General features: G+C 39.1%; 5 protein-coding genes and 2 long non-coding RNA genes across 23 annotated transcripts; 4 read left to right on the forward strand and 3 right to left on the reverse strand.

Annotated features, from left to right (window-relative positions):
* Positions 1 to 295: 295 nt before the first annotated feature.
* Positions 296 to 44,878, reverse strand: pdlim7 (PDZ and LIM domain 7). Of its 4 annotated transcripts, none has more exons than XM_023834617.2 (11): positions 44,728 to 44,878; positions 37,404 to 37,502; positions 23,499 to 23,650; positions 16,149 to 16,176; positions 14,695 to 14,888; positions 5,408 to 5,475; positions 4,691 to 4,934; positions 3,965 to 4,145; positions 3,384 to 3,504; positions 2,713 to 2,828; positions 296 to 2,447 (listed from the first exon to the last, which is right to left on the reverse strand). In XM_023834617.2, exons 2-11 carry the CDS (start codon positions 37,497 to 37,499, stop codon positions 2,361 to 2,363), a joined length of 1,287 nt encoding a protein of 428 aa, XP_023690385.1. In that variant the 5' UTR covers positions 37,500 to 37,502; positions 44,728 to 44,878; the 3' UTR covers positions 296 to 2,360. The 4 variants fall into 4 exon arrangements, with proteins under 4 accessions (XP_023690385.1, XP_023690386.1, XP_023690384.1 ...); XM_023834618.2 differs by lacking the exon at positions 44,728 to 44,878 and adding an exon at positions 38,452 to 38,603; XM_023834616.2 differs by lacking the exon at positions 44,728 to 44,878 and adding an exon at positions 38,423 to 38,603.
* LOC140593339 (uncharacterized) lies at positions 25,441 to 33,807 on the forward strand. The gene is made up of 3 exons (XR_011993644.1): positions 25,441 to 25,817; positions 29,468 to 29,555; positions 33,391 to 33,807. It is a non-coding gene; the product is annotated as an uncharacterized lncRNA (long non-coding RNA).
* A 129-nt stretch (positions 44,879 to 45,007) lies between the features above and the next one.
* LOC111855523 (uncharacterized) lies at positions 45,008 to 46,474 on the forward strand. The gene is made up of 4 exons (XR_002840912.2): positions 45,008 to 45,174; positions 45,660 to 45,701; positions 45,785 to 45,831; positions 46,109 to 46,474. It is a non-coding gene; the product is annotated as an uncharacterized lncRNA (long non-coding RNA).
* A 6,202-nt stretch (positions 46,475 to 52,676) lies between these two features.
* Positions 52,677 to 55,234, forward strand: higd2a (HIG1 hypoxia inducible domain family, member 2A). The gene is made up of 2 exons (XM_023834607.2): positions 52,677 to 52,899; positions 54,890 to 55,234. Exons 1-2 carry the CDS (start codon positions 52,716 to 52,718, stop codon positions 55,051 to 55,053), a joined length of 348 nt encoding a protein of 115 aa, XP_023690375.1. The 5' UTR covers positions 52,677 to 52,715; the 3' UTR covers positions 55,054 to 55,234.
* A 517-nt stretch (positions 55,235 to 55,751) lies between these two features.
* Positions 55,752 to 66,524, reverse strand: cltb (clathrin, light chain B). Of its 6 annotated transcripts, none has more exons than XM_023834602.2 (7): positions 65,965 to 66,524; positions 65,230 to 65,276; positions 64,460 to 64,577; positions 63,563 to 63,674; positions 61,883 to 61,903; positions 61,640 to 61,693; positions 55,752 to 57,845 (listed from the first exon to the last, which is right to left on the reverse strand). In XM_023834602.2, exons 1-7 carry the CDS (start codon positions 66,146 to 66,148, stop codon positions 57,674 to 57,676), a joined length of 708 nt encoding a protein of 235 aa, XP_023690370.1. In that variant the 5' UTR covers positions 66,149 to 66,524; the 3' UTR covers positions 55,752 to 57,673. The 6 variants fall into 6 exon arrangements, with proteins under 6 accessions (XP_023690370.1, XP_023690369.1, XP_023690371.1 ...); XM_023834601.2 differs by having other exon boundaries at positions 61,883 to 61,906; XM_023834603.2 differs by lacking the exon at positions 61,883 to 61,903 and having other exon boundaries at positions 65,965 to 66,523.
* An 871-nt stretch (positions 66,525 to 67,395) lies between these two features.
* Positions 67,396 to 78,291, forward strand: faf2 (Fas associated factor family member 2). The gene is made up of 11 exons (XM_023834588.2): positions 67,396 to 67,520; positions 70,220 to 70,288; positions 70,618 to 70,752; positions 73,240 to 73,316; positions 74,417 to 74,555; positions 74,972 to 75,057; positions 75,151 to 75,242; positions 75,394 to 75,571; positions 75,840 to 76,011; positions 76,653 to 76,796; positions 76,898 to 78,291. Exons 1-11 carry the CDS (start codon positions 67,458 to 67,460, stop codon positions 77,078 to 77,080), a joined length of 1,338 nt encoding a protein of 445 aa, XP_023690356.1. The 5' UTR covers positions 67,396 to 67,457; the 3' UTR covers positions 77,081 to 78,291.
* rnf44 (ring finger protein 44) lies at positions 77,954 to 110,285 on the reverse strand. 9 transcript variants are annotated; one of them, XM_023834595.2, is made up of 11 exons: positions 103,703 to 104,264; positions 100,577 to 100,774; positions 92,030 to 92,252; positions 90,067 to 90,234; positions 88,554 to 88,727; positions 86,669 to 86,830; positions 86,282 to 86,397; positions 84,727 to 84,814; positions 84,356 to 84,477; positions 84,155 to 84,254; positions 77,954 to 82,964 (listed from the first exon to the last, which is right to left on the reverse strand). In XM_023834595.2, exons 2-11 carry the CDS (start codon positions 100,681 to 100,683, stop codon positions 82,902 to 82,904), a joined length of 1,323 nt encoding a protein of 440 aa, XP_023690363.1. In that variant the 5' UTR covers positions 100,684 to 100,774; positions 103,703 to 104,264; the 3' UTR covers positions 77,954 to 82,901. The 9 variants fall into 9 exon arrangements, with proteins under 9 accessions (XP_023690363.1, XP_072573773.1, XP_023690360.1 ...); XM_072717672.1 differs by having other exon boundaries at positions 90,115 to 90,234; positions 103,703 to 104,263; XM_023834592.2 differs by lacking the exon at positions 103,703 to 104,264 and adding an exon at positions 109,950 to 110,285 and having other exon boundaries at positions 77,954 to 84,254.
* Between the last annotated feature and the right edge of the window lie 7,067 nt (positions 110,286 to 117,352).

Below are 117,352 nucleotides of genomic sequence, written 5' to 3' on the forward strand. Positions count from 1 at the left end.
TTGGACAGTGGAAGGAAACTTGAGGATCCGGGGAAATGCCACACACACACAGGGTGTACCTGCGAACGGCAACAGTGACACCCACCACGTCAGATTTGCGCGATGTATGACGTTAATACTGACATGGCATTTCATGCCCATGCAACGATCCGATCACAAGGACCGCGATAAGTTCAAACCATCAATAATTTGCGCTAAAACATTTTTTTGTAAATGCCTCGCATCTGAATTATGCCAAATAAACATACTCGCTTTGCTTTGCCTAAATGTGACAGCTCTAGAAAATACAAAACCATTGTTCAGAACTGCAAATTAGTTTATTTCCCAAATTATATGACAAATGATCTCCTCTATAACAGATGATTCCAATATTCCTTTGCTAAAACATTTTAAACCACTAACACATGAATACAGTAGTTCAGTATCTAGCTATATAATAGTAAAGCATACAAAAGGCACTTATTACTGGACAGATACATACATAAAGTAAACAAGACAAAGAATTTATAACATTATACGAGACGAGTCTGTGGTGGAAAAAAGGGACAAGAAGGAGCTTGAAGGCTATGAGAGACAATGGATGTGCATTTCAGGTAAAAACAAACAAAACATTTGGAGTGACATGAAACAAAGCATACAGCTACATGAATTACATCTCAGCAAATTCGTAGTGTCTGTAGATCCTGATTCTTATTTACTTGTTTTTAAATATTCTGGCTTTATGACACCAAAACAAAATCGTCCATCAAACTCTCTGAGCAAGACAATTGCCATTATTTCTTGGAAAAAGACACGGGAATTTGTCATTACATTTCAAAAAGCATGTATGGGGGGAAAAAAAATCCATCAGCAAAATGACTGTTAGATTTCTGCTCATTTGCATTTTTAGTCACTTAAAAGTACATTTAAAAATAATCCCAGATTAATTTGGCCACAGCAGACCTTTGCTCGAAACATTTTACTGCATTTGTACATCAGTTTCTCAAGACCGTCAGTAGAACATCAGCGGTGTGACGCTTATATAACTGAGGAGACATGCTGAACATTCAGAGTTATCTCCCCATTTTATGGCTCAATATGAAATCGCTCCCCTGCGTATGATGGTAGACCAGCACCCCGGGAAAGATGGAAGACGGCCGGGACAGATAGAGGCACGGCAGGTTCATAAGCAGAGCTGCATTTTTGCATCATGGGTGAGGAGCAACCACTGTACAGCAGCTACACCAAATTCAAGCCAAAATGTTTAATTTGTTACGCAAAAACAAATGTATTTAGCAGTGGCTATTACAAAATACATCTAAACGTTAAAACACAGAATCTGGGTGAGCTACAGATAACCGATCATGAACATTACAAATATGGTAGTGCTTTCTAGCAAATCTAATATGGAACAAACACAGCCATCATCTCAAGATATCAAGCTCTTCATTAACTTAAGGAATTAAGGAACCCTTGAAATCCATTTCACATACGCCAGTGCTACCTTACCCAATTTTCACTTGTCCCCCTGGTTAGCATGATACTTGTTAAATATTCTGCATCTAGGATGAGTTCACATCTGTGCATTGGTTCAATGTAAAATACAATGCTGATGCACTTGGTTTCCTAGTATCTTTGGATGATCTTTGGAATTACCAAAAGTACATTGGTAAAGGTGTTTGGCACACAAAAATAGTGTTAGGAATGCATAAAAACATGTGATAATGATATTAAAATACTTTCAGCGTCCAAAATGAGATTATATATACAGTGCAATGGTATTTCTGGAAAAGTGAAGAAAGTCTATTTTAGCTACACTAGAAAGCTCTAGAGAGAAAGGGTGACAGCTGTCATGCAAACATCCCTAAATGAAAACTCCACAACAAACTACTTTTGAAAACACACTTTGCAGGCACAGATGTCACACAGTAAAATAAAAAAAAACAGTAAGTATCAGTGTGAATTAGAATGAATGCTTTGCTCATTGCAGGAAATCATAGTGAGAATTTGACTAAATGCCTAACAAGTAATGGCAAGCACTGTGAATGCTTGTGAAGACTTCTCATACATTCCACATTGGGCATGTTGCCAAGTGGATGGAGTATCCATGCCAACAATTACTGCTGCACTCCTGATTGTCAAAGACTTAAGTTAGAAAGTGTAAGTGATTGCAACAATAACATTGGTCAGTAAAGGAAAACTGGCAGAAAGTGGTATATTTCCTGTCTTTGCTCCACAAATACTGGTGGCATGTGTCAAAAAACGGTGGGGATGAGGTGCTTAGAAGCAAGGAGATACTGGGTGGGTGAACAGGACGGCAAAAGATTCTGGCCAACCTGTTAATTCCTATTGTTCCCTATGACTACTAAGGATGCACAGTCTCACACGGGAGAGAATGCATGACCTTTACATAGGGGCTTGTCTTTCTTGGAATAAAACGTCTTTCCTTCCAAGTTCATCTGGCAAATCTGCAAAAAAAAAAATAAAAAAAAATAGATGGAAGGATGAGTTAGAAAAGTGAACAACTACACAATAAACGACAAAAGGCAAGCTGCAGAAAATGTTACTATTGCGGTCAGCTTGGGTCATTCAATTTCATTTCGTTTTCAGACATGCTTCTCAGAGCAGAGTATGTCCAAGGGCAAAAGTCAGTGGTGATATTTTTGACCGTTTGTATTGGCCAGGCAGCTCCAGACAGGGGTGACAGAGCTTCTATGAATCAAAATGACTTACAGCGCAGACAAAGCAAGTGTCATGCCAGCTGTAGCCAAGCGCTTCTAGGAACCGGTCACCAGTATCAATCTTGAAGTCACAGCCGTGGCACTTAGTACCAAACATCTTCTCGTAGTCTGCAGAGAGAAGAGCACACCCTCATTAAAATGGAAAGGAACGTCGAATGCGGGATCGGTTCTGAAAAGGACATAATGATTAATAGTGAAAAAACAAAAATAAAAAATGGAGGAACAACGTGGGCCAGACGGATGAGGTATGGGCCGCGGTAACAGAAATCACGCCTAATACAAACAGCAAAGATTAAATGGGTTGCACGGGCTTTCAGTATTGGAGCTTAGAAGTGACAGGTCTTCGCTGGTGCACTTAAGGCAAGTGATTTAGGGCGCAATCCTGAATAAAATGCCTTTTAAAGGTGCTGACGCTGCAGCATTTTCATCAAAATGGAATCATTACTTATAATAAAAATCAGTCAGACTCTGTGTGCTCTTGCTAAAAGGGCAACACATCCTGGGGAGAAGAAAAAAAATGTAAAACCCACTGACACAAAAATGTGGCATTCTGTTTATCTGGAGCAATTGAAAAAACATAAGTCAAAGTAAAACCTACAATGACATTATGAATTTTTTGGGGAGAAAAATTTGGAAGTGCATGATTTTTCGCGGATCTTTCACCTCTTTCACAGTAAGGCTCTCCCTCCTCCATGTAAAAGGCCTGGTTCCTAATGGGAGTTTTGCAGGCTGCACACATAAAACACTGAACATGGTAGGTCATCTTCAGGGCGTGCATGATCTCCTGCAGAGAACAGGAAACAATCTCAACTCAGCCGATTTTCAGGATTCAAATTGTTAGGTAAAATGGACGTATGAAAAGCCCGTGCAGTAACACTGAGCAGTAACACTGAGCAGTAACACTGAGGAGTAACACTGCCCTGTGTATCATCACCCTACTAGTAGGTCATACATGACAAGTTTGGGTTACAAAACTGAGCCTTTATTTGGCCAATGTATCATTCCCCATTTGTTTAGTAGAGTTCCTTGCCAAAACACTCAAAATGGCAGGTAGGCATTTCTGTTCTAACTATTTTCCAAGATTTCAAAGAGTTACCATCTTGGAGTACGTTTCAGAAAAGCATAGGTGCCAACTGAAGGGTTCCAACTATATAAGCTGCCAATCGAAACCTTGGAGAAACATACCCCTGCATGTGATTTTGAAACCCAGAGCAATGGAAATGAGTGGTTATAAAGCTTCTCACCCCAGTGATGATCTTCTTGCACTTGGCACAGTTAGGTGCATAGCGGTTGTCATAGCACTTGGTACAGAAGATGGAGCCCCTCTCCTCAAAGAAGCCTCCCTCCTCCAGAATCACCTTACACTGGGAGCAGGTGAACTCCTCCGGGTGCCAGGAGCGGCCCAGAGCGACGAGATAGCGCCCCCTGAGACCCCCCCCCCCCCCCACACACACACACACACACACACACACACACACACAATAAACAAAGATTAACACCAAGGTCAGTTGTTACCGAAGGATTAGCAAAGATGCGGAGAAGAAAAGGCTACATCAAACCAGCTAATCCATCACTAAAGCGTATTGGCAGGACTTCATGTTACAGCATCCGCCCAGCATACTGAAAGGCTGCCACGTCCTGCCAGGTGTTTTTCCCCTCGACAGAATGCCATACACGTCCCAGGGTGCCGGTAAACCCAATCACTCCCCTTTACTCATTTCCTATATATCAAGCAGATTCCCAAATGGAAATTACCTGAGGTTTTATTTGCCTTAGTCACCAAGGCCAAACCTTACATTACAGGATCTACTAATACCACCTAAATATCACTAGATAAATCATCTCAGGAGATTTGAAACCAGACTCTTGGTCTGCAGTACTCTGTGCAATAAGCTATAGTCACGTGTTGATTGTTGAAGGAAACACAGAGGTGAAGCCCCATAGCCCTTTGCTGGCTGGAGAAGACTCACCTGATGATCTTGTTGCAGGCGCCACACAGTGGGGTCTTGCCACTGTCAGACGGGGCCTGCTGGGCGGCCTGTAGGATGGAGCTGCGGTTCTGCATGGGCGTAGGCTGGGCCGGCTTGCTATGCTGGGTCAGCACCGTACTGGTCTTATCTGGGTGGTAACGGCTGGCGAAGCTGGGGTCTGTGACCCAGGGTGGACGGCAGGACGGGCCCGTAGAAGGGGCCGGTGCCTTAGGAGCTGATTTAGCTGAGGAAAGAGTTTACAGAGGCACCTGAGCATTCTGACCACTGATACATGCTAAGAAAATTTGTTTATGCTCGGTTTGAGTTTTCACTAAAAGCCACACTGGACACAATTTAAATTTTTTCAAGTGTGGGATTCAGATGAACAAGGTTTAGTATTACAAGGCCATGCCCAACCACTATGCCACCTGTGGCACCAGAGGTGGAAATTTTCAGGGCCCAGAAGTACAAATCCAGTTTAAGATTCTGTTTCAACCCACCAGTAGAGTACTCTGTGAATAGCACTACACTTGCCTCTCACAGAAGTACAGCGAGCACACTCATGAGTGTTAATGATTGGTTCAGAGAGATAACCAATCAGATTGCAGAGGTGGTGGGTCCAAGCAACTAACCAATCATTTTTCATTCTGCCCTCAGAACATTTTGTGTAAGTTAAACTCCCACAAGCCACCACAGTGCTACAGAGCAGCTTCTTACCCAGACTTTCATTTGGTTTGTCTGCTGAGGGTGCCACAGGTTTAGACTCTGGGGTTTCTGCTTCATGACTGTAGAAATAAAAATAATAATAAAAAACAGCTCCCATGAGGCCAAAAGACCCCATTAAAAGGAAATGAAATGGAATAGATATTTGAGCAAGACATCTACTTACAATATAATGTAGGTTTAATATCAGAATGACAGGATTGTGTGCAACTGAATTAGAAATATTACAGCAGAATATATAAATCAGACATACTGAATTCCCCAGAGATGTCTTCCAAGTGTGAAATCTTAATGTAGTTTTGACAATGCTGACAATCATGTTTCAGTTCATTACTCTTCCTCCAGAAAGCAGTTATAAAAGGACAAAGTGTCAGGCAAAGTACATATATCACTGGCTGTCACCTTGCATGCAACTGCAATGCTATTGAGGACAGAAGATCATCTTATTTTATAATTACCGGAATAAACTGAAACTTTTAAAGGACTTTGTTACTTTTGAATAATCATAGGTTGTGTTTTTCCACTTTAATGAATCATCTTAAAATACAGTATGACTTCTTCGAAACATGCTACAAATTCACTTGTCAACATAAAATCTCATACCATTACAATGCAGCCAACCTACATTTTTCACAGCAATTTCCAGCAGGAGGTGAAATTGTGAATGTTGCAAATGGATAGTAACTACTGGCAGAAATTGAATATACGGTAGTAAGTGATAATATACTTCATTTATGCATGGCTTTCAATCCAAGGAATTTCAACTCATTTCCATTACATTCTGTCATTGCTCTCTACCCCTTCACTACAAGCAGGCAAACAAAAATGGAAATTTTATGCAATCATTTCAGACTTACCTTACCTGCCACACCAAATAAATGACCAGTTTTAAAGTATCAGAACACCATAATATAACATTTAAATAACATCCATCATGGGATTCTCTGTACCTGCTTGTCCTATGCAGGGATATGCGGGTCCAAAGCCTATCCTGAAAGCTATGGGTGCGAATAAGGGAATAATTCAGGACGGGGCGCCAACCCATCGCAGGGCCATTTAAATAACAGTAAGAATAAATCTTGTTTTGGGTTCCCACCATATTACATAACTTGGCTAATCATCAAGTTAGGCGGGGCTTTATTGGCACACCAATCATATTCGGGGCACTTCATACTGAGAGATGATGCTTCACTGACCACAGGGATACATACAGCTCTATATATAAAGTGCAAGGATAGACAAGACAAGTGTGGGGTGGGCGGGACACTGACACACGATGTATAAATAAGCATGATGAGGCACACGGAATGCAATAATGGAGGCAGCAGAGTGGTTTATAGCAGGAATAAATAAATAGATACCAAAGATTAATAACAAGTACTTGTAATAGTGCAGTAACGCTGGTGGACAGGAGAGCTTGTGTAAAGTCCAGATCCGTGGGGGAGGGGGGCAGCAGAGAGGTGAGAGTGCGGGCAGCCGTGGGAAAGAGGGTGAAGGAGATTAAAGCGATGATGATAAAGATAGAGAGTTGTAAGTGGGTGAGACTTTACACCTGATAATAATTTAAACTCCATTATTTAATGTGGTTTTAGGTGGCACTGGCAAATGGAACAAAACTAGCAATAAATACCAGTATCCATCACACAAACTGAACCCAGGACGCTTATACAAAGACGCAATAAACACTAAACTGGAAAAACAGTGAATGCATAAATCCAGATACTTCCACTATCAATACTTACAAACAAAACCTGAAAATGTCACTTCAGAAAGAGTAATTATGTAAGTTATATGCCCCAATACCAAAGAATATTGGCACTAAAATTACAGTTCTCTAGAATACCTCTTACGTCCCTTTATACCTAGTCAGTCTATTGAGAAACATGTGATATTTCCCGTTACCCTTGACAGCATGTCGAACCGCAGTGGAGAAGCCCCTGACCATGGTCTGACGTGACTCAGTGGTGCTGACAGAGGAAAAGCTGAACTGATGAGCTATAGGCTAAAAGCTGTTTAATCCTCAGCAACATCAAGCTCCATCACCAGATAGTCACCATTAATGCCTCGGTGATGTGCATGGAGGCGACACTGAAAGAGCACTTAACATGCGGCATGACAAGGCGACCAGTGTCCACAGGCAGCTCATGTACTGGTAGGGGGATGAAAAGCATTATTTGCCCCCTGTAAGTCACTGCTAACCCATGATTGACATGTAAAGATGGAGCATGTGCTGCAAATAATGAGTAATGGATGAAGGAAGAGTTCTGCCTGTAAGAGGCTGTTCATGTGACCATTAGAAAGCACGCTGTGTATGTATGGCCACCCTCAGGGACGGCAGGTCAGGGATAGAGGTCAGAACTCAGGGCATGCATAAAAAACACTACTGTCTGGGCAGATATATGGTGTAGTGAGGAAACCCCAGGACAATGCTAGTTCATCACCACTTTGATTCCATTGCCAACACAATGTTTAGGAGAGTTTTTCAGTCGGGATTTTTGTTGAGAGTTGAAATCTTAAGCAGACCAAAAGCATCAACTTGCTAGGTATGGAAAGTCCATAAGTTTGCGGGTGGAACGCAGCCAGCACGGGTCAATTAGCAAACGAAAAGCACAACATCTCATTAATGGAAATCACATAGTATTTAAGCCATTCTCTAGACTATTTTTTGTTTTACTTAGGGGTACAATTTTGAGTAGAGTAATACTTTGCTGGCAGATTCCTGGCAAAATACTGATAAAACCAAAAAGCATAGCAAATATTAAAGGATCCACTTTCCCCAGATTAACAGTACAAAATCACTAGAGTTCTAGTTCAAATATTCAGCATCACCAGTTTGTGTAACTCCCTAAATATAATGCTTCAACCATTTATTCAATTAGAATTACTGTGGTATCGAGACTGACTGCATAGCATAAGTTTATTAAGCAGAATCTAAAAATGGAGTGAATTAGAAGAGAAGTGTAACCAAACTTTGAAAGCAGCCTTGAGGCACCATAATGTGTGGTGTAACCTGTCAGGCTGTGTGTGCCGTTGCCGCAGGGATGAACAACAAAATGTCAAATTGCATTAAAACAGAAGGCACTTCCGGGAATTGAACCGCATTAAAGTGACACCCGTTGAGAAACTGGCACAGCAGGATCATTGCACTAACTGCTCATTAATATTGACAATTTGTTACCAGTGTTTGTGATCACAAAGAAAGCATTAGTGGATACTTGTGTTGGTAGATTATGCACGAGCCCTCAAACTACAACAAAACATTTATCCATTTTGTTTTTAGTTAACAACAAATGAGACAGAACACCAAAAAAACAGTTTGTCTTGTTAAAATTTGATGGCCATTTTAGATCCTTTTATGCTTCTATTCATACCAATTCCAAGGGCTTCCAAATTCTATTCTCAGACAATGTTGAAAGAGGAAAAAACAAATCACCAAGAGACCACTTATGACCCATATTTCAGAGGTTAAAAATACTTCAATACCTTTGAGATAAGCCCTTGTCTTGGGTGAAATATGACAGTGTATATACAGAGAGAGGAGGAAACGAAACAGAGGGAGATACACAATCTTTTTCAAATGTTTTATGTATTGATGAAATCAAAAAACACAACCAATTTCTGCCCATTTTAACCCCGGTTTTTTTTCCCCTGAGGGAGAATCCAAAAGAAAATCCAAGGGATTACCAATACGATACATAGTTTCAGAAGACAGAGCAGAAAAGGGGAGTGGACCAATGTGTCGGCACAATAAAATCACAAAACGAAATCAGCAAAGGGGGTGAATTATTCCTATTGCTGAACACAAAGACATTTTGCAATAAGGAAAAGATCTATTACACAAGGTCACCAGCACTTTTAACACTCATGCATTCCTGTGTGGAGGGATATCTGTTGGTAGGCTCAGTATGCAAGTTTTGTGATCTACGCTTCCTGCAATTTTTCTATTTTGACTTATTTTTCTGCTTTCATATTCCTCATACTCCCTCCCGAAGTCACTCAAGTCAGTTGAATTGACGCGTTCAGAGCTTCTCATCGTATGGGTGGACAGACGGGTTCCGTCACGGACCCATCCTGCGGTGCCCCAGAGGGCACTCAGTTCTTGACATTGAGGGAGCGGGCAGACCTGTTGTGGTGCCAGTCCCGAAGCCTAGCGTAGCGGGGACTCTGAATTTCTGTGAGGAACTTTTCCCTAACCAAGGAAAAAAAAAAGAGAGAGAACACAGCAGACAAGAAAAAGGGGGGACAAGAAGAGAGGAGGAGTGTAATGAGAGAAAGAAAAGAGATGCAAAGTGACAGTCCTGCAGTAGGATGACAAAGTATGCATAAGACAAAGAAAGCCTTGGTTTAACATTTTTGGCAAGTCATGTCTGAAGAGCTCACACAATGCTGATCTGTATGAAAACAACAAGATCTGGAGGGGTTTCCCATAGAAGTAACTAAGCTTTTGCCGCCTTCCAGACCCAAGCTCAGCTTATACTCATGGATCACAGCCTACGCCAGAACACAATCATGCTTTACCTGGACTTCTTCAGGTTCTCATCATCTGGGTCCTGCACTGATGAGTCAGAATAAACAAACATCAGATCATTTCATGGGTGTTTGCAACTCTACTAACTAACAAGTACTAAAATACTGAAGTCCACATTTGCATGACAATTGTGGAACACGCGTTATCTTCGCTTATAGGATACAGTAGTGCCTTCAAAGCACTTGGACCTGCCATCCTCTCTTCACAAATCTAGTTAACCCATATAGCAGAACCCCATGCCAATTAACACTTAATCTAACCCTTCGGAGCTATGATTGTGCTATACTGCTTTGCCCTGGCCACCAGACACCCAACAGCAACGTGGGGGGGTCTGTCAGAGGCAGAAGGCCCCATCTCCCTGACTTACTGAAGTCCGTGCCTGTGAGCTGAGCCAGGATGCGGAAGGAGCGCGACTGGGTGGTGCCCGTGCGAGGCTGCCAGTCCTGCGTATCTTCAATCAGACGTTTCTTGCCACGGTCATTGGGGATGAAGCAAGGCGCTCCCTCTGCCCGGAGACCGTGACTGGAACTAGGTGCCAGCGAGGGCACGGCAAGGGGGGGGGGGGGGGGTTAGGGGGCTAGTGTTTCAGGCCCACAGACATTCCTCACGGAAACTGAAGTCACAGACATGAACGATTTTGGACGTGCCAAAGTAAATCACAGCATTCCATGCATTAATGGATGGCATCGCAACACCTTTATATAGTTATCATGTTAACCAAGTACTGAATGTTCTCCCTTAATTACTCCAAGATGCCCGATTTAAAAAAAAAAAGTACATTTATAGATTTAGTGTGCAGCAGGCAATGGATAATTTCGGGTATCCGTCAACTTCCTATCAAATAACGCCCAACCGCATTTATGTCGGAGGTCCATAATAAACAAACAGTGATGGAGGGAATCCTGAAAGCGGATACAGCAGGACGTTAGCGGGCATGTCGCTCAACGTAAGACGTGCAGGAGATGAGGAGAATGGATAGCTCTGCCACCCCCTGTCCATATCTAACCTGCAGTACAGTAAGCGTACAGCTACAAGCTCTTATTATATAGTGTTGTGTTTATATATTTACATTATTTGCTCTAGAGCACTGTCTGCATATTTCAGCACTGTACTTAATATGTTATTTTAAAGTTAAAGGTGCAATAAATTCTCCCTTATAAATGACAGTTGTTTCTTATACAAGCCCCGTCATAAGGGGTTTAGGCAAAATATTTTGTCATTTATGTATGTGGCTAATGCTCATTCCATTCTGTAGGCAGAATGATGAGGCAACAGTTTATTATACAGGCTGCCAAAAAGCTGAGGTGATAAACAGTAAATATTTTATGAAACTGATTTTCTGTAAAATGTTTTCATGTAAATTACTTCTAAAGAGTGAATACTGGACAGTATCTTATTTAATTTCCTCTCTTGGTGTGCAACAGTGAAACAGAAACCCGCACTTAATCTATACTGTACGAGGGCACTAAATGATAGGCTACACTATGTTTGCCTAAATTTTACACATTTGTTTAGCAGAATGAGTTATCTATGTAACTTTCTGATTCACGGTCAGATCAAGGTCTCATAACCATATAAAAGCAACATTGTGATTTTGTACCAGTCTGGAAACATGGCAGTGAAAGAAAGAAGAGGCTCTTCTGGAGGAATGACATTTTTGTCTTATGATGAAAGTGTGTCGATATATTAAAAAAAAAAAAAAAAAAACGATTATGCAACCATTACTCGCTTTATATGTCATAGTGTCAAGCCTGATACCTGATCATCACCAACAAACAGCAACATTACTTTCTATTAACACTGCGTGTGTACACATATCATATATATATATATATATACACATATATACACACACACACACACACACACACACACACACACACACACATATATACGTATATATATATACACACACACACACACACACACACACACACACACACACACACAGAAGTAATTGAGGGAGACAATGTGAAACACAACAATGACCAATATTATGCTACATGCAGGGATCAAAGTCACATACTGTGAGGCAACCCAATCCCTGACAACATGGGAGATCTCAGTGCCAACCACTCATGCTGATTAGGAGCTTGTGATGCCAGAGAACTGAAGCAGACCAAGCATGCAGCCAAAAACATGTCGGCAAAACCAAAGAAAAGTTCGACAATATATATGAGCCAGGGCAGAGGATAATAGGAATGGTTCAATTCTCAAGATTTAACGCGATGAAACGTTTTTAACCTGTCGTGGTGTACAAAGAAAAGCTGGAAGACGTTGACATATTTCACAACATCCAAAATTTGCCAACCTGTCACCGCCAATTCAGAATTTTAAGTCGGAACAAACGTCTTACTAAGTACGGTTTTGAAGTTTGATTTTGAGGCTGCGGAATTTGCAGCATACCAAGTTTGTGTCCCTGGTTTATACAACAGACGGCGACCCAAATGAGACTGACACAAAATTAAACAATGTTAGCAGGGCTCTCCAGCAAGAGCAAACGCGCGAATACAGAGCAGAGCAGAGTGCAGCGTGCCCCTACTTGGTATCGGGGAGCATGTCAATGTAAGCGTCCCCCCTGAGGAACAGGTACAGCATGAAATAAAGACACAGGACGACACAGCACAAGTAAAAACACAAGATTCCTGGGTGGACAACTGAGAATAATACGCATAATTATCTGATTAGATATTTCTCAACAACCAGTGGCAAGGAATATCATATCACAACATCTGTGCAGAATAATGTGAATAATGTGAATAATGATCCTTTCTAGAAAGCAAACTTTAAAGAACAGCAGGTTTTGGGCAAAAAAGAAAAACCTGAAGAACTAAATGCATTAATCTGATCACTAACTTGTTCCAAGCAGCAGCAACACTGCACAATCAAATTTAGATGATGGAGATAACAGCTCATTAAAGATTTAGCAAATTTATTAAAGAAAAGGTCACTGACTTGTCAAGGACATCCAGCTGCAGTATATAGGGATAGAGAGAGAGAGAGAGAAAGAAAGAGAGGGAGAGTGAGAGAGAGGGGAAAAAGGATGAAAAAATCAGTCTTGAGAAATAATGCATATAAAAAGAGTATATGAGGCAGGAATCAGATACAATGGGATGCAGAAAAAAGGCAGATTACGAGGAGCGCGTCTTGACAAAGGTGACAGGCTCCCCCACGTCATTCTCAATCACAAGCTACTGAAGTGCCCTAAACGAAACCCCCAGCCCCCCAGGAGTCACACATGCATTTCAGAAATGATCTGACTCCTCTGATTTAGAGTTTGCACAACCCAGTCCACAAAACTGCCGACATTATAGAAAATCTAGTTAAACTGGGTTTATTTCTGCCCCTTTCTTTTTAAACAAGTGTCTGGCCTGTTTTCTGCACAATACTTCAACCTGCATGCATTTCACATCAAAAGCAATATCATCTTAGTTTCCCCACACAAAGCTGATCCATAATATTTTGGGAATTCTATCGGCACGAGATGGGAACAGCGCATGCTGGCCAAGTCCTCGATGAAAAGCAGCACTGACACTGCAAGGCAGAGCACTGACCTTCTGGCTACCTGCAGCTTCTGAAGACATTCTCCTTTCCTGATTTTTTTCCCTCCTCCTGTTTTTGTTTGTTTGATTTGTTTTAATGTCCAAAAATATCCTTATGGTTCCCCTAACCTGGTACTTATCAATAGAGCAAATCTGGGTTCTCCTTTTCTGTCCTTAAATAAGAACAGAGCTCCTCTGTCATTAAAGTTGAATTAAAAATGTTTAAATGCAGTCCAAAAAAAAAAAAAAAAAAAAAACTTCTAAACTACATGTACAAAGACAAAAAAAGTATGATAACTGTTATGAAACAAACAGGTAGTTGGATTAAAACCTGGGCTAATACCCTGGGCTGCACAAACAGATTTAGCTACATACGAGATGCACTCTCCAAGTAAGGCTGTTATGTGATCAAGCGCGCCTCCAGTAAAAGCACATTCAGGGCTCAGCACATTTTCGGGGCGGGGAGCACAGTGCACTAAAAACAGAAATGAGAAAACTCTGCCAAACGCCAAGCCCACTTAACCCTTTCCAGGACATACGCCTGACCAGAAGCACAGGCCCTTGGTTACCATTCTCCCGTTTGGCTCCCTGTTCATTCACTTCACGACAGAAACAAGATACACGTGTTATACAAATGTTTCCAGCCCTGCATGAGAATAATAATAAAGGAAAGATATAAAAGAGGGGAAAAAGGAATCAAAGATGCTCACAGTTCATACAAAGTTCTTAAGACGGATATCCAAGAAGGATAACTGGTCAGACCTTTAGGTCATCAAATGTGAACGCATGTCGCACTGCTGACACTAAACACAAATCCACTAACTCTACAGCAACAGCGTGAAGAGAGAAAACCACACAATTTAAAAACATTCAGTGTTAATAAGCATTAAACAGCTCAAAAACACCACAGCTATGACCATTTGTTCTATTTAATTATCATTGGAAACCATAATCCAATCTTAACTGGTTCGTGTCAACACAAAGGGCTGTGGGGGAGGGGTACCAGCACATTCTGCAGGGCACCCAGACTCTGCTGAAAATTGGGCTTGTGGTGGCCCTTTACGGGTCCGAAACCTTTGCCGACATCATGAAATTTGACTTCCTCCAGGTGGAACAGTTTTCTCCTTCACCATTCCCACATATGCAATGGAACCAGCACATGGCCACACCTGCAAGCGTCCCCTGGTTTCAGTGAGGCTTGAGTTACCTACCCGTTATGTGGCTGAAGCACACTGACCAAGGCCCTGGAGCCCAGGTCGAACTTTGGAGCGCAAGCAATGGGTTTGACCACCGCTTGTGTGCTGGTGTTGCCGCCCCCAGCACCGAATGGCCGAGCCATCTTGTTTAGGGCTGTGCTGGGTGCAAAGGAATACTTTGGCTGATTGGTGGTGGATGGAGGTGCGGCCTGAGTAAGGGAGGGGGGCAACAAGGGGCACACGAGCAACACCATGCGGTTAGACATGGCACACAGACAAACCAAGGCTGAGCAGGCCAGCAAGAACATTTCAGTCACTTTATTCCTTTAACAAAGGTGAAGATGACATGTTGTGGGGTTCTGTTCTTCAAAAAAAAAAAAAATCAATAAAAAGTCAACTGTAAGGTCTGGTAAAGTAAGAAACCTAAAACCTGTCTCGTGATTAAATTTCACGATTTCTCACACTTGTCATCCTTCAAATTTGTTCACACTAAGGACACACAAAGGGTGCACGCTGGATGCCTGCCTGCCAGATGTTCAGGTTGGGGAGCTACCAAGTCAACTCGCTCCCCAAAACATCTGGTCCAGTTTAGGAGACCTGTGGCTGCCTGGGTATTCAAAACCTAACTGAGGAAATGGGGACTAAATTTGTCTTCTAAAAATAATTTTTAATATAGTGTTTGGAAAGAAGACGGATGTCAGAAGCTGGTGATTACGTCTTGAATGCTCCAGGTAGCTCCACGTCATAAATTAAAATGTCCTTCCATCATTTGTATTTCTGGCACTTCTATTAAGTTCTTGCAGCAAACAGGATGCACATTTCTCAGGCATATGATTTTCCCTCAATTTCTAAATTATTTGTGCAAAAAACCCCAGTTCTGATAATGTTAGACCATGTAGCTCTCCAGATCTTTTTTGTCAGGTACCAACTGGCCTTAATCAATGGGAACAGTCGACTCACAATAATGGACGAGTGCCCAATCAAGTTCAGTGGATTCTGAGAAATACGCAAAAGATTCCATTCAAAATATTCCATTGCAGCTGTTTGCAGAAGCATTCATTCCACAAATGGTACAGAAAATGGTGACTAATGCTTTGACAGTGATATTCAAGATGGATTTTTACATGCAGACAAAAATGGTTACATCATCTTCCTCATTTCATGGAAACAGTAACAAAAAAATACTATGAGTAGGTTTTCAGAGTATTGAGTATTCGGAATATGTAGTTATGGTTAAGGATGCTGTATTACTCAACTGAAAAAGACGACTGGTAAATAAAATGTGTTTTTTATTATTCAAATTTTCCAAAATTATATAAAGATCTGGAACTAATGTGAAGACGTTTGCATTCAGATGATGATGTGTAAAGAACCCATGTGTCTTAGCATGTACGTTTCCTGTTGCTTACTTTGTGAAAGCATTAATCGACCTTCCTCTTCACGAGGTGAGATTTAGTTAGCAGTCTTACCTTCTGTTCCGTTCCTGATCCGAAAGCTCTGCAAGAGAAAGTTGGGACTGAAATGAGAAAATGATCATACTCCCTTCCCCTAACATTAGCTTAACATTTCAGTCATAAGGATAGCGTACCACATTGTGAATGGAAAACGAGAAAATTCAGTTCTGACTGTACTTTTTATGTCACATTTTCATAGCAGTTCATATTAAAATATCAGTACAACACAAGAGAAAAGTGTTTGTCTATAATAGACATTTAACTAGGGAGATATATCAGGTATAATCTTCCATTTGAGAAAAAAAAGGCAGTAGGTTTTATGGACCAAATAAATAATCTGAAGAAAACAGACCCATTGTGGTGGATACAGTCATTAAAGTAAGGAACACATAGGGAGAAAAGGAAGGATTCAATGGCTGGGTGACTTTACATGATATTCTAGCCTTGTGTTATATTTAGCAGCTCTCACTGCCGTTGCATAAACAGCAGCATTTTGAAAGGCGACACCAGGCTGGTGAAGGTGTTCGTGGTCATTTTGCAAATTGCAGTTCAGGTGATAGAGCCGTTTAACCACCACTGCCAGTCCTTCAAGCCAGCGCTCAAAATGAGAATGGGCTCCAGCTTTCTGAATTATTCTGACAGATCTTTTAAAAAAAATCCCTCTTGCATGCACCAGTTCGCTCATGCATGGAGACAGGTGATTCCAGAGAGAATTAATATATGGGACGTGTGACATTAACTCATCTGAATCCAGATGAGGCAGAGAGTGATGGAACTGCCATAAAGGGAAATTCAGACAAAATGACTTGAGGAAGAACAGGAGCAGAATCACTACAGATATCTGACAGGATTAAACAGCAGCCCCTGAGTGCACAATATCCAGAATCTTCAAACACAAAAACAGCCCTTTTTTTTTTGGGACAATTTAAAAGCAAGGTGCAGGTATTTGAGAGTCACATCCATGCTTTCTGCTTCCTATTGGTCTATCAGTAAGATACATATTTATTTTTTAAACAAATGGGCAAGGAAGTTTTTGAGATGCACACAACGAAGTAATGCGCTCTCAACTGTAAGTGATCTGATTGTTGTAGAAAACCCACAGCTTTGTGTGCCAGAGAAGGAGCCGGAATGCTGAGCTCATTCCACCCCCCCTGACATACAGCACACTTATACTAACAGGTACGAAATGGCCGCCAGGATGTTATGGACTGCAAGCTCCACTGGCACCATAATTTTAAACGCTAGAACCTGAACCACAGTACATTTATTTCCCCTAACAGATACATCACTTTTCCAAACCAGTAGTGCAGGACATAGTCATGGTACATCATTTGGAAATGAAGTCAGCCAGCTCAGATTGATATATGCTGAAATTAACAAACAAGCCTAAAGAAAAACACAGTCCTATACTCTTGGGGGAAAAAGCAGAGTCACGTCTGTGTTCCTAAAGCCCTTAAAATGACTATTTAAAGCAAAGACATCTGCTTATCTCAGTTCTTTCCAAAAATGTTCTAAGCACCAAACAATATCCTTGCATCACACACAACCCCATTACATCACAGCGTAAGAATGTCGTTAATGGCTGCAGTGCTCATACCCACTGCTCAAATGCAGTGTCAGCCTACTGAGATCTGTTGACCAATAAACTGTTAAAATCGGTGTCTTTCTGCCATGGTTCTGAGGTTTTTTTCCCCATTGCCCCCATCTGAAAACAGCATTCTGTTTTCTGCACCTCATGTTATGTAGATGCATCGACAGCAGGTTTAACACCTTGGTGCTGTTTGTTTTGTGCATCAGCAGAAGAAACAAATTCAAATTCAGATAACGTCACTGTCACAAGGATGCATCTTGGTTCCTCCTCAAACACTAATCCTATTTTATAGCCGACCTCTTTGTTGTGTGCCACAGATCGTGTTGCCTGTCTGGAGAAGAGACAGGCCTGGATGATCAAGTGCGAGATCATAGGTTTGTGGTGACAGTCGGCATGCCGTAAACAGGATGCTGAACATGGCTTATTTCTCCTTGTGACAAGCTGGACGCGTCAGCCTTATCTCCCGCATCCCAGCAGAAAGTGAGTTCTTCATGCATGCCGCAGATGACGCACGAGAAGGCCCAGCTCGATAAAGGAGAGAAGGAACGAGGCGTATCTGTTTCCTGGGGGCTCTGGCTTGCTCAAACTGCTGAGCATAGTAAGCACAAGAAACGCCTGCAATATGTGCTGGTCCTCACACTGATACTCAGGTTAGAATATAAAAGCGCTGCTTTAAGAAGGCATTGTGAGCGCTGGAGTAACTTGAGGAAACGTATGAAGAATCCTGTTATAGCCAGTACAAGACCTGGGACATACTCTGTGCTTATGGTTAGTGTTACACATGCTGCGTTTATGTAGCTGATGTTCTCATAAAGACCCCCCCATCACCCATAAACTATAAACACGTCTGCGGAAATGTTCATTTTCCTGATTAACATTTCAAATGGAAGTACGGTTCTTCAGCCAATGAACACTACTGCGAACACCCAGAAAAGGGTCACGCATTTCCATAAAGAAATAGGAAATCTATCACTGATTCAAGGTCTCTCAAGTAGAAGTGGAAAAGGACCAAATTTTACTACACATTCAGAAGAATATATCACACCTTGCATGGCTTTCTCACACACCTTCAGTTTCAATGAGAATATTATGTTCTCATCCAGAGTTTACTTGTTGTACAAGTCAGTACAAGATTATACTTGTTTTTACTTAAATGTTGTATTATTTTTAAAGTTCAGCATTTTACGCACATATTAGAAGATGAATCCTTCAACCACCTGAAAGACATTTTTCCTAACTTTTCCTGTGGGTTTCAATTAAGTCACAGATTCAGTACTTCAAGTTAGGAATAACAACTTTTCTGGATATTGGAAGAATACAGTACAAAGAAAAGTACAGTGACTTGAATTACATTTGGCGTATGATATATGCGTTAATAATAAGCGTACACATTTAGCAATGGGATCAGTATAGGGTATTATGTTGGAGTTGCAACGGAAACAAAGAATTAATTCTGCTTGGAACAAACCCAGTTTTAAATTCAAATTTCTGCGCTGTTCCACTCAGTTTTTTATGAGTGGCTAAGTACATCTTCAAATTACTAGTGATGCTGCAAAGCACTGAACTTAACAGTTTAAACAACACAATATGTATGTTTACTAATAACAGAAGAAGCTTTTTGTACTTTGTGTCAACGTGAGATGATGGATTGACCCTCACACATGACTGCTCTCAGTTATACTATTCCTATAGCAGGTACCTTAAGTTACCACATGACTGTCAGTCTCACCAGACACACATCTCAGAACTCCGGCGCAAAATGACTTTACAATCTGTTTTCAGCTACAACTGACAACTTCTGCTGATCTGCCATTTTATTCAGCAAATATTTAACTAAAGTTAATGCCACATTCAGAAAAAAAAATTCCTAATCTTCCACTTTCAGGTGGAAGTTTTAAATTAACAAGTCAAACACAGGACCTTAAAATGCAATTTATAAACAGCAATTAGGCACCACAAATTGCACTGAACTTGGTATTGTATTGATTAGCGCGGGAAGCGTGCGATATCTAAAATGACCATTTTAATTAACCCATTCCCATTGCCAATAAATGAGGAAAGAAAAAAAATGAATGAAAAAGCAAAATATAAAATGGGCTAATTATCCTTTTTTCCACTTTATTGTAAGTTTTAAATACCTGCTAGTTAAAGGCACAAAAATCAACCAGATTACTGACAACAAACTGTTAAACTGGACTCTGATGAAGGAAAAATCAAGAAGTACTGCATATTTGTATTAGTCAGTGCATCACAGGGGTCGCATGAGATTTTCTTTTGTGATTTCATTACATTTAAGTCGCCATGGCAAAGGAGCGGGCCTTCACTGAATGTGCAAGCAGAGCCATGGATGACAACACTGGGCCTTTAGCTGCCATATTCATTAAAATAAAGAGGGCAGAGGCTTATTACCCACAGTTTTATCGTCATTATACTTCATGCGCTCTCCTGTCCAGAGAGACTGATAGACTGCAGAGATAAAGAATCCCACTAGTTTCAATCACCAAATGTAAGATTTCTCAGCAACTTATGACCTACACCTCAGTCCTTCCTATTATCATGCTGCTCATATTTGACTTCAATCTAGCAGCAGCTGAAGCACAAACACCAATATGCAACGACAATTTTTATTTCGTTACAGGAACATACACATTTCCTGTCATTTCCTTACATTGCTTTGCCGGAGGGTTGCGGTGAGTAAATCACCTTTGACGTGCAATAACCAAATTGAATTCTTGGCAGTCTGTATGTTGGCTCTCTTTAAGGAAAACTCAGCGGCCAAGGCAGAGTCTTATGAAAGGATGAATGTAAAACGGTCACATGAAAATTGGACAAATTAAAAACCATCCAAACATTCACTGAAACACTAATCTGATGTACTAATGGAAAAATTTTTGTTCATATGGATCTTGGGAATCTATCATCATTACTTTGTAATCCTTACTGCCAGAGGGAACCTTTAAGCCAAGAAATTTTAATAATGCTTTTGCCGTGAGTGAATAGTGGAGGGTGACAATACCACACTACCGGAAAAAGTACCAATTTATTTCTTTCAGGGTACACCTACTTGTCACTGGGGCTGTACCCTTAACAAATATTAAAAATTCATTAATATAAAATATATATTTTGTCAAGTTAAAATTATTTTTTAAATTTCTACCACAAGACCGAGGATAAGCCAGCAACAGTCAGCATCATTTCCTTATAGGGGATCTTGGGGTATGTTCTATAATGAGCTCCTTGCACCCAATGCTCTGCATTGCTTGTTTGTAGATGGAAACAAAACTGAAAAAAAACTATGTGTATTCTGTCACTACTGATTTTATAAGTTCAGCACAAATGGAGTTGTTTGTTTTTGTTCGTGATGAAATGACAAACTAAAACGAAACAGGCCCCCTGATCAGAAATTAAATAACATGCTCTGAATCTTCACCCCTGAAAACAAAATAATGACAGGGAAGAGGATACAACTGACACAACAGATACTCTCAGACCAGTATAAATCACTGGGCCTGCAGGTATGCAATACCTTGGTTAATCAGAGCATATTTACTGCATGAGTAAACAAAGACATCAGGTAATTGACCATATAAGATTATTCCTCCCCAAAAGGTAGAGTACTGTGCTGCTCATTTCCAATCCTGCCAAGTGTAGAAACGACTGTACAAAATCCTGACGACAAACTGCACACTACAGGTTCTTAGAGGTCTTCCAATCGTTAGAAAATAATGAGAAATATGTTGTTATCTGGGACTGGGGCCCTGTGTTTAGTCCTAACAAGGTAGCAACTATTAAGTCAAAAAGTGAAAAGATTTGTTGATTTATGCAAACAAGCAATTATTAAATATCCTGCGTAAAATGACCTTTGAATTAGTAATATAATTAATCCATATTTTAAGCTTCCCTACGTTGGTAGTTTAAGGTCGCATGACTGATGCTGTCACTGCTTACATTTCTCGATTTCACTCAACAGATCAACGATTTATGAAGTGCTGTTCATGCATCTTCGCAATGATCGCTACAGCTGTCCCTATCATGTGGCTTTTATTCATATAATTAGCTATGGTGAGCTAGCACCATAGCCTTTAAACAATGCCGCCTATGCCAATTACAATGCACTGACAGCTATGGAGCGTTGAGCTGTTAAGCAGCATAATGTCTACATGAACGGCATGCACCCCTGCAGAGAGGCAGGCAGTGCACTGCTGAAATAATTTTAGGTGGTCATCCAATGTTCAATCAACACCACAAACAGCAATACTGTTAAAAAAAAAATCGTTCATATTCAATATTACTTTGGACACTGAAATATCTCTATTTTTAAGAACAATGAAATATCCCCAAGGCCTAACAGTAAAGGTAAGAGTGACGTCGACAAGGCGGCTTATTTTATCATCATAGTTCCACACACTCATCCCTCCACTAATTCTCTGTAATGCTAACCAGATTGCATGGTGCTACAATGCATTTAGCTATAAACGCAAAACACACAGTTCCTCAGCCGTACAGGACAGAGCATGGAATCTGCATGACAAAATACTGCATAAAGAGGGAGATATTGTCTGAGTTTTGAATTTCAAAAGATATCCATTTTGTATCTCAGTTATGTTCCAGTTAATCTACTGGCCATTGCTCAATGGGTAGTTGCAAATTTCCCAAGAGACATTATCATGTTTTTTTTTCCTCCTTTTTTTTTCTTTCTTTATCCTTTCATATAGTACAAGGACAGGAGGGGGGTAACAAGCTTAGAATCTGCCTAAAGCACAGCTGAAAACACAGGAGCCCAGAAACAAGCAGACCATCCGCCCTAGCAGCAACGATTAGGCTGAGGTTCATGTACAAAGGAACAAGAAACAGGTAAATGAGAATCACAAAGAATCTCTCAATCATTTTGAATATCATGCTTTCAGAAGGGGGCTGGTCAAAATACTCAAAACAGTAACAATGTCTAATAGTGACAAGATAATCAATCAACAAGATTTTGTTAAGTTATTTTCTCTATCATCTTTCAAATCCAGATCAAGATCTCGTTTCTACCAACCAGTTGAGCATAAAGAGTCACAGGCAGAGGACTCACTTGGTTGGTAGAAACAAAATCTTGATCTGGATTTGTAGTTTCTGGACCTGAAATGCCCAACACTTGAAATTTTACAAGTTTAACATTATAAAATACTTCAGAATGCTAACCAGCGAGTTCTCTCACACGCACGTACACACAATAGACCGTAATTGCTCTGCACAGAGAAACACGAAAATATGCAGAGGAGCCACAACTAATCGCTTGCTATTGCTAATCACTGGAAGTGATTAGCAATACTAGCAATGTTGGAGACCAGTGGCCAGTACTACGAAGCGGGGTTACTGGCTTATCGGAGTAACTTGTCGGATTTAAGGCACCACAGTTTAAATGGACTTCATATTCATTCACTTACATTTTGCCCAGACTACCTTAAATCTGACAAGTTACCCAGATAAGCCAGTAACCTCCTTCGTAGTACTGGCCACAGGTGGCGTGGAAAAAGTCAGTCTGACTGAACAGTTCAATACGCTAGTTATTATTTATTTCCTTCTTGAAATAAATTTGTACTAAATTTACCTCTGGATAATAAGGCAAGAGCAGTGGCATCATTTATCAAAGTTTCCCCAGAATGAAGACAAAATGGGCTGGTCTTGGGCATAAAACCCTCGGGCTGAAAATGAGTCCCATTCTGTGCCTGCTCACCACCGTGATTTTCACAAGAGAAAACGTAGGTGCGATATGGCACAAGGTGTCTCACCTGCTGAGGGACAGAGTGAGGGCATCCGTCGCTGCTCTGATCTTGTTCTGTGCCTCCACATGAGTCATCTCCTCCGCTTTGGCGTCCCCGATAGACACCACGTAGTCCCCAACTCCCACACCCGCCTGGACTGCCTTCCCCCCCGGGGTGAGCTGTGGGTGAGATAAGAAAGGCAGTCGGCCTTTCCGTTACCCATATAAACTGAACCATCGCTATTCCCATTTCAACTTTAACACCAGGATAACGGAGTCCAATAGCAAAAGCCTGGATTTTATAATAGCACTTAACATTCACCACATCAATTTCAATACTGACCTATTCATCATCTGAACATCAAAATCATGTTACATTATTTAGTACATGTCAAGTTTAAATTTAAAAGTATTCCTCTGTATATTACTGAAATGAGTTTCGCCTTCTTAGCCTCACTAAGTCACCATGCTGTCAGTGGTGTAACAGACATATTGGACCTGGTCTTATCTTTGATTTATCCCACATGAACACAGACCTAGGCATGCGTTCTTTTGTGCTGAAGTCATCTTCTGCCATGGAACTTCCAGCTAACACCTTTACACATCAAATCAATACCAGGAGACCAAGTCCTAACTAATTTCCAGTCCTCATCTTTAAATCCAGCTGCCTCTATAGACTGCATAGCAATGTGAAATGACGATTACTCATGTTTACAGGAGTTACACATCACCTGGGACTTACTCTATTTCTTATTCAGGGAAAATTCACTTACTTCAGGTTTATCTGCTGTAGTTACTAGACTTCAGACCTATTACTGTTTAGCATCTTATCAGCTGAGAAAAGTGTTTTATAGTCTCAATGTGGCTTAATTGAGACAAATGGGGTCAGTGAATGGGTTCCAGTGCGACTCCAGTCTATCCAGTTCTATGCAGCCCAACTGTATAATATTTTGTGGCAAAAATGAACCCTGCTCCTCAAACTTCAGGAAGCCCCAGAGGACCCAGACCACACCAACAAGCATCAGCTGTGTTCTCCTTAATTAGTTGCTTCACTTTATTGATCCTCTTTGAATACCAACTCTGTCCACTTGCCTGATAATGATTTTCCAGATGGAAAAGATTATAGTTTGTAGACCCTGGTGTTTTGTAGGCTTCATACGTTTATATTATAAAAATCAGACCCCAGAATTTAGAATTCAGAAAAAAATGCCCTGGCATACTGGTTCTGACTTTGAATAAATAATTAAAAAGCTTCCAATATACTTTATAGACTTTAAGCAGCAGATTATTAATAACAGCAACACATATCATCACTTCACTTCAAAGTGTTCCATTTTCTTACTTGATTTATTTGATAACACAGATGGTGAAGTATCACCATTTTCCCCAGCAAGACCAAGAGAAATCGACCATCATTTTAGATCGCCTCACAGAACAAGGTCACTTGTACCTGTCAGGCTATACATGCACTGAAGATGGAAGCAAAGAATTAATGCACATTCATTAAAAGAAAGATAAGAACATGAACATATCAGAAAGATTAACACACAACATTTCATTCCCAGATTAGAATCCAACACCTCATGGGGGAAGACTCACATACAAAAGTTAAATTAACCTTTATTCTGCCTTCACCCACTTTAAATTAAATCCATTTAAAGCTGTACTACAATTACAGCAGCATCATGACCTCTTCCAGTATCCTGAGCAAAAATTTCTAACCTTGTCACCTTCTAACCTTCTAACAGTTTCGGTTAGACATTATTTAATTAAGTGCTGCAGCATAAACAGACAGACACAGGCTGGTAAATCCCAGGGTAACTAACCACTGCAGGTGAACAGTAAGAGATACTGAGTGAACAGTATAGCATTTTGGCATTGTGGGTAGGAGGGCAAAAGCCTTTGAGAAGCTGTGGGGTCTTGGAGGGGGGAAGCTCGGGTGCTGGAGGTATAGCATGGCAGGAAAGGTGACAGGCTGTTGAGGGACAGGAGCATCTGCAACCCTGGCTTGAGTTTTTAGCGCACAGCTGTTCCTCCATTTTGGTCGGAAGCACCAAAGTGCTGAGGTCAGGCCTTTTAAAGGGATAGAATTATCCTTCTGCAGGCAGTTTGACAATAAATAAGTTATAGTGGAAAACATTTTGGATTACAGAGAATACCAAGGGAAGGGGTCACCAGCAGCAATGAGCATTCGGATCCAAATCTAAATCTTTTTAAATAAATAAGCTACAGCACAGGCAGCTCTCAACTTGCGGAAAACCATCTTAAGTGAAAGCAGATAAAAGATATCGAAGATACGAGATATCCAAGTTACGGAACGCTAATGCAAAAAAGGCGACATATGCCTGTAAGTAAATTTACCCTTCATATTTTCATTTATTTCATTTGTGTACTAGTATATTTTTGGCTTGTGCATTTTTTTTAAGGTAGGATTCCTCAAATCCAGTCGTGGAGGGCCAGAATCCAACCCAGTTTGCAGATATCCCTGTTCAAACACACCTGTTAAACCTGGTAATTAGCTAATGTAAGATGCATTTAAGCAGGGAAATCTGCAGTCAGTGTTGGACTCTGGCCCTCCAAGACCGGATGTGGAGAATCCTGCTATTGGTCTTGAAAGGTATGGGAATGTAAATCTGATGATGTATATTTTGACTTACGAAAGGGTTTGTGGAACGGATTTTTACATCACTCGTGAACTGTGTGTACTTATGAAATTATACAAGAACAAAGCCACAACATGGGTTTAATTCTCAAATATACCAAATACATATTCATTTTAAGGATGAGCATTATGAAAATACCGGTAATAAACAATATCAGACAAGTAACCCAGTGTTGATATCTGACAGTGACTAAGTGATGATTATTGCTTTGTCAGGGAAGTAGGCTTAGAATACACCCAACGCAAGATAAAGATTTATGATTTGGCTTCCAGTTTAACCATCTGTGCAGTTTAAAAAACACTTTCAAATTCCAACTCCCATTAAAATGAATGAGAAAAATGTTTTGAATCTCACTAGCTAAAATAGATTTTCTGATATCACTGAATTCATGATATCAGGAATTTGCACTCCACCTACTTAGAGCTGAATTTGTGATATCCCTTGAAATGGATTTAAGTTAAAATGACTTGCCATACATCACCAATTTCTACCTTGCAGTCAGCAGCCAAAATGCCAGCCATTCAAATGCAACTTCCCAGCTGGAATTCTGAAGGCCCCAACTTGTATGGGTGGTCAAACCATACAAGAGCTGGCCAGTTAATTCCTTTTCAAGATAAGGAAACTGCAGACAACCTTGCTAGCCTAGTCATGAATTCCCTCTTTGAAATGATCTGCATATATGGGAGGGAATGATCTTCACACGATATAGCTAAAACTTGATTAGGGAAAAAAAAAATCCTTGTGGTGTGCAGACAGTAGCATGCTGGCAATTAAAATGCTGTGTCCTGTACAGACCTGCAAAAAAACGCGATGTCCCCAATTTTTTATATCCCACTGCATCCTACCTCCAAGATCGACAAATTTTATCTTGGGGTACTGATGTTACAACCCATCACCAGGGTTATATTCATGGCCAGTCAATGGACAGTTAAACAGACTGAACAAACACAAGAAGTTAAAACATCACAAATGATTAGAAATTAATACAAACAGGCAAAATAATGCCTTACGTTTAGTTTTGGGGGGGAAAAAAAGTCTCTGACTTTTCTAAAAACCTCAGAAAGCCAGGAAAATGATAAATATGCAAAAGGAGGTTAAAAGGAGGACAAAACAACAAAACGTGTTTAACAGCCAAAGGAGCATCACATGCAGGCCATACAGGTGGATCTTCACTTGTAAGTAAGAAGATGTGGGTCAGCCCGTATGCCCCTACAGCTGACTCTGCGTGCTTCAATAACATTGTTTCTCTCATTGCTTTAAATTAAAACATTGCATATTTTAGATACTGTCCAGCCCTATTGCCCACACAAATTTACATTGTCCGTTAAGATAATAATCTAATGGACACAGCTAAACCACACAATATTAGCGTACACATATTGCATAACGCTAAACATAATGCGCTGTTTTCTTCAATATTATTTTTTGTTTTGCTAAAAGAACATTACTAATTAAGTTACTAAGGTAGAGGGGCAAAAGGTTTGTTTTTCCATTCCCTCATCCAGCAGATGATTCTCAAAGTTGGCCATGTGCCTTTAACCCTTCTCCCAAATGACTTGCTTCCTGGGTAATGCACTTGAGTTACGTCATTTCAGGTGCTTGCAAATCCCATCTTGGAACAAGAAAAACTTACCTGCTGTTTTGCAATAGCTGATATGCTACAGAAGAAATGCGCAAAGTGCATGGTGAAATGAGAGATCAGCGTGACAAGTACAGACAAGCCCCCGGGTGAAAACCCCAACACCAGTTATGAGAGAATTCCTTTGCAATGATTATATGGTTAGATTTGTTAATCAACACACACACGCACAATTTCCGGTCCACCCTACAAAAATTGCACAAGGTACATTTTAAAACATAATACTGCTGGTGTTTGCCTTTTAAAATCAACAATATTTTATGGATCACCAGCTGCATATATGCACCCAAATGTCTTCTGTCAACTTTTAAAGACAACGTTAAGTATCTTAGATGGGTTTCTCTTTTACACATTAGCCAAACTCTATCTGCAGAAGTCAGACAACCACACATAACAGTCTGCAAGAAGGGGTCTTTAATCGGAGCAATGGTCTCCATATGCAGTCATTTTTCATGTACAAGTGTAAACCAGAGAGTTTTTGAAACCCATAAAGAAATTATGGCAGGTATTATCATCCATCTTTTATCTATAAAAGTCTCAAGTACCGACTCCAGGGTTTCTATATTGGTAGTGTGCCTTTGCTTTTTGATGTTTTTATTGAGTAAAGAATTCCTTACAGGAGCTTGATTCTTTAGCTTAGAAGGTTGTGGTCAGTTCTAGGACAAAAAACATGATAGATCCTGGCTCAGAGCAGACGCATGGGGCTTATCTGTACCCCATACAGGATGTCACTATCAATAACTCCAGAAATGGAAGAAACATTGTGATATCCACTAACCGAAGTAGTAGGGGTTCCGTATCAGAACTAAACACACATACACAGACAGCTTCTCAGTTTCTACCCAAGGAGTTAAAAATTTTAAACCAGAACAACACTATACCCTATAATGGATAAATAAAACACCTATTGATGGAAATACCCATATTTCCTGGTGCCGGCTGTCTCGACAGAGTATATAAAAGCAAGTCTACGCCACTGATTCATGTCCTATTCATTCAGTGCTAACTCACAAGAGAACACAGAGGCTGTAAAAATCAAAACCACCTACTCAGGCAGTTGTATTACTAAAGCACGATTCAAATAATGATGCAAGATTTAAGCCTAAGGAGAAAAAACAACCCATCTTGAATGACTAAGCCAGACGGTCTACACATCTTGCTGTACAGCAGTTTTTGTGTCAAAACAGAGGGGACAATATTGACTCAGATGATGTACAGATGGCCTGTCTCCACTATGCAAGTCGGCAGTTGCCTCAGGGTCAATGGGAACACTCTGTTTTCAAAGGATCGTGTGGTCTACTGCTCTTGAGGAACAGGCAGTTTAGTGCTCATCAAAAATATCTCCTCTGGCTACCACCGTTTTATAGGTAACAGATAGAAGCAGTGGCAAAGGGCCTGAATTTGCCAAATACAGACATGGATCTCCTTTGAACTGTTTTGAATTATCACCCATCCATCCTCCACTACGTATCTGGGTCTGGGTGGCCTTGAATCATCTAAGCAAAAATATATTCAAGACATATCCATAGTAAACCGGACTCCACACATACAAATGGAATAACTTCAAATGCAGGTTACTTCTCACAGTATTCTGCGAGAACAAATCCTAGGCCTAAACTAGTACTTCTGACAATAAAACATGTTTTTAGTTAAATGTGTAAAGACAACAAATTAACTAAGTGTTATCTTTGGCAGACTCTGGCAGAAATCCAGATGCTAGCAGATGTTTGGAAGACAAAGACCACTAGCAAACGGAAAAAAGAGAGACGGTGGCTGCATACAGGTAGACGCTACGTACATTATTAGAGATAAAGGCTGAGAATCACTTTCATGCCAACACTGCTTGTTCATTCTTGAAAGATCTGAAGCTAAAGGAGATAAACTGCACAGTGAGCGTGCAAATTTGTTTATCCAGGCTGCGTTTCGCATTTTCAGAAGCTTTAGAAAAAAGCATGTCTCCCATCTGTGTTTTTCCACAGCTGCAGCAGCATACAGTTTTCAATCATCACTTACTTTCAGCTCAGATACGTCACCTCTATGCCTTTAACAATGGGGATTGTCCGCAGGCCATTTCAGGACCCGCTAAATCAATAGATTCTAAACAATGATATCAAGACCGTTCATTCCTTTTCTTTTTAAGGACATGTAAAAAATAGATATCTAGCATCTGTTTGCCATTCCTCTGCCATTCTGATGTGATGCCAACCACTCGGACTGTTTTGTTTTTTCCCTTTAAATTCCCAAAGAGAAACAGATTGGCTTGTTGTTCCCTTATAATAAACCCAGGAGGAACCGCATGCTGTCACTTCCCTTGCACAGAAAGACCGGTGAGTCAGACTGATACCTGGAGCATTTTAACAAACACGCACAGACTTGCAAAGCACACGCTGTTTGCGCGAGCTTTGGTGGGGACCCTCCCAGAGAAGCCCACCGTGTATGTGGGCCAGTTCTAAATTCATGCATATCCAAAGAGAGGGGTGATACCACCCCCTTGAGTTGGACCAGTATCACAGTCAGAAAACACAAGTCCATGCTATAGCCTAAAATTACCCCTCAAAGAAAGCTCAGTCAGTCACACAAGCGGTTATACAGAAATACCATACCAGGCTGGAAAACTGTATGGTGAATGATATATAGCACTCTTGTGTGTGTAATATGAGCTATTCAGCTTTTTCCCTGTATTACATTTAATTACCGCCTGCCTTGTACAGAACCTTTAAATATATACATTTCCTTCAACAGAAGGAAAGGCAGACTAGTACTAACAACCTGAGAGGTAATACTTTAAATGAGATGAACACCGTACCTTCCCTTGATTTAGATGCTGAAAAACGGCCCCTTGTGTCGTTCCACCTTGACCGTGAAGTATTGTACAGTGGTACCTCAGAACTCGAACTTAATCCGTTCAGAACTCAGGATCGAATCCTAAAAAGTACGAGTTCTGATCCAATTTTCCCCATAAGAAATAATGGAAAACCAATTAATTGGTTCCCTGCCCCAAAAAATTACACATAAATATGTTTTTTTTAGCATTTAAACACAAAACGAACCGGATAAAACAAGAAGAGCATATACTGTACTAAACACAGCTAAGCACATTTATCAAAACAGTAATTTGTAAAAAGTAAGAAAATAAATGTATCCAGTGTGTAAAGTAAAAAAAAAAACAAAAAACAATGTGTCCTGCCCTGATCGTCCGCTCCTTCCGTGTGCCACGCCCCCTCGTTAACCCCGTGTGGGATCCCCATGTGATCAGCTGTTTCTGGTTGTTGTCATTAGTCCTCTATATTTCGTCCACATTTCAGTTTGTTTCCCCAGTCCAGTCATTGTATTGTCCATCTGCGTTTTGCCTGCCTTGCCTGTAATTAAACCCCGTATTCCCCAATACCCTGACGTCTGCACCTTTGTCTCCAATCCGTCCCCGCTTGGCACGACAGTATTATAATAAAATGTATTAATGGTTTATTATTAATATTAAAATAATGAATAAGAAATCTTTATTTTGAAATGTATTTTATTATATAATAATAATTACTGTTACTGTCTATTGTTGTCTAAATGTATTTTTACTGTCTAAATATATTTATTCAGCTAGTGTAAACATGCACGGTGCTATCACAGCGAATGCGAGGCTGAGACTGAAGCGTTACCCTTTGTTTCTGCATGAGAGACGTGCCGCGTGACTCATTTCCCCGCGCGTACAAGGTATCTTAGGTCGGCGTTCACGGTTTGACTTCTGAGATTCAGATCGAGCTCTAGGCAATTTTTTTTCTAACTGGTTGGTTCGACTTTTAAGAAATTCGAGTTCTAATGAGTTCGAGAACTGAGGTACCACTGTATTTATGAAAAGACCAACTAATGGAAAGCTGGAAGATACTGTGTCCTCCTGCCACATTCTGACACGAGGACAGCCCCAGAAAGCAAAGCCCCTTGAAATACTCATCCCATCCCTCTCCAGTTATACTTAAAAAACACAAATTCTCAAGCTTCAAAGATTTTAGGAAGATACATTCTCGGGTGACTAAACAACTCCGGCATTAAACTGTGTCATGGAAGAGTCCACATACACAGCGATAATCCCCAGCAGCGCAGCTCCAGCTCGTGGGTGACCGCACTGCCACCCGGCTCCCGGGCTGCGGAGACGTCAGATTCCCCCTGGGAGCGTTAGCCTCCTTAAGCCTCGCCCCGCCAACCCACAGACTGCACATCTGTTTTCAATCCCGTCCGGCTCCAGCAAACACAGTGTTCAGAAGCAAGGCTCAAAAGGGCTTCCACGGGACCCCTGACACAAAAGTCTCTGACGCAGCAAGAAAGCCCAACAGCGCGACAGATGTGTTCTGTCGACACCACTGCATGCGATTATGCTGGGACTGTGAGGCCCAGATGTCTTGTGCATCCAGAAAATAGATTTATTTATGTGTTCAAAAGTCGTCTTTGGAGAGCATACTTTTGTGCTCTGAAATAGCACACCGTTTTATCATCTCAGTATTAATGACATTTGCATTCCCATAATCCCTTGTTAAGAATTTTTTAAATATTCCCCATTTCAAAACTAAAATGAGGAATGCGTGAAATATGTCTCAAATTTTAGTTGGATTCAGCATCTGGTCAATTAAATTGTTAAAAATTAAATTTAATAATATATATATATATATATATATATATATATATATATATATATATATATATATATATATATATATATATATATATATATATATATATCATTCACTCACACACACACACACACACACACAGCTTCCTTTGCAGGGCGTCTGGGCTCAGCCTTGCAGACGGGGTGTGAGGAGCTTGGAGATCCGGGGGGGGGGCCCAGGCCAGATAGGCGGTGGACGATGGATGGACAGAATTCCATTTGTTTCGTTTTCCTCGCTCCACTGATACAAACTGACCAACATACATGCAGTGAGAATGTCACAACTCCGCCGAGTTGTGCTCGCATAACCTTTGTATGCTCAACAATGCTCAGACGTTGCTTAACAACCAAACATTCCAGCATTTGTAATGTTTATTGCACTTGATTCTCCATTAAAATGAGACTAACCTGGTTTGTTTTTCAGGTTTCTCCTGAAGATTATAGACACCTAGGCTATTGTTTGTGTAAAAAAAAAAAACAAACAAACACCACATTATAATTTCGAGTAGAGAGTGGATTGGTGGGTAGCACTGAGACCTGCTGATCCCCCACCCTGCAAGATGTGGAGTTTGCATTTATTCCCTATATTTGCAAGGGTTTCTTCCCACAAGGGTTTCATTTATGTGAAATGGTGTCTTTAAATCGCCCTCAGAGTGTTTGTGTGTGTTTGTCTGTTTATGCATGTTTTTGTGTGCGTGTGTGTGTGTGTGTGCGTGCATTGAAATGAATGAGCGGTTCCCATAAGGATATGTTTACCCTACATGTGCGTGCGTGTGTGTGTGTGTGTGTGTGTGTGTGTGTGTGTGTGTGCCCTGTAATGGCCTGCATACCTTACAGGGTGTCTCCTGCCTTGTGTTTCCTGCTTCCTTTGACCCATGAGCTACTGAACATGGATGTCATTTCCATTCATTTGTAAGTCATAGTTTTAAAGTGTCTAAAGTTTATATTTCTTTGTGATCCACAGGCTGGCATCTTCATTCTTGCATTGGTATGGAAAGCCTCCCTGGTTTCAGTGTCAGTGCTTCAAAGTTCACAACCTCAAATAAAAGCTGAAAATAAAGTCAAAATAAAGTTTTCACCTTTTGCAGAATATAGGCTCGGGTGACAACTGCAGAATTGTGCTGCAAGATATGCTACATCACCTAGCATTGTGTACGGGAACGCTCGTCAGTTTATATGGGAAAAAGCATGTTTGTGCCTTTACGTTCTGAAGAAGCTGGAAAGAAAATAAACCAACTGGTTAAACTGCAGTTCTCTGTGGTTCTCAAAACAAAACAAAAAAACAAAACGGATGATAAGCAGTGTTGTGAAAGGAATAAGAGTATGCAATCCCTTTAAGATTCAAATCTGTATTTTAAATAAAAAAACCCTTTGACCTCTGCTAGATGTGTCATCTGTTAAAAAGAAAAGATCTGAGAAGAATGCAAACATGTTTAACCCATACTGCAAAAAACAGGAACCCAAGCACTATGAAACAAGTGGCTCATTAAGAACATGATAAAATAATAAATACCAGCACTGGACATCTGGTGGAAGTCAGCAGCAAGCTTGCATAATGAACATATGTAAATGACAAACAATGCAGTACATATAAGGGCTGGAAATGCTGGGTTCAGCACTCATTCTGTTCCAGCAGTTCCAGTGTATGGAACACTGAGGAGACTGTCTCCAGGGTTAGTACACAGAAAGCAGAGCACTTGGAAACAAACAAAAATTACATGTCCTTTTGGGGAAGTAGACTGCCTTCGTCTCTGGTTCATAAGCTGGATGAATGATTTGGACCCACTTAAGTTTTTGTTTTCTCATGTTCTCTTTAAAGGTGTATTTTCCCGGTTTTTACTTTAAGGCTTTAAAAAAATATTAATTAAAATCAGCCCTTCGGCTTAACAGTTAGCAGAATGCCATTGGTAAGTTTTGTTGTCAGATGCCGTTGTCAGATGCTCAACATTTAGGAATTCTCTCTAAGGGCATCCTCACTGGCCAGGTAATGAAACTCTCAGTAATATTCACAACATGGCCGTCTGAGCCTGACCTAGGCTAGAAGGAGCTCCGGGCTTAGATCACAACCCTGTCTATGAGTCACAGTCCAACATTTCCAAGTACAAAATTCTGTCTATTCTGTTGAAAACAGATGAGGTCCGTGTCCATCACGGCTCTGAATTTGAACAAAATCACATTATACAGTATACATATAACAAACAAAACACTTGTTATAACAAGATTCAGAGCTTTGCTACAAACAAACATTCGGAGTGCAAGCCTCACTAACCCGACCCTGGATCCGCCCCTGGATCAAAGCCTAGTAAGACTCAGCAAGCCAGCACATTGCTCAACTAGGAACAGTTCACAAGTGAGAAGAGCTTTGCATGGTTATTATCACTGTTATAACAGTGAAATCCAACGACCTTTCGGTTCGGGATTGCTATTTGACTGCTAAGTAAACATTCAAGATATTTCCATATCACAAGGCTTTGAATGGAGAGCAGATTACAGTTTGTCTGGTCAGCAAGGCTATATTATCTCATACACATTATGCATCCATCCATCTCCAAACAGCTTGTCCTGCTCGGGGTCACGGGGATGCTGGAGCCAAACTCACACAGCATAGGGCACTAGGCCGGGATACACCCTGGATGGGAGGCCAATTCATACAAGGAAAGTTGATGCACATTCACACACTATGGGCAATTCAGAGACACCGCTTTGCCAAACTGCATGCTGTCTTTGCACTGCAAGAGGCATGACGAGGACAGAACATGCAAAGCACACACAGAGCAGAGATGGGGTACTCACTGAACCACTCTGCATCTACACATACACATTGTACTAGATGTACGTTTATATACATGATGTGTACGTGAAGATGTGTATTTAATTACAAGCACTATATATGTTTTTATACATACACACAACCACACACACATACATACACACACACAATATATATGGGCTTAAATCAATCCAAAAAAAAAAACTTTGTGATTAATCGCATTAAATTGCACCTAATATTAAAATTGAGTCGTAAATATTTATACATTGAATACCCAAATTAACGTAGAATTAACACAAAGGGGAGTACATTGGTTATTGTCAAAAATTCTATCTGCAACTCATCAATTTGCTCAAATTTTAAAAATTAGTTTGAAGAGACAAACTAAAATAAATGGCTTCATTGTCTAAAATATCGATTTTGGAGGCGAGAAAAAAAAGACAAAATTTAAAATCATTGTATATCGTTTTGTGTTACTGATTTTTGGCTATTTGGGTAAAATGGGTGAAAGAAATTAAATTAGAGCAAAAAACGACAACCAATTTTAATATACCTAAAGTTAAGGTACTATGGTGCAACGAAGAGTTACGAGAATGATTCCTGGTCTTAGAGGAATGTCTTATGAGGAGAGGTTAGTGGAACTGAATCTGTTCAGCCTTGAGCAAAGGAGACTAAGGGGGGATATGATTCAGGTCTATAAGATTCTAACGGGTCTGGATGCTGTTCAGCCAAATGACTATTTCAATATTAGTCTAAATACTAGAACTCATGGCCATAGGTGGAAATTAGCGGGAGAACATTTTAAAACAAATTTGAGGAAGCACTTCTTTACACAGCGTGTAGTTAGAGTATGGAATAGTCTTCCTGCTAGTGTAGCGGAAGCTCAAACGATGGGTTCCTTTAAATCAGAGCTAGATAAGATTTTAACAACTCTGAGTTATTAGTTAAGTTCTCCCCAAACGAGCTTGATGGGCCGAATGGCCTCCTCTCGTTTGTAAATTTCTTATGCTCTTATGTAATGTCAGTTGCTCTAAACAAAAACAAAAATTTCACATAACTTTTTTCTCAAATTCTCAAGTACATAAAAATGACCCATATTAAAATTTTTGTTAAATGGTTTAGCTTGTAATGTACAGATTTTAGCTTTGTATTCTGGAATGCTGCGCAATGGCATGACCTAAACTTTACCGTTGTTTAAGACCAGGAGGGAATATTATAGGTCTCTATTGAAATGTATGATTAAACTATTTTCTGTTTTAACGCGAACAAAAAAATAACGGGTTAAAACTTTAAAATTAATGCGGCACATTAATGTGATAAACAAACCAGCACCCCAAGTATTTTATATTACATATACATGAAATATTAATCATTTACCATTATATCATATGTAATAAGTAATCTATAAAATGTAAATACAAATACACAAAGGCAGATGGGTGGCAGCTAGTCCCTTCCCATGTCTACTTCATGCTAATGTGGTTTAGTATAATTATTTCACTATCAATATTTGCTAATGGTTGGGAAAGGCATTTGGGAAAGGATAACTCCCCCTCATGGATCAGCATGTTCTGTCAAGTAATAATCAGCAAACATTTACATGAGGCTTATCCCTGATGTTAGCACAATCAGATTTCAGGCACAACATTTTCACTGAATATTAATAGTTTCTCAGCATTTCTGCAATGTACTTCAGTTTGTTCAGCCATCAAAATTCCTAGCCACATTCAGAAAAAAGATCACAGTGCAGAATATCACTTTTTCACTGTAGTAGTGTGGAATTCCCAATTACACTAAAAAATATTTAGACAAACAGAATAATGTCTAAACTTTGACCTTTAATATATGTAATAAATGCTATACCTGAGCTAGCTTTTGACTGGTGTGCCATTCAACCTCATCGGTTAGCATCAATGTAAACTGGTATTATTCTTCAGCACTATGGAATACATCTCCCTACAATAATATTTAAATTCACAAAACCATCACCAAATCCTACTATCAATAAGTTGTTTGAGTTTTTGATGCTTTTTCATTGATAATGCAGCTGAAGACCCTTTGTCCAAGCTTACCATTTTAAAAGAAGAGTTTTGGAATGCAAGTTAAGGAAATGGTGTCCATCAATTAAAATGTCATACTTTACTTAGGGTAAAGCATTTATTAAACGTAAAGCCATGAAGCAACAAAAATGAATAGCTGTCACTTACCCGAGACACCGTGAGTGGCATGTTGAAGTCCTTCCCTCCTTGGAGCCGAAATCCCCAAGGTGCTGGGCCATTCAGCGTTACATAGTATATACTCATGGTCTGAAAGGAACAGGGGGAAGGAAACGCTTTACATCAATCTTCTCTCACTTAAAAAATTACGCAGACTGCCGACAGTCTCTAATTCATGGATGGTTTATTTACTTATTTGAGTGCCCTTAATGACCTCTGTAAGACACCAGCTTCAGAATATGATGCCCCACAAACCCAAAGCTGATGGGCAGCAGAATGAATGACAGAGGTTTCCAGTATTCAAGAGTCCTAATAAGACCAGTGGAAACACTGCAGTGAACCAGAACAGTAAAAATCCACAGAAGCAACATAATGATCATCAGTGAACAATGTACCAAGTTCATTTCAGAACATACTTTGGTTTTAAAATACAGACAGAACACAACAGCTCTTTTCCCCCATCAGTAAGGAACAGATGGGATTAAGGGGTCTAACAAACATTCCACATGGCAATACAAACATTCCACAACTCATGGAAATTTAGACATTAGTCATTTGACTATTACTACATGCATAGATGCACACTGTTTTACAGTGTGAAGGAATACAGTAGATGGATCTCAATGACAGTATAAACCTTGCCCTAAGCCAAGTACAGTACTACAAATATAGCACACACTTTTCGCAATATTTTATATAAATTACTAAACACATGAAAGCAGATCTTGTAACATTGTAATGACGTACAGTAAGACGAATATGTGCTGCTCATTACGCAATTGTTTTCTGCTCCTTTTACATTTTCAGCCGACTGCTAGATTCTTTAAAGATTAAATCCAGTCTCTTTAGATAACTCACACCAAATGCATATAAACAAAAATTTCAATCACACAATACTTTGAAAGTAACTATATGTTGGTAACCCCAAACTCTCATTAAGACTCCATAACTGAACAAGACATAAGGACTAAATGTTTGATTAAGATTAGCAAATACTGACACTCCCTCACCTCTCTGGCCGAGCACATGGCAAACATACCTCTTTCTCCTGAGGGGTAACTCTGAAACCAAGCCAGAAACCTTCTAAAATTGACGGGAAAGCCAGTGAACTATGAGCCTGGAATTCTCCACTCAGGCTGAGGCTCTCTTTGTGACAGCAGGACGAGCCCTTTGCTGCTCTACAGAGGCTATATAAGGAATGTAAAACTACACCAAGTTATTTAGGCCCAACACCCTTATGAGTCACAGGGAGGAGGGAGACTGCGTCAACTACCTTGATTCTCTGGGTACAGCTCATACATTCTAACCAATAAATATTATTCCATGGAGACAATAGGGGGGCTGCGGCACTAGGGCAAGCAGGAGGTAAAAAAGGTCAGTTTTTTCAGCAGTCACCACATAAAATTCAGGATGATACCCTGACAGGCATTAAACTAGTCTGCATTTTTGCTCACAATTCAAGGACACCAGCTACAATAATACTAATGCTAGTATTCATCATCATCATCATCATCATCATCATCATCATCCAAGACCTACCCCTGAGCACAAATCCATTCTTTGACCCTGCCTTCTATAAACTGATTTCTCTCAGCCCTCCCCAAGCCTGAGCATGAGCACTGAAGTCTGCCCTTACCAAGCTTGAAAGAAGCAAAAAGGTTTGAGAAATTGCATGAAATGAAACCTTAGATGAGCCCCACAAAAAAAAAAACAGGAAAATGTAAGGACATGGACATCATAAATGCACAGTGAAACAGATATCGATCGGTTCAAATGAGGTGGAAAACAAAATATCAGTGTTTATTCGGATGAAGGGAAGCTCACAATAAATGAAGAGGTTTAATATTACTGAGAGGGAAGTCAGAGTAGAGAGTGCAAAACTCAGAAAAATTAATCAGTAAATAAGCACCTTCATGTGGCCAGACCAGTAAAAAGTTGGAAATCAGGTTTGTGTGTCTTTATACAATCTAAGTATGGTTGACATGCAAAAGTGGAATTGGTCACAGAGAACACAATGTTCTACATAGTTAAAAATTTTATGATTTTTTTAAGGAAACTTTGCATATTTTATGTACTTGTAGTCAGAGAAGCAACAATGTGGAAATTTTTACCGGTAATTTTTGTCTAACATCACCAATACAGATACCGGCTAACCTTTCAGCAATTTGCAATTTTGGAGGTGGTTGGTTGCCGCTAGTGAAACTTATCAAGCTTACTGACGCAGACTGGCAGTATGTTGCTACATCATTTGTAATTCTGTGGAAAACAAATTACCAATCCACGGGTCAGAATTAATAATGAAATAAAAGCACATCACAGGTGATATAAAACCGTCTTATGGACCAATCATCCAACGTAAATTTTTTCCATTTGTTTAGTGGTTGTCTTTAACGCTAGTGCTGCTAACTCTGAATTAGGATTGGGCAATTAATCCAAAATTAATCAAAACCGACATTCAGAACCTCTAATCGATGTAAACTTGCCCATATCGGTTACTTCAGTTTTTAAAAATTGTTAATACTTTTCCCAATGAACGGCCATGTACATTCCCCTTAAAAACATACTACCCTGTGTGTTGTCACGTGACTCCGCCCCATCCAGACGAAGACATAGAAGCAGCATGGAGGAGAACTCAAACACAGAGCCAACTGAGCAACTTGAGTAACTTGTACCAAAGAAAAATGCTGTGTCCATTTTGGCTTTAATAAATATGCCACCAAACAAAATATACAATACTATATTTTATGTACAGTACTGGATTATAGCATATTTAAATTATACACAGTCCAGTAAATTTGTGCAGTACTGTAATTTGAATAACGTTTGAAACAGCTGTTATGTATTTTGAAAGAGCCAATAAAATTCAGTAAACAGAAATGATGTCCTTTTGTTACCTTATGTTCGTCACTTAGATGGTAATCTACCAGAGATGTAAAGAAATAGAAAAATAATAATGATCATCAGCTTATAGTCATCAGTTTCACCCAGACTAGGGTTGTGACGATGAGGAAATTTCCCCACCGGTTAATGGACATGTGACAACACCGGTAATACCGGTATCACCGTGGGGGTGGAGTTTTCCTCTTTTCCTCCTGCTTTTAAATAGCTTATAAATGCGTGCGTATTATACTTTCACTTTTAGTTTTGCGGGAATTGGCAATTCGGCGTCAATTGTTTGAATGGACGACAACGAAACTACAATTAAAAAAATCACTGATATTAAACAGAACTTTTATTAACATAACACAACAAAAAACACAACAATGCTACAGGCTGAAAAAACTGTGGAAGTTGGAACCAAACAAATAACAACCATAGAACGTTTATTACGTAGCCTATGTTAGAACGTTTTTAAAACGAATAAGAAAATAAAATAGAAAGATAAATAAATAAAGTTTAAATAAGATTAAACGAATGAACAAGAAACGAATATAAAAGAAAAACTTCCAAAATGACATTAGGCTACAAAAATGACAAGTCAGCAGTCTTTAAAAAAAAATAAATAAATGTGGGGACGGTATCACGGTGGAAAAGTGATGTCACTGGTATTGCGTCTTAAAACCGGTAACACCGTCAACACCGTCTATCGTGGCAAGCCTAACCCAGACAGACGTGATCGCTATAAAGTGTTTATTTTTTTGCAAGAAATACAAGATACTTGCTTTCTACTTTTTTAGGGAACTTGCTTGTTACACTAAAAATAAAATGTAACCTTTTTCATAGGACGTTTTCATTTCAAGCGATTTGATTTCAGTTGTCCAAAATATTCAATGGGTGACCATAAATGGTTCATCTGTGTGTGATTCCTTCAATTATTTCAAAATCATAAAGATCTTTCATGCAAAAATATCCCAGCTTTAATAGTTGAGCATATTTACAGTACAAACCATGTCAATGAAACGAGGGCAAAAAAAACACAAAATAATCATTCATTAATCGTAATCGAGGTACAACGTTCAGTTAATCGTGATACTGATGAGGTCATATTGCCCAACCCTACTCTGAATACTGATGAAGTTTAAAAATTGACCCGCAAGACTAACATGGGGCTGTTGCCAATATCTTGATTTTTAACAAATATTGGCCAATAGCAATGCAAAGCAATAGCCTACATTGTGCGTTGCTACATCTAGTGGATCAAATTATCCAGTAGAACAGCTGCAATTCTCTCTCTCAAAAAAAAAATAATAAAATAATAGAATCAAAATCTGTTGTTGTAACCACACAATACCTGCAACCACCAAGCCTGGAGGATCAGAATGCTCTTTTAAAGAGTTAAAATAAAACTTCACAAAAATAATAAAAATAATAATAATTTGACAACAATGTTAACTTTAGCTTCATGATTTTGAACCTCCAGTTGAACTCCAGTGAAAATATTCACGTTTTATACAGCAAAACACACAATAGCAAGACTAATTGTAATTAAGACATAATTCAGGTGTCATATCACAACAGAAGTTTAGGTAAAACACAACAAATATTAATGAGCTTAGCTGCAAACCATGGAGAACTTTAAAACAGCCTCCATCTTGCCTCTTGGCTGTACAGCCTAGTTTCGGTTATGTGACTACAAGACAATTTTATTCATATAGATTAGTTTTACATTTTCCCATTCAAAATTATATGAACATAGGCAGCTAGTACTGAAAACATACATCTCAGCGAGCTAAGACAGTGATCAAAAGTTTATGCCTGTGATCGGAAGGTCATCAGTTCGAGCCCCGGCCTTAGCAGAACAGTCACATGTCCGTGGACCCTTGGGCGTGGCCCATTAGCCCCCAGCTCCCGGGGCACTGCAAGCTCGCTCTCGCCTGCATGGAGAGCAAGATGGGCAAAGCCAAAAATAATTTCCCCAATGGGATTGTAGTATCTCTATTCTACATTGCCCATTTTTTGGTGAGATGCACTCAGAAGCATTACTGCATTTATCACACCTGTCGTTCAATTTAGAGATTAAACCAGATTACATGAAAGTAACTGGAGTACCTAAATAATAGCAATCAAAAGGGCAGGTATGAACTATATTCACCCCCCAGAAGAAATTAAGGTGAAAACAGTAACATCAAGCATTCAACAGGGCAATTATAATATGAAAGGAAAGCCACACATTAAGAAATGCATCACCTTGTTTTTTTCCCCCTCAGAAAACACTAGACAATACTTAGTTTTCAACACTTATTTAAAAAGGACAATGTAACAAGTAACTTCCATACTTAACTGCACCAAATACTTGAATAAAATAAGTGTAAGGGATCTTAATTATTATCTACTCTTCCCAAATTTATCAGTTGTTCTTTAAAGAATACCTGCAATTGCACCTTCCACAATTCTTACATTGCTGGTCAGTTATATTAAAGTAAGGTTTTTTCTTACTTTCAATTCTGTACAGACATTATAGCGCAGGGGGTTAAAGTTTCACTAAAATATTTTCACTCTGGTACTCTGTCACAAAAAAAAACAGCCGTTTAAATCAGTCTAAGACAGGTTTATGAGAAATGTATAATCTTTTTTGTTTTATAAATACCCCAATATTTATTACAACAAAATCACATCGCTAGGACGGCACGCTATGTGTGTGCTATATTAATATATCCAACAAAATACTTTTTAATTTCTTGTCATGCCATCCGGCTCTTTTTGTTGTACATGTTCTTATAACTAAATCACATTTTTACTTAGTGTATCATTATATTCTGGGTTTGCAATTGTGTTCTAGTCAACTGCAGCTGGTTCGGCACTATTGGCACTGGAAATTTTGGTATTGGTACTCGATTGGAAGTCAATGGAAAAGCGAAAGTACCAAACGTACAGTACTTGGTGTGGTGGAAAAGCGCCCCTAAATATACACGGAGAACATTATAAAAGCAATCAAAATATATCCTTGGAAATTTCATGTAATGAAGTACTGAATAAAAGTGTTGAAGTCATGAACTGAATAATAAAAAGTAAAAAGGGAAACTTCAGCACAGATGAAAATCAGAAAGATTTATTTCGGTTACTCTCCATTTGGAGTGAGAAACCACGTCAGAGGCTGCAGGACTGCAAAACATGCGTAAAATATTAGGCATGGCTCCAAGTCGACATGCCATTCATAAATAACACATGAATTTTACTTTTGGGATCAATGAAACAGATTTTTTTTAAATGTATCCACCTCAATTCTCACTCGAAATGCAGAATAATCCATTTTGTCAACAATTGTTTTTTTGGTTTTTTGTGTTTATCCAATAGTTTTTAGCATTACATCTTTCTTTAACATAATTAAGAAGCATACTCTGCTGATAAAGTTACATCTTGGTATTAAAACCATCAGTTCAAACATCCATCTATCAAGTACAGGCCGCAGGCTGGTTGAATATGTATTGCCTTTCCCATTGAGTATTGGTATTTCATTCTGATTCTGTTATAATGGTAGAAGATTGGTAGCCTGGGTTATAATGTTGTGCGTGTGTCTCAATTTTATACAAATCTGTGATCTGCAATCAAAAAACTAAAAGTCTTGTATTTTGTTAGGTTATTTATGGTTTAAGTTTAGGGCTGGGTAGTGGTTAAGGTTGTCACTGTTGTGATTAGCGTTTTCCCCACATAAATAAATGTCCCCACAAAGATATGAATACAAACACATACAAGCGTGCGTATCTTTATGCGTGTACTGCAAATGATGCTAGGGTACTGTGCTTACAAATTAGTTGCAACAAGAAATTCAGATAAAATGCCCATGGCTTAAGCGGAGGTGACAGAACATATAATTTATAAACGCCATAACCAGACAAGACTTCAACTGCGGGTATTACTACTGTTACGATAATCACTGTATTTAATATTGATAAATCGTTTTTTTTTTCTTTAGAATTTTGACGACATTGACATTCAGTCCCCTTTGCTGTTATTTGTCAAATTAACTCCACACATGGGGAACAACGTTAACTTCAAATGTTCTTCAAAGATAAACAACTAACTCGGTTTTTGTTTTAAGAATGTTTTTACAGTTTATAAGAAACAACGTTGTACAAAGTCCGAAAAAATGTTCTTGTAACAGCAAACTTATAATGTGAGGCGGTTTTGTCATCTGATAAATGAGATCCCTCGCACTTTTCTTTCACGCAGGAAAAAGTCGATTTTAAAGTTGATTTTCTTTTTACACCGTTTTATTCGAATACAAACTGCTTCATTTCCTTCGTCTCTGTACTGCCACCGCCTATAATAACTCCTTAAGATATTTCACTTTGTTCAACCCGTGTCTTGAATGAAGTTTTCAGGAAAGCACAAGCCTCTGTATTTGTGACAATTAAAAAAATCGAATGATTTCTACCTTTTTTCGCTTGTTCCTTGTCGTCGGCCGCCAGCGGGTTTGGATGGAAGGGGATACACGTTTGCTCCTTGTATGGTATTCAAACACTAACCCCGACTAGCCCTGAACTTTTTCTCTTCTTTTGGGTTCATGGCACTTGGAAAATCGGACTTACACGCTACCGCCACCAGCTGTACCGGAGTGTCGCAAAGGAGCGGAAATACGTGCGGGACAGCATGATACGCCATGCAGCGTCTGACTGGCATTTTATGGTCTATTTAACCGTTTTTTTCGTATGAAAATCTAACAGAACTCTAACCTGTACTGCCAATATATTTTTACCAAGCTATTTCTGATTTTATATCCTCAAACTTCCCACATAAATCAGACCAAACTTACTTTTGTGATATAGCCTATTGACTTCATTCCTCCCATAATATTTTGAAATAGAGATCATTCGTAACATTCGTAAGTACTGATATCCGTTCTTCCCTTGATACAGATCCTTATATGGAGATATTGATTGCTATACTTTCTTCGCATAAACTATGATCACGCCAGTGACTAACATTTTGGTTCTTTCTAGAAATGAATGTCCTAGAATAACGATGTACAAAATCTTACAGTAATTTGTTATAATAGTTGTTGTTGGTATTATGCCATATAGATGGAATTCCTCCACTTTCTATCAGGCTTCAAATGTTCATTGTTTGGTTCGTGCTGGTTTCCATTTTTTAATCTAAACTTTTCCAAAGACATATTGGTGTACTTCCTGTGCATTCACTTGTACAAGTTTAAAAATAAAAGATTCTGGAGAACTTTAATCATTGTTCTTAGAAATATATGGGTACTTTCAAATATTATTATTATTTTAAGTCTTTCACTGCGCTGCTCAGTCCATAACGTGTTTCTTGCCCGCTGGATCTTTTGCTGATGATCACTGTTCCACGGAGGCTAAAGATGCCTACGACCTCTTTGTCTTCATCAACACTAAGGTTAGTTGCCAATAAAACAAAAATGTAACATGTCTAACCCCTTAATGCTTACCTATACCCACCCACTTTTATACTGCTTTCAGATTCTTGGAAGGGGCCAGGCGTTTTCTCTGGCAGCATGAGGCACAAGGTAGGGGTACAACCGGAACGAGATGCCAGTCCATCAGAGAGAACATTACAAGTAATTAAATTCATGAGAAATCTGGAGTACCTGGATAAAACCTGCATGACACATGGAGAAGAGGCAAACTCCACGTACAAAAGTGTATGTGAGATTTAACCCTGCTACCCCGAGCTAGCATGCACACCCTTTAATATAATAATAATAATAATAATAATGCTTTATTGATCCCCATGGGGAAAAATCTCTTTTTTCCTTACCCCATCTTGCTCTCCGTGACACACAGACACATATACAGGCGAGAGTGAGCTCAGCAGTGAAGGGCAGCCATCCATAGCGACACCCATGGAGCTGGGGGGTAAGGGCCATGCTCAAGGGCCCACAAACAGGGCTACTCCGCGAAGGCCGGGCTCAAACCAGAGACCTTCCGATCACAGGCACAGAAGATTCGCCCACTATGCTGCCCTCTAAACCACTAAAGGGAAACAACTTCTGCCCTAAAGTCCAACTCCGTGCACATTCAATATTCAATTTATTACTCACCCTGCCCTCTGTAATGCACCAGAGAACCCCGTCGAGCAAGCTTGCTGACAATTACGTTTTACTCTGTCTTGCGAGTTTTCCAGTATTAAAAATATGATGACTCCTTCATCCAGCTCTGAACCATACAGTATGAATAGATGAGTTCCGTCAAATCAGAATAGCTTTTGCTGTCATCTTGTATTTCTTTCCAATTTTTAAGTCACATTATGGATGGACATTGGTTGACATTCTTCATGACACGAGGTAAGTTCATTAAACAAATGGCATCAGCATCTCACATACAAGCCAAATCGATTGCTCCTTTCCCAGGTGAAGAACACCAAGAAATTTCAAAACCATCAGGGACATTGCTAGGGCTGTTTGGTTGTCTTTGGCCCCTCCAAATAAATGTACACTAATTAGTTTACATAATGCATCATCATTCATTGTGATTAAAATCAGATAATAAATAAATAAATCCCCTTAAGATAGGCTTGTCCCCCTTTTCATAAATCTCTAGAGGTGATCCTGATAATAAGATGAAATTATCATTCCTTTCCTTACTTCTGTTTCCATCCATCCACCCACCTGCCTCCTAAGCTAAAAACAAACCTTCAAGGATAGGATATCTTGTATAAAGATCCCCATTCATTATGCACAATGTGATGAAACGAAGACTTAACGGCAAACAGTTCTGCTAAGATATATAAACAAACTACTTTGGGCAAAAGTGTCTTATAAAATATAAATAATCATACATTATAAATATTCATACTGAAATTTTCACACTGTGCATTAACAACCATTTTACCATATTCATGCTGAATTCGGTACATTTTAAAGTTCTATCAGTAAAGGTTTCAAACACACCCTGCAGTTAACCAAGAGAAAAGTGAAGAAAACTGTGGTTGATAACTATAAAACCTGTGAATGCTTTTCATTTTACAGCAACTGATCATTACAGCTCTCATTCATCCCTCCTCTCCCATTGAGACAGATTTATAAAGGAAAAATTGCCCAGCTTCCCCACTTCCCCAACCTCAACACAGCAACTAGGGAAAACATGCAAGCATTTTAGGGAGACATGTGGATAATGGATTTACAGGATAAGTGTCTGTCACAGAGTTTATTATCAGTATGACAAATTTATATAGTCACCCTAGGCAGACGTGTGTTTTGAAATGCTTAAGTTTGCTTCTCAGTTAAGAGGAAAGGACAGCAAACATAACACACTTATAAAACATACTAAATTAATGTAGCCGCTTTAACTGAAAACCACAGGAAACATGCAAAATGCTAATTATTAGCAACCCTGCGTTGAGTTAAACAAAACCTCATTGTTGCACTATGCTAGGAACCATGCCCACAAATAATACTACCACCCTCTTGACAACATTTAAAACCATAAAAAGTCAATTAGTCCAGTTATAGACAGCTGTGTTTCAAAAATTGAGGATTCTGTGAGCATGGTGCTGTTGATCAATTGCCATGGAAACACCCAATCCCTGGCAGTTGCTTTGGCCTCTGTGAGTTCATGTGTTTATTTATAGAGATACTAGCCAAATTAAAAGAACCTTGAATCTAGGCTAGTGGTTGCTTCACAAATAACAGAAACGGTAATTAATGTAGCTACGAACTCTGAGTCAAGGTTGCTTGAGTGGACAGCATGTAATAATGTGATCTTGGAATTCATTGTGTTAAGAATAAGTATATTGAACTCCAACTGAAAACATTACAATTTTGTTCCAAAGAAACAAAGAAAATACTATTAGACAAATAAAAACATGACTTGTTTCTGGATTAGTTTTCAAAATACCAAGTTTAATTAAAAAATATTGTTTCTATAAGCCATCTACCAAAAAGGTGTATACTCCTAAATCTTCTCAATGTCCCAATTCCCTCAAGTCTAGAAAATATATCTGTATAGTCAGCTTGAATCAAGCTTACCGTTCATTTTCAAAATTGAACAAGATCATCTTATGAGGTATGACAAAAGACACTGCATGCAGAATTGAATGTACCAATGTAATCATTTCTGAAATTCTCTATGAAACTGTCATGGGTAATAGTGGTCTGTCCGCAATCTGATGTCAGTCAATGTTAAACTTTCCGTTACACAGAGGACTAATGATAAATAGCCAATAATTCATGAGCTCTGCGGCACTGAGTTACAACAGGCCTGGGCAATTATTTTCTGTGGAGGCCAAATCCGTGCTTCAGCAGGGGGTATTTTACTATAATTATTTTCATGTCCCATGAAATATTCAATAACACACTTGTTAGATTCTACTATATATTAGCTATTAATTCAATGAATAGTATATGTAGTGTATATGTTTGTAGTATATATATTTTCCTTGTTTGTTTGCGCAAGACAGTAAATATAGCCCTTCAGGGTTATATTAATAATCTGTTCCAGAAAAACAAGATATTATTATTACATTCAAATTGGGTGCCATAGTGGCCCAGCAGACAGCACTGATGCTGAATCTCCGCTCTTTAAATGTGAGTCTCCTCCCATGGTGTAAAGAAATGCTATTAGTGTAACTGGCATCTCCAAATGTACCACAGTCATGGGCATAGGCAGCTTCATAATTTAAAAGAACATGAATGAATGAATGTTACATTTATATGGCACTTTTTCAAAACAGCCATAGTCCTATAAGGCACCAACGGGGAGCCACTTTAACCACCACCATTGTGTAGCCCCCACCTGGATGATGCAACGCCAGCCATTTTGCCCCAGGATGCTCACAAAACATTTATATAACATAATACTCACAGATCTCATCAAAACTTTGGAGTCAGACTACATTAGAGGTGAAACGTGTGTCTCACGGTCGATGCGTGACACTTGCCAGCCCTTCCTACCGCATTAATCGGATCTTGCTCTTTAGATAACCACTGCACGCCATCTGTGAGCGCATCCATGTGATAATGTGCTTGCAGCGGGATTACATGTAACTTATTTTGGAATTTACCCGCAAACATGAAATGCTACTTTCTGTTAGGCTAGTTGATGGCTATTAACTTTGTATAACTCGGGACAGTCATGAACTCGGCGGAAAACTCCACTTGGTGGATGTTATCCCTTACGTCTCATCGTGAGAAATAGAAGGAGTGGCGTTTGAGCGTGTGAACTGGTTGAAATGCGTGTCTCACAGTCAATGCGTGAGACTTGACAGCACTGATAATATCTAATATACAACTGACATTCAGCATTTGTTTTGTAATAAATTAATTTATATTTACCAATATATGTATTGCGTAGAATTTAAGTTAGATGTGTACATACTGAAATGTCAAAGTAAGGGCATCCACGGTGAACGTGTGCAGCCACATGTACAGTGACCCATTCATATTTGCCGTTCCGGTTATTCGCGAATTTGCCATGAACAATTAAACGGGAATGTTTTTGGAGCTTGCCGAATGATCGCAGAAACTCACAGGGGCCAAAAGCAATACTGAAATGACCTGAGTAACATAAAATCATATAATAGGCCTGGTTAAATATTAGTCATACACAGTATTTGTTAGTGTATCTTTAATATTAGAAATCTTACCTTGGCTACGCCGCATGTCTTTCTCTTGGGAATCAGTCTCACTCACACAGTAGCTGTTTTCAACTTTTCAGAGCTATTTCAGAGCTATTAATTGTGCATTTTTAGTAATGGGGCAAAAACGTAGTACAGCCAGTAAGTAATGTGGTGTGGTCTCCTTAGCACACACACGTGCTAATGTTTCTACGATGTGTGGGCTTTCTAACTTGTACAATGCGTATTGCGGTTCACGCAAGATTATATGCATCTGATTTTTCGTTTCCTCTCCCACAAGATTTTACGAACGCTATAAATGAGGCCCCAGGGTACCACCCCTACTCTTTCAAAGGATGTCCAGGGAATTTTTATGACCGTAGAGAGCCAGGACTTTGATTTTACGTCTCATCCGAAAGATTTTTACAGGACAGAGTCCCATCACTGCACTAGGGCATTGCGATCCACACAGAGCACAGGACGGACTCTCCAGTTGGTCACACCAACACCTCTTTCAGCAACAACCCAGATTTAATAGTTGGCCTCCGTACCAAGTACTGGCCAAGCCCAAACCTGCTTTGCTGCAGATGGACCACCAACTCTGAATTGCAGGTGGTATGGCTGTTGACCTAAAGGTTAATGTAAAAATCTATTTTTGGGGGGTACACGTCCTCCCCCCCCCCCCCGTTCCTACTCCCCTTCCCACAGTGTATACAGTCAGTGTACGTATGTGCTCTGGAATGAACTGGCATCTCATCTAGGTTGACCTCTTGCCTTGTGCCCTGTTCTGCCTGGGGAAGACTCCAACCCACAACCCTGAGAAGCATAGTTGGTTCGAATATGGATATTATTATTATTATTTTATTTTTCAAATGTTTGTGTTTGAAGCAATTTGGATATGCAAAATCATGCCATGTTCCCCGATACCCTGTTACCTGTTGTATCTAATGACTGACGTTACTTGCATGTTGTATCCAATACTGTGTGGAGCAGCATATACCTGAATGAGTTATTTACGATGTATTCATTGCCTAACTTGTATTAGATGTAAAATGAGGGACAAAGCACAGCTGGAGATAGACACACCCACAATCCGGTAGCTGCGATGGTCACTTGGGATATTTTAATGAAGGTCTAGGGACACATCTTGTTCATACAACAAGATTCATTTAAATATTAGACTTTCTTAATTAGCAAATAACCAAACAGGTTTTCAGAAATTAATGGCATGTTTCCAAAAAAAAGCAATGCAATTACCAAATCTCAGACTAGAAAAGAATGCCAAATTGATGTCATTTTTGTATAAAATGAACTATTAACGCAAATATTGTTTGTTACAGTACCATTCCATTTGACTCGAATGTATCAGAGTGCTAACATTCACTGCAATCGACATGGTCGATGTTCTGCAAGGTTTCTCCCACATGCTGCTCAGTTGAATTGGGAACTCTGAATTTCCCTTAGTCTGACTTATGTGTGAGTGGTCAACAATGGGCTTGTTCCATCTAGGTTAAGGGCTCTCAGTTATTTTTCTGTGTAGTCCAATTTTCAAGATACAATTGACACCGCAGGAGGGCGGCAGTTACACATCCACCCTGTCTTGGGCTATTTCTGTTTCTGGGTTACTCCCAGACCATGATATTTCCTGATCCACACAACATTTGCTATCTGTTCATGCATATGTTCTGAGAACGTCCCCACTGGTGTAAAGTATGTAATTCTGTAGTCTTCCTAGGATGTTCCCACAACACTGTGATGTGGAGTTCTTCAGAACTTCGGGCCACATTATTTGGGGACTTCATGGAAAATTCAGGACATGCTGTGAACGTTTAGAGGACCAACTTTAAGGTTCTTATTAGGTCTTATTTAGGTCCTTCCATCACATTCCCAGGATGTTTTCAGTACGTTTAGGGCACCAGCCTCTTTTTTGGTCTTCTTTTGGTCCTTCCATCACGTTCCCAGCACGTTTGCCGATCCTCGGTGACAATTACAGTAACTTGTAGGGGATCAACCTAAAGCATTTCGCATTTGTCTTGCAAAGAAGTTCGCATTAATTTGTGATAAGAAATAGTTTTGTTATATAATTTTGTCTCCATCTAGTGGTAAATTGATAAAGAACATCGCAATTCCCCAACATATGATGTTTCTCTCCATTCACATTTGATTTTATATAGTACCATGTTGATTCTTTTTTAGGATAGCATAACATTAAGTATTCTACATCATTTTTTGCTCACAACCCAAAAAGTTGCCGGCTGTGGAGGGTAATAAGAACCCTCTGTGACTCACTTCAAATTGTTCAAACACTATTTCAAGTTGACAAACACTATTATGTAAATTTCGCAGAATCAAACGTTATGGGTTAAATTAGCAATTTATATAATACTGGTTTTCAGTTAAAGACATAGTAGGGTAAGGCTGGACTGGACAGGCATGTTCCCGGTGGTCTGATGGGTATGTGGGCCGTTATAATTTAACCGTGATCATCATAATTATCATAATCAACAACAATAATAATAATAATAAATTTAGAACTGTTTCATCAATGAGGCAGAATTATTTACAACAATCATGGTTCTACTAGTTAACAAAAATAACTTTAAAACTCCGGACATTTATCAAGCACGCGATGATTATACATGCTTTCCCCATTGTTTAATTGTTTTCCATCTGTGCCGCGCCTTTAATCTGCAATTCAGTTATCTACAATATTTGCATTGCCATTTCATTTTCGAAATACTAAATCAATTAATGCATCGGTTTTCTAAACGTGTCCAATAAACGTGCTTGCGCAAATCACGTGGCTCGAAGATCACTTCCGCCTACAGCACCGACAAAATGGCCACCACAACAACCCCCGTAGGACAAGATCAAGGGCCAAAGCAAACATCTTCAGCTGTACTTTTTGATTTGTCTAATCCTCCTGTTATAGAAGGATTTTCCCCTGCTTCGCGGATGAAAGATGAAGGATTCAAAGAGAAATTCATTAGAAAGACGAAGGAGAATCCCTTTGTACCATTAGGTAAGTCAAATAAATGTCATCCGTTGACTATACCTTCGCTCAAAACAAATATATGGCCAGATACGAGTAATTTATGTGTGTATGCATAAAAGTAGTTGTTTTTTTGTGATTGATTACCCACTTCACGTAGCATTTGTAAACGTAGAAGGGCAAAACATGAAAGTGTGTGTCTGAATTCCTCCACTTCCGGCAGGGGGAGAAGTGACAGTTCCGAAAGTGACATATGTAAAGGTTCTTTTAAGTATCACCTTAAGTTTACAGAGCACCCCTACTTTACACAGAGTTTATGCTAGTCTGAGATCGACAGTATTGATGTATACCATATATGAACTAACTATTGCTAGGGCTGCACCTAACGAAATTTAATAAAGATTAATCTGGCGATTTTTTTTTCATTAGTGGACTAATCTAGCGACTAATTTGTTGAATAACCTAATAAATAAATTGATTATATCATTAAAAAAACAAGACAGATTAAACACTTGCAGTCACGATGTCGAAATTTTATGATCTAACTGTAAAAAGTACGCAAAAGTCTTTGCAAAACAATAAAAATAAAGTCCAGTTCAGGAATAAAGGGCTGGTAGCAATGTAAATGCAATTTAACAAAACTTTACAAAAGTGATGCAGTTCAAGCAGCACTGGAGATATAACAAAAGCATGTGTAGCTTCAGTTGAATATTAATACAAACCATAGGATCACATTTCAAGTAACACGATCAGTTGGTCAAAACGTTGATATTTTTTGGTTATAATAAACAATATAAATCACAATTTTCTTCTTGGAATGTATGTAGTAATGTTAATTAACCATTAACTACTTAACAAGCAAGTCTATCCTTGCAAGAAATGCTGCCTGTATCATTGTTATAATACATTCAGTTAAGGAATGTAAAATACCATACATATGAAAATGACTAATTAGAGTAAAACTTTTTTTAATATTAACTTTTCAAAAAAAAAAGTATAGAAATTGTTTAAAACTTTGGTCAATTGCTGTGTACTTCTGAACTCAGTTTACAACAAATACAAACAAATAATTGAGAAACACAAGAATTAAATAATAAATGAAGGATTTTGGAATTTTTGCTTTAGTTACTTCAGAACGCGAGAAAGATACTGCAACTGAGTATAATGTGCTCGCACAGATACACTAGCCAGACATTCTGCATTTTAGGTGTGCTACCTTTTCAGTTGGTTAAAGAGATTGCTTGTGTTGCCACCTGTTGTACGAACTAAGTTTGCAAATTACAGTATTTGCGTCATCAGCTGTTCCCGGCCGTACTCTTCCGTCATGAAGCGTCACTCCTATCACCTATTCGGGTCACGCCCACTTTATCTCCACGCAGTGAATCTTGGGATAGGTTGGGCCACAAAGTATCCATTGGGTGCATCCTTTGTGGTGTGGGAAAAGACGCTGTAATGCATTCGGCCTTATTATTCAACTGGCAACTCAGTCGAGCCTACTTTGGTGCCTGAATAAGTTATTTAAAAATCACCTCATGATGTCCTATGACCAAACTGTATTAGTTAGTGTTCATTTATAAGTGTACAAGGTCTTCTGTTCTTGAATGTACTGTACACAAGCAGGTAGAGTAATTACTTTGAGAAAGTTCAGGAACTAAAATCCGGCCAAGTTTCTGTAAAAGGTTCCTGCGGTCAGAAAGAGCCTAATGTTGGCCTGTTTTTGTGAAATAACTATATCAACATAGTCTTCAGGCTCCCCTGAGATCCTGCTCAGGATGTCTGGATGGATAGATGGTTAAATATATTGTTACGAAAACCCACACACCTGAAATCTTTCAGTCACGCAAATAATGTCTCCACCACCTTGGAGGTCTGTAGTGGTAGAGCGTAGTTAAACTTATGTTAGGAATGTACTTCTCCAGTAATCAGAATTTCCTTGAAATGATCATGAGCCAATAATAACGTTACGTATGTTGCCTGTGTGAAGATCCGCTGTTTTACAGTTTCGTTAACATTCTTACAGGTTGCCTGGGGACCACAGGAGCATTAACATACGGCCTCATTGCTTTCAAACAAGGAAAAACTCGGCAGTCACAGTTGCTGATGCGGGCTCGAATCTTCGCACAAGGATTTACTGTAGTTGCTATTATTGTAGGAGTTGCAGCTACAGCCCTGAAACACAAGTAGTGACCTCAGCAGCGAGAGGACAACTACCATTGCCAACATCTGGCTGAAGATCTTCTTGTAAAGCTCTCAAATTGAAAACAGTTCTGTACTGCTTTATGAAAGTGATTGCAATGTTTTTTCAGTCAGTAGTGCTGTAAGAGAACTCTGTGGTCATTAGATGTAAATAAATGAAGACTGTGAATTTGGTCTTTTTTCCCTCCTTTAAAGTACCTGGATGAAGATAACAAAGGTGAAAACTGATCATAATAAATAATAGCATAATGAATAATAGCAGTGTATACTGTAGAGTTATCTCCAAAAAAGATTTAAAAAATACAAACTTGGAAGGTGTTTTTGGCAATGTTGCTCAAGTTTGAACCCAGTCATGCTTTTGCCTTAATCATCATTATTTGCCTTAAGTCTCTGCAAGGATGCATTCCTTCAAGTGTAAAACCAGAGTACTGAGAGAGTTGGGTTTCCTTTGTGTTTAATTTATTGTACATGATATACTTAATTTGTCTTAAATGACCTAATTGGTAGCTGATTTTCTATGCTAGATCAACATGTGCAGTTGGTCATGGAATGTGACACACTGATACATAATTGCTTTATATTGTTACATTTATCTACTACTATTAGCATCAAAAAAGAACAGATATACAGGCAAACAGTGTAGCTGGTATTATGAAACTTAATTTACATATTAAAAACAAAACAGATTAATATAGAATAACTTTATTTTTCCTCGGTGGAGTAACAGTTTTCCATGAAATGTCTGCTTATATAAAACTGTTGCATTATTTCTACTACACCACATATACACATGCAGATACACAGGTATGCAAGGAATACAGAGCTGATGTAGTGACCGTCACTTTCATGGTGCACATCATGGTGAAAATTAAAAGTGGTGAGACTGTACAATGGTCCTGTTATAACAAATCCTTTTGAAGAATATATATATGGATGTGGTTATCATGTCATGAATCAGAGAGACAGTCCCCAAGTGTTCAGCATGTTTCTGAATCCTTGGTTCCAGGGTGCTGGACTGTAGGACTCCTTAAGAAGGAACATTGTCTAATGTACTCTAATGGCCAAAATTTTGGAAACACTTCCCATTTTTAGAGATTGCAGAACTTTATTCAACTCTTGCTCCAGTTACCTATTTAATCGTCCAACATATATTTGTAAACATTCTTTGATTGTTTATAAACACTACCTACATTATAAACATTGCTAGCTGTTGCCACAATTTTGGCCAATAGTGTAAATAGTGACTAGGCACTAACAGTACGGCTATAGAGGAGTGAGGTGTTTTTCTTTTTGGAAATGTTGAAGGCCACAAGAGAAAAGGTTCTGACCCACCCTGGCCAGCATACAGCACTTCACTCACTCATGACATGATAAACTAACAATAACTCTTAGGATTTTTTTTGGCCTCTTATGGATAATGTACACCCCCAACTCTACATTTTTTAAACCAAATGATTACTTTGGTTAACCATTATAGACTTTTTTTTTTTGTCTGGGGTTGCCCTTCATGTCAAACCAATATTTTTAATCCACATTTAAGGGCATCTATATTCTGAATGGGAAACGTATTGCTAACACATAAAAAAAATAAATAAAATGTTACGGTCATTTTTGGAATTTTAAGTTCAACCCATATGGTTTAGATTATATACTGCAGTGACTTATGTTTAATGTGCTTCATTTTACACCCAGGGCTTTCAAAAAGCACTCAGTCATATTCTAATTACATGATGCCAGCAGCGATTTTTAATCATCTGTGAGAAACTGGGTTAAGTGGCAGGTAGGCTATGGCATTCAAGCAGCAAGAAAATGCACTGATTTCATTTTGGAAAAAAAAGAATACATTTAATTCACAAATACATTTGAAGGCAATCTAGGAAAGGCAGGTGATTTGTGGGTATACAAGAGACACCCCTTTGAAAATTTTAAAAAGTCACTTCTGTCTTAGGTCTTGAGCTGGCCAACATGAGACCATAAGCAGCTAGGAATTAACTCGTTCAGTTTGTGAGTTATAAAGCACATATCGTACTGGTACATTGGGCTGAGGGAGAATAAAACGTGAATATTTACAAAAATGGGTGGCACCAGCCAAAGTGGATTAAAAATTCTTACACAACAGTGCTAAGACTGATTTAAGAGATGTAAAATCACTTTTCAAACATTGTCATAGTCCTGAAGGACAGAGAGGGGATTCCCATTCAAAATACATTTTGATCATCACACCACCCCTGATTTTTCAGGTCAAAAGGGAACTTCTGATTTACATTTTTGTAGTAGGACACTTTAAAATGTCAAAGTATTTTCATAAGGTCCAAAAGAGAACATTGGTGGCACTCACCTTGGCATACTTTTGCTCAAAATACACTACAAGTCCAGCCAACAGAAATGTGATAGCAACATAAAATCTGTCAAGGGAAGGGACAGAACGGTGTAACCCAAGCTATAATGTGGAAAAGGGGATGTGGATGAATCTCGCATCCTTATGTCAATGTAACAAAATTGAAAAGGTGCCAGAAAATAGACTAATTAGCAAAATATTTTACTTTCCTTCATTGTGGAGTAGACAGAGCACTACACAATCTTAAAAGAGCAGGACAGAAAACGTGGCCTAGCGAAGCAGGGGTGTCTGTTTTAAGGATATGAGCACAGATCGCATACGAGACACGTCTTTGGACTGCTTGTTGGTTTTGGGATTGAAGTCGCAGAGCCGTGCCACTCTTTCCCACTCAGAGCCTGGGGTGTCCTCATCGCTCTCCTTCAGGAAGGCCTCCTCTGAAGCCCTTGAGGAACCAAAAGCAACACTTTAAAAATGGCACTTAAGAGAAACAGCCTTACATTAACCGCTAATTACAAATCTACCTTGCTTGATTACAGTGCTGTCAGTATTAATCTGTGTTCACAAACCTAGAAGAATGTAGTGTAAATCAAGATATAGTACTTATGTGGATATTTGAGACTGATATTTGACACCCTTTAACAGTGTCTATGTGCCATTCCATCCCTCAAAGATTGCTTAACAGGTTCATGTTCTTAACACGCACGTTAACTGCATTTGTCATTCAAAATAGGTGAATTATTGGCTTTGCAGGCACTATTTTGACAGGATTTCCTGTGAAGTAACATTGAAATCGCAGAATAATACTTATGTTAATACTGCAGTACTCTACCAGGGGCAAAGTCAATAAATAGCAGTGCACAGGGCCAACCCAAAACCAGGTACTTGGCAAGGGTACTGTATCACTGTTCTGCAGCTGTCCCAGTAGGCTTGATTCAAGATGCTTGGTTTTAAAAATGGATAAAGTCAGTGCTATATCAACAAAATCAACTAAAATTCCTAATTAAGCAGAATGCAATGCAGTCTAATAAACAACATACACTGCTGGGCAGAAAAATGAGGCAAACAATTTATCGTTTTATGATTACTTTTCCCATTTAACAAATATAGGTGAAATAAGTAACAGTGTTTCACAATATTGCATGCATTGTCTGTAGCCAGTGTATAATTTAGAAAGGGGTGGCTTTTCCATTGGGCAGGCTGTCTTACAGCCTATCACAGTGTGCTGCCTCATTGCTGTTCCATTCATGTCTGATTGAAGTCTAAGGATATCCAGATTCCACTGCCTACAATTCAGAGAATTGGTCACACAATTGTGACAGGGTCTGTGGCACAGAAGGCAAGTTCTGAATGTCAAGATGACAGAAGGCTGAAAATAAATGATCTGAAAAAATCATAAGAAGCCTCATAAGATTAGCACAGCAATTCAGAAATGAACAAAATGAACAACTACAAGACGGCTCAAGGAAGCCGATTGTCATCAAAAAGGTGTGCAAGTAAACCACATAGAATGTTCCAGACTCAAATTTTCAGCACTTTATAGTCACAATGATTCTCAGTGGTGTGTTCTCTGCAGTGACAAGTCATGTTTTGAGCTTTATAGCGATGCTTCTGAACACCTCCTTCATAGGTCAAGTAGGGCTGGACAATAATTCGATATCAATATATATCGCGATATAATTTTTTTCAATAACGGTGATACGATTTTAAAACACATTTCCGATATTTCGATATACATATATACTGTATCATATAATATACAGTATATGAATAATCAGCCTGTTTTAGTTTAAATGGAAATATATTATTGTTAATAAGCTGAGTCTGAGTTTTATTTATTTGATAGTTTATTTCACATTTCTTGTTTGTAAAGGCTAAATACAAATAAAGTGATCCTTATTTTTTTTTGTACTGTTTTTATTAAAAAAAAAATTATATAATTTTAATAGGAGGAGCCTGGAGGTATTATAGACTTTGCAAATTCAGTTTGCAGACATCCATTGTGTGTGTCCTCGGCAGTTTTTTCCTGAGTCTTTTTAATATTGTCCATATCGATATCGGAATTATATCGTATCGACCAAAAGTAAGAAATATATCGTGATATAAATTTTTGCCATATCGTCCAGTCCTAAGGTCAAGAGAGAAATTCCACCAAGAATTCCTCTCCACCATTGTGAAACATGGTAGAGGTGGGATAATAGTATGGGGGGGGGGGGGTTGGGGTTCGCACCATCTGGTATTGGTGCGCTGGTATGATGTGAAAAATATCCATTAATGCAAAGGAGTACCAAAAGATATTACAGAAAGGGTTCCTACCAAGCTTGAACAAGTTATGTAGTGGGAATGACAGACAATAGGCTATTTTCCAACCAGATAATGCACCAGCACTCACAGCACAAACAACAAAGTCATGGTCGGAGCGGAATTCACTGACAGTGATGATTTGGCCTGGTCCATCACCAGACCAGATCTTAACCCCATAGAGAATATATGGCCGCATATTAAGGCCAAACTTGTTGGCAGAAAATTCAGGAGCAACGACCAGCTGTGCAGTCAAACATGAATGGAACAGGACTGATGCAGCACAATGCAAAAGGCTCTCGGATAGTTTACTCAAAAGGCTGAGTTTTCTTAAGAAAAAACAAGGGAAAAGCCATTCCACACTAAAGTGTACCCTAGATATATACAATATTCAGTTATACCGCTTGCTTCCTGCTTACACTGTTTTATTGTTCAAATAAAAAGTAAGTATAGGAAGTGTGATAAACTATCAGCAGTGTATCAATGACTGCTGTTTCCAAAGCTGAAGTTAAATAGGCTCCTGCAGGCTTATTCACACTGCATTAAGTTTGGGTAAAGCATGACAAAAGTAAATGCCAGAACTGCATATACAGCATACAATACACTTTTTTTTCCAATAACCAATGTAGATAATCTTCCACTTTTGATTTCTTAACACTTATCAGGCATAACATAGCTTTACAGAGCTACCAAATTAAGCACTTTCTTGTAGTTATACCTGACTGGAGTACAGTAACAGACAATTTGGTGGTCAACTACTAGCCAATCTTCCACCTACGTGATTGAATGATTCATGATAGCGATGAGGCATTTTAGGGATGGTAAGTGATCTCACAAATGTAGAATATGACATTCACATATCAAGAGATCTACAGCGTGTAAGTGATCCATAAAATATTTTTTTTATATATGTGTAACAAATCTAACAAAAATTACTTGATGCGGTAGAGTTGGGGAAAAGTGGGAAGCAGTTGAGAGAGCAAAAGATGCAGGATAAGCAAACCACCAATGCAAACCAGTCACTGCCAGCAAACCACCAATGCAAACCAGTCACTGCCAGCAAACCACCAATGCAAACCAGTCACTGCCAGCAAACCACCAATGCAAACCAGTCATTGCCAGCAAACCACCAATGCAAACCAGTCACTGCCATGCACCTAATTTTCTTGCAAGGTGAAATGAGAGGGGAACTGGAGGCACTGTTACAGTCACATTTGATCTGAAATGGCTTCAAAATATATCCAGGATTAACAGAAAGCTCACAGACCTCAGGCATACCACAGATATATAAGGCGTTGTCACACCACGGAGGGCAGAGCAAACTGCCCACAGTGCATACGGCACAACTACATTCTTAATGAAAAGCCACGTCACCAAAATGGGGCACAGCACTATTTTTGTAATGCTGTGTTATTTTTCATGAGATGGCAATACTTGCCAAGGTCATATACTCTCTCATTTAAAAAGATTATTCTATATACAGGCCATCAGTACAGGACAGCGACAAGGGCGTAGAAAAGCAGCAACAGGAAATGACCCTGAACCAGACAATGTACACTGAAATGAGTCCTTTAATTTATGCTGACATAATCTGAAAAATAACCAGTTTGCTGTGATGTGTTGCAGTGGTGGCAGAGTTTAAATTACCTACAGTGGTCAATAAAAAAGGGCCCAAAGCCACAACAATCATTTAAAATGTCAATATAAATTTATCAAAGTTTGCTCAGATTGAATAATAATAATACTACCATTAATATAAAACAGCTAAACAAAATGGTAACATTATTATTAACTGAAATTTAACTTTAAGAATAAGGAATGCTTTAGTAGTCTAACCAACTAATTTCTAGAATGGGTCCAGCGTACATATTCAAGGGGAATTTTTGTTACTGAAGGTGAAGTGAAGTTGTGAAACAGGTTGAAGAGGAACAGACGTACACAAAACCTATTGTATCTGCGTTGGGCTGTTCGTAGAAAGCTTTATCCACAATCCTAGTGTGCATGCAAATTAGTCCAGAAACAAAAAGGGAGAGAGGAAGAAAGGAGGAGAAGACAGAGAAAATGGGTCAGTTTCAAACAACAAGCAGACAGAACACTTGCAAGATATCAAGGCAGAAGACATGGAAAGGAGCGTTACGACAAAGGGAAAAAGCAGCAAAGTTTATAGTTACAAAAAGATACCGTGCAAAACTTGGAGAGAGTCTGCTGAAAGATATAAAAGAAGGCTTGTATTAGTACAGTTCAGCTACATCCCCCCTTGTCTTCAAAACTGGGAAAGTCAAAACAGGCTGCACACAAATGTCCATTTTCATAGGTGTTAATGCTCAACGTGACAAAGAGCACATTTATATAGCTCAGATATCTGCAGTGACACTTAACACGAATGCATCACTGTTTTGTAAGGAACAATCAATGGTTAGTATAGCAGAATGTATAGAATAGAATGCCTTCCATATATCAGAGATACACTCAAAACTGACTGATACTGGATACTCTTGTATACTAAGCTATAATAATTATGTACATGTAATTTACCACTAGTTAATTTCAACCCATGGACAATTTTATACTCGAACTGCTAAATGAATTTAATAAAAATGAGCTTCCTGAACTTCATAAAAAAAAGAAAAGACTTTTGCGAGATCCCGCAATACTTTCCCATTAATAATTAACTGCATTCTGTGCTTAAAGTACAAAATATAGAATTAACTAATAAGTATAAACCTAATTAATACAGCCATGTTCAGTAAAGTGTGCTTCAAGCATTGATCTATGGGGGACAATGGACACCAAATAACTTTCATCGTATGTGATTTTATACACATTTATTAATATTTGCACTGTGCCCATTCACTGACTGTAAGCAAGACATCTGGGCTGTTGAAGGTGAAGTGCACTCACAAACATTGAAACATTCATTCAAATTTGCCTGTACAGAAATGTAGAAAACCAAGGGTTGTTGCTTGCTTTTGTCGAAAGATACCACAGTGGGAGGACTGCATATAAAGCTAACCCTACCACCGTGTTGGAGCTAAGGTTTAAACTCGAACCTGCTTTCTGGAATATTTCAGTACAGACCTGCAAATCCATCATCAAGCGAGAATATCTGGGAAAGTGGGATCCGGGTTTAAACCTTAACTATGACACAACAGAAGAAAGCAACACCCCTTGTTTTCCAGATTTCTTTCTGTGCTTAATGCTTAAAGCACACTTTATTAGACATGTCTGTAGCATTTAGTTTTATACTTAGTCCATTCATTCGATGTTTTGTACTTTAAATGGACACAGTACAGTTAGTAATAGTAACACGAAGTGCTGCGAGGCTCACAACAGTCCGTCTTTTTCCATGCCACTTCCTGGGCTCCATAATTGATATTTGGATCTCACACAAACTAAAATTGCCATAACAAAGCTACTTCTCTGAAGTAATTACATAGCACCACAGGTAGTCTTAAGAACTATATAATTAACTCAGTTAGACATGATAAACCCCCCCCTCCCACAAATTACAAACTAAACAGGCGTGTCCTATTTTATTGAAGACAATGTACAGCAACAAAAAACGGATATATTTCCTCATACTTAAACACTTAAAACACTGACTTTCTGTATATATTTTCTGTATTTCTCCACTGCATGGAATGTTTTTCACACAGATGTCAAGAGGTACATACTACATGTGTTACAGGCTAAATGTATAACATATTTAAGCAGCTGTCATTTCTTTGGGATAGAAATACTGGAATGTGTTTTTTCCCTAAGAAAGCTGAACAGCACAATAAGCAGCAACAGCTTCCTGAAATCATTTTGTATCCATATCTGGAGACGAGACCATTAAACGTCCTTGGGATCACACTGTACCTGTTGTTGACTTTGTTCTTCTCCATCTGCTCAGACTGATGCACATGCCAGTCCTCCAGCTCCTTCTTGGCCCTTTCCTTCCACTCAGCCTCTGCAGCCTTGGAGGCGGAGTCTGTGTGACCCCATGGGACACAGACAGAAGGTCACCTGCTGCCACTGCTTGAATCAAAACTTATTGCCAGCCGGTATGATAACCCTGGTTTTAAGATGCACCTTGACTAAAATATAACTAATCAAAACGAAAAAAAAAATGATATGCTTCTGGATGAAAGTGTGTTCTCTCAAGTGCAATGAAAACATTTATATGATAAAACTGGAAAGTCCTTTGGTTATGTTGCACATTCACTGTCAGCTAAGAAAGTCTAATTTTGAATCCACAAATGGTATGTACCTGATTACTAATAAAAAAAATAATCTTCCAGCTTTTTCTGTTACATGCAGCGATGGTTGTTACCGCTTTTTTTGACATAAATTTCATCGAAAAATCCTACCATGCGTTAGTTTGTGGGGGGAAACTAGCCAAAGATATTTAAACGATTACATGATTGGATAGAATATTATGATTGTGGGCTTCAGTTTTACTAATGGCTGTTCCAAATTTGTACAAAGAAAAAAAGCTCTCAGCTATGCAAAAGACAAACCCAAATCAAAGACACACACTGCCACCCTTTCAGACACTCAGCATAGTATACAGTCCACCCCAAAGCTTTTCAGTGCAAGTATTTGATCTGTGTTGATAAAATCCTGATGGGTAAGAAGCAGGTTTTCTTCATTAAGGACAGTGACTAGCAGCTGTAAGGTTACTAGCTTCAGTTAAATTTCTTCAAAATCACCAGCTGTAAACACGGATAAAACAAAGTCACTTTGGATGAGGGCCAGCGAGGCATAGATACGCACCAAGCTCTTCAAGCCTGGCTCTCTGCTCCTCTCTCCACCTGCGCAGACTTTCTGGTTCTTGCCTCTGCAGGTCAACTCGAGCGATAGCGGCATAACTGTCGGTGGGACCATTAGACTCCTGGAGGAAGTGCAATTTCATACCACTGGTAAGCAAAACAACTGTACCAATTTACAAAATGCCTACATTTAATAGCCAAATGACCACAGTGACTACTGAGAAAATCAAAATTGCTCAAATGTATTTAGAGATAATCAGGCAGGACAGTACTGATTAATATTTTCAGTGGATTCCGGATACTATTTAATCAATAAGGATTACAGAATAATCCCATTGCTAAACAATAGCTGTCCAAATATGACTCATTTTAACTCAGCTGGGGCCAGGAGGACAGAACATTTTGACATTATGAGGTGATCCTAAGGGACACAAACAGGCCTTGCAGCTGCTTTCTCATTTAGAGAGCTGGCTTCAGTATATTTAAGTCCTGTGTCAGGGACAAAGATTGTGCCAAACTGGTCACATAGAATAGGGCTTCAGTTTGTGCTCCCAAAAACTGAACACTGACCTAACATTATCCCTGACCAACGGAAAAATCCCCTTTCTACTGCAAACCAATATATATATACAGGTTAAAAAGATAGTCAGATGATGTGAGGAGCTTTAGAAAGCATTTCTCATTCCCGGACTTGACAGCAAACAAAGACTCAACATACAGTGCAAATACTGTTTATTATAAAACCTACTCAAAGGCAACCTTACAGTAACTTACCGAAAACATGTCACCATTCACGGTGGCTGCTTCTTCCCCAAAAACATCTATCATTCAACAAGAAAAAGAAAAATATATATCTTTAACTTGTTTTCAGTGTATATCAATGGCAATCACCTAAATATATACTTACACACAAATGCCAATAATACATTGCCGTGTATTTCAAAACTAACAAATGAGATGAGGATTGCTTAACTCGCCTTAACGTCATCCACTCAATTTAAGAATGTAGCAATACCTGTTCTTTCTAACCCAATCGTACCGATTTTAATATTTCAGTGTCTATGTTTCACAGTTTGCCTGAAGTTTAACTGGTCTATAAAAAATCTTTGTTTTTATCGTACAGGCTGCGAGACACCTAAACTAAAGTAAAAATGATGATTAAAATATCGCAGCATCGCAGTTTAAGACATTCAATGTATGAGTTGGTGACTCTTTAGAAGCGTTTGTCAGTACGAGCAGGCTGCCACTTTCATTGTAACTGCTCGCTTCTCCCACACGGCGCCAAAACACGTCGAAATCTACGATCGCTTCTTACTTCCCTTTCTTTGTGGTGGTTATTTGGTAAAATGCGAGTTAGTTCTAAGTGAAAAGCGGAAAAACCCCTGATGCTCGGCTGCCTAGCCTTTCCTCACGATGTAATTCCCCGACTAGCCCATGAGCAGCTGCTCGGTTAGCGCGCCGGCTGACAAAGCGGCCTGACGGGCGCCAGTCGGCGGCGGATTGACCTACTGTAATTTGTCTGAGATGGAGGGTAGTGAGGCTGCTCGGCCTCTTCCAGCGTCCCGAACGCTTCGTCATTTTCGATGCCCGCAATCTCGCTTTCCTGTTGGGCCAAAAACGCGGCGGCGGGGTCGTCTTCTGCTGCCGGGGCTCCGTTGCCGGAGGAAGAGAAAAAGCCGAAATCGTCCGCCATCTTCTCTGGCTACGTGTTTATATTTTTGTGGCGAGACTGGAAATGGCAGTTAATGAAAGCGTGTTCTCGCCTTCTAGAAACCGGTAAGCTTAGCGACTGATTCGGAGGGCGTCGCCAGATAAACTGGTTTCCTATCTGACTGCGGCTCTGCGTTCCGGCTAACAGCAAGGTTCCAAGTTATATCCGTCACCGTGAACCGTGCGCAGTAAAAGTCTCACTCTGTAAGTAAACTTTCAGCTGTCGGGCTTTTCTAAAGTTTTCAAATACAGCGTGTCTTTCATATCATTGACTTGATAAGTATGAGTCTGCTTGTGGAGAAAAGGCGTTTCTCCCACAATGCTCTCGTGGCGCTCGCGTAAAACCCAACGTTTGGTCACGTTGGCGGGTGTTGTCATCGGCGACCAACGGCGCAGCAAGCTTACTGCTCCCTTAGTGGGGCAGACTGCTTCAGCGTGTCTGTTGTGTGTATATATACAACAAATGTAATATGTGTGTTGTACCTCTTATAATTGAATATTATATATGATTATATATAGTATAAATGCTTATATATAGTAGAATAAGTTAAAACAGAAATAATAAATCTTACAATCACAGCTGTTGAGACTAACAATATCAGTAATAATACTATCCTCTTTAAAAATCAGTTGGCAGACATATGTACTATTCTGCCATAAATTTGACTGTAGTACTGATTTTCCTTCTCTATTAGGTTTAACTTGGTTTTGGTGAATTCTAGATAATGTTTGATAGGTAGGGAAAGGACATAAACAGGACATGAAAGTCAGTAATGTTTATCAGCAGACATAGCCAGTCTGAAGACAACAAACAACTCATTATATGTCCTATATATCTTTTGTACATATTAATCCGGATAATCCAGAATTACGAGATTGGATTGTATTTAGAAAGTAAACTGACTGATGTGATGAATCGTATGGGAAATATTTGTCCTTTCTGAAAATGAATCGCCATGCTTTTATCAGATCAATCGATTTAATATCTTACAATGCTGTTGGTTTTGTAGGAAAATTGGAAAAAAAATACATTTGCCTATTGTTATGCATAACGTTGTTAAAGTTTCACCTAAACGAATACATTTTAAAATCTTTAGTGTTGCCACACATTGTAATATAAGTGCTTGCAAACTATTCTTCAGATACCCACGTTGCTTGCATTCGATTTACGGCTTTTCTATTTCTGCATGTAAAGCGGACCTTTTATGATATAGGCGTCTTTTCCCATAGTGCCGTGCGGCGAAGCGCGCATCAGTTCCGGTGCGTTCCGTCAGAAGATTTGTCGAAGCAAGATGGCGGCGTCAGAGGAACAGGAATTATCTCAAACGCAAACTGAGAAACTCTTGCAGTTTCAGGTAACCAATAACTATAGCCGATATGGCGCTCGGTAGTGTTACCAGCGATAGTAATATGTGCCAAAATGCAGATGTTCTGTCAAGGACTAAATGCGCCTTAATTCAACTGTGATGCTGCCATTTCAAGTTAGCGGCTAGCTAAAGAACGTATGCTAGATTTTTCGAACAGGAGGCTGGGGTGAAACTTCTTAGTTAACCATACTTTCTGACCCCTTTTCCCCAAACAATCTAATTAGTATATCCTGTTCAAAAGTCGTAACTTTATTTCACTAGTCAGATAGTACAAGTGACGTTGTATGTGGAGCCTTTTGAGAAATGTAGTGTCTTTCTCGGGTAACCCTGCGTTCCGTGTGACTCAGTAATTCAACGTGTATATCAATCCGCCAGCAGCTCTGCTAGCATGTTCAATTTTACTACCTCTTATAAGAGTTCATATGGAATCAAGCAAAACATATTTAGTTCTGTATTAGCTGACTATATTTTTATGCATTTTGCGTTTTTTCTTTTGATAATTAAACTGAGTATAAAATAATTCACACGTTATTGATAAATTGTAAATTCTAACTTGTGGCTAGCTATGTTTTTGGGGAAATTGCAAAAAAGGGAAGGAATCAGTTTATGGAAACAGCAGCAGGTAAAAGTGAAAACATATTTACCAATCGGTGCAGTATTTTATTTGACCTATAGGTAATTACGTTAGTTTGATAAAGTTAAGGAAACCGGACAGACTGTGTGTGCTGCTGGTAGGCAAGCCTTTGCAAACTGTAATGAGAAACTCTTCAGCTTATGCCTGCCAGCTGAGGTGTTGTTGCAGGGGGTCAGCATAACTTAATGTGTTATGAAGAGTGGTGTTTAACCATCTTTTATCTAAAATAGTAATAGAACGATGTTATTTATACCTGGAGGGTTGTGGTCTAGCAGCATTATAAAAAATAAATGCATCCCAGCACAATTAAGTAACAAGAAAGGGTACACTAACATGCACACCTGACAGAGCTAGCTTTCCCAATAAGTTTTCAATCTACCAATCTCCTTCATTGTGGTATTACCCTCCCCCAAAAACTGTAAGTAACTTGACACTAGCTATGATGGGTAAAATATGTGTAGAAATATCTGGTCGCACCAAAACACTTTATTCTCCTTAAACACAAAAATCAGGTTAATCTGCATTTTACTGACTCCCTTGGTGTTATGACAATCCAGCCAATCTTTGTTATAGTTTCCAAGGTACTTGTAGCACAGCACCTTTCCTAGACTGACATCAACCAGCAAAACTTGTGTATATACTCCTGTACTATTCTTTCTTCACTAATATCCACAATCTTAGAATCATCTGTGTGTTGAGCAGTCCCCATCTCTGAGGCCTGTATCCCTGAAAGTCCTGTAGTGGCCAGTATGTGTCGTTACATGAAGAACAGAACATCCTAAGTCACACATAACCACATGGAGTACATGTATGCCCCCTTTTTAGTTACTTGACCTTCCTGTGTAATTTAGAGCAGTTTGCTTGGTTTTTGTTTGAAGTGGCCTTTGACAACTAAACCATCTGTTTTGCCAAGTAGCTTATTGAAGTTTTAAAGTTTGATTCGGTATGTACTATGTAACATTGCACACAGGTATGAGTAATTCAGTTTGAATTATTAGTGACTACTTGTGATAAACACCCCTAAGCCTTAGTTATTTTTTACCCTGGTGTGAAAATCCTGGCAAAAGCATCTTAAGTGCCATGGGCAGACTAACTGTTTCTGCTGTTTCTGTCTTGCTCCGGATGACGCCTCATGAGTTATCTTGTTGGATGAGTTTCCAGAAACATATCTGAGTTCAATATAACAGTCAACAGTCAATCTTGGTCTTGTCAAGTACTTTCTACTGTGTTGGTGTAATTTTTTGGGAAAGCAAAATGTTCCCAAACTTCATTTAAGTGATGTTGGAGGGTCTTAGAGCTCTTTCTTTCCTTGTGAATTTAGGTGCCGTCCGTATCAAGTAATGTATTCATTTGTTTCATTGTGTGTTCTGAACCGAAAATGATGTAACTGAATGGTACCGTTGAAGCCCTAGTAGTAACCTATTTCATTAAAAACATTTTTGAATCATGCTTTGCATCTGAGCTGAATCATTCACCAGTTGGGAATCCAGCTAAGAATGAATTATGTGGCAGTGTTCCACAGATTGATGGAGGGCCTAAATCAGCATTAGTATATTGGTATACTGCTGTACAAGCAACGTCATAGCTTTGTCACGCCTGCAGTGGGGGTTATGTTGGCACTGCATTTGGCACTTAGCGCTCCTGGACAGCATCATATGGTTCACAGCATGAAGAGCTAAGCAAACTGATGAATCATCAGCTACCTTCATTTTCTGACAGACAAACAAATCTGAGAAATATTTGGAATTTACTATGTCTATGCATCCATTGGTTCCTGGCATGCTTGCTGCTTGTCCCAAGCTCAGGACACAATAATTGGTGCATCCTGGATACGGACACAGGATGCACTAACAATAGGGGCAGATTCACCAAATACATTTGTTAATATCTAGGAATCTTTTTTTTACACTGACCTCTATTTAGTGTTAAATTCTCTATTAGGGGTCTCTGCATTGTAAATGGTTTACCTGGTCATTACTAGAGATAAGTAAGGTGAAATGTGTGGTTTAGTCTTGCTGATCATATGTATAAAAGATATGTCTATATTTCATAGGATTTAACAGGCCTAGAATCAATGGACCAGTGTCGCCGTACATTAGAACAGCATAACTGGAACATTGAGGTAAGAGCCACTGCGACATAATAATTCTCGAAGAGACGATAACTGATAAGGCCCAATTAAGAAAAATTAAGTGAATACACACGCATGTCGAACTAGCTTTAAATATCATTGTTTAATATGGTTATGGACGTTATGGAATTAATTACTTTAAAACGATGGCTAACCCAAACCCTAATCAAAGCTGCACCAGTTTCTGCATCAGCTTTTTTTGTTCCATAACCTTTTTTTTGTGTGCCGATTTAAAGGCATGTGGGGTGCGGAAAAAGTCAGTTGTAATTAATTGATAGGATGCATTGATTTTTATTTAACGTATTTATTTATTTTGACAGGCAGCTGTACAGGACCGACTAAATGAACAAGAGGGAGTTCCTAGTGTGTTCAATCCACCATCCACCAGACCATTACAGGTGAACACAGCAGACCATAGAGTGTACAGCTACATTGTGTCAAGGCCACAGCCCAGAGTAAGTGATGAAGTTTCCCATAGCTGACAATGTTTCCCTTTGTTCTCTCGGACAGAAACATATACCAAAATGTATTCCACTTTAATAATAAGTTTATAATACCCATTTTTTGCAGGTCTGGTTATATAATACTTTTAATAATACATTTTATTTTAAAGGCGCCTTTCAGAGCACACAAGGACACCGTACAGAATTATACAACGAGGAACAGTGCAGTTCCCACTATATGTTGGTAAAATAATCTTATTAAACACAATGCATTAGGTTAAAATGTAGTTATTTATTCTATATGCAATGAAATAATAGAATATCATAGAATGCCTTTGTCATTGCACATAATCGGTACAGTGATATTACAGGCTCTGCATGTACTCACTGAAACAATCATAATCATTTCCATTCTAGCTGTTAGACTTATGGACCGTATGATGCGTTTGTGAGAAATCAAACAAAAATGAATGAAGAGGAGAAAAGCTAACAAAGATTAGTCCCGAAAAGATTTGTCTTCCGTTGTATGGAAATATTTAATATTCCATAGAGATGACATTTACAAAAACAAGTAATTTGTCAGCATGGCCTTACGTCTGCCCGTGCAACTCAAGTTAACACCAAGTTATTGGACTGACTGTGCTGGTAGAAAAGTTCTACTTGGCTACAGTTAATTTTCAACTCTTAAATATCGTGAAAACCTCAGTTCTCGCACTGTGAACTTTTTCCAGAATCGTTCAGCCCTATACAATATGTTCACAAAAAATAGCTATGGGTATCATGTAGTGTAATTATGTAATGGTGCATTTCCACTGGCATACAGAAATCGAGCCATACCTGAGCCGTTCCGGCAAGTGTGTCTAGGTACAGCTCAGCTCCAGCTCGCTTCAGTAAAGGTGTTGTCGGGTATGGTGAGCAAGAGTGACAAAAAATGAAAAGATGCTTGTTTACCATTCACATTATGTGTATCATGATGTACTGTGTGCTAATTCCCACTAGCAAATCTGTGAGAATCGCAGTCTTATGTTCGCATCAGACGCTAGTGGAATTAGCATCTGCTTGCGTAAATTTGCATTACGAATCCATTCCGTTCAGCTGTTCTATAGTACTTCAAGTTGGTGGTTGAAAATGTTTAAGTTCCTAGTTACAGTGGAAACTGCTTATAGTGATCACGTCTGTCTGGGTGAAATCAATGATCTGATATAACCAATTTTTTCCTTACGTCTCGGGCAGATTGCCATCTAATTGATATTTGTTTATTACATGAATAGAAGGCAATAAAACGGACGGCATGACTTTTCAAATTACAGTACTGTACCAATATTCAATTGAATTTAATTTATATGGTGCATTTTCACATGAATAGAAGGTAATAAAACGGACGGCATGACTTTTGAAATTACAGTACTGTACCCATATTCAATTGAATTGAATTTATATGGTGCATTTTCACAACGTTACATTGTGTCAAAGCGTTAATTGTAGTTTTGCTTCCTTCAGATAACCCATGCATTTTGACACAGAACACTGGTATCCCCCTCCATTTCGACCAATCAGATGGTGGTGATACAATCGCCTCGGTTTTGAAACACGGTCAGTTCGCGGTACGGCTCGATTCTTGGTGGCAGTGGAAAAGTGCCATAAGATACTCTGGCTAGAAAGTGGGGCTAACCCTCATTTTAGCAGCCATCATTTTGACATGCGTGAGTTGAAGGTACATTAAGCAAAATAATTTAAGTCAAGGTGATGACAAAAACAGGCTAGGCTACTGCGAGAGGCTAAACAGCACTTAGGCATATCACCGGCTAACCTCGCATTATTGGGTGAGTGTCAAACCTAAATGTCTACTCTTAAGATGTATTTGCGTTATTCATGCTGTGGTGATACTAAGTTTTGCTTTGCAATACGAATGGACTACAACGACATTCACTTTTAATGTGAAGTGCTTCCACACAGCTGATTTTCACTCTTTTGGATTTTCATCCACTATGTGCTGTTTTCCTTCCGCCATATTGCAGAGTAATCAAGAAGGAAGATTTTAATCGATGCTTTTCAATGGTTGAGTAATCTACATCTACTTTAATTGAAAAATTGTTACAGCTCTAGTTAATAAGACTGGCCTCTTAAAAAGGGGAAAAAAATGAATAAACAATGTGGACTACATATGAATGATGCTGTTGTTGTACTACTGCTTATGTTGTTTGGAGCTGATACCAATCCCTGTCTGGCCAGTTCAGATTGTTTTCATGCTCAGCATAAAATTATTATTCCCCTTTTTTAATTGTGAAAATTTATAACTAAAACAACAAGGAAAAAAGTTGTAATTTCCAGTAAGTGCGCATTTAACATTTTGGGATAACAAAGGTGGAACTAATTTATGCATTAAGAGTTGTCCATGTGTGTTTGCATTTCCTTATCTTTAATATACATAATTTTCGGGGTTGGTTGTATTTTTTTTATTTTTATTTTGAAAATGACATCCTTTTTCATCTTTTTCAGGGCTTGCTAGGATGGAGTTACTATTTAATAATGCTCCCATTCAGAATTACATATTACACGCTACTGGATATATTCAGGTAATTTGTGTGAGTACTGTGTTAAAAAGGTTCTGCTTAGTAATTCTTATGTAAGTATTATAAGACGATGCTATGATAAATGTACTGATAATTAATGATGGTCCATCATTCCATTTACATCTATCATTATAGCCCTAGTTTGGATTTAATCATCTGCTTTATTTTTCAGTAAGCTGCTGGTTTAAAGCCCATATTGTTTTAGGTTATTGCTCTCTGATAATCAGTATTTGCTGTGACTAATATCTGCACCAAAAAAAGTTTTTAGGCAGGGGTACCCTACAGTGGTCATGCAGTGTAAAACATAAAACATTTTTGCTCCTTCACTTTTTTGTGTTTTTGCTTTTTCTTACTGTGGTAAACTAGGGGGACTTACCGAACGTATATTCCCAACTATGGTCTGGAACAATTCTGTCTTGGAAAAAGTCAGCTGCCCCCAAAGTATAAACACAATGTATTGTCCTAATGTGTTGTGTTGAAAAATAACAAGAATGCAAAGTTAAAACCCACAAAAAACAATGAAAGAACAATTGCTTTTGTGTTTTCTTAAGTATTTGAGGTTTTCTTAATGTGCACTTCAATACCACCATATTATTCACTAAGAAACAGAAGAGGCAACTTTTTCATTTGGTTCATTGGGGTTGAAGAAAACTTGGGGCTCAAGGAAATAGTCGAAATGGAAGTAAAGTGACATGAGATGTAGATGTTTGAGACTCTACCGTCAGCTTGTTTGTGGGGGTTTACTTCGGGTTAGGTGACACAATGGTCTAACAAGTGAGCCTTTTCAGTATCTGAAAGCCAAGTTAGTGAACAGCTCACACATCTAGATACTAACCCAGCTGATTGTTGACATTCCTGACAAACTGTAAAGTTAACTGGGTTACAACTGGCTGTATCACATTTCTCTTTGACACGTCTTGTGAGCACACAAGTAAAAGTCTAAGCAAATTATAATTTATACCTAAGTAACCCTGGTTAATTCTGATCTGGTTAATTTTTAAAGATGAATTTTTATTTGTATATATTTGTGTCTCCTATCCTCTTTGAAAATATTTACCACAAACTTGACCAGTGATTTTTTTTTTTTTTTTTTTTTTTTAAAGGTTCGCACTGAGATTCATAAGGCCAGACCCTCGTGGACGTGTCACAGATCCTGTTGGAGATGTTATGTCCTTCATTCATAGCTTTGAAGAGAGATATAGCCGGTCGCATCCAGTTTTCTACCAGGGAACTTACAGCCAGGTTGGTTCCTTTGTCCCTATATTTGTATATAACTTGCTTCAGCTATAGCTACAAGAAGCATGAAAGAAAATCTGTCTTTGCTTGTGATTAAATAGAGGACTACTACTGCTGGCTATTTTGGTTATAATTAGGCGCCATCAATTTGATGTTGACTCCGAGCCACAATCGTCTTCAGTCTCGACCAGTGTTTCCCAACCCGGTCCCTTGGGGACCCACAGCCGGTCCACGTTTTTCCTGCCTCCCAGCTGTAGAAATAGCAGGAATGTGGACTGTCAGGCAGGCTGCTGGGAGGGAGCAAAAATGTGGACCGGCTGTGGGTCCCCGAGGAATGGGTTTGGAGACACTGGTCTAGGCTGTTTGGATTCCCCCCCGGAAGGATTTAAAGCTGATGCTTTTCCACCCCACCTTCCCTACAGGCACTGAATGACGCAAAACGTGAGCTACGGTTTTTGTTAGTCTACCTTCATGGGGATGATCATCAGGACACTGATGAATTCTGCCGGTAGGTCAGAGGTGGTAGCGCAGTGTTGCGGTTGCCCATTCTTTTGTGTTTGAGGCTATTTTGTCATTTGTGGTGTTTTTCCCGTCCTCACAGCAATACTTTGTGCGCAGAAGAGGTTGTGAACTTCATCAATACTAGAATGCTTCTGTGGGCTTGTTCTACAAATAAGCCAGAAGGATACAGAGGTAAGTTCCCATTTGAATTTGGTTTTACTAGATGGGAAACTAAATTAAAACAAAACAAGGGGACTGTTTAAGGCTAAGCTGTTTGAAAACTGGACGTTCTATTAATGTTGAAGAAATAGGATTCTTCCTTAAGTGATTGTTTGTTGTTCAGTCTCCCAGGCTCTGCGAGAGAATACCTATCCCTTCCTTGCTATGATAATGCTGAAGGACAGAAAAATGACCGTGGTGGGGAGGTTAGAGGGTGTCATCCAGTCAGAGGACCTCATCAATCAGCTTACATTCATCATGGACGCCAACCAAACTTACCTGATGTCTGAAAGAATGGAAAGGTTGGTGACAGTCCAAGGCCCTTTCTAATACCATTAAATAGGCATGTGACTTTATAAACTCAGCTGGTTGGTTGAAACAAACTCTTGGTCTGCATTTATACTTTCTGCACCTGAACTTTCCACCTCTGCAGCATAATCCTGATGAGTGATTGAGGAATCATTCATCTGTCCACCATTTCATATACAAACGTGGACGACGCAGAAGTGTAAATGGCAGTTGCCTGAGCCTGTTCTGCACTGAGCCTGTTCTGCATTTTTTGCCTGGCAGGGAGGAGAGGAACCAGACCCAGGTGCTCCGGCAGCAGCAGGATGAAGCTTACATGGCGTCCCTTCGTGCCGACCAGGAGAAAGAACGGAAGAAGCGTGAGGAACAAGAGCAGAAGAGGAACGAGGAGGAGATGGCCAGGCAAAACGTCCTGGCAGAGGAGAGGAGACGAAGGGTGAGCTGCTCGAACTGGTGCACGGGGAGCCCCAGCCTCTCTGGAGGCTCCCATTTCCGTAGGTGGTGTTTCACAGCTTCTTTGCATACCTGATGAAAAACGTACAAATGAAATGTTCTTTGGTTCGCGGCACGGATCAAAATATTAAGCTGCAGACAAGTCTGGCTATCAGAAACACACCAGTGTAAATAAATGATATTTTTTTTAGTTTGGAATTTCTTGGGGAACTTCTTCCCATGCTATATCCTCCTGAGACCCAAGGAAAAAAAGTGTCCTTCAGTTTAGGTTAATTGTGATTTTCTATGTCTTTGGAGGAAATTACATCTTTTTTTAAATTTATTTTTATTTTTAATTTCACAGCATGTCCTCTTTAGTGTACAACAGGAATAAATAAGTTTCCTTACATAAGTGAAAAGATATATGAAAAAACAAAATGTCCACTACAATGGACATAAATGAATGGGTGGGGTCTCAGGAGGATATAATTGATTATTCATGAGACTGGATTTTTGTGTCGTATGGTAATATTCTAAATGTTTTGAAATATGCATTATATGCATGTTTTCTGTCAAATTCCTCTGTATTTATGTATGAAGTATGACTACATATGACAAATAATGGTTGCTTCTGTATATTTTCAGACACTAGAGGTGGAAAAGGAGCGCAAGTCTGAATGTCTTCCCCAGGAACCAGCTCTGGATGACCCAGACAGTGTCAAAATAGTGTTCAGACTTCCCAATGATTCCAGAGTAGAGAGGCGCTTTCTTTTCACGCAGTCGTTAACGGTAAACTTCGCTTTTCTCAACATTCATTTTGCATGGGTCTCAAGATCTTACCGCAGCCATACTGAACATATCTCTTCCACTCTTTCCCCCATTCCTTCCAGGTGATACATGATTTCTTGTTCTCCCTAAAAGAAACTCCAGAAAAGTTCCAGATAGTGACAAATTTCCCCCGCCGGGTGCTACCTTGCCTCCCCAGCGGGGAGCGTCCCAACCCACCAACTCTACAGGAGGCAGGCCTCAGCCGCACTGAGGTCTTGTTTGTGCAAGACCTTACGGACGATTAATGACCTTTGCCATGGAACGCATCTTTTCTTTTCCTGTGTTTTGTCAGACTTCGCACAAGGGATCACAGAAATTAACCTTACTGTATAGTCTGCCCAGCCCCACGTCACTGTCCCCTCTACTCCAAACAGGATAAATAACGCCACTGAGAAAACCAACGTGAACTGCCCAGTGTGTATGTATGTGTGTGTGTGTGTGTATATTATATAAAACCTAGGTATTTAAGAATTGAACATTTAAATCTACCCTTAAATCCACCAAGCCTAAAATTTACCATATCCTCTTTTTTAACGCAGTCACAATTGACTATAAATGTATTTGTTATCAAAAGACCAAAGGAGGGTTTGTGGTAAAGTAAGAGATCGGACTGCTTGCAGTCCTTAAGTCGATGTTTTTAAAGAAGGCTATAGCTCATATGTGTTGCTTTAGCCTATATAGCATAGTTAAGTCTGCCTATAGTGTGCCTGTGGTAATTCATAGATGCCTATTTTGCCCTTCTGATATCTGACTGGGCTGGTCATATTAAGGTGTAATTTTTTTTCCAACTATAAATTAATTTTTTTTTAAATAACATAACTCTGGCTGTTTACATTTGTTTCCAGAGGTCAGTCAAAGAAACACCCTCAGTTTTAATATTTTTGTAGTGTGGGGTAATGGACACAATGGTTATGCAAGTGTTAAAACTACTATGAGGATTAGCATGTTATTGACTGAATGAAGCAGCTGAACATAACTTATACGTATTCCAGTTGTAATTTGTTCAAAGAATTAACTGGTTTCAACATGGAGCTTTGATGTTTGAAACTGTTCCCACCGACCTTTGTAGTGTTTTACACAGGGTGAAATGTTACACAAAGTTCAAGTAAAAACCTGACTCTGGTAAAAGCGTATTTATTTGACGAGGAATGAAGTTAATTGCTGAGGCTCAACAAGATATATACATCAAATAGTCTATTTAGTACAACAAAATACAATGGTAGTAGGAAATAGCGTATTGTTTCAGTTGGTTTGTCCCGTAAGTGACAGCTGAAGGGCCTTGTATACTTGCAGTCTAAGGGTGTAGTATCATCGGCCTGAAAGTCACAGTTTGGCCAGCAGGGGGCCATGGTGGTGCATGGATGCGATCGTCTCTGGCCTCAAAACATTTTCAAATCTGCCAGATTGTTAAAATAAAAACTGATTTTTAAACTTGATTAAAATGAATTCAAATGTTTGTTCTCAAAGTGTTTCTTCCAAGAGAGGAGTGAATCTCGCTACACGTTTTCAGTTCGATCTTATGGAAAAACAATCTTGAAGCTTTATGTAAGACCACTGCAGGGGTGGTCCGGCTTGAGGTGGGGGCTGCTTTTCACTAACATCAGTAGGTGCCGGAATTGCTGCAGTAACTCCATTACTAGTGTAACACACGTAAAACAATACAAGGAAAAACATTAAAAGGCAAGTACTTAATGTGAAATGTAGGTCTTCAAATGAGAATCACAAGATTTTTTTTCGTTATACTGGTATACATCATACATTTATTAGTGAACAACCCTCTCAAATCAGCCACAACAATTAAAAAAAATATGATTGCACTACTCGGTAAAGCAGAACTAGCAACTTTCATTTAAAAAAAGTACAAATCTTAAAAATTTCAATCAGTATACAGATGTATATATAATACACTATAGCTAGTTGTGTTAAATGCTACAAACAATATGATTCCAATGGAATGAAAAAATTATAGCATTAAGAACCATTTCCTATATAATATATATATTAGCTTTTCTTTTTTTCTTCCAAATACAAACATGGCGAAAATGAGGTAACTGTAAATGTGCAAGTACCAAAGCAAAAAATCTTTCTAACACAGAACACGTGCCCCTGGTCCTGTTAGAGGCCTTGTAGTCTGAAACTCAGACAGCGACCCCTAGGGGCCAGGGGGAGTATTAGAACAGTAAACAATCCACTATCCCACCACAGCAAAAATCATTGGTAAACAATCAGTGGCATCTACGGAGCAATCAACAAATCACAAATCCTAAAGAATTTTAGCTGGAATACAATTTTGCACCACACAAGCTGTGAAATTACTTATTAATTGGATCCCGAAAGACTACAAGATTCTGTGTGTGTATTTTATGATATAGATCACCCCCCCCCTCACATTTTATATATATATACATATACATATATGTGAATATATATATAAAAAGAAAAACATACACACAATTTTATTTTTTTTAGTCTCTGGACTTTGGGTATTGTGAAATGCTTCTAAATACTTTAAAAAGCCAAACAATTGCATATTATAAATAAATAACCAGTGTTTTACATGCTGATTATATTTTGGCAATGCTGTTCAAAAGCTTTTAGATAAAGCGATCAACACCACTGAACACACTGATTAACTACTATATTGGTGGCAGTATGACTACATATGTAACAATGTCCCAGACAATAAAAATCCATCTAATTTAAGGCAGACTTTCACAAGTAATTAATTTTGAACTACTTGTATAGGAAATAGACTACAAAAGTAGAATAGTATAGATTATTGTTTTGGTGATGAGCTGGACTGAAAAATGGATTTCTGTACTGGGAAAATAATCCCTCCCTTTTGACTCAGTTGGATGCATGTAAATGACCATTGGGGGCTTTAACACAGCACACGGCTTGGTGGGAAACTGCTGCAAACCACTATGTTAAACCAGCAGCTCACCTAAGATCTAGCACCTTTTCACTATATGGCTTTCAAATATCTACCATCCAGGTTTCACACCTTCAGTCAAAAAAGCAGTAATTCCAATGTGGTTGTGCCACCCCTTAAAAAAAAAGAATCTGAATTTAACTTATTTCACAGTTCCAAGAAGTCAATGTGGACCTACTACTACCAAAATAAAATCTTGTAGTCCTTCAGGTGTTACAAATGTGTGCAGTACAATGCATGGCAGTTATCAGCTGAGCAGAAAGTCCCCGACCCCAGAAACCCAAAGCCAACTAGAGCTTAGCTAAAAACCAGTTGGTGGCTGGTCAGACATGCATGCATATTGTGCACAATTAAATATTTTCCCTACCCCCCTCTATAGATATCTTTCACTCAAAAACACACTTTTTTTCTTTTTTTTTAATCATGCAAACACCTTTAGGATACGTTTGGAAGTGGTTTAGGTAGGATAGTGTGTGCAGACACACACATTTAAAATAGGATCACAACTTGTGTGTTTGTGTGTTTCATTCAAATACAAGAACACAGAAACAGAACGTTAACAGGTTAATATATGCTCTGATGGATTGCAGTGACACATTGCTTCTTTTTTTCTTTCTACATTTATAACATTGTTAAGTTTTCTTTTAAATATACTTTTGCTTGCATGCCTGTCTTTAAAAGATATCAATTACTTTTGGCAAAATTGAGAGTATTCTGAATCGGTTACGTAAACTACGAACGGCCTGAGGAAAGCAACCAAAGAAAATGAAATACCCCACCCCCCCCCACCCCCCATTGTATCATTTTAAATTTCAAATTGACTTTATTTTATTCTTCTTTAATAAATGAAAGGCCCTGAGTGAAACTCACAATAATATATATGCCAGTGAACAGATATGTGTATATATAGGTTTGTTACCTAAACTCTGGGCTAAACTCATTAAAATGGCTTTTTTTCAAGTGAGTACACTAGAGGCACTGGAGACATTCTCAATAAAACATGGCAAGGTCCCTTTACGGGGAAGGAAAGTCTCCATCTTTAGTGTTAAGACTGCCAATAAGTGCTTGGTGGGTCAGTTCCTTGATGGGGTCGTCTCACTTACAGCACTTCTGAGAACACCTTAGAATGCAAATGAATTTTGTGAACCATCAAATTAGGTTTTTGGATGCCTGAGCAATACCAACTGTGGACAGAAGTGTCAGTGTCCTGCTCAGCCAAACCATAAAGCTCCATCTTTTGTCACTTTTAATCCCTTTCTAATCATTGTGTAACTATGGCCAACATGCTCACCGTGAAACTCACAAATTACATACACAGGATTCTTTATGCAATGCTATTGATGTTTAAACATTCTTTTGTCTTAAAAACAAGACCATTTAAGCTGTTCACTTCATTGCAATGCTTAAAATGTTTCTTTTACACACCACCTAATACAAGGATTGAGACCTGACAAAATTGCCTATACATCACACAATTATATATCACGTTAGTACTTTCACCTCATCCTTCAGTTTGTTTTCTCTCAAGGATAAAACCAATAAATAAGAATTTAAAAACCCTACTATTAAAACAAGTGAACATAACAGAAAGATTGTTTTTTTTAAGATGAGTAGTTAATACATTTGTGCTTGTCAAGGTCTTGGAAAGGCAGAGCTGAAATCTTGAAGAATATATTGAGTATTTGGTTCACAAACGAGGAAAAACCTGGCCTTCCTAAAACATGAAGAAGTGTTCGGTTTAACACCGGCACTAATTGCACATATTGCTTTCTGCAAAGGACTCCCAACATCTCCAAAGTCAACTTTGATGTAGCAGGATGACGACCGTCTTCCCATGGCCGATGCAGAAGTGTAAAGAATGGTAAGACAAAGGCCATCCATCAAACCTGGTTCCTCCTGGTTTAACCAAGTATTTTTTTTTTTTTTTTTTTTGTTTTCCTGACAGTTTAAATGGTGGTGATTCTTGATTTAAATATTGCTAATCTAAATCAACAGCCCATGCAAATTTGCCCAGCAATCCCCTGGATCCAGTAGCCACACAAAGCAACAGCTCCAAGAATGGGAGAGAGGGTGAGTGTTTGGCAGAGGGACAAGGCTGGCTTGAAGGATGTGCTGCTGGGGTAGCGCGGCCCAGCAGACCTGGCGTGAGGAAATCTCCACGTCCCACTGTCTCCCCTGGTATCAGATGTCTGAAACGATGCCCTCTACAAGAGCGATGATGGCAACTCCACTGCAACGCCCCCCCTTCCTTCCAGGAGAGATTCCTTTTAAATGTTTTAGTTTTGTGAGCGATAAAGCATAAAGGAGGTTTCAAACCAGCACATCTTTATCAGTCCCAATCCTATTTTTCTTTTACCTCAGGCCTGAAAGAGATACTGCACCTGTTACCACAGCAAGTCAAGACTTTCACAATAGCATTCGCTGATTAAAATGAAAAAAATTAAACAAAATAAACTGGGAAAGAAATATCAAAATCATCAATACATTATTGCGTAACATACGTTATTAACAATTCACGTTGCCCATCACCTATACAAACATGCATCTCTGGTGGTTAAGCTTTTATCCAAAGCCAGTGGAATGGTCCAGTTTGCTACTAACCATAAAAAAGAAATTCTTCTTATTGTTCATCTGCTGTTTGCACAACACGTAGCTCCATACTCTCCCAGCCACAATCCAAAACTCATTTAAATCACTGGTGTAGTACTTGGAATGAGTCTAAGCTACAAAATACAACAAAAGAAATCAAACTAGTATTAGGAAAAAAATGCCTACTTTTCTTCCATAGAGTTGCAACACAACGAAAGATTATACACGTTAAATCTTTGGAATATTGGCAACACAAGGGCAAAACAAGTACACAGGACAACTCCAGAATTTATGGCTATGTGGCTATACTATGCAGTAGCTTTCATCAATCTCACACAATGCTCAGCAGAGGTAACGACAGAGCTCCAGATATGTTGCTAGACTGTTTATTGTTCAAGGCGCGGGGAGTGGGTGGGACATTTTTGTTTTCGTTTACTTGGGGGACATGGGGTGGGTGCCATATGCCCCGTGTCTCCACGTGAAACAGACTCCTTTATATTGTGCTGTTTTCCCCCCCCCCCCCATTGGATTAACCGTATCTGGGCTCACTCCACATCCCGGTGGACCTCGGATGCATCGGCTCGACAGATTGGACAAGTGCGATTAGTCTGTAATACAAAGAAAAGGGTGTTAAGCTTTGTGTGAATGCAAGGGCCAATCTGCATCTCCATTACTGCAGCTTCCAGTGACAAAAACTAAGCTGCACCAATGCGGATCATAGCGCCCCTCCCCCACCCTGAACTGTCGAGGGGGAGGGATAAAAGTTTGATATGTCAGGTTCGATAATTTAACTTCAATAGTTGCAAATGAAAAATTATTCTCTGAGCACATTTATTTTGCACAACTGAAATATAAAGTCAAGGCGCTACCACTGAACACCAGAGTTTGAGACATGGGTTATGATTACGAAAAATCAAGTTAAATCTGGATAACAGACTAATGTGCATCAAAATACACATGCAGAAACACCAGACTGCTTCACATCTCTACTTTTTCTGTTCACCATTGGCTAGAGTAGTTCTACTAGATACAATTATAAGAAGTGATGTATAGATGAACATAAGGACAGCATTTTATTTATGATGAATCTACTCCACACAAACATACAGAAACATGCAAATTACATTAATATTTTCCCAAATTATTCAACACAAGATATTTGAATTAGGCCAAACAATTTTTTTTCATTATTATTTAAAATGAACGTGCAGTATCCCCTTCACATTCCTGAAGGTTATGTTCCGAGATACCCGGAAATGTCAAAACTTGCAAATTATACTTGGACATCCCTAACCCGAACCCTTAACAGTCTGATAGCCTAAATGAACATGAACTACGATTTGGACGTATTATTAAAAATGCAAAATTAACGGCACTGAAAAGTTTAAAAGTCACTGTGAGAAATGCGAGATTGACAAAGACAGCGAATACAGGAGTGAGGCTGGCTGCTGAGACAAAGATACATGTAGTACCCAAGCTGAGATTTTTAATATTAAAGATAGAGAATACAGTTACATTACATGTTTTCAGCAATCCAAATCAGTCAGTACTGGCTTATACATCGTGCTCAAGTTTCTGCAATCTTTCAGCAAGCTCCAAAAATTGTTTACAGCCAACTCCTGAATGACCAAAACTGCAAATGTTAAGTCCGCGAATGTGAAGGGGCTACTGTATTCTGCAGTATTTATCTTACCATTTGTTTCCTAAAGTATTCTTCAAATATTTTTGAGTAAAGAGGAAGAAATTGGAGTTGTCTGCACCAACAAAGGATACAAGAAAAAGGAAATCTATATCTTACCTTTAACCATTTGTCGACACATTTAGCGTGAAACTCATGGTTACATGGTAATACTCGAAGTAGCTGCCTAGACTCAAAATCACTAAAGCATACAACACACCTAGGAGGAAACAAGAACAGCATTAAAACTCTTAACACACGACACATGGAACTTTCACTTGGCAAAAGTGAACTTAATAAGGACTCAGAAGCAGCTCTTACAGGGTTTGTTCAGATTGGTGATTTTCTGGATTGAACCTATAGGACGGAAGGTGCTCGATATCGGCTTTGGTGAGTCCGCGAGGTTTGGCCTCTCCCAGCCTCTCAGCGAGGTTTAGTAACGCCTAGGAAACCATTGAGTCAGCGAGTCAGTGAGTCGGCTCAAGAACGACCAGTCAAAACAGAGACTGGGGCTATCTTAGCAGTTCAGGCCCAGCCGCACAAAAACTGACACACAAAAGGGTTGGTGGAAAAGAAAAAAAAAAGGATTCTGTAATAAACATAGTTGTAAAGGTGACTTTGATTTCAATAAAAAGAAAAAAAGAAAAGAAAAAAAAAAGGAGGGGTGGATTCCTGAAGACTGGGTAGCTTACCTCGTAATTCTCCATTTCCACATCATCCACATCCAGGTCCAAACTGATCGCTGGCCCCACTGCAGCTGGAGGCACGGGAAGCATAGAGCTGCATAGAATTTGGCAAAGAGAAAGAACGTTCATACGTGAATAAACACCATCCCACCAAACAGGGACACTTCTTTTCACAAGGAGATGCAGACTATTCTCAACTATGGGGCATACATGAGCTATGTTCAAACCCGCACAGGATTTCAATGATGTACAGTACATGTGTATAGAAGTAAGACCTATAATCTATACGAACAACCAGAAACACTTCCACATTATTCATTTTCAAACCGCTTTTAAATTAAAAGAACTAAATCAAATAATGCACAATAATGCACAATGTTACCCACATGGGCTTGTATATAATATTATATGTTTCACACTTGTAATTTTTTGTACAGTGTAATTTATTGTTTGTTTGTATAGTGTCATTTATTGTTGTATAGTGTCATTTATTGTTGTATAGTGTCATTTATTGTTGTATAGCTTGTATAGTGTCTCTATGTACGAGAGAGTCTCAAGCTGCCGGAACAAATTCCTTGTGCGCCCCAGCACACTTGGCGAATAAAGGCTGATTCTGATCAAAGTGGAAATGGGAACTAATGGTATTGTTAAAATGTGCAAAGTTAAGAATAAAGTGTGAAGAGTTACACAAATATGATCCTAAGTGATAAAAATGTACAGATTTGTGCTTTCCTTAAACTGCTACTTTATGCTTTGTGAACAAGAGTTGCATGTACTTCGTCACAAAAAGTAAATTCTCTGTTATGATATAGCTACATCCCAATTCACAGAAGCTGCACTGTCATAAGAACATAAGTCATTGTCTTACGGATTTTCATGTATTCATGTTAATATCCCGGCCATGTTATGGGCCCGAGTACAGTCATGCCCTTATTCACGACAGGGATACATTCTGAGAAATGCACTGTTAGGCGAATCTTCATTGTGAGAACATCACAGAGTGTACTGACATCAGGGGCAAGATGCAAAGAGGCATCAAAGGAACACAAATATTCTCACAGAAAGTATTCTGACAGTAAAAGCAAATGTCAAAATGAAACATAGCGAAATTCCGGACGTTTTGGGCATTTTTAGGTCCGAAAAAGAGGACAAGTCCAGGGAAATACAACGTAACTTACACAAACCTAGATGGTATAGCTCAGTTTTACAGTAGAAAAAATACATTCTAAAATAAAGATACAAAAGTACGGTATAGAAAATGCATAACAGTCATAATTATCAAGTATTACATATTGTACATAATTGTATGTGCTATGCTTCTATATGACTTGCAGTGCAGTAGACTTGTTTACACCCACAGCACCACAAACACGTGAGTAATGCATTGCACTACATCACTATGTGATAGGAATTTTTCAGCTCCATTGTAATGTTATGGGGCCACTGTCATACATGCGGTCTCTCGTTGACCAAAACATCGTTATACGGCTCATGTCTGTACACAGGACCAATTTAAGGGATTAAGAATTCTACAATAAGAAAGGCTTCGACTGCTACTCACAGGAAGTACGGCAGGAAACTTGGATAGTAGGGAGGTGGAGGAGGAGGGGGAGGTAAGGGCTGCTGTAACCTGTATCTCTGCCCATTAACACGTCGTGGCAGAACATGAGGATATGGCTACAATGAAGGGCGAGACCATTAATACAGTTAAATTCCACCAAAACCAAAAGTCTAATGAAAAAAAAAAACGAAGGGTTAATTTATTACACTAAAAATGTACATATATATCATGAGACTGTGCTCATGTGATACAAGATCAACAATATATAGTAGATGCATCTGTGTAGTTACCATTTTATCGAAAAATTCAAACAAAAATCAATCTAGAACTGTCACTGTTTATGAAATACTGTTGTCATCTCCAAACCACTTCCTGTAAAATACCTACCACTCCGAAGGGCAGGTCCTGGTGCAGAGGGTCTTGAGGGAGATACTGAAGGGGGACAGATGGGGGCATTGCTGGTGGGTGGTGGGTGGGAGGGTAAGCGAATCCACCCACAGGATGTTGCTCACCTCTCATGTCCACTTCATTTTCTACTCTCTGCAGAGGCTGAAAGGGGAAGTTGTCATTACACACGATGCATTGCATCACCTTTTTGGCAATGCGTGTAATTTCAGGACACCCTATAACAACGGCCTGTTCTAGGTAATGAAGCCAGAGTGAAACTGTCAACAACTGAATACTCATTTCTTTTAACGTGTTCGTATTTTGTTTCTATAAACTTGTGAGTGGCACTTGTAAACTACTTTAAGAGAAGTAATTCACTCACAATTGTGTAAGTAAGATTAATAAGCAATGCTAAATATCACCAGGTGTCAATGTCATCAAATATTATTTAACAGATGAATCAACCAGGGTTTTCTAAGTGTAACAAGTATGTTATAACATTAAGTGAAGGCTATAAAAAGTAAATACATGCTCCGTAAAACGTGCTGAAAGTAAATGCTCTCAAAGTATCTGGGAATGTACATAAGAAGGCATTTTTACAGCCCATTATGTCATGAATACATGTTGATTCAAGGTGCAACAGAACAACACAGTGACTGTACAGTCCAAGTGAAAAGCAGAGAGTAATGAGGGGGTTTTAATTTACCGTGTTTGTGCCATTTGCCACCATAAAATTCCGTAAATAAATGTCAGTTCCCAGGTTAAGAACGCCTGATTTACAGATAACTCATACTTGCAAACCGATTGCCATAAAGCTTATTATATTTTTAAAAAATGGGCTAAATGCAGTCGTACGTAATAAGAAATGCACACACAACTTTGTGACACTTGTGAAAACATTACGCAGCTTCAGCAGTTTGTCGGCTCGAGGTACGAGGTAAAGTACAACACATTACATACAGTAAAAACTAGAATTGCAAGTAACTCGGGCTGCGAGTGTTTTGCAAGACGAACAAAATTTTAAAATAAATTTTAACTCGATAAATGAGCAAGGTCTTGCAATACGAGTATTACGTATACGCGTTGACTACCTAGCATCACGTAATCACAACTGAGCCGATGGTGGTTCTCTCTCTCTCGCTGCAGGATTGTGGGTAATCGTTTCCCATGTTCGATCTCAGTTGGCGTGCCTCACTCGTATAGTCAAAATTTAGTAGAAAAGCACCACCTGAATAAGAGCGTAGCAGTGCAAGCGATGAATCTGTTTAACGACAATGCAATGTCCACATTTCCACGAAATCGGAAAGGAGGCGAAAGCAGCTGTCATTGGATGGGTTCCTTGTTAAAGTCGCACAGAAAGACAAAGATTCTAGTGAACCAACAGATAGCAGTGATTCCGTTAGTTATAGTGAAAGTCGTCCTACAAAATAACCCTCCTCCTCTTCTCCTCTCTCCCTCACACCATCCACGATTCTTTTCAAAGGTAAAGTGCAGGTTAATTTGTGTTATGTATTTTTACTTTATATTTTGTATTAATCATTTTTATATAAATATTTTTGGGTTGTGGAACAAATCATCTGAGTTTCCATTATTTCTAATGGGAAAATTCGCTTTGGTATACGAGTGCTTTGGATTACAAGCATGTTTCCGGAACAAATTATGCAAACCAAGGTACCACTGTAGTTACTTTTCTTATTACTGTTTAATTATTATTAGGTACTGTACTATAATTTTTCCGAATTACTTACAAATTCAACTTAGAGGCAGACTTAGGGAATGGATCTCATTCTGAACCTGAGGGCTGTCTGTATTTTTTTTTTTTGTTGGAATTTTAACATGGCAGGTGAAACATCTCTCTTTGCAGGACAGCAGATGGAGTACTCACCATGCGGGGGGGCTGTGGCTGCAGAGGGACGAACTGGCTTATGGGAGTAAGGTGAGGTGGCTGATGGGGGGGCACTGGTGGTGGGGGGTGCAATATAAAATGCTCACTGGAGATCAGAGGCGGGAAGGCTTGGTAAGACACTGGCAAGTGCTGCATTGTACAGGCTTGAATCAGCTGCGGAAAAAAGGGACAGAGGAGACAAAATGACACAGACGTGAACAAAGACACATTTAAACTCTTTGATGTCCCTCCTAATTGCCGCCATCGCCACGTTCTCTAAAAATATATCTATTCACACATTCATCACAAAGCACAGATAAAAGCACATTTATATATGTGCATTTGAGACCATCTCTGAAAGACAGCTGGCAGGACAAACAACTACAATTCAGTGATACGACAAAACAAGATTTCGGAAAAGGCCAACTTACTGCCCATAATGGCCTCCATTAAACACGATTCTATTCAAGCCACTTTTAAATGAATATCTTACTTTTGTAAACAATTTCACAGCGAAGCTACAAATGTTAAAATTCTTCAACAGAACTTATCCCCACCAGTCAATTACCACGAAAGCCAATTCTGGTGGGGTGGGGGTTGTGACAAGAATTGCCTTGAAAATAAATCAATGGCCAAGTTGTTCTGTTTAGAAGGGTGCAGATACACTGAAATGTACAGGCAGATTAATCTGGGGCAGCTGGATGAATAAAGTAACATCTAGAGGCAAGACACTACTGACATTTTACAATCACAGCAGAATTTCAACATTTCACAAAATCAATGGTAGAAACTGCAATAGAAAACATATTAAAAACAGGCAAAAAGTTTGGAATGATGGTTTAGAAATTTGTCTGGCTGTGTAGACTGCTGATTTTTTAGAATGGAAACTGAATTTATAGAATGGAAAATAAAGAAGTGAAAAATTGTGAAATTGGAAGTCATTAAACAGATGTCTTTCCTTGCCCTTATCAGATATTTGTTAATTTGACCCTTGTCCTCATTCCCCCTAACAAAACGAAGTAGGTAAACAAGTTAGTTGAGTATGTCACCAATACTGTTTTATCAAAAAATTAATTATCAGCAAAATATGAAGTTAAGTCAACATCTTTGCTGCATTCGTAGTAAATATGATTCCCAACATCGTGCCACCTATATTACAGCTGTTTGCAGACTAGTTGGATTTCAAATTATGTCATGTTTACTGTATTAGTAGCTTATTGGCCTTTGTTTTTCAACTTGACAAGCAGTAGGAAGACTTGCGTTCTTACTACAGATCACCACGTGTCAAGTTTTCTATCCCGTATGATTATTTCTTGTTATTCACTGAAAAGCTCCACTGGACATTCATTAACATGATGGAGCTGCTTAATACATTACAGAGGACCTCATTAACTCTCAAACCTGGCTAGGATCCTGGACAGTTGATGAGGAGGAGCTGTTGGTGGGGGAGTGGTGGTAATGTATTAACTACAAGAACTTCACTGACATACTAGCACTTCCTTGTCAAACTCACAGGGGGAAGAAGGCGGCTGAGGAGAGAGTGCTGTCCGCTGAACATTACCGAGCATGCTGGGAGCTGCTGTGTGTTGCACCCTGGGATAGGCTGACCGGTATGCAGGGGGAAACCGTGTGTTGTCACCGTGGTAACTGTGTAAGATATCGGGACCGGTCCCTGGTGCATCTGGAAAAGAGGTGCACAAAAACACAACTCCTACCGAATTTCTGAAACCACTGCAGTCAAAAAGCATTCTCTTATTGTTTGACAGTATCTTTAATATTGCTTACCGCAGCTGAAGCAAAATGCATTATTAACTGAGCAGCTGAGTAGCTTACCAATGTAACCAAATAGTACATGGTCAAAGTCGACTTCAAAATTCAATGTTATTTTTCCCCGCAGAATAACCAAAAACCTACATAAACTATAATATGAATAGTTTGCCAAGCTTTACTACTTGGATTATCATGAAAAGATGAACCAAACTCATTGTTTTTTTTATTATTAAAAATAAGCTTATTCTAATTCGCTGCATTTGACCTTTAACAAACAAATTTCAGTAAATTAAACACACCTCTCCATTTATCAAACTACATTTTCCCATCTTTTTGGAAAGTAAGACATAAAGTTCCTACATATATAAACTAGAGATTAAAGGCAGCGATGTGCCACTCCAGTGTTGAGCTCTTTGCTGCTTGGAAGAGGCTCCCTGCCCCCCCAGCCCCAGACAGGCAGCTGGATGGGGGCTCGGCAACAGTCTTTGAGGGCCATTAAAAATGGGTACCTGGAGTATCTTGTTAATCTAACCTAAATCTTAGAAACACAAATATGAAAAACTTACTCTGATAAAAAAAAGGGACATCAACAAGAACAATATTTTCTAATGTTAATCAAATATTAACAGTAACTCTCATTCCCTACCTAAGGAAAAACCAAACATCTCAGAAATGAACACATTTTCAGTTATAAAACCAGCGGAATATCTACCCACAAGCAGCAATTTTAGTGACAAGCAATTACTACAAGATTCGCCCTTTTCTAAAATGGCTTTTTTTGGTAATTGACCACATCAGACAAGTAACCCACTATCAATATCTGACAGTGATTAACCAGTGATTACCATAGGCCTTGGCTACACACAAAGCAAGATAACAGACATTTTCAATGCAGTTTTAAAAAATCGTGGCTATTATAGTGCGGTGTTTCACAAGTGTTGCCCGTCGCAGTAATAGTGTGTTCCCTGTTCTTGCAAGTCAGGAAGCTTGACGTTGCCACATCACCACCTTCTATCTTCCAGTTAACAGCCAGACTGTCAGCCACTGAAGTGCAACCTCCTGGCTGGAATTTAGAGCTTTCTAGCTCATGTGCATGGTTGAACAAGACATGCACTTACCATTGTTAATTCCTTTTCAAGTTAAATAAAAATTGCAGACAGCCTTGATAGCCCAGCTAAGAATTCCTTTTGATAAATTCAAAATACAAGCTACAAATGAAAGTTCCAAAACACAAAGAGCAAGTCCGTACACTGCATCATATTAAACCTGGTGGATGACTACAGGACAGTGCCTGCGGAACATCAAAAGTCACCATAGAAATACAAAACAAAATACTCGTAAATAGCACTCTCATTCATATTCACGTTTTCCTCGCAACTGGTTCGCCAGCTCTTGGATGCCATGTAAGTTTTCTTGAGCTTTCTTGTTTGAGGGGTTCTGCACAAAAGATATTTATTCACAACTGATTTTCCATTATCGGTTGAACATATAACTATGAATTTTTTTCCATTTTTTTCCAGTATTTGCCCTATGTTATAATCATATAGGTAAAATCTCATTCTTCACAATGCTCCCTGAGTAAGGATACCCAAGGTTTTTCCAATGGGGCAGGAAACTTAAATCACAGATAATTCTCATTACTACCAGTTTGGAAATCACTGCAAGAAAACAATAAGTAAACTGGCCACTACCTTGAGGAGCCTTACCTGCTCATGAAGATCCACCATGATGGGGTTCTGTTGAGGCGGGTGTGGGGCAGGGTGGAGCATTCGTGGCGGTACGCTGGTGTGACTGTACAGTCGGGACTCATCTACAGAAATCTGCTGCTGATGCTGTGACAGGAGAGGATAGTGGAAGTTCTCACCCTGGTGCAGGAAGTTGTGCAGTACAGGTCTGTCTCTGCGTCCCCACTGCCGTCTCACGGGAGGACTAGAGGGTCCAGAAATGGACAAAAGATGTTGGATTGGTCAGCAAAATGCAACACATCAACACATTTGAATATCTAACGAGCTGTATAGGTTTTGTGATCAAAATGATAAAACCCAAGATGATACACACACAGCCATATAAAAAATGAAAATGTTCTACAAATATTTCAAAACTCTTCATACACATACAAAAACACAGAAGGAAAGGAACAATAAATGCTGACATTCATCACTGTTGTAAGAACTTATTTCCGCAAGACAGGAAATTACACTTGTTTACAGTGCCATGGAAAAAATGAGCCGTTTTCAAGACTAATATTTGAAGTACATGCTGATAGAACAATAACGAATTCCGCGGACAGCCCCATCACTTCTCCCACACCCGCCAACCTCCACCATTTCTACCCCTCCCTACCCACTCTCCAAAAAAATCTTTATTAAAAGCCCAACTTTGTGACATTTGTCTCGATGTAATTAGTTTCACTAGATCTGCGCCTGTCTTTCCATGTGCCACCGATAACTGACCTTGCTCCAGTTTTTGCATTTGGTCAGTTTCAGATCTTCACTCATGCAAGGTGTCTGCAATGTGTGAAAACGACCTGACAAATACTTTGTGTCATTGCCACTGGTCACCAAAACCATATGTATTCCCCAATTTGGGAAAACAATAAAGGGTAAAATACCAAGGTTAAAAGTAAATTTGTTCTGTCAGTGTAGCAAGTATTTTGCAATACAGTAATCAGTAAAACAGAAAAGAAGTGCGATACTACATAGTGCATGAAACTTGGCAAAGACTTGACATCACTACTAACTCATAAGCCACAAGATACAGTTACAAAGTCTCTCGTTAATGATAGTTGTCACGCCACTTACAAAACCCCTCGTTTTAAGGTGGACAGGCCATTTTCCAATTGATTTACAAATAGAAACTTGTGGAATCTGAATGACTAAAAGAGGGTACTGCTGGTTTTGCGACTTAAAAAAATAATCATATGTGTAATCATATGTTAAGACAGCTTATCTACGATTTACACCAGCATGAAAATGTTGCATCTCTATTTGGTTTGTGAGATATTTCATTTAAACTGTCGGTCAAAGTTATGTTGTATTATATGACTATCTATGAACTATAAAGATTCATTTAAATCAGGACCTTAAGCAACAGAATGGCTAGAAAATTAGTCATGTAACTTATTTTACAATACTGTTTTGTAACCACAAAAATATTAGCCATGGTGACCATAGTTTAATCACCTTGAAAGTCTTAAATCTTAGATGAAATGCCAATGCCATGCAAAGCACAGTGGACAAGTATTTCAGATTATCTTACTTAAGTGATAGATAAACTCTGTCGGTTTTAAACAGTAGCCAGCGATGAATTACTAAAGTAATTGCTATTGCATAACATTTTTTCAATACAACATCACAGGCTGGGTCAGCCACAAAGCCACCAATCTAGTTTTGTTCCTGACACACAGCTAGGCAGTAAAATTAGGTCAGCAAACTCTACCGAGGGGGACATATTGGTAGGGTTGCCAGACCCCCCATGAAATTGATTTCTGGCTGCAGGCCTGGGCTGGGTGGATTAAAAAATAATAATCAATATAATGACAAAATTCTCTCATCCAAGTCTGTGAGAGAACAATTAGAAATACTTTGGCTTTTGATGGAAAACAATATTTAAAAATATAAATGAGCTAACGGCATTCTAAATTCTAATTTCCCTCATTCATTTTGCAATAGCAACAGAAAAATAAAATCTTAGTAAGACTTGCTTTCCCCAAGGCAGAATACAGTGGGACACTATGCTAAAAATAAATGTACTTGCCAATTTCCACTCAGAGGCACGTTTTCAAGGAGGGTCATACTCTCACTGAACTCAATCATAATGTGGGCACGATTCAGGGGTGTAAGCACAAAAAAGGGTGTGAATTGCAGAATGCTTTGTGTGCGTCCCGGTTTCAAATCAAACCAGTTGCTAAACAGTATAAATAGTGCACGTGCATCTTAAGAACTGGTATATGTGGGCCTTCCTTAATACTTTGAGTCAGCTGACATTATGTCAGAAAGCCTCCATAGATCTATAACCCAGACCTATACAACTGGTCTCACAAAAGGATCAAAAAACACACCTACAATGACCTACAAAGGTCATCACTGATAATGTAAACATCTGCAATCATCACTTTATAAAGCTGTCTGCTGTTTTTGCTCTGATTGTATTACACAAACATTTACATATAACTGATCCATATAATTTCTCATCATAGGGTGACTGAACAGGTACCTCTGTCACCAGGGACGGATTATGGGTTGTGTGGGCCCCTGGGCAAAACATTCACGAGGCCCCCCCCCCCCCACCACCACCACCACCACCACCAGCACCAGCACCACCAGAACCACCACAATTCAAGGGCCCTTGGCAGCCAAACGCCCTCCCTCCATGTTTCCATCAGAGGCCCTATAGGGTCAGGGGCCCTTGTAGGCAGAGGATCAAAGAATGTAGGCCCTCTAAAATAGAAAAACGAAAATACATTGTTGATAAGCGTTGCAAATTGTTTTAGGCTAGGGGCCCCACGGGCCCCCTGCACCCCAAGGGCCCCTGGGCAGCGGTCCCGCTGGCCCGGTCCGTAATCCGTCCCTGTCTGTCACTTAACAGCTCGAAAGCTGGGGTGTTTTTCTGGTCCCACATTGGTTGGTTTAGTATTCATATTTATCCAGGTTTCCCAAGTTAACGTCTTTATGGGAAAGAATCAGAAACGTGAATGAAATGGGGTGGGTGAATTTTCACGTGGAGGATTCAATATGATACACTCAATGTTTTATTTAAAAATTGTCTGCTCCTTTGAATAGTCAAATTAGACATTGAAATATCCCATATAACCCAAACAGACAATTCACAGTTGCACAGAAATTATTTTGTATCCTGTGAATTAGGAATATGATTCATTGCCTCCAAGGCAATTCAATTATGATTATTGTGGGAGTGATTTGATGCATCAAAAGTCTTTGAATCAAATCGTGATAGAAATTAATTATTCAATTATCTCGATACCCTAAATTAAAACCTTTTTCAACTTCACAAAAAAAAAAATCATAAACATGACCATGGAAAACTACACACTATTAGTAGAATAGAAAAAAAGACATCTCAGAACAGAAATTTTTATTGTCTTTATCAAACAGGGAGAGCAAGCAAGCGTAGACTGTCAAAAAAGCCAAGTACTGAACTGTAAAGAAAGCACTACCTGATTAGCCATTCTCATTTAGGCTAACTAGTGGTGCACCGATGTGGAAATTTTGCCGATATCCAATATATTTTTGTCTAAAATCTCCAATACTGATAACTGGCTAAGGTCTCAACCATTGGCCGTGCTGCGGGGGTTGAGGTTCCCAGCGGTGAAACTTGTCGGCACAGATTAGGTGAATGACGTTACATCACTTTTTTATTCTATGGGAAAAGAAAGATCAATCTGCAGACCAGATTTCATAACGAATTATAAACATTTCACAGGCCGGTACTTTGACATCTCATAAGTGGTGAATGAGCCGATGAAATCCCTCGTCCTCCAGTACAGAAAATGGATGATTGTCCCATGCAATTATCTCCATTATTTTAGTAGTTGTGTCCTTAGCTCTGGTGCTGCCATCTTTGAATATTAATAAAGTTTAAATATTGGCCACAACTGACACATTGAATTGATGCCGATATCTTGATTTTTTTTTTTTTAAACAAATTACCAGCTGAAACCAATTTGTTAACCAATTTGTCATGCATCTCTAAGGCTTACATTACTTTTTACTTATCTGGCTAGCTACCTTGACCATAGTTACAGTAGGTAGCTAAAAAATTATTACTTTTTTACGTTACAAAAGAGGGGCATTTCCCAAAAGCATCATAGCACAAAGAATTTATTAACTGTTAGAGTATAGTTTGCCCCCAAAAACGACGTAGCACAAAGATCAGGTAGCCCTTATTTTATAAATATTAATCAGTGTTCCTGTGGCAAGGGAAAGGGGTATATGGCACTCTCGATATCTTGCTGTGAGATATGGACGCTACTCAGCGACCAAAGATAAATACTGTACCCCTTTGGGACAGTGTCACATCAGAAAATCCTTGGGTACTACTGGTTTGACTGTCTCGAAAATGCAATTGCTCAGGGAATCCCGAATGAGGCACATTACCTGTATCGTGATCGAGCGTCAATTACGGCACTATGACCATGTGGTGCGATTCCCTGAGGGTGATCCGGCTCGCAGGATCCTCATTGCTGAGGACCCAGGCGGCTGGACCGGGCCAAGGGGACGCCCACGAAACACCTGGCTGTGACAGATAGAGGGACATTTCCATAGGGTGGGACTGGACCGTATATCGGCCTGGGGAGGGAAGCCAATCTGGATCTCGGCTAGTTTCACCATGAGGTGGGTGTGGCAACGTGCGGCACCGGTGCAGGCTCCATTCCATGCCATGCTACTTTACAGCACTGTACCTTTCATGTCTTCCTACAGCATGTGAACATGAGTAAACACAGCCAGGAAGCAGGAGTATATTTAAGGAGGATTTTGCAGATCAATGCAGCTGAATAATCACCTTAATAACCAATTGATCACAATGCATCAATGCATCTTAACAGCCTTACTGTACATTATTGCAAACACTTTTTTAAAAAGGAATCAGTTTCTAACATTGGTTTTTTTTTTTTAACTAAAGCATTTCTGTTCCTCCTTAACATATTAAGCTTATGCTCATTTCTAAGCAAATTCTATCCTTTTAACATACCATGAATGATATCATCCCACATGATTAAGGCCTGCATGTTTGTCAGGGATGGAGCAAAGCCAGGTGATAACCTCGTTGGTTTGAGGTTACTTGTGCCTTGTTACCAATCATACAACACGTCAGTTTTTGTTCATCCCCTGGGCTCACAAGCACAACCGCCAATGACAAAAATCGAACCCTGTTGTAGCCCTTCCCAAAACCTGCACCTTAAGTGTATTGTGTGTGTATGATTTGCATTTATATACATTTTCCACAAAGAGATATATTATATTTACACACAGGCTAGATTCATGCACAAACATAATGTAGCATAATAAAATCTATACAAGCATAAGATGTACAGTCCTTCTCATCATCCTTTACTAATAGGATCCTCACAGTGATGTTTAGGAAGTTTATTACTGGATGAATTCCATGCACCCATTTTAATTGCAGCTTATCCGTATGTTTAAAGTAGACCGGAGCCTGTGACCCCATGCAGGATACACCTTGGCTGTAATACTCGTACGTTGCAGGGCCTTTATTCACAAACACACTAAGGGCAATTCAGAGTTGCCAAATAAACTGCAATATATGCTGTTGGACTGTAAAAGGCGTGTCACAATGTGACAAGCAACATGACAGCCAAAATGCTATGTGAATAAGCTAACGGGCCGAAGGGAAATAAGTAAATAAATCATCAGTGCCAAGCATCAAAGGCTGCGATGACTCCAAATAAGAATTCATCATAAATACCTCCCGAATATCTCACAAATTAGATACATGTTTTGAAATATTGGCTGAAGTTGATTTATGCATTTACACAGAAATATGAGCATGGATTTGAATTATACTGCGGAAAAATTATCCTATAGAAGTTTAAATGGCTTGCTGGCATCTAAAAAAAAAAAAAGGATTACGTGCACACAAAAAGAACACTTTCCCTATTAAGTGCTACATTTGTTCGTCTTATGGTATTTTAAAGATTACGGAAAGACATCTCCTGTTTCTAAGCTAGACCACTTTAAAGTACTTAAACATTTTTTTAATAAATCATATTTGTATTATGACAATTTACTGCCTGTAAAAATGCTATGCAAGTTATAAAGATTTTTTTATTTACAATTTTATTTACCAGATGTTTTTTACAGCCTTGCTTAATGGCCCTACAGTGAAACCAGAAACAGGCCCCATGTGTCATTACATTATTATAACCGTATTATTTATATCAAGCATTTCAACAATACTGAAATTACCCATCACATACTATACGAGAGATAGCACCAATCCAATACCCACTACCGATCGCGGGTCGATACCGGCAAAAAATGCTGAATCGGATATAGGGGGATGGGAGAGTAAGACGGCAAAACAATTTTCCATCAGAGATAGATCTATCCTGAAAAGCCACAAAAATGTTTAGCACAACACTGTACTTATTAATATGATCCTCACAATGATGCCTAGGAAGTTTATTGTCTGTTTTCCATCCACCCATTTTATCATCTCTACTGTAAACAGAAGTGAGAGTCACGTGATGCCCAGTTCAGCAAATCATGTGCGTCAGAGTTGTCAGCCATGTGGAAATAGAGTAACCCCTTCACACTTGCACGTTTGACATTCGCGGTTTTGGCTATGCGCAAATTGGCTGTGAACAATTAAACAGGAATATTTTTGGAGTTTGCCAAAAGATAGAAGAAACTCACAGACAACATGTAAGCCAAAAACAATACTGAAAATGATCTGGATCACATAAAATCATCTAATATTAGTAATACATATCTATTAGCATTAGTGCATACCATGTCTTTAATATTTAAAGTCTTGGCTTCAATGCAAGTTTTAGTCTTGGAAACCAGCCTCATAACCAGCTGTTTTTGTGACGATGGACTCTTGTGTTTCTCAAAATACTATTTGTGAATATCTTCTGCCTCTAAGCCTTGTGAATGTGAAGGGATTACGGCACTTTATGCTGAAGGAAGAAAAAAGCAAAACCCCATAGTAGAGGTCAGCCGATTGGTCGGCCAAAAAAAATAGACCAATGTTTAAGCATCAGCCAATTAATCAAACTACATGGCCAATGCAGTGATGGCCAGGCAGAAGACTCACTTCGCCAGTGCGGTAATGTGCTTTATCAGCACGCACAGTGGTGAAGCTGCATGACGGCCAGAAGTTCTAAATCCCTCCAGTTTACATCCGTTTCACTTTATAAATGACATCACCACAAAGCCGAAACGATCTCAATTATGAAACGTTTTGTTACTTTTGTCAGAAATTGAGGCACAAAACATCAGTCAAGTTATTGTTTTTTGTACTACTTTTAAAATTCCGCATGCCCTTGTTTAAAGTGTGATTAATATTTAAATTATTGTTTTTGTATGTTACTAACATTAAATAAATGTTTAAAAGTTAAGCAGTTGTGTTACTCATGTATTTTTCTACACTTTCCCACTGAAAAACCCATATTGCTCTACAGAGTGCAATATAAGCTAGTGCTGATTTTTCTGAAGTCTGAACACAGAAAAAAAATATATACATACACAGACACACACACACACAAACTACATGTTTTCAGACTTATATTATTTATAAAGTTTGGTTAATTGCTACTTAAAAGTTTTATCTGCGCTCCTTTGTATATTTTATACCAGAGACTTAAGTGCACTTGAATAGAAATGGTTACAGTGACATTTTTATAATTGATTTCTTAATTATACTTAATTTAGCAACAGACGGCACAATTTGCACTTTAAGAAATATTTCTGTGAAATATTTTTGTGAAAGTTGTTACTGAATAAAACAAAGAAGCAGATTTGTGTAAATCATGGTGGATGTAGATTTTTTCCTGTAGTGTAGTAGCACAGATTTTGTTTAAGAAACATAACCATAATATTTCTGTCCTTAGTATATTGAAACAATACTGCTACAACACTAAATGCAGAGAGTTTACCATGCTAATTGAAATGTATTGATACAAATCTCATTTAATGCTTAGTAGTTGACAAAGGGGAAAAATGATCAGATTGGCATCAGTATCGGCAGACAAAATTTTAATACTGATATCGGGATCAGACTAGAAAAAATATCATGCTCTCTCTATACTATACTACAAAACAATAGTACTTTTGACTTTCATATTGTCAGTGGAATGACAAAACAATAACAGTGACCACACAAAAGATACAGTAAAATTCTCTTGAAAGCTGGAAGAACAATTCAAATTTATTTTTGAAATCATTTTTTGAGAAACGTGGTCACTTTTCAGACAGTTCTTCTGCATATACATTTACCTTTGCATAGGAAACTTTACAAAGAATGTTCACAGCTGAGGATTTAAATAAAACAAAAATACAGACAGAAGCTTAAGCAGCCAGCACAATGTTCTTGCAACAATGTCGTAATCTTCAAACAGCATTACACTGAATTGCAGAAACAACTTAGTAGCTTAGCTGGAATTTTTTAATTATTATTTGCTATTTAAAAGACGTAAATCAGGAACACACCAAGAAAGTTTTTATATGCAGTTGCTTCACATTGGCCATGAAACAAGACAAGACACTGACCTTCTCCTGAGATGCACTGGGGCGTGACAAGGCTCCCCCTGGAACCTCCTCTGATTTAAGGGGGCTATTGGTGGCCGCCTATTGACTGCAATTTCCCATGGTCGCATTGGTGACGTCGTGGGGACGAGTCACACTCAGGAGCAGCAGAACAGCAGTGCTTGAGGCACTTGAGTCTCTGACCCTCAGATTGTCTTCACTCTGGGTTCAGAATAAAACACTCACTTCAGGGGTCGTTGTTACAAAGAATATTTTTCACAGGTGTATCTTCCCAATACATTTCTAGGGTAACTACAAACCACATGGCTTTAATGGAAATACCAATACACATCTGAATAATACATCACTTACACTAAATTACAGCTAGCAAGCATTTTTAATTCAAACTTTTTATCCTACGAAGCATGTGTCTCAAAATTGTAATTTTCAGTCTGATTGAAAGATGGAACAGGCCATCATGATTAAACATTGCTTATTAATCTGAAGATAACTCCTGGTGTTCTTTTATTTCTAAGAGCATCCAACTGTATAAAAAAAACTGCTAACCAAGTGCACCAACAACATTTATAATTGAGCATTACTAATTATGTCACATAGTATTTTAACTATTTAAATAGTTGCAGATATTCCTGATCATGTAGCATTTTTAAAAGGAAAGCTTTTTATGAGTTAGGGTGAAACCAACACACTTAAGCAGTTTAATTTCAATAAGCAATAAACTCTGGACTTTTAAAGAATGAAGAAGACCTCGTGGTCACCTGACAGCATCTAGTACGTTTTAGTAATGTGCAAACAGTTGAACCGTGTCATAACCTTGCCCCTAGCAGATGGCTAGAATATAAAATCTCTCTTAGTTGCTCTCATTATATCTATCTGACCTCAAAATACATCTATATATGAACCTTATGTTCCAGGGAGAAAAGCACCTTGTAAAGGAAGTTTGTTCAGATTTGCTCTCAATAAGAGCACCAGCAAATTAATACATGAAAAATACAAGTTTAAAATGCAAATGTCCATGTAAGAAACCCTGCCATTCCATCTACATGACTTAAAAATGAAAGGAGACGAAACGAGACAAACCTACCACAAAATGCCCTCAAAAGTTTAAGCATTATTACTTCAAAATCTCAGTAATAACAAATAGTCACATGCTACTATGTCAAATTCAGCATAAGCATGTTCAGTATGGGTCGATCACCTATTTTTACGGACAAGCTACTGAAGGGTAACCAGTTAAATAATGAATTGTGGCTCACAAGCACCTGTAGCTCTGCTATGGTATTTCAAATAGAAAAACCACCTGGAACTGTAAGACAGTGTACAATAGTAACAGTGTGACAGTGTACAATAGCCAGTCACATGTTGACCAGCATATGTGGCACAACTGGGCAAAAACCAGCATATGGGCCATATATTTTTACTGACCTGCATGATGATTAAAATGGGAAAAAAGGGGAGGGGGGGTGATTTTTTTTTTTATAGAAGTTAAACATGAAAAATGCAGTGGTTCTACTGATTGCTTTATGTATTCCCTAAATCGGGAAAAAGGAAACTGTAACAAGTCTTCAATTGTAGCTTCCATGGGACATAAAAATAGTTATGTTGACATGGGGAAGCTTGGATTTGGCCCTCCACAGAAAACCACTGCCCAGTCCTGACATATGTGAAAGGGAACATTCAAAGAAATCCCCCTAAAACGCAATTTATGTCAGATACATTCCCTTTAAACGTGTACTTGCTTTTTTTGGTATTTAAAGGCTGTTTCAAGCTGTCGGATGCAAGTATAGAAACCCAGCATGTTACTATTTAATAAGCTGTAATGACAAATGTATTTGTTTTTGCCAACTTATTTTAAATCAGCACCAATTACATCATGCTGAGAGGATTTTAAATATAGTTTCCGTCAGGCCAAAAAACCGCAGAGAACCAAATTCATCACAATAGATATCAGATAATTGTAATTCCTGGGGCTCACAGGACAACAAAATCACATTAATGTCACATCAAATAAAAAGAATAAACTGATATTTCCCAAAACTTGCCTATTAATTTTTATTAATAAAAAGGCCTACACTGGGCAATATGGAACATTCCAGACTCTTCCATAACGTCAGTGGGCCCAGGTAACCTTCAGTGTTAGTGTTCATCAGGTCACCAAGTGGAATATCCATATTTAAAAAGGGGCCGCACACTTGCAGAGGCTGTATTATAAATGACTATTTCACATCTTTAAACAACATTATTCTGAAATAAAGACGGGGTGACTATATTATCAATATAGATCATGTTCATATGTCCATATACACTGCTTACATCAACCATGGCAATTTATGGATTAAAAAGTTAAAACTATCTATATAGAATCGAATTCCCAATGTCGAATCAAACAAGGGACTGTTTACCACTAACCACTGTGGTAATATTCTGACAATTCCGTAGCTGTCCTAAATAGCTAAAGACCTCAATCTCTCTTTGCTCCACTTACATTAATGCGCAAGTAAAAATATACAGCAATAATATAAAAAACAGCACTAATAACTACAGTTTTCAGTAGGATGCGTACAATACGCACAGGAAACTCCAGGAGAGCTGGGTATATAATTTCGGAGGCACTGGAATCTCCATATCAGCCATGGGTCAGGCTGCAGGGAAAGCGGACACTGCAGCTTTAAGGCCAGGCAGGAAAGGCTGGCCGAGCCACGTGCGTCTCCAACAGAAACAAAGCAATAACAAAGAAAGCAGCCGCGCAAATAAATATCTTCACGCGTTCCCAAAGTTTGCGGGTAAAATGAAATTTTCCCGAAAAAAAACTTTACCCCAACCTCTACCCGTGCAGAATCACTATAGGCGGACTGTTAATTAACGAAGTAAACACAAAATTTGAGGCGATATCCCCCCCCCATGCCATTAGCAAGCTTTAAACAAAAGGCAGTGAAACCAGCGCACGTGCCGTGCCAACAAAACCACGTTCCACTTGTTAATTGTGCCCAACTAATTTCCGTATTAATTACGACGGTATCAAAGCAGATGAAATCGATTGGATCACAATAAATGCATTTCTTTAACATCCAAAACGACTGCTAATTTCATTATTCACCTTTTATCAAACTGAGCAATATATACACTCACCCGTGGATTAGTTCCGGATAATACGTCATATATTTACAACAATAGGTCCTTTGTAGCGTTTGTTATATGGTTATTATTTCATTACAGTCTCTTTAAAGCTTGCTCGTCATGTAGCATTTCGGCTTTAGCCGTTTATGCCATTAGCTTTCAAACTAACAGATTATCTGAGAGGACGCGTCACTTTAGATAGTAAACGAGTAAAGTAAACGAACTGACGTGTTCCTTTTGTCTTGGAAAAGTTGGATGAACACGTACCGATTTCCCAGTTTCTTTGTTTGCGTTGTTTTGCATTAGCGAGATAAAACCCCGACAGTTACCGAGCTAGGCACTTCCCTATCGGCTGCTTCTCGGAAGATGCTCTAAAATCCTACATTCATACACGAGGTTAACGGAAGATAAGAAGTCCCACTCCGTTTTCATGCCAGTTGGAAAACGGCTTGCTAAATGATTATCTTTGAATATTAAAAATTTGTATTCCAAAAGCAGTTTAATTCACAGCATTCTCTTGCGCGTGCAGGCGCTGGCCGTGATCGCGGATACACCCCCACTGCAGACGCAGCGAGCCCGTGACGTCACGCCCGCGTGCGTAAGCAGCGACAACTTCGGGGCCTCGTAGAAATTACAGAGGAACTAGAAGTCAAGACAGAAACGGACACCAGATCGAAATTAAGAATATATTGCTGAATAAATACGACAGCAACAGATTTATAAATTCTTTTTCTCATATGACTAGCTTTATTTTAAGGCTAGAATAACATTCTGCTGTCCACAAAAACATAGGAAAATACTTAATAAAGCCTACAGTGCTATAAAGTTAAACAAAAAGTCTCACTACAATAGGGACAGCTATCCGCTTAGCCACCCTTGCCTTAAACGGCTAACCTCTATCTCTGGGGTTCTGAATACCACTTCTGCTCTGTCTATGTGGAGTTAGCATGTTCTCCACATGTTGCTTGGGTAGCCTGTCCAGGTTACCCCAGCCTTGTGCCCTATGCCATCTGCTATAGGCTCCAGCCCCTTCTGCAACCCTGGCCAATATATGTGGTTAGAAGACAGATTAATGGAATATCTGTTTGAGCAGTAAACTAAGAGAGTGGATGGATTTTTAGCATACAATGAAAAGTGCAATTGATATTTTTACCATCTAGTGTAGTAACATACTATCCAAAAATGTTTGAGAAAGAACAATGTCATTTCATTCCTGTTAAGCCAAAAAGCCAATGTCTCAACTAGAGCGGCAAGCCACACCTGTTTCTTAACCACAAAAAACGCAAACATTGCAGTAAAACTACGGTAGTGCCTCTGTATTCTTAAAAACATAAGCCTGAATCTTTGTCCATGCTACCATTCCCTCTCTGTGCAGGATCAAGAGAATATGTTCTTAATTTGTTGTTGATTGCCCATCACTGAATAGTAATATGGGGTGGAACAGCATCTAGCACTGCTGCTTCATGCCTCCGTGGTTTGGGATTTGAATCCCACCTCTGTGTGTGGAGTTTGCATGTTCTCCTCATTTCACAATTTCCTTTGGCTATTCTGGTTTGCTTTTGCAATACAAACACAGTTGGGTAACCGGCAACTCTATATTGCTCATGGTGTGTGATTTTGTGTGGGTGTACGCATGTGTCCTGCAATAGACCGGCATCCCCACCAGGGTCTACCCCAGACCTGTGCGCTGACTCTGACCAGGATAACCAGTTAGAAGATGGATGATGATGATTATTATTATTGTTGTTGTTATCAAGCAAATACCTTTAACCACTACAACTTACATGAATTAGCTTCAGATTCCCAGTTACAGTCACAGTTTGGGTTGACCAATTTGGTGAGAAGCACAACTGCACAAGTAATACCACTACTGGTTACATATGTCTACTAGCAACCACTCCACCACCATTTTATCTTCTTTTCAAAAGGAGATTATGCATCATTCCTAGTACTAAGTGGGCATTATTTAATGGTGTTAATTTATGAAGTCCCCGAAATAAGCCTCAGATACATAATGTATTTGAAACCTGTGCCTAAACAAACTTTTTTTCTTAATCTTAAAAGCCGCTAAGACATCAGTTGCACAGGAATGTAGCCAAATAATTATACTTTTCAGTGTACATCAGTCCTCTTAATGAATTAACGTAATATACAAAGACAATAAATTGGCGCGATGACTTTTTCTACCATGCAACAGCCAAATATTCAGTCCTACTTGTCACCTACTACTTAGTCTGGCACTTCTTTTCAGTCCTCATTCAAAACCAAGTAGCCTTAAGATAATAAAATTGTCCGCTTATGCAAACAATACCAGCATTGTCTGCAGTACAATTGCACTGAGAGGACTACACTAGTCATGTTGCCAACTACCTCTTGATGTGCCACAAATGTGGTTTGACTATAAATCTCTAGAATACCCTGCAAGTAGTTATGCAATAATTTTGTATGTTTGTATTTAACACAAGCAGCAGGATGGCTAAGTAGGTACCATTGCTGTTCTCACACCTCCAAGACTTGGGGTTTGAATCCTACTATAAGTGTGTGTGGTGTTGTCATGTTCTCCCTGTGCTAAACAGGTTTCCTCCCAGAGTTAAAGGACATGGAGTCTGTAAATTGCCCAGAGAATGTGACTGTGTGTTCAAGTTCATGCATGTATGTGCTTATGATGAAGCTGCATCCCATCCAGTGTGTACCCAAGCCGTGGGCCCTGTATCACTTGGGAGAGGTTCCAAGCCCAACCGTGAGCCTGAGCAGGTTAAAATGCTTAGGAGATGGATGTACATCAAATAGTCATTTAGAGTATCAACCTAAGGTTTATAAAGTTTAGAATCATTGTATTCATTGTGATGATAAACTTCAGTTTTTTTTTGCATTTGCTATTTAGCTTACTGATTTTCTCTTTTAAAAATTAACACTAGGGCTGCCCAATGCAGTCTTCTGCATTTTACATATATTCACCATAACTAACCACTTACACACCCAATATTTAGTTTTGGTCATTCTATTTTGGTAGAACGTGAAGAAATTTGAACCATTCTCCTCATTAAATATAAAAAAGTGATTATTGCTTAATGAGGAAGGAGACTGACAGTTCATATTGACACTCTAACCTCAATACAGATTTAGAGTGACTACAAAAGGATTATTTTCTTTTGATGCCAACCAACTTAGCGGCTATTGGGAAGGACCTCCAGAGGTGCCATTTGAACAAAAAGACATCAGTCCTTTATATAAGAATGACAAAGCAACTTTGGTGCAATAAGTACTGCAGATTTCACAATTTGAATAAATAGCAACACTAAAAAATAACAGTGAATTTAAGATGAAAGGCCACACAGTCAGTCCTGTTATGTAAAAAGGTCAGTAGAATGCTGTCCTCGATATCCTTAATTGCATTGTCTTTCAGCTACAGTGAACTGGGTATGTGAATTGGTTCCTGTTTTCAGTCATCACTCTCATCAGTAATATTAAACTGGTGGTCTTTTACACATTGTTGCACAAGATGGAAATTTCCTTTTTTGTGTAATATAATTTTACTGAATAGTAATAAACAAAACACTTCTGTCACTTGAATACACCACATTTCTCTTTCTAAGAAATTATACATTTTAACGTTTTGCTTCCACAAAAAATTAATGGAGGCCATTTGTTGTCTCTCCACATGTTGGCAAAAGAGAAACTGTTTCAAGAAAAGGAAAAGTATTTTATGAGGACATTTACAGAGCCCTGGATCTATGAAAAAGTTCTCTCTAAGTAAAAGTAACTTATGAATTTTATGAAATGCAAACAACTACTCCTGGTAGAGCAGGTCTGAACAAAATACCAAAGGGATTATAGAGCAAGACCTTGTAAAGTATAGTAAACGAAAATGGAATGCAATTCCACACTCCCAGCACCAATCAGTAGATGATATCATATACATCAAGAAAAAACAGTATTGCACAATGTAACCAAGTTTGTGTGTTTTTCCCCAAAACTGAATGTACCGTCACTGTTGGGTTGCAATTGTTCTCTCCTTTTTCTTTGGGAAGTTAAATAATAGTTCAAATTGAATGTCAACATTCACACCTAAGACATGGTCTTGATTGTCTTCTACCATATAGCTAGGTAACTATATTTACAGCTAGGTAAATATATCACTATGTTATGAAAGTTACTTTAAAACAGGACCCTTGCTCTCTTCAAGTTAATAATTTTTACTTCCAAATTGTATAGAGTAAATAGAGTTACCTTAAATGTTGTTGAAATGAAGCTGTAGAAACCAGTTTTCATCGCCTTACTCAGTCAATGTTTATCAAGAGAAGCTTAACTGTGAGCAAGTAAGTATAATGGAAGTTTCCCATCGTTATTTATTAGAAAGAGTGAGTGTCCTGACAGAAAGCTGCGGTATACCACTGCTTAAATTGAATTCAAGCAAAATGTTTCTATGACCATATTCCAAATCAGCATTGTAATAATTCAATGTCTATCCCGAGAAGCACAATGTCCAAAGTAGACATAAAGGTCTAAATGTCAGGGCACTCTCACTGATACACAATCAAGCCAAGAGACTTTAGTTTACCATGAAATGCATGTCGCTGGGCTAAACCCACAGTGCAACTCATAACCCTAGAATGGTGAAAAGCAACAACCCTACCTGCATACAGTGCTACATTCTCTTTTAGCTTTTTTTCTATTTTTAACTGCATTTTACTAGTACTTCCTTATGATTTATGTATACAATGTCTGAGATGATATCTGTTCATGTAATACTTTGTTAATTCTAGACTTGTGTAAATAACTTCTGAGTGAAGTAGCATTCCAGTATGTCTATATACAATATAAATGAAAGTGACCATCAAATATCATCATATAATTCTTAACAGAATCAGAATAGCATTTTATAGCAAAACTATTCAGCACAAATTATTTGTACAGTTTGGTTCTACTTGGAGTCATTACTAACTACTGTAAAGTTGTATACTCTGAACTTTTTGCACATCTAACACAATACAGAGCATGAAATTGAAACCTAACAAATGCAAGTAAAAAAAAAAAAAATCAACATTGGTTCTACAGGCAAACAAAAATTACAAAAAACATATTTGTTAGCTTCTGCTTTTTTGTTTCCAACAATAAAAATGTGTATAACTAGCAATTAGATATTTAACAATACAATATTTATATAAAATGAACCTACAGCGCTAAATTGCAACTAACTTATGTAAAAAACTAGAATGTTTCTCTAATACATATACAGTAATTTCAAGAATCCAAAAAATTAGAAAGTACACGTCATTGTTTGCTATACATATTCGGAATAATACTTGATAAAAAAATACTTGTTTTATATGTTGGACTTATTCACTCTATAGGTATCTTTAAAAATTAAATTACAACTTTAAGAAATTAAGCCAATGTAGCGGTGAGAGAGAGCGAATCATATCATTTGCTCAGACAGCGACACATACATCAGTGTTAATTAAGTGCTTGGCCCACTGAGCAATTTAATTCAAATAAAAATAGTTTCAACCCATATAGGCTAGCCTAACAAGTAACACGTAGGGTAGAATTTTAAGTTCTTTTGATTAGAGTCCGTTTTCTAATATAGATGTCCTTCTCTCCTATGAGATATCACAATAACCTAGATAGGATATTCTCTAGCAGTTTATGAATAAATTTCCATGCAATGTCAGCTATGCACTAGGCTCTATATATATATATATATATATATATATATATATATATATATATATATATATATATATATATATATATATATAATTCGAGACTAGGCGACATGTAAATTATATGACTGAAGTAAAGCACGTGACATCGGCGCCTTATTATTTCTATATTAACACGCCTTAATGTCGCTATACCTGAATATATAAAAGGCCTCTCCACTGTCTCCACTGTATCTGAAAGCACAGCAATGTTGCCGGCCGTAACAATGTTAGGGAGGAGACAATGCATCCTGAAACGCTTATTGTCCCTCCGCTCAAAATGATACATGATAACAGGACCGGCTACAGCGGGGGAGCCTGATAATTCAGCACTAGCAGTGTCCAGTTCATTTTAACAAAGAGCAAAACGTAAACATTACAGCATAGCTGCTACAAAACAAGGAGGGGCTCAAGGCAAGGGGGAAAAGGCAAGCACAGAAGCAAAATGCAACCCTTAGAAAATCTGATCAGTACCTTGAAACCAGGCGTAAAAAACCCCCGGGGAGAACTGCAAATGTCGACACGACACAAAAATGTAGCTCAGAGTCGATTACCTGATTGTTAATTTGCAAGCATTTTTCATTGATTGCCCCCCTTCTAATTCTTCACATCTCTTTTACATTTTCAGTGCATCGGTATTATCTTGAGCTGTTCCCGTAAATGGAACATTCCGTGGGTTTCACCACTGGTGTTGTGAAAAGGTACAAACGTTTACACCAGTATTCAAAAATAGTCGGTGCCTATATTACACAAGATTATTATATTACAGAACAAATCTAAAATTTTAAATATTACTGTCCCATGACTGGCGAAGACTCTGTGCACAACCGTATATATATATTTCCCGTGTCGACAGTTTCTCAGTTTCACCTTCTTCGATGAAATTTTGAGGGAGCGCACTGTTATTGCACGGTTACCGTAAAGATTGTATTAATGCGTTCTACTTGTCATGTTTTTGTTATCAAGAACAAATTCTTGTTAGTTGCTCCGGCATTAAAACATTTATATAAAAACCTCAGAATACACAGTTTTTTTGTGAGTCAGATTTCTCCCCTATAGGCAATGCAGTTCGTGTGAGATCGCCTCTGCTGTTCCCATCTGCAAGTTATTAATTTGCCGTTCAGTATAGTGCGTACAATAGCAGCCTCTATGCACACCGCACTGAGAATCACTGAGGTCATTCCTTTTCAGTTTTATTACGCAAGCACCCCTAGAACCGCAGTATTTATGTGGCTGCTGGCATTTTAATTAAATTGCTAATGAAATATCTCCTGGTCGCATATGCATTGTTTCAGAATTATTAACATGTCTTTTAAAATCATATAAATAATTCCATTTGTGCAAATTGTTTTGTGTGAATATCACACCTAAATACAAAAAGACAACATACCTTGGTCCACGCCTGGAATAAAAAACTGCATACTTCCGACATAGAACTTATATACAGACATATGCACCTTCATATGCACATAGATGCAGACATTCTGTGTCCAACATTGCAGGAGAGAGTTTGATATGATGGGGACAAGGGGCCTAGGAACCAGGGGGGTAAGTGAACCCCCCAGAATTTAATTTGGCTTCTTTCATTCCTCCAAAAAAAAAAGCAATATCAAACTCTCTTCTTACACAACTTAATAATATAATGTTATATTCATTGTGCAGTGAATGAAGCTGACTTCACTGGTGTGATGTCACAGATATCACCCATACAAAATCAGGGAGTAAATGCCACACAATGCCAATGGCAGAATCAAAACCTATGACCCAAGAGGATGGAGGGCATAGTTTAATTTCACTGAGCCATCACACCTCCCTTGTTGCTTTTATGTACATGGTTTGATGATGTAATATATTTGAGTGTTCAACATAACTAAAATATTATCCAATCATTATGATGGTAACACATACCACTTCCACTTGATGGTTGATGGGTGCCCACGAGGTGACACTCCTCTGGTCTTGGGTGACTTCAATGCGACCACTGGCACTGACAGGGCTGGCTATGAGGATTGTGTCAGTCCCCATGGGTCTGGAGACCGGAGTGAAAGTGGCTCCATGTCCCTTGACTTTGCAGAAGGTCAGGGGCTGTGGGTCGCTGGATCCTGGTTCTAGCACCCTGTGCTGAATCGTTGGACTCAGTGCTCCAGTTCTGGTAGTGCGACAAAGGAGATCAATCACATCTTCGCGGGCAGACTCTTTAGCTTAGGTCCATTGAGCTACCACCTACTAGTAGAATGAAGCTGATCCTTGGAGACTCACACTCAGAACAGGTGATGGAACAATCCTTACGAATGACACTGCAGTTGTGACCCGCTGGGCTACTTTGAGCAGATGATCCTCTGGCTAGAACGTTGGACATCTCTGGGTCCACAGTTCTTGAGGCTAATCCTCCAATTAGCTGTAAACCACCCAATTTCACTGAGGTTGCAAGAGTGGTGAACCAGCTGGGGATTTGGAAGGCCACAGGGATCGGTGGTATTCAGGGTGAAGTTCTCCAGGCCGTCGTAGGTAAGGCTGTCCTCCTGGTATTGCATGTAATCTTTACTTCCATAGGTGTCATCCCAACGGACTGGATAACAGGACTTGTTGTCCCAATCTGAAAAGGCAAGGGTGATCACCTGGATTACAGCAACTGCAGGGGGATATCACTACTCTCGGTGCTGGGTAAGGTCCATGCTAGGGTCATCCTCAACAGGATTCGTGATGATTTGTTTGCTTATCAGTGACCGGGCAGTCTGGTTTTACACCTAAGAAGTCTACCATCAATCACATCCCAACACTGACGGTTGTCATCAAGCACAAACGCGAACATTAGCAGTTTCTTTGCAGCCTCTGTCAATCTTTGAAAAGCGTTCGACGCGGTCAACTAAGCTACCCTTTGGGACATTCTGAGACTTCATGGGATCCCTCCAAAGTTGCTGGACATCATGCCCAGGCTGTACACTGGTACAGTGAATGCTGTGCGGAGTGGAGACAGAACCTCAGCGTTCATCCCAGTTGATCTTGAGGTTTATCAGGGGTGTGTTCTTGTTCTTACTCTGTTCAGTGCTTGCATGGACTGGGTGCTGGGCAGAGTCGTGGGGTCCAGCAGCTGTGGGGTATCTGGTATTGAGCAAAGATTTACCGATCTAGACTTTGCTGACGAAGCTGTGATTTTCACTGAATCAATGGAGGCTCTGATCAGGGCTCTCAAGAGACTGAGCAAGGAGTCTGAATGTCTGGGTTTGTGAATGTCCTGGATAAAAACCAAGATCCAGGCCTTTAATGACCTCTTGGGCACAGCCATCAGCAGTGTGTCTGTTTGCAGAGAAAATATCAACGTCGTCGAGAGGTTCACTTACCTCGGCAGTGACATTCATGTCTCTGGTGACTCTTCCTGTGAAGTCAGCAGATGGATTGGAAGAGTATGGGAGAGCATGGAGGGTCATGAGGTCACTGGAAAGGGGTGTGTAGCAATCCTGATATCTTTGTAAGAGGTCGAAGGTCCAAGTCTTTAGAGTCCTGGTGCTCCCTGATTTGCTGTATTGCTGTGAGACATGGACACTACCCAGTGACCTGAGATGAATACTGGACTCCTTTGGTACTGTGTCTTTTCGGAGAATCCTTGGGTACCGCTGGTTTGACTTTTTGCTGAAGAAGCGGTTGCTCAGGGAATCCCGAATGAGGCACATTACCTGCATTGTGAAGGAGCATCAGTTACGGCACTATGACCATGTGGCGTGATTCCCTGAGGGTGATCCGGCTCACAGGATCCTCATTGCTGAGGACCTGAGTGGCTGGACCAGGCCAAGGGGATGCCCACGTAACACCTGGCTGTGGCAGATAGACGGCAATTTCCGGAGGGTGGGACTGAACCGTGTATCTGTCTGGGGGGGTCACCAGCAGGGATCCCAAGGTGTTTTGTCATGTGGTGGGAGCGGCAACGCACTGTACCAGTGCATTCTCCTCAACCTGACCTAACCTGACACTTTTGTGAGATTTACATGTTAAATTAAAGAAAATGGAGCACAGCTAGATATGGTACTTGGAATTGTTTTGTAATGTGCTAATATATGATTCTTATTCACATCTTTATAAGAAATACATAACAGATAATGCAGCTATTTATGTCCTATTTGTTCATTTATATTCTACACTAACCTTTTTGTCTTATTCTTGTTAAAACGCAAGACTTTTTGCTGCAAATGAATAAATTGCAAATATTTTTTTATGCCATTTTCATTTTTAAAATGATAAATAATCCATGTATGCTTCATAACATTTAACATTGTTAAAACCTTGAAAATATTTAATGTTTGTAACATGTAATGCTTGTAATATTCTAACTTGTTGGTTTATGTCATTTGGTGTTGAAGGAGATGGTATGTGAGCAGAAAGGATGTATTAAGTGTGAGAACAGAAGAACTGAGCTAAACATTAAACAAATTAAATAATGAATAATTTTTTATTTGGATGTATTTGATTTTGCTGGAGGCTTTCCTGGTTACAGTTATTGGTCGATCTAAGAACTCACACGCCATTGGTCGTAAATGAGAATTTATTAATGTATTCAGCTTTATTCAACAGCATTTTGGTTGCTGCTAATTAAGCCTTGATTATTTGTGACTCAATAGGTAACAGTGTTAGAATTCTTATGTCAGTATTGATCCCTACCCTGTCCACCTTGTCATTTCTCTGTTTGGCCAGCAGGTGTCACTGACCATCCTAAGTTCATAGTGCTTGTCAATTGTTTATGATCCTCACCTGTTACTTGTAGTTCCTAGTCTCTAGTGTATGGTTCATACCTGCCCTTTGTTTAGTTCTTGTTGCCCATGTATATATGTACCTGCTCTTGCTCTTTTCTTCAGTCGGCCACTATGGATTTATATGTGCTGTAGATAGTTCTTGCAAAGATGTTGCTTGCTTGTGTTCACTCTGCTTTTCCTTACATGTAGTTCCAGCCTTTGTTAGTTCCCTTCTTACCAACCTGCCTTTGTTTTGACCCCTTGTGGTCTCTTCTGTTTCTGGTTTCTTTTGTCTGTTGGCAGTGTGAGCCCTTGTTGTTCCATGTGTCTGTGATGGATATGATGACATGGGTTCGGGAATACTTCAGAAAGCCTTAGTCAGTCAACACCATTCGCTGCTGCATCCACAGATGGAAGTTAAGGCTTTACTATGCAAAGCAGAAGCCATACATCAATGTTCTCCAGAAGTGCTGCCAACCACTCTGGGCTCAGATTCATCTAAGACAGAAGTAGCATAGTGAAATTGTGTTTTGTGGTCCGATGAGCCAACATTTCAAATAGTTCTTGGAAAAGACAGCTGAGGAAAAGGACCATCCAGCATCAAGTCAACAAGTGCTTGTTGCCATCATCAGATTTGATGAGTGTATATAAAAAAAAATAGAAATTCACAAGGTTAAACATCAAAACATGTCGTGCTGCTGTCATGGACCCGGACGGGTTTGGCGCGGGAACGTGGCATGACACAGGCACAAAAAAGTAGACAACCCACTGGCAGCTCCAAGAGCAAAAACGGGGTTTAGTAAACAAAACAGAAAACACTACGGACACAGCAAAATCAAAGGACCACGAGGGGTCAAACACTAAAGAGGATTAACAAAGACTAAATAACAAAAACCAAATACGCATCTAACACTGAGATTATCAAAACCATCTAACATCGCCACCATCAAACAACAACATTGAACCACAGGGACACAGAAACTAACACTGGGGAATTACAGACAGGTAAAGACACAAGCAGGGGCACAAGGAACAAAACCAAAAACCAAATACAAAATCACCAGATACAAGAACTGGAAAAACTCAAATGAAACACTAGGGAGCAAAATACAAAAAATAGAGGAGACAGGATTCAAACACAGGACAAAACTTTGAAATCGGGGGGTTGTAAATCTTGGTGCTTGTGGTATCTGATGCAGTGACCTGATATGAGTCTCAGTCTCATGCTACTGATCTTGGATTCTAACAAAAATGTATTTATTGTGTCTTCCCCTTTATCAGTGTAATGTGCTGGATATAACTTTTCTCAACTGCTTATTAGAGTCAGGTCTTCACCCAATATAATCATGATAACACTTTGATTATTATCAAATTCTCTTTTTGCCTCCTGCACGACACACGGACACGTCTGCAGATGAGAGCAAGCTTGGCAGTGAAGGACAGACACCTGCAGTGGAAACCAGGGTTACGAGCCTTGATCTAGAGTCCACAGCTGTGGCCACTATGCTGAGACTGGGCTTGAACCAGCAACCTTCCAACCACAAGCAGAGGCTTAGCCTACTCAATCATGTTCTATGCCCTGGATGACATGAACAGTGCTCCTATGAACCAGGAAGCTGTAGGACAAGCGCTGGAAAATATAATCAAATTAGAACAGCTGCCATGTAACCATATTAGTTTTATAACCTGAACTAAAGTGATTATTTCCATTTATAAAGCATTAAGTTCTGGCTTCCATTCATCTAATTAAACTCAGTATTGTAGTGTCTGTAGCAGGGACAATCTGTGGTGAGACCCAAGCCCTGGAGTCCAGTGCTAAAGGGATTTCAGATCATCCTGTTTCTCTGAACATTGCCTCACTGCATCAGCTCAGATGGTTAAGCTACTGGAAACCAGAAGCTTGTATCAGGGGTTGTTAAACATTTTGATCAAAGGTCCCCATCAGATTTTTGTCAAAGGTCAGAAGTCTAGAAGTCAGTGGTCTGGAACATTTACAAAAGTAAAACAACGTTTTATGAACTTTAATGAATTAAGAATAACTTTTTCTATTAGACATCAATATATAACAATAATAAGAAATTAACGTAAAGACTGGTTTGATGCTCACTGTTCTTTTGACTGTCATTAGGGAGGGGAGAGATTATATCGAGTTATGTGTTTATATAAGTTTGATGTACTACAAACCGTACTTAATGTACATTAAGCCTTTTTACATTAACCATATCGATTCACAAGATTCATTATTGGCTGGGTCCAGATTAACATGTTAACTTGGTGGTTCGGTCCGCATCCAAACTACGGTCCAGGTTTTAAGAACCTCTGGCTTATGGTACTGTTCATTATTTTGTTTATATAATAGTAGGATGTCTTTCCTACAAGTTATCCCACCCTGGTTTTTGATTTAGGGGATTAGTTGTCATTGTTGACACAGCACAGCACAGAGTGCACAACAATGAAATGTGTCCTCTGCATTTAACCCAAATGTCACATGGTGACATAGCAGGGGGCAGCTAATTCAGCGCCCGGGGAGCAGTGCTTGGGGGCGGTACCTTGCTGGTCGGGGATTCGAACCAGCAATCTTTTGGTAATTTAGGTAACTTTGCTTGGAAGGGTACTGGATAAAAGTGAACTGAACTTGTGATTAAATTTATCTGAAATATGTAATACAATTTACGTGATAAAAGTGTGAAAGCAGGTATCTGGTGATTAGCCTGCACACTGGCATAATGGAAGCATAAACAAACATCTAACAGGTTCGCTCTGTACTGCCGTTAGCAGGATGTTGAAGCTGCCTGTTGCTTGCGAACCCCAGCAAAGAATGCGGTTGGTAGAGAAGTGAGGTGAATTTCCTTTAATTTGCTTAACTGACATTTTCATAGCCTATTGCTGGATAATTCATACCCTGTGAAGTCCCTGTCCAATGTGACCTTCACTAGGAAATATAGTCTACATCCTTCCTTCAGTTTTATTTAAGAATTGATTATGTTTTTGGATAGCATATTTTTAATGTGATAGAATTCATCCATTCATTTTTTCTACCTGCTTGTCCTATCCATTCATTTGTTCTACCTGCTGGTCCTATCCAGACCCCCTATCACGGGGGTCTGGATCTTCTCTGAGAAGCTATGGGTGCCAGGTGGGGAACAACCCAGGACTTTGCTCACCAAGGCATTTTACACAATACTTCCAGATCGTGGAGGGTCAACTGTATTTGCTATTTGCACATGTATCAG

This window comes from Paramormyrops kingsleyae, chromosome 10 (genome assembly GCF_048594095.1).
Source record: "Paramormyrops kingsleyae isolate MSU_618 chromosome 10, PKINGS_0.4, whole genome shotgun sequence".
In the NCBI taxonomy this organism is placed as follows: domain Eukaryota; kingdom Metazoa; phylum Chordata; class Actinopteri; order Osteoglossiformes; family Mormyridae; genus Paramormyrops; species Paramormyrops kingsleyae.

Coding starts and splice junctions, on each gene's coding strand:
- higd2a (XM_023834607.2), top strand. CDS start 52,716: ATGGCCACCACAACAACCCCCGTAGGACAAGATCAAGGGCCAAAGCAA. Junction 52,900..54,889: donor GAATCCCTTTGTACCATTAG/GTAAGTCAAATA, acceptor ACATTCTTACAG/GTTGCCTGGGGACCACAGGA.
- faf2 (XM_023834588.2), top strand. CDS start 67,458: ATGGCGGCGTCAGAGGAACAGGAATTATCTCAAACGCAAACTGAGAAA. Junction 67,521..70,219: donor AGAAACTCTTGCAGTTTCAG/GTAACCAATAAC, acceptor TATATTTCATAG/GATTTAACAGGCCTAGAATC. Junction 76,012..76,652: donor CAGAGGAGAGGAGACGAAGG/GTGAGCTGCTCG, acceptor GTATATTTTCAG/ACACTAGAGGTGGAAAAGGA.
- pdlim7 (XM_023834616.2), bottom strand. CDS start 38,449: ATGTTTGCCATGTGCTCGGCCAGAGAG. Junction 14,889..16,148: donor GATCAGGAACGGAACAGAAG/GTAAGACTGCTA, acceptor TCCCTTACTCAG/GCCGCACCTCCATCCACCAC. Junction 2,829..3,383: donor AGAGCCTTACTGTGAAAGAG/GTGAAAGATCCG, acceptor TTCTCTCTGCAG/ACTACGAGAAGATGTTTGGT.
- rnf44 (XM_023834592.2), bottom strand. CDS start 100,683: ATGCGACCATGGGAAATTGCAGTCAATAGGCGGCCACCAATAGCCCCC. Junction 92,253..100,576: donor CCAGTGCATCTCAGGAGAAG/GTCAGTGTCTTG, acceptor TGGACCCTCTAG/TCCTCCCGTGAGACGGCAGT. Junction 90,235..92,029: donor TGGTGGATCTTCATGAGCAG/GTAAGGCTCCTC, acceptor CCTCTTTTCCAG/ATGCACCAGGGACCGGTCCC.
- cltb (XM_023834601.2), bottom strand. CDS start 66,148: ATGGCGGACGATTTCGGCTTTTTCTCTTCCTCCGGCAACGGAGCCCCG. Junction 61,907..63,562: donor AAGAACAAAGTCAACAACAG/GTACAGTGTGAT, acceptor TATATCTTTCAG/CAGACTCTCTCCAAGTTTTG. Junction 61,694..61,882: donor CTCTCTCCAAGTTTTGCACG/GTATCTTTTTGT, acceptor CATGCACACTAG/GATTGTGGATAAAGCTTTCT.